Source organism: Tetrao urogallus (genome assembly GCF_951394365.1).
Source record: "Tetrao urogallus genome assembly, chromosome: 21".
Classification (NCBI taxonomy): domain Eukaryota; kingdom Metazoa; phylum Chordata; class Aves; order Galliformes; family Phasianidae; genus Tetrao; species Tetrao urogallus.
The window spans coordinates 1,455,745-1,565,501 of NC_136834.1; the positions used below are offsets into that span (position 1 = coordinate 1,455,745).

The 109,757-nt window shown below is 41.9% G+C and overlaps 2 protein-coding genes across 5 annotated transcripts; both read left to right on the plus strand.

Annotated features, from left to right (window-relative positions):
* Positions 1 to 1,706: 1,706 nt before the first annotated feature.
* On the plus strand, positions 1,707 to 13,247 carry TNFRSF1B (TNF receptor superfamily member 1B; the record flags this gene model as incomplete). Its single annotated transcript, XM_079545531.1, is given in 15 exon segments — positions 1,707 to 1,760; positions 6,210 to 6,312; positions 8,324 to 8,452; positions 8,990 to 9,068; positions 9,070 to 9,082; positions 9,086 to 9,119; positions 9,957 to 9,997; positions 10,001 to 10,047; positions 10,131 to 10,318; positions 11,018 to 11,092; positions 11,789 to 11,826; positions 12,126 to 12,361; positions 12,363 to 12,391; positions 12,945 to 13,188; positions 13,190 to 13,247. Coding segments are annotated over 15 exon segments (1,368 nt in total).
* Positions 13,248 to 18,710: 5,463 nt separating this feature from the next.
* Positions 18,711 to 103,119, plus strand: VPS13D (vacuolar protein sorting 13 homolog D; the record flags this gene model as incomplete). Of its 4 annotated transcripts, XM_079545628.1 has the most annotated exons (70): positions 18,711 to 18,807; positions 19,622 to 19,699; positions 19,931 to 20,121; positions 20,418 to 20,498; positions 21,781 to 21,897; positions 22,105 to 22,209; positions 22,533 to 22,703; positions 23,572 to 23,672; positions 24,049 to 24,217; positions 25,103 to 25,195; positions 25,566 to 25,776; positions 26,231 to 26,410; positions 26,627 to 26,757; positions 27,504 to 27,576; positions 27,783 to 27,947; positions 28,399 to 28,529; positions 28,742 to 28,874; positions 30,300 to 32,519; positions 32,858 to 33,009; positions 33,164 to 34,198; positions 35,137 to 35,227; positions 35,678 to 35,804; positions 36,015 to 36,195; positions 37,180 to 37,362; positions 38,315 to 38,362; positions 39,307 to 39,523; positions 39,989 to 40,199; positions 40,334 to 40,505; positions 41,520 to 41,632; positions 41,919 to 42,128; positions 43,906 to 44,171; positions 44,260 to 44,393; positions 45,361 to 45,516; positions 46,474 to 46,696; positions 46,950 to 47,024; positions 47,701 to 47,907; positions 48,097 to 48,186; positions 48,861 to 49,001; positions 50,202 to 50,324; positions 50,818 to 50,892; positions 52,605 to 52,710; positions 53,062 to 53,214; positions 53,776 to 53,911; positions 55,018 to 55,065; positions 56,157 to 56,307; positions 56,925 to 57,135; positions 57,751 to 57,998; positions 58,278 to 58,469; positions 59,070 to 59,196; positions 59,495 to 59,637; positions 60,239 to 60,369; positions 60,633 to 60,808; positions 60,945 to 61,068; positions 61,925 to 62,160; positions 62,925 to 63,033; positions 63,247 to 63,404; positions 63,719 to 63,827; positions 64,826 to 65,005; positions 65,155 to 65,271; positions 65,619 to 65,768; positions 66,347 to 66,496; positions 67,266 to 67,362; positions 68,356 to 68,504; positions 69,673 to 69,807; positions 70,044 to 70,211; positions 79,884 to 80,016; positions 81,394 to 81,589; positions 97,963 to 98,094; positions 101,983 to 102,223; positions 102,988 to 103,119. In XM_079545628.1, 70 exons carry the CDS (start codon positions 18,711 to 18,713, stop codon positions 103,117 to 103,119), a joined length of 13,215 nt encoding a protein of 4,404 aa, XP_079401754.1. The 4 variants fall into 4 exon arrangements, with proteins under 4 accessions (XP_079401754.1, XP_079401755.1, XP_079401756.1 ...); XM_079545629.1 differs by lacking the exon at positions 38,315 to 38,362; XM_079545630.1 differs by lacking the exon at positions 38,315 to 38,362 and having other exon boundaries at positions 39,310 to 39,523.
* Positions 103,120 to 109,757: the final 6,638 nt, after the last annotated feature.

A 109,757-nucleotide genomic window follows, 5' to 3' on the forward strand; every position in this document is an offset into this window, starting at 1 on the left:
TCATCCAGTTTCAAATCCCCTGCCATGGGCAGGGTTACCAACCACCAGACCAGGCTGCCCAGAGTTGTTGTCCTTGCACAGGTGACTTCAGAAGACCATCCAAGACAGGGAAGTATAGGATAAGGGGGAATGGTTCAAAGTCAAAAGAGAGAGGAGATTTAGGTTGGATATTAGGATGAAATTCTTTACTCAGAGGGCAGTGAGGCTCTGCATTGCAGCCCAGAGATGCCCCATCCCTGGAGGTGGCCAGGGTCATGGATGGGGCCCTGAGCAGCCTGAGTTGGTGGTGGGATCTGAAACTCTGTGATCTTTAAGGTCCCTTCTAAGCTGTGTCATTCTATGATTTTCTAAGTTAAATCATCCTATGATTTTTCTAAGCTTCTGCCTAAAACTGAGCCCAGCACTGATTCCTATGACCCCACTGCCTCCTGTTCTCTATCCTGAAAGATGACTGTTGTGCCGTGCTCTTTCCTTCCTGCTTTTTGAACAGCTCTGACTTTCCTGTCCCGTAATCTTTTGGGAAATCCTTAAACTGCCCTTTCCTAAGCTGACTCTAGGATGACTTAGTTTTATTAATGACCTTTAGGTATGGAGCCTCTTTGGCTTTATGAAAATCTTCATATATTACACTGGATGTCCTTCATCCATTCAACCTCAGCATATAAGAGAATGCATGTTATGCAGATTTTGTGACTGAAGAAATAAATCACAAGAAATTGATGCTTTCTTGGGCCCACAGCCCCAGAAATGAAGTGGGAGAATCTCAGCATTATGGGACCTCGTCATTGACATCCAGCAATGGATGATCTACCTGCACATGGTACGTTTGAGACCTGGTTCTAATTCCAAGTGCTCTTAGTTCCAGTATTTACTTGAATTCTGCTCTTCTCTGCAAGTCCAGAACATAATATAATTCCTAGAAACACCTGCTGTCACTCCATGTAGTCTGTCCTGCAGGAGAGGCAGTGAGTGAGCTGTATGTCCTTCTGTTTGTCCTGGGTTTGTTGCGTTCAGGAATGCTCAGATGGCAATTTCCTGTGGCCGTCAGTGCTGCCACATCAATGGGAGCAATGGGAGGGGAGGAGGAAATGGAATTCATGTGTTTTGGGGGCAGAGGTTGTGCGTACTGAAACAGCAATGGGAGGAGGAACTGAAAACTTCCCGTTAAAGACTGGAGACCATTCCCTCGCTTCCAGCAAGTGTTCATTCTGCCCAGCACGTATCATTCCTTCTAGAACAACACAGCAATGACAGTTTCATGTTAAAGGACAGCAATTTGTTCATCCACATCTTCGGAATGACCGCGCTCACCTGACTGTCACTGTTGAGGGATGCTCAGCAATCAGGCTGTATTTCAGGGCTGGGCATAAACGAACCTTTGGGTTTTTTCCTTATAACAACTTTCTGGATGAACAATCAGCCTTGCAACCTCCATAACTTCAATCTCGGTGTGATATGAATTAAACACGCCCTGGATTTTTACCTTACAGCCGCACTTCTTGTGTCTGCGATGTCCTGTCTCTTCTCCAACAGCTCCATTGCAGCTCCTCGGAGCACCTTGGAAGCCACGCAGCTTTTAACATCCCTCCGTCGGCTCCAACCCCGCGGTCTCTCGCTGGCGGGCAACCCCTCGGTTCAGCCCCGCCGGCAGCGGAGCGGCTCCGGGTTCTGTCACAGAGCCTCAGCTCCGCCCAGCCCTCACCGTGATGGAGCCTCGCTGGGCGCTGCTGGCCGCGCTGCTCCGCGCCGCGGGCGGCCGGGTGAGTGCGGGGGGCGGCAGGGGGGCGGCGGGCGGAGCTCGGAGTGCTTCGGGAGCCTCGGGCAGCGCTTCTAAGCACGGTCCAAGCATGGTCCAAGCTCGCCCCGCTCCCTTTGCCTTTGCAGTTGGTGTTTTCTAGCTTCCCAAAGCCTCGACAAAGGGGCTTGAAAAAAGCTCGTCGTGCTCTGCTGCATCCTTCGCACCATCGCTATGTACATAGCAGAGCCCTTGGTAGTACTTGTAAGAGCTGATGTGATGCAGCTGTGGCTGTTCCGTGCTTTTACTGAATTCTGTGGTTAAAGGAGTCCTTCAGTTATTTAGACCAAAGAGCTCAGTGGGGTCTTTGATTGGGTTTATGCTATGCTGATACATCACTAACCTTTTTCCATCTGATTTTAAAGTGCATAAGGTAAACGTGGAAAAGACTTTAGAGACCCCAAAACCACAGAATGGTTGGAGTTGGAAGGGACCCTAAAGGCCATCAGGTCCAACCCTGCACTGAGCAGGGACACCCACAGCTCCATCAGTGCTCACAGCCCCATCCCCTGACCTTGGGTGCCTGCACCTCCTCTCTGGACACTGTGCAGTGCCTCACCACTCATTGAAAAAGATCTTCCTTATATTCAATCTCGATCTTTCTTCTTTTAGTTGGAAGCCGTTTCTCCTTATCCTGTTGCTCAGAGTCTGTCTCAGCACATTGGGTCTTTTTGTGCCACATGTGTCATTTCCATGTTTCTTTCATCACAGCAGTTGAGCCTTTAGGTAAGGCAAAGGCTGATTTCAGCCCTGGGTTGTATGGTGGTACTATTGGTTCACTAAGTGGCTGCATGGGACTCTGAGCACTGATGGAGCTGTGCGTGTCCCTGTTCCTTCCAGTTAGTTGGACCCCATAGCCTTGAAGGGTCCGTTCCAACTCAAGTGATCCCATAATTCCAAATACCTTGGACACAGTAGGATAGAATGGGTGTGGGAGTCTCTCACCAGAGAGTGAGCTTGGAGATTTGCCATGCTTCTTGCTGCCTCCCTCAACAGAGGGCTTGCATTCAAAAGGAGCTAACTCTTCTCTCAACCTAGGCATGATGCTCTCACGGTAAAGAGCACAGAGGAAAGCTTCTGTGTCACTTTTTGCATGGCCTTCAGGCTCCTGGCAAACCAAATGCTGCAAATGGCCACTGTACACAAGTTTTTACTCAATTAAAGAGAGCAGATATTTATCTTTGAAGGAGAAAAGCTGGCAGAGCAATAGCTCCTGAGTGACACGCTTTTTCTTGTTCCCCCCCCCCCCCCCCCCTAATTTATATGGAGGGAGAAGGGCTGTGGGGCACTCGAAGCTTTCTGTTGTGCGTACCTTCCCATAGGATGGGAGAACAATTCCAATCATGGACCTTAATCTTAACCCAACCTTGCAGTGATACATGAAGAAAAACAACTTTAAAAGATGCTCTGAGTCTCACTAGTAAAGCCTGATGTCCTGGTACAACTCCTGCTGATCTGGGTGAGAATTGCAGTTATTTAAGACGACCTTCCATTGAATTCTTTCTCTAAGTGACCAGTATACATATTTTCAGTAGAATTTTGTGGGTTTTTTATTTTTTTTCCTGTCTTTAGCACATTTGGTGGCTCAGCAAGTGGTATCTCTGTACTCTGAGACTTTTCCATAGCAACAGATGTTTACATCAGTCTTTGGTGACTTCATTGTGGTTTCACATGCGTTAAGAATGTCAGATGCAGTTCCTGTTCAAGCTACTTTGTTTGACAGCATCAGTTTGAAGACTGAAGGAGAAAAGGTGTAGAAATGTGAGTTAGGTTTAAAAAACATGGATCAATCTCTTTGTTTTGGATGACTGTGTTGAGTGGAACTGAAAGTTATACAAATGGCTGAATATATAAATATATATATCATAAGTTTGTTTTATTTCTAGTATTGAAGTTCTCAAATATAATTACAGATGAAGTCCATGGATACAAGCTGTAAGGCAAGAGGTAACAGAAATAACTTCTCTAATTAGCACTCAGCACTTAGGGAATGCTTTTCATTGTCATATGCCATGATTTCTGATCTTGGCCTTCCTCACCCGTGTGTAGAGCCATGTTCTCATCCCCTTTAGTTCTGAAGAAGTCTGAATTCCCATCGTGACTCAGGCTCAGCTCTGGCACAGATATTGGGCTCTCGGTTGCAGTTGACCTCCATATGTAGGCTTTCACTTGTGCTGTTCCAATGCAGGTGCTAACCTGAAAGTCACGAGGCAGTGATGTACTCTGCTAATTTATCTCCCTGTGGGTAGGATAGAGGGAATCTTGGAAGCAATTGTGTAGACTTACTTAGAAGAGTCAGCACTGACCTCTTAGGTGGACGGCGGCTGCTTTTAGTCCTCTTAGTGACAAATCTTGTCTCGTGGAAGTCTGTAGTGCAGATGGGAAAGTGATGCAAACAATGCAGCAGCTCTGGAGAGAGGATCTTGAGTAATTTGGATGGCTTTTTGGATGTAACTTCTCAGTTACTGCCTAATACACAGGCATTGCAAAAGTCTCTTCAGTGAGTTGTGCAGTCAAGGGCAAGCCCAGAAGGTAACCCCTTGATACTTTGGGCCATCTCTCATCTTTCTAGTGCTGATATCCCAGCACCAAGATGTGTTGCCTAATCTGACTGATTGGCATTGCAGTAGAGATGCTTACTAACGTTTGTACCTCTGCTGCTAGATGGATGAAGCGTTTCACCTTCCAATTGCACCTGTCAAATTAAATGAAGTCTTCCAAATCCCATCACCCAGCAGTGGGTTGGATATTAGGAAGAGCTGCTTCTCCAGAAGAGTGGTCAGGTACTGGCATGGGCTGCCCAGGGAGGTGGAAGGGGTCAAGAACTGTGGAGATGTGGCACTAAAGGGACATGGCTTAGTGAGCAATACTGGGGGTGGTTGGACTTGCATGGTCTTGGAGGTCTTTTCCAACCTTAATGATTCGATGATTGTGAATCACTGAGTCTTTTTGGTTTTCCCATAATGGTCTTTAACGTAATTTGGCAAGAAATTGTGAACTGCACACCACTGAGAGCCACAGCTCAGCAGATAAACTTTAGAGTTGTTATCAGTCAGCAGAAATATCCTTTCAAGCACAAGTTAAGAGGAGCAGATGTGACCCATTGAGCAGCAGTTTTTCTTGTGCCTCTAACACTCCGGACAGTAATTGCAGCAGAGAACACAGAGGATGTGATAACAACATTTTTTTGCTGGGAAGCCTCACCAGCAGGATAATCTGTGATGTGGTTTGATGCATTTCCTTCTCTCTCTCTCTATTATTTTTTTTTCTTGTATGTGTTTTCAGAGAAATTTTCCTCTTTAAAAAGGCTCTTCAGTATGTGCATTAATGAAGTGTATCATAGCGACAGCAAAAATGCAACTTTGATCTTTCTTTAATAAGCAAAAGAACATGAAATAGTTTTGATAGCAGAGCCCGTTTCCTGCCCTTCAGCAGAGTACATTATCAGCTCACATTTGCAAATAGTGTTGTACCTCTATAACTCATTGCCTGTTACCAACTTCAGCATTAACAGTCATCAGCAAACCTAGAAGGCATTGAAAAGCCTAAGTTTTTTGATTATCTCGTTGGTAATGTTGAAGCCAACCTCATGGTTCTGCTTCAAAGTCTTCAATCCTTGTGCCAAAGCCCCTTTATTAACTCAGTTTTCTTCGCTGGAAGCTGCATTTCAAGATGCTGCATAAAAAAAATGTTGGGTTCCCATTGAGCAATTGTTGAGAGTGCAAAGTGTTAAGTCTTCTAATGTGAAAACACAATAGATAATCAACGTTTTTCAGTAAGGAGGAAGGATATTTTCATTACTGGCCTTCAAAGGGCTTGTTCCTGTTTTGATTTCTCTTTTTCATCATATTTTTTAAGTACTTCTCTAGGTGTGTAGGTTATACATGGAACAATCTCCTCAGCCCAGTTGTGTATGCCTTGAGCAGCTCCTCTCTGCTCTAGCAGGAAACTCCTACACTTCTGCCACCTAACATTTGCTTCTTTTCTCTCGCTCATTGAGTGCCTATTTCCTTTTGCAGAGGAGGCCCTCGGGTATTTTCACATTTGTTCATTGAAGTCATCGAGCAGTGTTGATTGGTGGTGGGGTCACCATCCCTGCAGGTGCTCAACACAGCTGTGGCTCTGAGGGACGTGCCCAGTGGGCATGGTGGGATGGGTTGGGGTTGGACTGGGTGATCTTAGAGCTCTTTTCCAACCTTAGAGATTCTACTGACTTTTCGCTGAGCTGTTTTGTAGAAAATGCAGCTCCCCGCAATCACAAAGGTAAGAATTGAAGTTTTCCTCTGGTATTTTCTCATGCTGAGTCATGAGAAAAAGGTCAATCCTTCCCTGACCTTTAAGAGTTTGTCTCTTTGACTACACTGAAGGGCCAGGATGGATTGGTGACTAATGATTTTCCTTTAATTTCTCCTAGAATTATTCACTGCCTTATACACCACAGTCTGCACAATGCAGAGACCCCAGCACTGAATTCTATGAAGAAAGACTTGAGAAATGTTGCAGCAAGTGCCCTCCAGGTAGGTTCTAATTTAAATTATTCTTTTACACAGCCAAATTCAGCCAGTGCTCAGACGAGCATACCACATTTTGGTTACTGACACACCTGAAAAGCATCCAGTTTTTGCTGTTATAATTCGCTCTCATCAGGAAGACAATAAAATGCTCAAAAAATATTTTCCAACGGGACGCACTGTTAGTCAGAATTGGCATTCTCCTGCAAGTTTAACTTGGCTGGGGCTTATCAGGAGGATTGTGTACTTGTAACCACAGCTTTTGATGGTATTTTGATTGAAGCATTTTTAACTGAACTGTTAAAAAAAAAAAAAAGAAATGGAACAGAAGTGAAATTACAAAAACTAAACAACGTAGAATTGCAGAATGGCTTGGCTTGGAAGGGACCCTTAAAAGGCTGCTTGGTCCAACTGCCTGCAATGAACAGGGGCACCCACAGCTCCATCAGTGCTCAGAGCCCTTCCAGCCTGAGACCCACATGAGAACAAAGCTCACGAACAACAGATAAATTGTAAAGCAGAGCGTGAGGTAGAGTTTAATTTCTGTACTTTGACATGTCACTTACACAAGGGGCTTTCCACTGGGCAGGTTAATCTCTGATTGCTCATTAAGGGAGTTTTGTTGTCTTTTAGCATAAATCAGACGCTGCAGATGTCTATCAGAGAGAGACCAGGTACAAGACTACAAAAACTGCCTGCTCTGAGGCTATGTCTGACACTGCACTGACCATTATTAATGTTCCTTTGTTAGCAAAAATTGATTGCAGATTGGAGTTTGTAGAGAGTGGTTGTTTATTTATTTATTTTATGGTACAGGTAATGCCCCGTGGATACTTTAACAGAGCTTTTGCAAAAAGCTGGCATTGTATGCTTGTGTTAAAGGCAGCAAAAAAAGCCCTGTGTATTTGTCTCGCAACATGCTGAGCAAATAGAATTTGTCTCCATAAACGTTGAGTTCCTGTCAGAGAGATCCGGAAGTTTAAGCAGGAGATCAGTATGTGCTGAAACAGCCACAGTTGTTTGAATTAACTGAAAACGTCCTGAGAGATCTGTCGAGCATCACTCATGAAAAACACAGTAAGGGAAAGATGATAATTTGTAATTGAAACTTTTTTCTGTTGTGGTTTGTTAAGTCTGTAAGAATACCTCCTCCCCTTAATTTAAACTAAAAGAGGGGAGATTTAGGTTGGATTTTAAGAAGAAATCTTCTACTCAAAGGGCAGTGAGGAGCTGGCACTGCTGCCCAGAGCTGTGGGTGCCCCATCCCTGGAGGTGCCCAACGCCACAGATGGGCCCTGGACAGCCTGAGCTGGTGTGGGGCAGCCTCCCATGGCAGGGATTGAGACTGAATGGTCTTTGAGGTCCCTTCCAACCCAACCATTCTAGGATTCTGTGATTCTAAGATTAATTTTATTGTTTTGACACTGGGCAATGTGTTGTAGGAGAGCCAAAGATCTTTATTTTTGTTGTTATGAATTTGAATTATTATTGTTTTTTAATAATAATGCATCAAAAATTTTAGCCTAAAGTCATGAGCAGGATGTCATTAGCAGGATGGGGAAGGAGGCTTCAAGTAAGTACATGGAAAAACAAACTTGGGAAGCAATTTCCCTGGCTCACCTCCAGGGCCACTTGTTTTGAAGAATGGAGATTTTCCAAGAAGTTCCAAAGACTTTCTTAACGATGCCTCTTCCTGATGACTCTTCAGGATATTTCTGTGCAGGATATGAGACATTGGCTGTTATCTTCTTCTTTTTTTCGTACAAGGGGGAAATGGCACCTGACTGTTTTTCATTCTTTAAAAGGAATACTTAAGAGCTCATACTGATTGTACCTACTGCACTCAACTCTGTTTCTGAGAGGCATTGGTTTGCCTCTCACCAAAAAAACACTTGTTAAAACCTGTCTGTTCAATGCACTGTGATCCTGGAGAAGCTGAAATTGAGCAGATCCTGGTATTGCTTGGAGTGCTAGGAGCTGCAGAAACTCATTGCTTTGGTTGTTTTGTTTCTTACAGGTCAACGTAAGGCAGAGAGCTGCAGTGGCAGCATGGACACAAAGTGCATCCCTTGTTTACCTGACATCCATACAGCCATCCGGAATTTGTCTCCTCAGTGCTTTGCTTGCTCTCCACCCTGCAGGAAAGGTACTTGTGCATTGTGAAGGAGGTGTTTGCCTTTTACAGCCTGCCCAAAGAGATGGCTTGGTTTAAATGTAATGGTGTTAGGAGGACGGTTGGACGAGGTGATCTTGTAGGTCCTTTCCAACCTTTTCATTCTATGATTCTATGAAATGTGACTGGGAAAACTCTTAGAGTGTTTGTCTGTCACCTGTATAGTCCTGTTCTTAATGCTTTTGCTGCTTGTTAAATTTTGGAAAAAAATTAGAGCACGGCCTTGGAGGTGTATGTATGGTTATGATACGCTGTGATGCAGCTGCAGATAGTTTCAAGTGTGACTGGTATGGATGCAAATTTCACCTCTCTAGACAGACGAAACTCTTCTAAAAATGTAGATGTTGGGGCCCGTAGCGTATTTGCTTTAAGATGATATTCTAGCTAGAAACTGCAAAATTGTCTTTAGTTTGTGGTGTGTGAGCACGCCTCATATTCACCCAAAACATTGCAGACCACAATTTGAAGTGTTGCAAATGTAATCTTGTTTTATTCTTGTTTTCAAAACAGGATTTGTAGAGCGTCACACGTGCACGCTACCACAGGACAGGACCTGCAGCTGCCCACCCAACAAGTACTGCATTTCAAAGATGTAAAGTGCATTAAAAATGGGGGAAAGGTTACCGAGTCTCCAGAAGAGGTAATTTAATTCTCAGCTCTCAGAACTCACACACACAATGGTTGTATGGTTTGAAGATGGTTATTTGTTGCCTTCATAGTCCGTAAATGTTTCTAAATCTGCCTCCAATCTGGTGAATTATAGGAATGGTGTCTTAATTCCTACAGTTGTTTCCAAATCTGCTTCCAACTGAGTAAATTACAGGAATATTCCCTTAATTCCCTACAGCTACGTGTTCATTTGAATTGGAATGTTGTCACAGCAAGTAGGCAGTACATAGCACAACAGTATTCCCAAGGGGAATGTCCAAGGGAACAGAATTTGGGTACCTTTTGTTGACATACCAGAAAGCTCTCCAACACAAGCAGAGCTTCCAGCTGAATTTTGGGTTTAATCAGGTGATGGTGATTCTGTGCTGCCCTGTAGAATGAGTCTCTGTGTATTAGATGTTGAAATTCACCGCTCTGATAAACATAGCTGTCTCAAGATGATAAATAATATCCGAAGATGTAGAACGTTGGATATAATTAAGGATAATAATACAGAGCTCCAACAGAGTTCAGTAGGTGATCAGCCTACCAGTGGGAAAAAGCTCCACTGTTGTCTCTAATGCCCCCTTTTTAACATTTTGGTAGGTTTTAACAGTCTGAAAATGGCTGGCTACCAAGAGCACCAAAATAGCACCCGATGAATCTTCTGATCTGTGTTTGGGTGGGGTGTTTCAGATTAACCTCACCCATGACAGACTGTATGTTGTGTACTGCCTCTGTATCAATTTCAGGATCTGCACCGCAGACTTAGATTATTCATTCTTATTTCTCACTAGATGACTAACTGGAGTTTTCTATTTCTTTTAAGGAACAGGCAGCACAGACACAGAATGTAAGCCCTGTCCCCCATGAGATTCAGATGAGGAATCTTATGATACCAGCTGCATACTACATACAGTGTAAGCCACATTCTGACCAATAGCAATCTTGAACTGAAGACAGGGTTGCTTTCTTTCCTAACTTCTCTTTTTGTTTCTTGCAGTTGTAAACCAGTGGCTGTTACAGGAAACGGCATGAATGATGCTGTTTGCCATGACTCAGTTGCCACATTTCTGCCTCACACTGTTATAAACTTCTTCCCCCCAAGCCAAAGCTCAACTTCCAGCAATGGTGAAGTAGTAACACAGCCTGTCATTCTCAACTCCGTGCCTGACATGTCCTACATCACTGGTGAGTTGTTAACTCGTTTAAAGTCACTTCTGTCTGGCTTGGAAGCAAGATTATCTTTAGTTGACAGTTTCTTTCCAAAACCAATTACCTGCACCCAAACAGAAGAGCTGAGTTAATTCAGTGACACTGCTTGTGTTGGGTTGCATAATGTCACATCTGTCCTGCCTTGCTTCATTCCACAGTCACTGTAATTCTTTATGTGTTTCTAAGAAGCCTGGAATTAGATGATACAATGCACTTCCTGAGAGTTAGTGCTATAAAAGCTGGAAGAAAAGGTTTATGTGTTAGATGTTTGGCCAAGCCTGACTAACAGCAGCCCAATCTTTATAACGTTCACAAGTGTGGACGTATTCTCTGCCGTTCATAGTCTGTCCAAAAGGCAGCTATGTTTAAGAGCATTCTGGACTGCCTGAATTTGTATTTAATGAACTGCTCCAAGCTTAATGAGATACTTTTTATTGCCGTGGTGAAAAGTCTGTCTTCACATTTCAGAACAGGAAAATTCAGTTTTAAGAACCAGTGGAGTCTGAAAACAAGACTTTGGTATGTAACAAGAGAGATATTAAATGTGACCATCGGACCTCCCTGGCACTTTCAAATTTAGCTGTTATAGCCATGGACAGAAAGCTATTGCTTCTCATGCAGTCCATTGTCAGACTGACCTGCTGTATAACTTACCTGCTTCAGTTTTATTTTCAGGATCAGTGACAGGGCCGTTGTTATTGGGCCTGATAATTGCTGTTATGGGGTATTGTTTATTCTCCAAAAAAAGAGGTAAGATTCATGAAACAAAACCAAACAGCTCTGGAAGTACTGTCACCTCATTTCCTGCTAATTTGAGCCCAGCAGGTGACCGATTTATGTATCCTAGGAGGCGCTGGCTCTCTTTGAAACTTGTGAGTCATGTAGATTCATTGATGACATAAGCATGCACCAACTGAAATTTATAATTAAGTAAATATGCCAGGAACTCCGTGTGCATTTCAAGTGTCTTTATTAAATCACGGAATTAAATGGAGCTCAGGACAGAGATACACTAAGGCAGATGTCCCGCTCAGAGCTCTCATGTTGCTCAGATTTTAAACACGTGGTGTACCAGAGGAGTTGGACAACTGTGAAACCGTTGTGCTTCTACTGGAACTTGTTTGTTACATATTTTACACGTAATGTAAATATTACACATTATCAAGTGCTGATAGTTACAATTAAACAACTGCAGCCATAGTCGTTCATGAGTGAGAGCTTTTCTCAATTACACAAAACTAGAAATAATAGGAATTTATACAGAGGGTCTTCTTAATACTGAAATTTATGGCAGCTTGTAAAGTTAGTAGAGTACAACTTTCAACACTATGCACTAAACATACAGTCGATGTTTATTCTGGGAGCAGAGGCTCCATTAGCTAAAAAAGCAGCTGTTGCAACTGCAACAAATTTTGCTGCTAATGAACCATCTTTCCTCAATTGCAGCCCTTGCATACTCACAACCAACTGAAGCAATGGATTTGGTGAGTGTCACTCACTCCTTTCCTTCAGAAATCATGCAGTTTTACATAACTGAGAGCATAAGAAAATTGCACAGCAGGACAGTGAGGAAGGAGTAGCCTGGACCTCAAGCTAGAGTGGAAGGTGTAACTCACATAACCTGTCCATTGAGCTCATTGAATGGCCAATGAGCTAGTATGAATTTTACTTGGTGTACATTTGCATAGCGATGACTATTATCAGTGGTTTCTTTAGATAAGTATTGACCACTCTGTGTTGACACTTTTAAAAAGGATTAATAGTTTGCACTGTTCTGTTTCAGCCTTTTTCCTCTACAGAGAAGCAGTGTGACAAAAAAAAAGTAACAAATGCAGAATTGCAAAGCTCCAGCAGTTCTGAACAGGAGGAGCAGCATCTCTTGGAAACTCCTGGCCCAAGCAGCAGCTCCCTGGATAATCCAGCTGGATCTGCAAGAGTCAGTGTAATAAATAACAAAGACAGTGATAAGAAAGAAAGTTTCCAACAGCATTATACAGCTGCAGAAGGGTGTAAGCTTCACTGGAGTCAGGCACAGCTCTGCAAGTTCAGGTAAGAGTGTCAACGAATGCATATCTGAACATTCCAGAACCTCTTGACGGTTGTCAAATACAAATCTTAATAGAAGTTTAAGTGAGAGGGTAGAGCATCAGATCCACGTTCATCAGAGAGAGTGCCCAGTTACTTTTGGAAAAAGGTTGTTTTAAATTGTTGGCCTAGAATAGTGAAGAGAGCATGCACAGAGGAGAAAATTATCTGTACGCTTTGGGGATCAGAGTGATGGGACAAGGAGACGAAGAAATGAAGTAAGAAATGAACACTGTCTGAAGCATTCACCACAATCAGAGACTCGGCTGGGATCCAGAGCTCTGTATTCATTTTTACAGCTTTTTATATCAGGGATGACTTTGGGATTTGAGGGACCCTCCAAAAACTGGAAAAGTTGCAGAATCACTTCCACCAGTTTTCCTAAATCAAGCAAAGGAAGAAGATGTAGAGTATGTAATTGAGCTTTTAAGCCAAAGAACTTGATAAAGAATCCAACATATTGTTCCAGGCTGCTTTCTTCCTTGCTTGATCTGTGTGTTTCTTTCTTATTTGACAGAACTCTCAGGTAATGGAGGAAGGCAGGTGAGTGTGACTCGTGTTGTTAAAATATGTAATCCAGATTATGGCTCCCAGTTTCCAAAACAGACTGGTCCAGCTGGAATGGATTATGGAAGTGCTCAATGTTCTCCAACAGGGGGAGAAGCTCCCCTTTCAAAAGAAGAAAACCCCTTGAAAAAAGAAACTGAAATTCAGATACTGGTGGAAGCCAAAGACAATTTACTTCAGGATTTACTTCTGGACACAGAATTCTCCTCTGGGTGTTCAAGATACGGGGATAAAAACTGTTTCAAGGAAATGACAGATTTTATACTGTTTGACTGATAATCAGATCAGCCCTTATGTTCACAACCAAACGTGTTCAGTGTAGCATTTCTACAGATTTGAAATCTCAGAAGAAGTTTCTTTTTTGAGGTTTTCAATCTCTTCCTTGTCAGCTTTGAGAGTAAAAGATGAGTTTTGAAGTAGTTACTATTTTTTAATGCTTACCGATCTCAGGTAATGAACTCTCTCTTGAAGGTTGCGTAGAGTAATCTATAAAAACTGGAAGTGTCCCAGACCTCAGAACCAGAAAATCCTGTTCCATCGTTCATTTGTTGCTCAGTGCTGGGATCCATCCACCCACTTCTTATAGAAAATCAGTAGAACAGCATCTACTCTGCGAATGCAGATGAGAATCAGGCTTTTAAAACACATACTTTAAACTTGCGTATAACCTAAGAGGTTTATTAGTACTTCTAGAACTGAGAACTGGCAAATAGGTCTTTCATCCTACTATGAAGAAACATTTTATAACTTCATGTTAAACTTGAAGGTCATTTGATTTTGTATAATGCCCTTTTCTGTTGTACTGAGTATTTTAATGTCTTACCCAACAGCTCCCAGTGCTGGGAGCACATTGGAAGAGCAGTGTCAGAGTTTTGAAGAAGTTTAAGATTATGTTATAGCAGTTAAATTTCTGAGTTTTCAGACTGTGGAGCAGTGTGAGAGAAGGGGAATTCAATTCTTATGTTGAAGTATGAAAAATGTGTTTGTATTTGTTAAGAAAAAGATAAATAGTGTGTTTTTATACTTAAACCTTTGTTTTCTACCTCCCTACTGAACCAAAATTCTGCTTTTTAGAAGGGCTTGTTTCATTCTATAGGCTAAACCATTGCTTTTAAAGTCAAAATTGTATTTCATAGTACGTAATTAAAAGAGCATTGATCCATGGCCACCTCATCTCCTATTGCCTACGGCCAGGCCCTGTTAACAAGGACACTATAAGCAACCATTACTCTTGGAGTGATGGCTTCAGTGGACAAAGGAAGGGCAACTGATGTTGTCTAGACTTATGCAAGGCTTCTGACATGGTCCCACACCACATATCTCCGACTTGGAGAAGTAAGGATTTAAAGGGTGGACTATTCTGTGGATAAGAAATCGGTTGGATGGTTGCAGCCAGAGGGTTGTGGTCAATGTCTCTCGGTGCAGGTGGAAGCCAGTGATGCGTGGTGTCCCTCAGGGGTCCCTCCGGGGACTGGTGGTCTTTGTTATCTTTATCGGTGACATAGATGATAGGATTCAACTTTGCAGATGACCCTAAACTGATTGCTGCAGTTGGCACCATAAAAGGGATCCATCCAAAGAGGTCTGGACAGGCCTGAAGAATGGGCCCATGAGAACCTAATGATGCTCAACAAGTCCATGTGCAAGGTGTTGCACTTGGCTTGGGGCAGTCCCACGTCTGTGTACAGACTAGGAGAAGAACTGACTGATAGCAGACCTGCAGAGAAGAACTTGGGAGTTCTGATGGATTCCTGGGCTCCATCAGAAGAGGTGTGGTCAGCAGGGACAGGGAGGTGATTGTCCCTCTCTGCTCTACTCTTGTGAGGCCCCATCTGCAGCACTGTGTCCAGGTCTGGAGCCCCCAGTACAAGAAAGACAGGGAGCTGTTGGAGAGGGTCCGGAGGAGAGCCACAAAGATGATCAGGGGACAGGAGCACCTCCCCTATGAAAACAGGCTGAGGGAGCTGGGCTTGTTCAGCTTGGAGAAAAGAAGGCTGTGGGGTGAGCTCATTGCAGCCTTCAGTACCTAAAGGGAGCCTGCAAACAGGAGGGGAGTCAACTCTTGGAAAGGATAGATACAAGGGGACAGGACAAGGGGAGGACAAGGGGAAATGGTTTTAAGTTGAGGAAGGGAAGACTGAGGTTGGATGTCAGGGGGAAGTTCTTTACAGAGAGTGGTGAGGTGCTGGAACAGCTGCCCAGAGAGGCTGTGGATGCCCCGTGCATCCCTGGAGGTGTTCAAGGCCAGGTTGGATGGGGCCCTGGGCAGCCTGGTCTGGTATGAAATGTGGAGGTTGGTGGCCCTGCATGTGATAGGGGGCTTGGAGATTCATGATCCTTGAGGTCCCTTCCAACCTGGGCCATTCTGTGATTCTGTTATTCCATGTGTGTGCTTGCAGCTAATTGTGTCCTGGGCCAGGAGGGATGTGGGGCTGTTGTAGCACGTCCAAAGGAGGGCTGTGAGGATGCTCAGAAGGCTGGAGCACCTCTCCTATGGAGAAAAGTTGGGAGAGCTGGGCTTGTTCAGTCTGGAGAAGGCTCCAAGGAGGTCTACTGCAAGGAGACCTTGCTGTAATTGAGGGGTGATTATAAAGAAGAGGGAGAGCAACTAATAATAATAATGATAGGTCAAGCAGGAATGATTTTAAACTGAAAGATGGGGGATTTAGGTTAGATGTTATGAGGAAATTCTCTGTGCTCAGAGGGCAGTGAGGCCTTGGCAGTGCTGCCCAGAGCTGTGGGTGCCCCATTCCAGGAGATGCCCATGGCCACGGATGGGCTCTGGACAGCCTGAGCTGGTGGGAGCACTGAGCCCATGGCAGGAATTGGGGCTGGATGGGCTCCAACCGAAGCCATTCTGTGCTAGGAACCTCCAGCCTGGCCAAACTGAACTTTAATGCTTTGAAGAGCCAACTCGTTTACTGTAAATCGTGCGCTGCTGTAGTTTACACCCCCGCAGCGTGGATGGAGGAGTCAATACTCTTCAGTTCTGTGTAGGTTCAGCGCTGATTCCCGCACAGCCAGGCTGCGGTCTCGTACGTCAGCCTGCAGCAACACAAGGGTGACAGCTCTGCGCCGCGAGCGCAGGAGCAACACTCGAGCACAGCAACCCCATTTCCTCAACAAACTACACCCCGCAGCGCTGCCCCTCGGCGTACAGGACCCACAGGACCGCCCCCGGGGCGGTGCAGCACGGAGGAGCCCGGTTCCGCCCCCTAAGAGGCGGGGAAGCTCCCATCGATCGTTCTGCGCTCCCCTCCCGCCCGGCTCCGCTTCTTCCCTTACGCCGCTCGGCCGCGGAGCGCTCGGCCCCGCGCAGCGCTGCGGAGGTGGCGGTGGGCGAGAGCTGAGGTGAGTGGCGGCGGGTGGAGCGGGGCGGGGCGGTGCGGAGCGGGACGGCATGGGACGGCACGGCACGGCACGGCACGGCGGCTCCGGGCCTCGGCGGCGCTTCCTTCCTGCGTCAGCCCGAGCTGCGCGGCGCAGGCCCGGCTCTCAGGGGCTCCTCCCCACCTCACGCCCCTCTCCGTGCTCCGCCCCGCGGTCCCGGGGCTGCGAGGGGCTCCGGGTTTGCCTCTGGGCTGCCCTCGAGCTTTTCCCACACGGCTGAGGCCGCCCGGTTCCGCGGCTCTGCCCGCCGCCTGTGGGCAAGGTGACCTTTCGCTTCGCCTCTCCCCCAATCCACTGTGCCAACAGGTTTCGTTATTCCCCTCTTCCCTACGGTCCGTTCCTTTGTACGAAGGGGGAGGAAATGTGTGTGTTTGTGGGAGGGGGGGGGGCCGCTCCTCGCCTCTTTTGTGCGCGTGTGGGCTGGAGCGGAGCGCCCACAGCCCTGTGAGGAGAGCGGCCCCAAAGGGCGCCTTCGTGCGAGCGGCGCCGAGTGACGGCCTGCCTCGTTGTTCTCGTCCTGTGAATGCTCACGCTCGGTTTTGAAAAAGCGCAGATATTATAGAGATTAAAAACAAACAAACAAAAGACAAAACCTGAGTCTGAATCTTAAAACTTGACGTTTAGCTCTTGAAGTTGTGAGTTTTTATTGATGTAGCTTTAATGTTATGCCAGGCACTGCTGCCCAGAGCTGTGGGTGCCCCATTCCTGGAGGTGCCCATGGCCATGGATGGGAACTGAGCAGCCTGAGCTGGTGGGGGGCAGCCAGCTTAATGCAGGGTTTGGGGCTGGATGGGCTTTAAGGTCCCTTCCAACCCAAACCTTCATTGGATTCAGTGATCAAACTTTTCTCTGTAGAACACGGTAGAGCCTAGAGCTTTCTATGGTCTCCTTACGACAAGCTGAAACAAATGATCGCAGAAGAGAATGAAGGGAAATGTTGACTCGTACAGTCAGTGTTGCTTTTCTGATCCTTTTTCTGTGCCTTGATGCTGTTATCTATGCTGTTGCTTTGAAGACCAGATCGAGTAACTGCCCCATCCCTGGAGGCATTCAAGGCCAGGCTGGATGTCACTCTGGGCAGCCTGGTCTGCTGGTTGGCGACCCTGCACACAGCAGGGTCTAGCAATTGGAACTAGATGATCATTGTGGTCCTTTTCAACCCAGGCTATTCTGTGATTCCAGCTGTTAATAAGCTATTTAACTGGCTTGTATCCAGTTACTTCCCACTCATATACTTTTCCCCCAAAAAAGGTTTGGGTAGGGTGAGTTGTTTTGCATATGTCACTTAAGAATCTTGCAAGAGTAGGGTCAAAGACTTTATGGTGTGGTGTGGTGCAAATGCCAAATTGCCTTCTTCCTTTTCTGCTAGAATGGGAGCTGTGTTTCCAAGTCTCTGTGCCATGGGTGTTTGCTCCTTTTTACAGTGTCTGATCTTCTCACAGTAACAGCCTTCTAGTAGAATAATTGCTGAGTCCAGAAAGTTTGTGAAGGAGCATGATGCAGAATGGGGGAGAAGAAGCAGTATCAGTGTGATCAGCCCTTCACAGAATCATCACAGAATGGCCTGGGTTGAAAAGGAGCACAATGCTCATCCAGTTCCAACCCCCTGCCATGTCTGCAGGGTCACCAACCAGCAGCCCAGGCTGCCCAGAGCCACATCCAGCCTGGCCTTGAATGCCTGCAGGGATGGGGCATCCGCAGCCTCCTTGGGCAACCTGATCCAGTGCCTCACCACCCTCTGGGGGAAAAACTTCCTCCTAATATCCAGTCTAAACCTCCCCTGTCTCCTCCCTCTTATATAGGGAAGGAGCCCTGCCCATTGTGAGAACTGACAGATGTGATTTTATTAGAGACGCCTGTTTTTACAGACTAGGCTTCCAAAATCAGTGTACCTGCAACTTGAAGTAAATACAATGGGCAGTGCAAAATGGCTTCAGATCAAAGTGGAAAGAAGGTTGCTAATTGGCATGGTTGATAATTGCCATTAAACGTGGTACTTTGGTTAGACATAGGATGGAGAGAGAAATTTAAATTGCCTATGGAAGTAAACTAATCATTAAAGCTCTATATGAAGCTTTGTGATTTGGGACTTCAAGAATACGGCATAAGGTTGGTTTCTCCCTTTAAAAATGCTTTAATATTTTAGATTGGCTACAGAGGGAGTTCATGGTAGTAAAGTCTGTGGGCATGGTGAGACTTTATTTCAAACAGTCATTTATTTCATTATTATTATTATTAATTTCCTTTCAGATTGAGACTGCAGTTATGGAACAGAGAACCAGAAAATGACAGAAAAATGTTAGATGCTCTCTTCTAGGACACAGTCATGTTGGAAGGGTTGGTAGCCTGGGTCCTCAACACCTATTTGGGCAAATATGTCAATAACCTGAACACAGATCAGCTCTCTGTTGCTCTTCTGAAAGGTGAAGTTCTGTTGCGTTTTCTGTAATGTTTTATGCTGTGATTTAAGGAGAGAAGTGTTTTTGTTTCTATTCCATCTCAGAGTTAACACTGTCAGTTAATATTGTGTTTAACATTTTGTATAAATGCCTCTAATAAAGTTTTGTGCCAGCACTTTGCAGTGAATGGTAAATTCTCTTGCATTTCTATCTCTGTTGTTTCTTGTCAACATTGTTAAACCAATTTATACAAGATTTTCACATGTATGCTTAGCCTATCTTAATAGCTCACTTGATTTATGTAATGTTTGAATATCATTTTCCTTAATGCTGTTTGGTAACTTTCCTTTTGAGGGACTGTGGTGGGGAGTGTTCTGTAGTCTTTACCTCTTTTGTTTTGGTGCTGGTAGTTAATCATTTTACAGTAGTATCTAATTTACTGTTTCCTGCTATTTGCTGATTTTGGAGAGAATATTTTGTAACACTTCAGAACTTTTCTTTATGTGCCGTGGTAATCTTCAGAAAATACTTGAAGTTTCCCTTTAGAAGCAGTAGAAGCTGTCTCCTAGGTGGTAAAGTTCAGCTCTAAACCTTTGCCTGAGATTGTTTCTAGATGACCTCATCAAATGCTTTGAGTACGTGGCACTAAAAAATTACTGAGCATGCTGAATATCTGTGACAGTTGTTGCACAAGTTGATGTGGCAGGTTGGCTGTTCTCATGAAATCCTATTCTTTTTCTCCTTTGAAGCATGATGCTGGTTATTCTATAATATTCAAGCTGGCATTTGTACCATAAGTTTATTCAACAGACATGATTTTTTGGTGTGCTTTTAATAGGTGCTGTTGAACTGGAAAACTTACCACTAAAGAAGGATGCCTTGAAGGAATTGGAGCTGCCATTTGAAGTAAAAGCAGGTATGTATTTTGCCTGTGTGTGTAAGACAAATATTTATAACAGGAAGGATTGCATACGTTATGACTTTTACCTGTGAGTCAGAAGCTTGAACAGCTGAAGTAACCTAATTTTAATCCAGTTCTGTGTTAGCTTGTTTATTTCTTACACCTCATTTCCTTTCAGGTTTTCTAGGAGTCACAGAAGCATTTTTTACACAGGAATCTGAGAGCGTCTCTGCTTTATATTTCTAGGTTTCATTGGCAAAATAACTCTGCAGATACCTTTTTATCGCCCACATGTGGATCCATGGGTAATATCTGTCTCAAAACTGCACCTAATTGGTGCGCCAGAAAAAAAGGAAGATTTTGATGAGGAAAAGGAGAAGTTGCAAGAAAGAGAACATAAGAAAGCCCTCCTTGTAGCACTTGAAGAAAAATGGAAGGTGGGTCACACTTGTTTTTCATAGTGAAAAAATTGCTGTGGTAAAGGGGTGCTGTTTTAAGTCTCCTAAGAAGCAGCTGAGAACAGGCGCTTAGGAAACTGAAGTCAGGATTTGGTACATGCTGACAGTGCAGTTCACACTTCCAGCCCCCTGCGTGCATTGGTGATACTGGAATCTGTTTTTCTTCTCTTTGTTCAGTAATTTCAGCGTAACACACGTATGTGTATTGCTTCCTGCTCAGCTGTTGCAGTGCTGGTTAATTCTGATTCCTATTTTCTTTGTTTCATTTCTTTCAGAAAGAACGACAGCAGAAAGGAGAATCTTACTGGTACTCAGTTACTGCATCGATGGTCACCAGAATCGTAGAAAACATCGAAGTAAGCCTTTATAAGCCTTTAGAGAGCTTTGCCAATCTGCTAAAAACAACCTGTGCCCATTGCATTTCGCACTGTGTAGTCCTCAGAGAAGAAAGATGTGAATGAAGGGTGGATGTTTGGCAGAGGACTGTCCCTTTTCGGATGGAATCTCTGTGATTTCTGTCTCAAACTGGTTTTGATAGGGACTGCTGGGAAGGGAAAGCCCTTCGGCCTACCAAGAGAAAAAGAGCAGCTCTTCCTGAATGGTAACAGTTGGTGGATAATGAAAACCAATGGGTTTTGCTCACATTTTAATGCTTTTTGTTATAAGCCCACCAAAATGTTGATTTATCAAGAAGAGTGGCACGTGTTGTCTTCATAAAAGAGAAGTTTTAAAGAAATTAATCACAGAGTTTCTGCTGATAAATGATTTTGAATATTTGTTCCAGCTCCCAGTGTCTTCCATGATTCTTTTTCTGCAGTTACAAAAAAATCTGGCACGTCCCTCCTACATTGCAAAATGACTCAAAAATATGGCTTCTGAGCTCTGTAGATTTTCTCTTTGGAAGTCCTAATGTAGTTAATGACACTTCAGCATTTAGGTGCTGCACATTATTAGTTATTTCTATTTAAGAACCTAAATTGACAAAGTTTGTCTACTGGTCTCCATGAAAAGAGTTTTCCTTTCTCGGTGCAGATAGAGTGGCTGTATGTTTGCTTTTCAGCTCTCTAGGGGCAGTTTAGAAGAAGATGCTTCAGCCCAACTGCTTTTCCTGATATATTTGAGAAGGATTTATCTACTCAAGAGCTCGAGGCAAAAGTGTCTCTGTTTAATGCAGTCTTAGACTTGACACACAGAGAAACTACTATGACTGTGTGCTCTCATCCAGGCTGGATGTGGCTCTGGGCAGCTTGGTTTGCTGGTTGGCCATCCTGCACATTGCAGAGCATTGAAACCAGCTGATCATTGTGGTCCTTTTCAACTCAGGCCATTCTACGATTCTATGATTCTCTTTAAGGGTTTACTAATGTAAAATTACTTTTTTGGGTCATCATTTGCTGCTCTTAGTTTGTATGTGTGGCCCACAGTGATGATTCTGGTCTATTAAATGGATTTGAGTCTTTGATTGGCAGTTGCACATCTGTCTTGAAAATGGCAAATAATGATAGCAAAATAAATTGCACTGACATGTGCAAGGGGCTAATTGATGGGGGGGAGAGGGCAGGGAGCTGCACAGCACTGCTGTGTGCTTAATGATGGAAATAGTTGTCTCTAGTAATATACTTATTTTTCATTTTGTAGTTAAAAATTCAGGATGTCCATCTGAGGTTTGAAGATGACGTCACCAATCCGTTGCAGCCTTTTGCATTTGGCGTATGCATCAAAAATGTCTCCATGCAGAATGCAGTGTTTGAGCCAGTAAGTGTTGTTGAGGAACGTGGGGCAGCTAAGATGTGGTGCTGTACTTTATGAGTACTAGTAAATATGCAGTCAAAAAGTCTTTTTAATAATCTGGTTATTTTTATAAATTGACTCTGGGTTTTTCCTGTTATTTTTCAAGTAAGCAGAACTAAAAACATCATGGATGTATTGTGTCATTGCCTTCATTCAGTCCTTCTATTTCAGGTAGAGAAACTGATGCGGAAAAAGCAGTTAGATGTTGCTGACTTCAGTATTTATTGGGATACAGATTGCATTTTATTGGGTGACCTGCCTCCTGCTCAGCTACAGGTATGAGAGAAAGAGCCTTTTTTTTTTTCTTTCTTTCATTTTCTGTTCTTTCTATATGATAGCCATAACTGACTTACATTTTACTGGATCTGGTGCTTTTAAGAGCAGCAGAAGTTTATAGCTTTGTGTTATCATGGCAGAATACAAAGGTAAGCCACAAAAGTTGTGCTGTGAGATACCTTGTGCTTAACCTTCAAAGAGGAAATTTAAGAGTTATTGTAAATGACCTGTGAATGGAGTGTATTCTGATACATTAAACCAATATATCCTAATGCATATTGTACACCCATTTCATGTAGAAAAAACGTCCTTGTAACCCACAGGAAGCCATGGATAAAAGTATGGAAAGCCATGATCATAATTACATCATGGAACCTGTATGCACGTCTGCTCTTCTGAAGAGGAATTGTTCAAAGGAGCCTTTAAGGTCTCGCCAGACTCCACGACTCGAGTGTGACATTGTGCTTGAGACCATACCCCTGAAGCTGTCCCAGGTAACCAGTGCTCACCTTCTCTTCACTCCCAGTATCTCAGACAGATCACTCAGGAGCAGAGTGGGTGAGGCCACTGGGAACTCCTCAGCCTGTCCAAACTAGCTAGGCTTCAAGATTGCTCAGTTGTGTGTGCTTTATTGAGCCTGCTTGGTGGTCAGGTTCTAACCAAATGACTGATGGAAGAAGGCACTCCTTAGTGGTTTCTTGATCAAAGTGTCTGCAGAGTCACACTGGGAATTTGATACTGGGCTTCTCATTCTCTTCCCACCTGCTGACTGTTGTTCATATGTTCCTGAAGATTCTGCTGGTAAAATCATAGAATTATAGAATGGCCTGGGTTGAAAAGGACCGTGATGATCATCGAGTTTCAACCCCCTGCTATGTGCAAGGTCACCAACCAGCAGACTGGGCTGCCCAGAGCAAATGACAATGAAAGAAAATGAAGTCTTGAATTACGTATCTCTAAAAGAAAAGTTGCTGTTTCAAACAGTGAAATAAATGTAGGATTGTTGCAATTTCTTCAGCTTCCTGGTTGCAAAATTGGCAGTGTTTGTAACAGATTAAATAGCAATAGCCTAAAATCAGTATTTTCTTAAAGCTTTAGCTTTAGAGACAAGTGAAAGGAGTACATTAAAGAATTTGATTTAAAATCAAGTCTTTCAAATAGGAAGTTTGTAAATTGAGTTTCTGCTGGGATAATGTGACACCAGAGAGCAATGATATGATAAACATTGATCTTGATTCTGAAGCTGTTTGCAGACTGTCAGTGCAGATAAACAAAACCTATGGTTGTTTCACCTCTCCCTCCCTTTTCATTTGGAAAGCACTCCAATATTGGCTAATTATCTTTCTGCTCTTTAACTAAAAGATGCAGTATCAGCAGATCATGGCATTTCTAAAGGAACTGGCTAGAAAGGAACGGCAGCTTAAATTCAGAAAGTGGAGACCAAAGGTTACAGTAACAGAGAAGTAAGTATATCTGTGGATGTGTTGTTGAATTAGTGTGACATTGAAACCTGCACTAGGCAGAGTTGAATGAAGACAGGTATTTGTAAGAAATGATACAGCAGTCATGTATTAGAATTTAAATTTTCGTGTTGTGTTTCCTTACCTCATAAAACTTTTAAATATGCCCATGTAATCCAAATTGAATAGCACCAGTTTGATACTATTCAACTTGCAGAACAAACCCGTATGTGCTGTCTGTAAAACCGGTGCCTTTTCTAACCAGTTCCCTTTGTTTTCTCCCTGGGCTCCTTTTGGACCAGTTTGACATGCATTCTTCTTTTTTTTTCTTGTTATTTTTGGTAAATATCAGTGCTCTAATAACTTAAAAACATTTCAGTTGCCGAGAGTGGTGGATCTTTGCTTTGAATGCCAACCTTTCGGAGATCAGGGAGCAGAGGCAGCGTTCTACATGGGAGTTTGTGTTACATCGGGCCCAGGATGCAGTATCTTATACTGACTTGTATTATTGCAAGTTGAAGGGGGAGCTGCTCACTGCTGCAGAGCAGGTATTTAGATCTGGGATTTTGTGGTGTAGATGAATTGTCTTCTGTCAATTTTTTTTTTTTTTTTTACTTCTTTTTTTTCCTCCACTTAATGTTAGGCTTGAGAATTTAGGAGGAGAACGTAATGAACCTGTGTTCTACTTTAGGAGGGAGAAACCGTGTGGGCTGTAATTAATTGCTTCCTATCTGTTGGAGCAGTGGGACTTTTCCCTCAAATCCATCATGCACACCTTTCTTATGCAATCTTACTGAAACCTGAATTTGGATGTAATCCTTGTGTTATTTGGATGTGAACTGTAAGGGTACCTCACATACTGGGAGCTTTTATAATAACTGTCAAAGCAAGAACCATAATATAAAAGATGAGAGTTTTATTTAATGCAGTGTCTTCAGCAGAACTGTGAAACATAACAGTGGCAATGCCATTGGAAAAATATACTTGGTTGAACCATAAGCTTCCAGAAAGAGCTTCTTAATCAGTGCAGAGAAGATAAAGTCAAACGCCATGACACCAGGCTTGAGTAACTGAATATGAATTTTACACAGTTCAGCTACTTTGATATTCAAGATAAAAGGTTCTTTGCTCATCCTTCCATGGTTTAGATTTTGTGCTGAACTTTGCTTTTGATTCATGACAGGAGGATATCATTGGTTTTTACTATTGAAAGTATTATTAAAATAATGTACCTTGCAGTACAAAGGGATTTGAGATAGTGAGAATGTCAGTATTGTGGTTGCCTGTGTGATTTCCCGTGCTTAGGCGTTTGAATCCTGACATGAGCACTGTGTTGGTTTGCCATGAATCCTAATTGTATTGTAGAGATGTTAAATGTTTTTGTGAGCCAAGATTCTTTTAGAACAGCTACTTCATCTTTTTTGTCTTCTTAGGCAGAAATGCATCGCATTGAGGACGAGCAAACCTATGAAGAATTGAAGATCCTCTGTGAGATAGTTCATGATAAATTTCATGACCTAGCTGAGGTGAGAAGCATTCTGCATCCATGGCAGTATTTAAAATCTTGATGTGAATTATTTTGGGTTGTGTTCACTCCTAGAGAGTGTTAGCTTGTATTAGTTTTGATTTTTGAAGTGTGGCATCGGTGCTAGTGTTGCAAACAATGCTTGATTCCTCCACTGTCAGTTTTGTGTCACCTTTCATAGTGAGTTTGTGACTATCATATGATGGTCTTCCTCAATAGTACTCTTGCCAGCATTTGTTCCATCTTAGAAACTGGTATACTGAATGTAAGAGTGTGAAGTAGGTGGAATTATATCTTGATACTATTAAGTTTTGTGTGCTTGTGATGTTCTTCCATTTATAAGCATTTATGTCTTTAATGTTCATATACAGAGCATTAAAGAACCATTGCCTGATTCTCCTGGAGCTTCTCCTTCGGCAGAATCTGCACATGGCAGTAGCACTGGGATGCTGCAGTACCTTCAGTCTTGGTTTCCTGGTTGGGGAGGTTGGTATGGATACACACAGCAGCCTTACGAAGGTGAACCTTTTGAAGGGCTTTTGCCAGACTCCCAGGAGCAGTGGAATCCAGAAGACATGCTAGGTATGACTGTGGGGTTTTGTGTTTCTTTTTAAGGCTGCTCACAAGCATGAACAGGAAAAAAAACCCCTCTTCAGTACTGGTGTATCCCTATTACTAAAATGATACATAGAATGTGTCTACTTCTAAATGCTCTAGATGTTTGTGGCAAAGTGTTTTGAGATGTTTCCATTCAAGTGGGTAGGGGTAATGTGTGCTGTGACTGTACTGGGTTGTTGGGGCCATCTTAAATTTAGGTTTATTGCTCCTTAATTGCAATGGGAAAGTTCTTCTGAGCATTCGGTTTTGTTAAGGAAAGAGGTGTGTCTGCATGGGTTTTTGTTTCTTTTTTTACCCCCCCCTTAGAGATGGGGAAATAGTTATCTTACAATTCAAAGAAACCCTTCTGTTCTTTAGTAACCTTCCAGAAACTTGAGTTATGTTACATAAATGATCTTTTGTTGTTGTTTTTTATTAGGTGCAGATGATTTTTTTGATCCTGCTGCAGATGCCTCCAGCATGAATACATTCACAAAGAGAGATCACGTATTTGCTAAACTAAACCTGCAGTTGCAAGGTGGCTCTTTCACTCTGTTGCATAAGGAGAAGAAAGTGGCACGTGCTGAGGAGAGTGCTTTTATGCAGCTGGAGTTTTCAGGTATTGAGTCAATTTCTGTTTGCTCTTTGTCATAGGAAAGGAGCTTTGTCCACCTTGTGACCTTCCTCTGACTTGTTTTTAATCCATTTTAAACATTTTTATACTGAAACGAAGTTTAAAATGAGTTCACCAAGCCAGCTTGGAGAAAGTGAAAATAGAAATAAATGCTGTGCTGCCTACTAGGAGAAATAAAATGATTTTGTCTTTGTGTTGCAGGTGTGAAGATCTTAGCGGAATCCCTTCCTCGCAGAAATTCTTCCCTTCTAAAAGTGCAGCTTGGTGGACTTTTTCTGAGGGATTTGGCAACTGAAGGGACCATATTCCCTGTCCTCGTTTTCCCTAATCCTGTAGGTGAACAGACCCTGAATTACTGTGTGAGATGTGTGCGTATGAAAAGAGTAAACGTTACAAAATGCAGCACAGCTGTTTCCCTTGGTTTGTGCCTTATCCCTAAAAGAGGAAATGAGCTTTGAAGAAAAATCTCCATTTCTTGAATGTACTTTTGCCCTCCTTTTCTAAGGATAACTCATAGAAATCTCCACTGTTTGCTCTGTGTGCTTGCAGTTTCAACATTACAGTTACACTTTGGGAAAAGAATAACGTACTTGAACAGGCTTTCATTTTGGAGCAGTCAGCATTGCTGCTTAATCAGTAATTGGTCATTTTCATAGAGTTGTTTGCTCCAACTGAGTAAGGATTTATTGCACCTGCTTGCTGTTGCACTGAGTAGAAATAGAGAACCAGGAATGCAAAAGCTGTTTCTTCTTCCTAATGAATAACTGTAGAGATTTGAAATATCTCTTCTAAGCAGAAAAAAAAAGTTTCAGTCTAATTCTATGAGAATTTTACCCTGCTTTTGCTTTTTAGTTTGTAGAAAACAGACTGAAACTTGCACTTCAGGCTTTGGCTGCTCCATGAGATAGTTGTGCTTCCTTCTTGTGTGACTGTATCAAAGAAAAAATGCATAAAAAGGTCTCAGGCAACACATATGATTCACTTGAAATGACCACAAGTCTGATGAAGAAAAAACTTTGTTTTGAGTTAGTTGACTTTTTTTCTCACTTTTTTTTTCTCTCTCTTAAATTGTTACAAGCAAAAAGAGGTTGGCTGCGTATCTTCCTTTGGGCTCCAGAATTTGTCATCTGAAATGACGAACCAAAGTGCTGGTAGGTACTTGAGCCTGTTTTTAAAAGCGAGCGTGTGAGATTATTTGTACCAACCACAAGTCAGTTATTCAGTACTTGGGGTTTTGATTTTTGTGTCTGTTTTGTTTGGTTTTTTTTGGCAGTGTTTCTTTGTGTGTCTTTTGTTGTTGTTTTTTCTCCCCCAGTAGTTTTGTTGTTTGTGTAACTTGTTTTGTATTCCATTGCAGATCCCGATGCCCCAGTGTTTGAGATGCTCTATGAAAGAAATCCTATCCACAGCAATTTTGAGAGGCGCCTGGAAGTCAGCACCAGACCTCTAAATATTATTTACAATCCCCAAGCCATTAAGAAAGTAGCCGACTTCTTCTACAAGGGAAGGGTTCATGCCTCAGGTTAACCTTTAATATATATTTTTGTGTGGCTTTTTGTTTTTTCTTTTTTGTGATATATATCTTTATTTTTATCCTTAGAAATTTAAAGCACTAATCAAATCTCCTCTTTAAATTCAAATTTGAATTTCTGAGATTTTTCTGAGATGTCTCTGATTTTCCTGTTTAATCAATTTCCCTTGGGCAGACTCCTGTAACTTTCACTTTCAAATTGCAAGTTGTTGCTATACCACATGATGAGTGTTTGTGCCACCTGAATTAAAATACTTAACTAAGGCAGAACACTTCTGTAAGCTTTCCTGGAAAAGCATGGAGAGCAACAAGTTATTCTGGAGTACGAATAGATACAGGCAAAATTGTGTTCTTATCTTACATTTTATTGCTAAAATGAACTGATTCTCTGTCAGAATAAGTCAATATAAGTCTTTATTTCTTTTTTAAATGTCCCGCACAGGTTTTGGATATCAGTCTGAGTTAGAGGCCAAAGTGGCTGAAGCTGCCAGAAGACAGTACAACAAGCTGAAAATGCAGACGAAAGCTGAAATCAGGCAAACTATTGATCGTTTGCTAGTAGGAGACTTCATTGTAAGTTGTTGGCCACAAGTGGTTGTGTTGGCTTTCTTGACAAATGGTTTAGCACTTGAAACCCTCAATAGCAGAGCTGTATTTTTCTGCTATTGACTGTGAGATGTGACAGTGGAAAAGTGCCTAACTGGGGTGATATGTTTGGCATGGCATTTTTATTTGATTTTATTTCTATGTTGTGAATCATTTTTTCTTTCTTCTTAAACTTCCAGGAAAACAGCAAAAGCTGGACAGTGTGCCTTGATATTTCTGCCCCGCAGGTGATCTTTCCTGATGATTTCAAATTTGTGGATCCAGTGTTAGTTGTTATAGATCTGGGAAGAATACTGCTAACCAATTCTCAAGGTATGGTTTAGTATTATTGTAGTTTTCGTTTTCCTTCCACCTTCTCCCAGAAACTCCTGTTTCTTTGTGGAAAGTAGAGGTGTCTCAAGAGTTGTTCCTCTGTAGATGTGTAGTTTCACAAACAATTCTGCTGTTAGTGATAATTTTTGAATTAATATTTAGCTGGTGTGTTTTAAAAGTAATGAGGAGTGGGACACGGGTTTTCTTTAGGGCAGGGGTTTGAGGTTACTTATTAAATGAAATAATCTGCTTATAATCTTATACCTCTTGAAGGCTTTAAGCAGGTGTGAAGCTAGTGTTCCAGGCCCTTTACCACAGATGAGATTTTTGTTTTGAGGGATACAAAACTTAGCTGTTGAATACTTTTTGGGGACAATGTTCCCAGTGAGAGTATGCTTTGAATAAGCCCTCCAGCTCTGAAGTCATATGGATCTGTTCTTAGCGCATGTGTGCAGCTAATTAATAGAAATGAATGGAAAACTGTGTCCTTTGCTTCTTAAACAACTCATTGCTTCCTTCCTGTTCTACTGGGAAAACAGTGAACGAAAATTAAAATGAAATTTGAGTGTATGGTGTGTGCCAATATGTTTAAATATTTAAAAAATGAAGGAGATACCAATGGGCTATTCATTTAATTTTTAATAAGTGCAGCTCCAGGGTGAGTAGTTTTGTGGTGCAGTGAAAAGTCAAGGTGTTGAGCTCAGAATTATCTGCAGTGATGTTTTGTCTACTGTGCAGTAACTTCTGTGTCAGGGCAAACTAGAACAAGAACAAAAATTGTTTACAGAAGATACATCTTTGTTTCCCTTTGGAACCAATACATCAGCCTGGTAGGAGTAGTTTGAGCTACAAGGAAATTTGGAAGATAGAATCCCTGCTTTGCAGAGTAGAAAAAGCTTTTTCTCATGATAAAAAGAAGTTCAAAAATATACAGTTTAAGATAAAGTTGTCACATATTGGATCAGCAATATATTGTAGTTAAGTATTTCTTTTAGATGATTTAAAGGAATTTATGATCAAATCCTGAAGGGTCTCAAAAGGCTTGCATAGGCAGGTTAATGGATTATTTCATTTCTTTATTAAACAGCTTCTGATAACAGTAAAGCTTGTAGTAATAGAAAGTGGATTAAAAAATGAGAAAATAGTGTCTTTTAATAGATTTTTTTTTAATACATTGTGACTGACATCTGCATCCATGTAAAAGAAGTGTAGTAGATTTCCTGTTGAGGAAAGAGAAAGTGACAGTGAAAGGGGCAAGGACAGTACCGGATGTACCCTGTGTTTTAAAAATATAGCATCAATCAGGATGATCAGGTAATGATGGGAAATATCCAAGGAGGGGGGAATACTTCTGTTTGCTTATTTATTTGTTTGATTTATTTTATTTTATTTTATTTTTATTTTTTTTTTTTTTTAAATCCACAGAAGAATCTAAAAGGAATGCAGACACTTTTTCACCAGAATTCAATGAGTTAAGTGATGAGGAATATAAAACACCTCTTGCAACTCCTCCCAATACTCCACCACCTGAAACCAGCACTAACAGTGGAATCAAACTCTCTGAATTTACTGGAGTAGAAATAAGTGAAGAGCAGTTACAAGCACACTTAATGAGTAAGAAAATGTACGAGAGATACACGCTTTCATTTCTGGATCTTCAGATCATGGTGGGTCGAGTGAAAGACAACTGGAAACATGTTCAGGACAGTGATGTGGGTCCAACACATGTGGTAGAAAAATTCAATGTTCACCTGCAGTTGGAGCGCAGATTGATATACACATCTGACCCCAAATACCCAGGAGCTGTCTTGTCTGGCAGTTTACCGGACTTGAAAATTCATATCAATGAAGATAAAATATTGGCTTTGAAGAACTGTTGCACACAGCTGAGTGCATCTGAAACGAAGTCATCAGATGGCCTCAATCTAGGGAAAGATAAGATTTTTCTGGAGGTTGACCAGCTTGGCACTTTGCATGATTCTGTAATGAATCTGACGCAGAGCGTTGTGATGCTCGAGCAGCATACCAGGGAAGTTCTTGTTGAATCTCAGCTGCTACTGGCTGAGTTCAAAGTAAACTGTATGCAGCTGGGGGTTGAAAGTAATGGACGGTATATTTCTGTACTGAAGGTTTTTGGCACCAATGCCCATTTTGTGAAAAGGCCTTACGATGCAGAAGTGTCTCTGACTGTTCATGGACTGTTACTTGTTGACACTATGCAAACATATGGAACAGATTTTGACCTTTTGATGGCTTCTCATAAGAATCTGAGTTTTGATGTGCCAACAGGAAGTCTCAGAGACAGCAGGGCTCAGTCACCAGTTTACGGACCGTGTGATGCACATCCCATTGACACATCCAGTCTGACAGAGAGATGTGCTGCTGCATCGAATACTTCATCTGGCAACAGTGGAAAAGATCAAGAGTCTTTGATAAAATTAGAGTATCAGTTTGTGAGCGCAGAATGCCCATCAATGAATTTGGATAGCAGCCTGCAGGTGATCTCTGTACAGGTGAACAACCTGGATATCATCCTCAATCCAGAGACAATTGTTGAACTGATTGGGTTTCTCCAGAAATCTTTCCCGAAGGAGAAAGAAGATTCCAGTCCTCAACCTTTAATGGACGACACGGAAAGAGATTGGAGGGAGCAGGAAACCTTTCAGTCTACTTACGTACAGAATACAGAGGTAGCAGTTGATATTCACTGGTTGAATATCCTCCTCCTCAGGACAGTTGGAATGACAAATGGAGAAAAATATGGCAGAAAAATTGCAACAGCCAGTATTGGTGGTACCAAAGTCAATGTTTCCATGTGTAGTAAGTTTGATGTGAATGGCTCTCTTGGATGTCTTCACCTGATGGATTTAACGCAAGACAGTGTTAAGAACCAGTATGTTGTCAGCATAGGGAATACAGGAAGGTATGAAAACCTCATTGGTGATGTAGACTACTTTGAATCTTTTTTCTTTAGACTTGATGATGGAAGTGGCCTTCCAGATGCGTTAAGTTTTACTCTGACCGAAAAGTCAAAAGAGGAATGCTCTCTCAATCTCAGAATGGCCTCCTTACACTACAACCACTCTGCTAAATTTCTGAAAGAACTGACTTTGTCAATGGATGAATTGGAAGAGAATTTCCGCAGCATGCTGAAAAGTGCAGCTTCAAAAGTTACTACAGTCTTGGCAACTAAAACTGCTGAATACAGTGAAATGGTTTCTTTGTTTGATACGACGCCAAGATCAAGAGATGTTGCCAACTTAGAAGACAATGATGGCTTTGCATTTGGATCACCAGCTCTCAAAAGTGATACTATTAAGCTTATATTGAACATCAACATTGAATCACCAATTGTCTCAATACCTCGAAAGCCTGGTAGCCCTGAGCTGCTTGTAGGTCACCTAGGACAAATATCTATACAGAATTTTGTACCAGGAGAAGATGAGTCTACAAGTGATAGACTGCAAGTTGAAATAAAAGATATTAAAATGTATTCTTTAAATACCAGCCAGTTTATGAGCAAGAAGGAGTCTGCAAGTGAAGTATCTCAGGGTCTTCATTCTTCAGGTCCTGCCAGTATTAATAGCCAGGAGGAATCCCAATTTACTCGTCACGACTTCTTTGAATCATTACATAAAGGCCATGGTATGTTAATCAAAGGACTCTTTATTATTTTTAATATTAATGGTAGAGAGGGCTAAAAATGTGTTTCGGTTGTAGGCTTGCTTATGTACTGCCTCACCCCGTCCTGAAATATGCTGCTCAATTTTAAATAAAATGGGCAAGTCCTTTTATTTGTATCCATTTTTATTTTCCTAATCAAGAACTGAATAATGTCTTTCGTGCAGAAATTTAACAAAACAGGGCCAACATTGCTGAGAAATCTTGGTTCATAGCTCCTGCATCATCCCTGCTGTGCAGTCCTTATACGATAATCAATTCATGTATTATAACATTGTTCTCATTTCACTTTTTCTTAACAGCTTTCCACATTCTGAATAACACCACCATCCAGTTTAAATTAGAAAAGATACCACTAGGGAGAGATTTAGATGTAACATTCCCACTGAGTAATGAAGACTTTGGAATCACAAACATCATGAAAATTGAAGGGAAATTTGTGAACCCTCTTCAGGTATGGTAACTTAGTAATCCTGTTATCAGTATAAACACATTTTTCTCCATATTGGATACAAATTTTTCAGGGAAGTATCTTCAGATACAGGTAGTTATTTCAGTGTTACAGAGAGCTACCATGTTGACTGTGGTTGTTTTTTTCTCTATTGTAGGTTGTGTTAGCAAAACATGTGTATGAACAGGTCCTGCAAACCCTGGATAATTTAATTTACAATGAAGACTTGAACAAATTTCCAGCTGCTGCTGCATCTTCGACTTGTCACAGTTCTCCATCAGCATCAGCTCTCAGTACAGGCACAGAATTCTCAAGTGAACGGAAGGAAAATGGCTTATTCAGCCACTCCAGTTTTAATTCTGTTCCAAACAAGTCATTAACTATCAGGGAAACAAAGTCTTTCACTCAGATTCAAGCAAACTTCCACATCTCTGAGCTCCAGGTTCAGTTAAGTGGTGATCTTACACTCGGTGCACAAGGCCTTGTCAGCCTTAAGTTTCAGGATTTTGATGTTGAGTTTACTAAAGATCATCCTCAGACTTTGTCTATTCAGATTGCCTTGCGTTCACTGCTAATGGAAGATCTTCTAGAAAAAAAACCAGACTCTGTGTATAAGAATCTGATGGTGTCCCGTGGAGCTCCCAAGCCATCCAGTTTAGCACACAAGGAATATCTTTCACAGTCATGTCCCTCAGTATCCAACGTTGAATATCCAGATATGCCACGTTCCCTGCCATCTCATATGGAAGAAGCATCCAATGTCTTTCAGCTTTACCAAAGACCAGTTTGTGCCTCACGTAAGAAGCAAAAAGAAGATGCTGATTCTGAGTACCCCCTGACTCCACCTCCTTCTCCAACAGCAGATAGATCCAAGCTGCCCTGTGGAAAAAGTCACTTTGATGATTCATTGGTTCATATCAATGTATTTCTAGTGGATAGGAAGCATCCTGAGTTTTCCTCTCGCTATAGCAAGATTAATCGCAGCATAGATGTCGATTTCAATTGTCTGGATGTCTTAATAACTCTGCAAACCTGGGTGGTGATACTGGATTTCTTTGGGATTGGATCCACTGCTGATAACCACGCGATGAAGCTGCAACCTGAAGATGCTCAGCAGACATCTAAATCAGAAGTAAATACCTCATCTGTTTGTGCAGCCCAAGAGCCTGTAAACACTAAGCTGGATTTGAAGGTATGGTGCCTGAGGTGCAAAATCATAATGGTATTGTCTACCATAGAACTTCTGCTTTATGGAAACTTAAGTCACATTTGCATTTTGCAGTGAAGAACACAGTTAAAACAGTAGATTTAGAATATGTGTGTATGTAGGTTTTGTGAGGGAGAAGTTGCAGAAAACATTTATTTGCAAATGGATTGGCTCCCTTGCTCTGTCATTCTCCATACACATGTATATATGTCTCTTAAATAAGAGAGGTTGAAGTAGTACTTTCCATGTTCATCTTTATGGAGCTCTCCTGGATAGAGTTTGGACAGTGAGAGCCTAGAGAAGTGCAAGTCCTGTGGGAGGTGGTTTTTATTTCCCTGGGGCAACACAAGGCAGAATCTCAGTGTTGGTGGTCTCTGAAGTAGTTACCTTTCCTTGGAGCTGACATACTGGAATTGAAACAGCTGTTCTGGGTGCTGTGGAGTGTACTTCAAAAATATATGCATATATATGCTTCTATAGCTTTACATACATACATGTTTATGAGTGTAGACATGCAGTAACATAGTCTTTGTCCAGAGGTGCGGTAGGAAGCATTCCCTGGAGGCATTCAAGGCCAGGCTGGATGTGGCTCTGGGCAGCTTGGTGATCCTGCACATAGCAGGGGAATGAGATGATCATTGTGGTCCTTTTCAGCCCAGGCCATTCTATGATTCTGTGTTAACAAATGGCAAATCTTGACAAAGATAACAGTGCTGGGACATGTTGATAACCTGACTGTTCTAAGGTATTTGGGAGACTTTAGCATGCAAACAAAGATGCAAAAAGGCTGCTTTCATCGATTGTCCTGATCAGATCATTCTTTGAGTTGTAGTGAAATTGTCTTGGAAAAAAAAACCCAACAGGGCAGTCCAATTATGAGCTCACACTGTGTAATGCCACCCTGTTTCTTTTTGTTTGACCAGGTCCACTCCTTGTCTTTAGTTCTGAACAAGACAACGAGTGAGCTCGCTAAAGCCAGTGTGTCAAAACTTGCAGCTCACTTGGAAATAATTGGTGAGTAGATGGGAGATGATTTAAAATAAAAGGAGATGTTACTTTTCAGTTGTGGTTTGAATTGTTTGCTTGCTTTATTGTTCTAGGTTTTTTATGTCCTGTTTCTAGGGTGATGCTTCTATTCCTCCCCATTGGGATATTTCAGGATTGACTTTAAATTCTTGCAGTCCTCCCAGTTGCAGAGCAGCACAATAGTGTGTATTACTGTTTCAGAGGAAGAAAAGAGTTCTAAGTTCACAGAGTGCTGTGATCGCTGTGTGTGCAAATGATAGGGTTGCATTTGGGTTAATGTTTGTAGCAAATTGTTTCAGTATCAGGTTTTATGTTTAATTAGTGTCCTTTGTTGAGTTACTTACAGTGAATTTATTCCACTAATACAAGTTTATGGAAAAATTGGGTTTTCAGCAAGGTATGTTCGATGCTTACAGCTGTTTGGCTCTTGTTTTGCAGATGGGGATTTAGCCCTGCAGGGAAGCATTGGAGGTCTGTCCCTAAGTGACCTTACAGCTCACGGGGAGTTTTACAGAGAACGTTTCACTACAAGTGGTGAAGAAGCACTCATTTTTCAAGTTTACAAGTATGAATTGAAACCTCTGGTTATTGGCCTGAGTCCTATTAGCAAGATACTGTCATATGAGCTATATTTTGTTGTAATTGTTGAAGTTATGTACTGCGAGCACCAGTTAAATCCTGTTCATTATTGTTTTGTAAGTGAATAATGAATGGCTCTATTTGTAAAATGGTGTTAAGATAGAAAACTAAATTCTACTTTGGTCCTCTATCACAGATATGGGCGGCCAGATCCATTGCTGCAGAGGGAGTGTGATATTCGTGTCACTCTCAGGATGGCATCTGTTCAGTATGTGCACACCCAGCGCTTCCAGGCCGAGGTGGTTTCCTTCATTCAGCACTTCACTCAGCTTCAGGATGTCCTGGGCCGGCAGAGAGCAGCAATTGAAGGACAAACAGTACGTTGGGGTGTTGGTTTTTTTGTTCTTTTCCGTTCTTTCCCAGCAGACTTTTGTAAGTTGAAATGAATTTTTCATAATGAATCCCTTTTTTAAGCAGTGAGTTGTCACATGGTCTTCTCATTCCCCTTCCAGTTCAGTGTGGACAGTGCAATTTAATGTTGATTCTGGCACCTGTTGTGCTGGTGTTTGCTGTTTCCATCAATCTTTTTGAACTGGACTTGTTCTTTGCTGAAAAGAAGAGTTCACTTTCCCTTTTAAACTTGTTGTATAAAATCATTACAACATTTCGTCTTAATTTTATAAGTTGTGTTCCTGAATTCAGTACTAATCAGTGTGGAATAGCCACCTATTTCCTGCAAACTCGAGTTTCTAAATGTGTTTTACACATAACAGTGCCAGAAAACCTCAAGAAGAGTCTTTTGTTGTTTAATCTGAAAATGTTATGATGAACGCTTTATAAAAGTACTAAAAAAAAAAAGCAAAGCATGCAATGGGCTTCCAAATTGCTGTGATGCTTCAGTATTTGTAGGGAGCGTGTAAACAAGAGGGGGAATGGCTGTTTATGAGGGTGGATGGTGATAGGACAATGGGGAATGGTTTTAAACTGAGACAGGGGAGGTTTAGGTTGGATATTAGGAGGAAGTTTTTCCCCCAGAGGGTGGTGAGGCACTGGAACAGGTTGCCCAAGGAGGCTGTGGATGCCCCATCCCTGCAGGCATTCCAGGCCAGGCTGGATGTGGCTCTGGGCAGCCTGGGCTGCTGGTTGGTGACCTGCACACAGCAGGGGGTTGGAACTGGATGAGCACTGTGGTCCTTTTCAACCCAGGCCATTCTATGATTCTATGAACCAAGTTTTCAAACAAATGTTTGCTCTCTCTTTGGGCAGCCTGGTCTTGTGAAAGGTGTCCCTGCCTATAGCAGGGGGGTGGAACTAGATGATCATAAAGATCCCTTCCAACTGAAACCATTCTATGATTCTAGGTGAGAGACAAAGCTCAGCGAGCTTCCCGGGTTCTTCTTGATATTGAGGCTGGTGCTCCTGTGCTGCTCATACCTGAAAGCTCAAAATCCAACAGTCTTATTGTTGCCAATCTTGGAAAACTGAAAGTGAAGAACAGATTTCTGTTTGCAGGCATGCCAGGCACCTTCTCGCTGAAGAACAAGGTAAGAACATTTCTTCTCAGTTTCTCTGCTTGGGACTTTTCTGGTTCTTCTCTCTGTACATTGGAGCTGGCTGCAGGTTCTTGTACCCAGCTGCTCTGTTCTGCACACGCAGTGCCTGCTTGTTGAGGCCTTCGGGGCAGTGGCAGGTTGTGCTGATGGAGCTGGCCATGTAGGAAAGCTGGACCAGCTGGGTGCACACCTGCATGTGGGGACATAAAAGACTTTCAGCTAGACCTCCTTCTTCCATACAATAGCAGAGAACGGAGGTATTTCAGAGCTGAAAGTTGTTGGAAAATGCTGGAGAACTGAAATTGTTTTAGTTTGTTTTTCGCTTTCTGCTTTTACTTAATGAAACCAACTATGTGTGGTTGGTTTCACTAGGTGAAACCTAAGAAAAGGCTTCCAGTATAGGTTTGAACCAAAGTTTTAAGTGCAAGGAAGGGAACTTTGAGGTTAGGAAAACCCATCTGGGAAGGGTTTCTAGAATTAATCTATGCAACAAAATGGATGGTTGTTCTGGCAGTCACTCATTCCCTTCTTAAAGAGGAGATGGGATTTAAGTGACCTGCCATTGCTGCAGGATTTCTGTCCATTATTGCTGTATGATTAATACCTCACAATGCCTTTACTGAAAGATAGCACTAGATTGTAACATTGACTTGTCTTCTGAGCGCTGGTTCTGCTTCTGCTGCACTCTGTTGTGCAGCTATATGTAAAGATTCATAAATGGAACATCCCCCAAATAATGATGGAAGGGTACAGGAAATGTGTATGTAGCAATTTTATTTCATTTTAACAGGACTGTGTTATGTAGCACTCAGGTATTTGGTGATTTAGAGCAGGATAGAGGTGTGTTTTGGTGTTGGGTGTTTTGATGCGGGGCTGGGTTTTGTTTCTCAGTTTTGCATTCTGTTGTTTTCATTTTCTTTCTCTGCCTTGTTTATTTTTTGAGGATCTGATTTTGCAAGGCAATGCATACAAGGATCCAGTTTTATTTGAGGTATTTCACATCTTTGTGATAGTGATAAGGTGCTCCTCATTAACTAAAAAATCCTACTCTTGTGGAATTTAGCACTTAAAAAGTCCCCACCTACATTTATGTGTAAAGAATTTGCTGAATTCCATAAGATTCTGAGTTGAATTTATCATTGTGTGCTGTTTATGCGTGTTTGAGGAGCTATTAATGTGGGTTTGCCTAAACTCATGGATTTACAATGATGTGATGTCTTCTCTTTGCATGTCCTCTGCAGCCTTGTTTTATAGGGCCATGCTAAATGCTCACATTTTCAAACTGTTGCTCTTGAACTTCGCTTTTTTCACTTCTGGACATTTTAAGAATAAGGATAAGGGGTTTTTTATAAACTCAGCTCCTGCAGAAAAATCCTGGGACACGCTTTGATATCATGGCTGACACCCCTAAAACAATATCACATACAGAAGTGTTTATTCCCTTACTCTAATAAATATTAAATTGCTGACGTGGTCTTGCAGAAATCACTGCCTATTGAAGGTATTCTGCAAAACAGCTTTTAAAAGATTTTTCCTATCTTTATTCTACAGGAATGCTTGATATCTTGACAGTCTTAGCCCATTGTGTGATGTTAATTTCATTTATATGGGATTTTGGGGGAGGTTTTGTGCAAAAAAAAAAAAAAAAAAAGGACATTTTAAATTATTTTCTCCTTGGGAATGTTTCACATCTTCCTTTGAAAATGTTTCTGAAATGATGTGTGTATATATATATATATATATTTAAAGGCAGTATTTTTTTCTGTTAAGGTGATAGGAGAAAAGCTTGACCATCTTTCTGCAGTGGTAAAAGATAATGTAATTCATAGAAAACATTTTTTGGTCAAGGATGTATGGTCAAGGATATTGAATGTATTGGGCCCTTTGTATTTGAAGGGGGAAAGCTTTTGTTAATCATAGAATTGCTTTCTTTAGCAGGATTCCGTTCAGTTTTCGTCTCCTTTGGGAACTCCAAAGCACAGCATGAAGAAAACCACGAGTGCAGATGAATCCAAAGGAGTGCTGGAAGGACTGTTCATGAAAAAGCCATCAGGAGGAAATGTTTCTAGGCTGAAGAGTGAGCTGAATTCATTGAGTAAGCCACAAGGACAGCAGTCCAAACTAGCTGTTGTACCGAACCCTGAGAGCCCAGGTATGTTACGAACAGTAGGAACCCAATTTAGTTCTTTGTGTAGAATAATGCAGTGCCATTTCACATATACCTTGTGAACAGAAAGTGCTTGGTTTAAAGATTTTAGATTTAAGAGTAAGTAACTTGTTAGTTTGTGTGGATTTTGCAGCTTAAAGGACTAGAGAATTTTAGTTCAGTTTCTGGAAGAACATTGCTGCAGGTTGGGTGTGTTTTAAGATGGGTATTATGAACATATATGAACATAAGGAGTATTGTGGACTCCTAGGTAAGTTCACTTTTACCCAAGCTTGGTATCTGATAGTTACAGATATTGATGAGTGTGAATAAATATCAGAATAACTTCCAGGAGAAACTAAATGTCTTTTTTTTTTTTTTAGGTAAGTTGCATTAGTTTTGCAAATTCTTTATTTCTTTTTGCTTTATTCTTTTTTCTTGTTTCATGTGTTATCTCCTGTGCACTTGCAGAGGATCACATCTGCCTCTTAGACTGCATTGTGGTTGATCTGCAGGACATGGACATATTTGCTGCAGAGAGATACCCAAGAGAGTATTCCAAGGCTGTGGAAGACACAAGTACAGACTTGAGCTTTCCATCCTATTGTGTGAGGCAGACAGGAGGAAGTCTATTGAAAGAACCTTTCAGGCTGAAGTTGCAAGTAGAGAGAAACTTAGACAAGTGAGTTGATCCAAGTGGGATCCTTCTATGCTGTATAGGAAACACACAGCGTTTCACATTCCTTCTCATGTGTCTTAGAGTATTCCCTGCTGTGCTGTAGTATCTTGAAAACCCATTTCTTTTCTTTGCTGTAGAGAGCTGAGTCATGCAGTTGCAGACATACTGATACACGGCAGTCTCTCATCAGTCCATTGCTCTCTGGATTTGCCTAAATACAAACTGATACGTGGCCTGCTGGAGAACAACCTTGGGGAACCCGTGGAGGAGTTCATGCGACCTTACGACCTGCAGGATCCAAGAATTCATGTAAGAGGAACTGCAGGTTTATGCAGTTGAAATTCTGCCCTGAAATACTGCATTTCCTGACTGGGCACAGCATGTGTTAATTCGTCGTAGTTCATAAGATGGACTAATTAATTTAAAAACTAACAAACAGACACAAAAAAACCCCAAAAACAACAGAGGAATAGTGAGGAACTTTCTAACTTGTAGATACTGCTGAGAGTTCAGGGTTTTATTCTGTAACACTTTTGTCCTTCCAGCTGTGGCTTGCAGATATAAATCCATATTTCTGAGATTCTCAACTTCAGAAGAGATGTGAGAAATGGGTGCCATTGTTTGCCTTCCTTAGAGAAAAAAGAGAAAAAAGTTAAATCTATGAAAACTGTACTTCAGGGCTTTTTCTGTCTGAGGTGTTTGTGCTCAGCTGTTAGGTTGCAGCATGCTGTCACCACATTAAGAAGCTTAAGATTTTTCCATAGGAATAGAACTTTTTGAAGAGATTTGAAGGTTCTCCTGTAAGCATGTGCAGGGTGATGGCACCTTTCCCATTGTGTCTGTGATGTTCTTAATGATTTATGAAGCTGCTTTTTGTCAAAACCCCTCGTCTTATAAATCCAGAAGAAGAATTTCAGTAATAAAAGCTTTGCAGCAGAGCCTTTTTATTTTTTGAGTAAGTTATCAATTACTGCCCATCTTCTAGGGCTGCAGTCAAACACAGTCCATTCAGGGAGAAGTGTGGGCAGCACCTGGAAATAATCATCATTTATCCTTATTAGTGGAAAGCATTGTTTTCACTTGATCTTGTGAGGCTTCCAGGCATTATGTTGCACAGCTGTAATTTTTGGAATGAAATGTGTGACCACAGCAGGGGAAGATGCTGTGAAATGTCTTTTTCTTTCTCTCAGCAATGTTTAATTAAACTCTTTAAAGGAGAAACACTCTGTAACTGTTTGCATTTGTCCTAAATAACAAAATTTAGTTAAGAATGAGATTTAAACAGATGTTCTTAAAAAGAATGTTGGTCTTTGATGCTTTCAGACAGTTTTGAGTGGAGAAGTGTATACTTCTATGTCTTTCCTCATTGACATGGTTAATGTGAGTCTGGAATTGATGGATCCAAAAGGAAAAGATGGGTGCAGCTCTTTAGCCAGGTATGAGTCTTCTTTTGTTTCTGAATGCATTATCTGAACCACTTCTTCATTATAGGACAGGAATTAACTTAGTCATGAAATTAATAAATAAAGCAGTAAATAACGAAACAGTATTTCTTAATTGGTGACCAAATTGGCAGTTTGTATCTCTGTGGCATGAGATGTGATTATCATTGTTTGAAAAATTAAAGAGACGAGCACAATAACATGCATATTTGTTTGGTAAATGACTTGGAGAAATAAATGAGCTACAAGATTCTTAGATGTCTTCTTTTTGTTCTCCTAGATTTGATTTTAAGAAATCGAAATTGCTTTTTGAAAGCTCTTCAAACAGAACAAAGTCTGTAAATTTGGTTTCCCATTCCATGATGGCGTTTGACACGCGTTACGCTGGACAGAAATCCACAGCAGGCATGCCCAATGTGTTCAATTGCATCTTCCAGTCATCAAAGAATACCAGCAGTCCAGGAGCGATCCAAATTGAGCTGCATTACAGGTTGGTAGTTCATGATTTAATTACTTTTGTCATAGGCATTCTGTAATGTTTTGACCAAGTTTGTAGCCTGTTTGAATCACCACTGCTTAGAGCTGTATTTGCTTCATAGGTCTGGACTGGGTTTGTATACTTGTATGCATTAATACATGCTGTGCAAAAGCTGTTTTTCCAGTAGGTGTCACACTTCTCCTTCTGAGAGAATCAAATAAATACAGAAATTGCACTTTGTTCAGAAAGCAGTCTCTACGTTCCCTGCTGTGTTCTATGCCGTGTTGTTTCTTCCTCATCTTAACTTCCAGGGATGCTGAAAAGCATCAGGAAGTGGATAACTGTTCCATTTCTTGTTTTGAAAATGGGATTGTAAAGCATTGACATTTAACTTTATTGACATGACAGTCCATTGAGAGATGATAACTCTGATAACTGGTGATAACTGGCAGAAATGAGGATGAGGTGAAACAACAGGAGGTGCTGTGTCCATGTTGGATCACACTGACTGGCCCAGCTCAGCTTTCCAACTGCTTTATGAGTTTGATACCTCCTGAAGCAGTTGCTGCAGCAACATGGGAAAAATCTGGGGACTGTGAAAAACTTTGAAGGTATTTGATTTGAAGTTTAAGGCCATAGAAAGGAATTAGTCATACGAATTTGGAGGATGTTTGATTGCTTTAAGTCTTAAAAGATGTTTGCATTGAAGAAAGGCTTCAAGATTTCAAGTTGAATAAAAATGAAACACCATGGGATTTATTAAAACAAATGAACAGCAACAGCAAAAACATCCTGGGTTTTCCTGTGGTCCTTGATCCAGTATCTGCCTTGTTGGGAGGCTTGGCTTAGCAGAGCCTGATCTGTTTTATGAGTGATGGGTTCATGGAATTTTCTTCCCAAATGTTTTGCTATCAGATTTTAGCCACATAAGCACATGTTACATTTTTATTGGTGAGAGCATCCTTGGCACTAGATGGAAGCTATTGCAGAGCTCTGCAGTTCTGTTCTACTGGTTCATGCCTTTTGGAGATATCCTGGAGAGCCAGGGAGTGTTAAAGGGTTCTGCTATTGGAAGCAACACAGGCAGCCTGCTTCTCACAAAGGAATGACACTTCTTCAGAGATTTAATAGTCTAGAATGTCTTGGATAGAAAATTGTTTCATGGAGTTTAAGCACTTATTTTCCAGTTAGCATGACCAAATGTAATCGGGATCGTGAAGTCAGACAGCTTTAGTCTCCCTAACCTATTCAGGATGTGATACTGAAGTAATGGTGGGCTAGCATTATTTCTGGATTGCAGAGAAGCTTCCTCTGCTACAAAATGCTGTCAGAGTGAGAGAAAACACATTGTGAGTCTGATCTTTCACAGGGGCATGGAGCCAGGGCTAGGCTTCGTGTGCAGTGTGTTAGCTTTGATACTGAACAGATGTAAAACAATGATAATAACAGGTCTGGTTAAATGAACACTGAGATTATTGATATTAATTTGCACTGTGCAAAAGAATAAAAGGAGCTCTTAGAGTTTGTTCCATCATTTTTCAGTTCACCTTTTGTATCGCTGCAGCTTAGAAGCTGTTTCTTGCAGTTGAGCTGTATTAGATTTCTGCATGTACAGCAACTTAATGAATTTCAATCTGCTTAAAAACTTACTTTTAAAGGCCAGACACTTTCTGAATTATATGTACCCATATAAAGTTCCATTTAGTTGTTAACTCTACTACTCTACTTCCAATGTTTTAAATAAAAGCAAAATATGAAATTTATAACTATGCTTCTCTGTTTTGAATAGGTCTACTAAGGATTCCTCCAGTTTCACAGTAGTACTGAACAATCTCCGTGTGTTCTTAATATTTGACTGGTTGTTACTGGTTCATGACTTTCTGTATACTCCTGGAGATACCAAAAAGAGGGAAAATGTCCTTTCTTCCCGGCAACGCACTTACAGCAGTGAAACAGGGGTGGTTCCAAAAGCAGTGAAAAGTGGAGTGGTTACAAAACGTTCATCACTACGCGTGTCTACAGAAAAACAGCTGGAAGTTAAGGTCAACGTGACAGGTAAATGGGTTCTTTATTACAGTGCTTCACAAGAGCTTAATGGTATTTAAGATTTTCTTCTTATTATTCATCATTCTGTTTTGTTAAGGAACCGAATTTGTGGTCGTTGAAGACATGTCTTGCTTTGATACGAATGCAATCATTTTGAAGGGGACCACTGTTCTCACTTACAAGCCCAAGCTGTTGGATCGTCCTTTCTCTGGTAGTTTGTTTGGCATTGAGGTAAGTAGAGATAAACTTCATTTTGTAAAATCTCTCAAATTAGACAAATTTATGGGGATACTTGATGTACATATATAGCAGGAGTAGTCAGTAGATTATATCTAAGGCATGTTAACTCCCCATCAAGTGCTCTAGTAGTTTTGAGTGAACTTACATTGTTGTGCTTGAAATGCTTGACTGTAATTTCAAAACACTGCTAAGAGTTCAGCTTCCATACATCAACTGGCAAATTAGTTGGAAGCTGGGGCTTGACTAGATAGGCACAAGTCGACACGTCCAGTAAAGGCCTGTAGGCTGAGATCATGACTGATTTGCAGAGAATAAGCAGTACCATGTCATTGGAATATACACGAGTTGGAATTTGGAGTATGTGAAGTGATCCTTGAGTCCTGTTCAGCAAAGTCAGACACAGCTGGAGAGAGCTGTGGCCAGGTTTGGGAGAACTGACTTGAAGAAGCTCTTAAGAATATAGGAGTGCAATGAGAACACTGAGTGCTGTATGAAAGTATGTAGTTGTAGCTGTATAAAAGTATGGAGTATAAAATATATCTGGCATAATATATCAGCAAAGCCTAAAAGATTTACTCCATCTAGGAAAAGAAGGCTGGGCAGAGGCGTGATAAATCTTAAATGATTTTTGTAGACCAAAGAGCAAAGCACTTTCCATATCTGGGGTGGGAGTAGTGGAATTAAGCCCAGAAGTAAATAGTTGGTTGGGTTTCAGAATCTTTTTTTCTTGGGTTTACAGAATTACAGGTCATTGGGATAAATTGTCTGGAAAGCTTTTGGAGCTGCTCTGAGAGTTCACAAAGGAATTGCTATTGTCTGTAGAGAACAGTTTGGCTGTAGTTCATATACTTTTTGTGTTTGAGAATCAATCTTTGATTTCAAAGCCCAAGTATGTTAGCTTGCACTTTCAGATTCTAATTTCATTATTTTTTTTTTTTACCCACTTTTTAACTTTCAGGTATTTTCATGCCGGTTAGGGAACGAACAAGAGACTGCACTGTCAATTATTGATCCAGTCCAAATTCAGGTGGAACTCGTTGGGAACGCTTCCTACCCGAGTGGCTCGGGGCTGTTGGATGCTTTCAACAGTGAAGATTTCCCTCCTATTCTAGAGGTAACATCAGAGGGCTGAATGAGGCTGTGTGCAGTGCAGAACACAGTAACGTGACCTTATACAGGTTTCTCATGCAAGAGAATCCAGTGAGTAGTGTCAGTAAGAAAGGAAGAGCAGTTTTTACTGAAAAGGGCAAAGACACAGCCATGCGAAAAATGCTGGTAGTAGCAAGGATCAAATGAGTTCTGGGATCTCTTATAGAAAATAACAGCAAGGGAAAAAATGGTGGGCATATAGTGTAGACTATTAGACTACTAATAACTGAAAGAAATAATTGTTTATTTTCTGTATCTAATAATTAGTGTTTTCTATTGTATTGAGGGGAAAAATATTTAGAAATTTCTTTTTCCTATTGCACCAGAGCATAATATTTTCCCCCACCTCCAATTTTTGCTTTAGATATTAAGAAGGAAATAACAGAAACGTAGTAATCTTATTACTGGAGATTTAAAGCATCTTCATGGTATGTTAGTATTAAATTTTGTTTTATCTTTTGCTGCCCAGAGAGGCTGTGGATGCCCCATCCTTGGAGGTGTTCAAGGACAGGTTGGATGAGGCCCTGGGCAGTCTGGGCTGGGATTAAATGGGGTTGGTGGAGGTTGGTGGCCCTGCCTGCAGCAGGGGGATTGGAGCTTGATGGTCTTTGACATCCCTTCCAACCCAGGCTATTCTGTGATTGTATGAAAATATTTGTTACTAGCCAAAGTATACAAGAGAAGTGAAAATACAAAATCATAGAATCATATCTCATATATGATCATGTATATGATTAGATCATATATGATCTAATCATATCTCAAATCATAGAGTCATATATCATATATCATATAGAATGGCCTCAGTTGAAAAGGACCTTAAAGATCATTTAGTTTCAACCCCCGTGCTGTGGGCAGGGTCACCAGCCACTAGACTGAGCTAACTGAATCTTATTTTTTTGTTTTCTTTTGTTTTCATTAGATTCAGTTGCAAGCATTGGATATTCGACTGTCCTACAATGATGTCCAACTGTTCTTAGCAATTGCTAAATCAATTCCTCAACAGACAAGTGCAGCTATGCCTGAATCAAGTGCATCAGTTGCCGAGAGTACTAGTAACCCCACTTCATCACTGGTGGCTGAGCCTTCTTGCTTGACAAGTGAAAACAGAGAGATACCTAAACGTGTGTTGGATCCTGTTCTTGGTAGGTTTTTAACTCTCGTAACTGCTGCAACTTACTGTTCTGTTTTGGTGATTTGGTGTTTTGGCACACACTTTTTTTTCTTTTTTAAACCAGCACCTGTTCTTATTCTTTTTCTGCTTTTTTCTGTTCTTACTCTTTTTCTGCAACTTAAATGAAGTAAAACCCATTTTTCATTCAGGTGTATTTTATTTTAGAAATAAAAACACCTAGATAGCTGTCAAGGGTTTATAATTGGCTGAGTGTTTAATTGCAGAGGTGCAGCTGGCTCGCCTTCAGGACTTGGGATTCAGTATGGAAGACTGCCGCAAAGCTCTTCTGTGCTGCCAAGGTAAGCTCAGGTATTCAGAATGGGCCTTTGGGTTCTTCCTGCTACCAGACTTTCAGACTGTAAGGCAGCTGATGGGCAGGCAGTATTTCCTTCTCTGCTTCACTTTGGCCTGTTGTTACCCACATTAGCTCTGTGTTGACGTCTTCTTAAGCATTCTCATTTCTCTGTCCTACTAAATACCACTCTCCAAGGGTTGTTCTTGGCTCTTGAGATGTCATCTGGGGCACGTGGGTGGATTTCTCTGTTGTTTTTCTCTCCTGGTGTACCTGTTTCTTAGCATCATCCATCTCTGTAGAGCAAGTATTTTCATCTCTGCCTTATGAATGATATATTTTACTTGTGCATACAATACATGTAAAGAAAATGAAGGTTCATTTCCTTAGGCACTGTCTTGTTTCCCACCTTCTTTATAGGTTTTTATAGCATTAATAAAGATTCATATTATGTTAACGCAGTTTGCAAACATCAAACACAGTCTTTCTTCTTAGAAAACACCGTTGTGTTTGTAATCTTACCACATGGGTGTGTTTGAATAGAGCACATTCAGGGTACTGTTTGTGTTTTGCTACGCATTCTAAGGGAGAGGCAGTTAATTTGTTAAATCTATGTGGTTTTCACATCACCATCTACTTTCTAAACGGAACATCCTTGTTCTGAATGTTTGGTTTTATTTAAGGTGACTTGAAAAAAGCAGCAAGTTGGCTGTTTAAGAATGCTGAACCTTTGAAATCACTTTCCTTGACGTCCTCTGGTCGAGACAGCCAAGGGATTGTGCCTTTTCAGTTCATCTCTGGGGTGGAAATCAAGGCAGAAAGTATATGCATCTGCTTTATTGATGACTGCATGGACTGTGATGTGCCCCTTGCTGAGCTAACGTTCTCACGTGAGTGCCTGTTTTGCAAAGTGAGTTTTGCTATATATATATATATGCATGCATATTTGCTGTATATATATATATATATATGCATAGATATCTGTCATATACATAATGACAGAACTTTCCATTCATTGCTTATTAACAATGCAGTAGAAACTTGATAATGTTTGTTTTGCATGTTTGCTTTTCTGGCAGGTTTGAATTTCCTCCAGCATTTGAGGGCCAATCCTGAAGGTAGTGCTCACTTTACCCTCTCTGGAGATTATTATAACCGTGAGCTTTCAGGTAAAATACTTGGGGTTTTGTTGTCTATGTAAGTTTAGGAAAACAATCTGGTGTCCTACAGGAGCCTGAAATCCATCTAATGTGAGATGAATACAAGGGAATGCAGTGTGGACACAATCCTGGACAAGATAGCTTACCTTGATATGTGAAGGAAGAGTGGGGAATGTGGAGAGATTGCTGATAAAGAAGTTACACTTAAGTTTTTGCATTGCAGTAGAATCATAGAATCACAAGGTTGGAAAGGACCTACAAGATCATCTAGTCCAACTGTCCTGCCACCATTGCTACCCACTGAGCTACTAAACCAAGTTTCCAATTCAGTTTTCTAGTTGAGGATGTTAAAGAACTTGAGGGTACTGATGAGGCTGAAGGCAATAGATTGACATAGTAAGACCATTGCAATTTATATTAATAGAAACAATAATTTCCTTTTAGTGCTTCCCTCAGAAGTGCAGCATTTCTGCAAGTCTCTACATGTGCTCTCCACTGGTTTAAGTGGAGGATCTGGAGCAGCTTTCTATTAATGACCAATTTGAACCTGTTGGTTTACAAGTTCATCTTGAATGCAGGGACCTCATTATTGGGGTTGTATTATTAAACTCTTAGGTATGTAAGCAGCGTTCCAGTGTGGCCTTCAACTTGTAACACACGTGATGTGTTGGGTTTATTCTCAGGCTGGGAGCCATTTATTGAGCCATGGCCATGCTCAGTTTCTTGGCAGCAGCATGCTTCAAGTCGCCTCCACCCTTCCCGATTGAAGCTGGAAGTAAAGGCCAAACACCGTTTGGATGTCAACATCACCTCTGTCTTCTTAGGTATGTAGGAATATTCCCTGAGAGCATCGCTGTACAGTCTTAATTTTCACTTTTAGTACTAAAACAGCAGGTAGTTCTCATTGAGCCTTGCTGGTGTCCCGTGGATGGAGGGAGGGAGGCTTGGCACGAGTCCCCAGATACTTGAGATAATATTGTACACAGGTGTGCATTTAGGCAGCCTGTATTTTATCAGATACTGTGAAAGTGTAAAGACACGAGCTACATACTTTAGAAGTTAGTAGGAATTCTTTTCTTGGTCGTATGAATTCTATCAGATTCATATGTTTCTTGAAATTTCTCTATAATCAGGAACAGGCTTTCATCTAAAGCTTTCCATACATACAGTACTTCAAAATATTTTGTTAAGCTCATCAGTTTTCATTGCATTGAGAGGCATAGTGGGGAGCTGCTTATTTTCTGCAGTCTTTGAGAACTGAAGTTTTCAATTCCCACCTCAGCAAATGAAAATGTTTTGTTCATCATTAACTCAGACTTTATGGGCGTTTCTGTGTTGTGAGGCTGTGAACGTTGCTGAAAGATTATGGCTTCTTCTGCATGCAAATCTGTATAATTTAATAGTCATAAGTGCAGAGGGCTGAGCCTTCAGGTGAAAAAGAAGAGCCTTCCTTGTTCCTTGAATATTCATTTGTTTCTCCAGCAAGGTCTGTGAGGTTGTTGGAAAGAGGGAGGTAAGGTAGCAGGAAAAGACAGTCACCATCAACTCCTTAGAGTTCCTGTGATGCTTTTTACTACTAGCAACAACAACAGGCTGGTTTGATTAATGCTGTTTCAGAGCACTTAATTGGTGTCTTCATATTTATGGAGGAATAGATGTATACCTCTTAAAAAGAAAAGAAAAATGGAAACTGCTTCCAACACAAAAACATCTTCAGATTAATTGCCTTTTCAGAGAGACCTCCTATGTTGCTCCTGGAGTATCTTGAAAAATAGGGATTCTGCTGCATGTTTAAAAACAGAAGAGTCCCTTAAGAATATAAACATTTGTTTCTGAAGACAGCACTGTGATTTCATGAGCTGTTATGTCTCTAAATTATGTAAGTGGGTCATAGGAAAAGCAGTGAAATAAAAGCTTTCCCATTAAAGTGGAGCAGGCTTAGGCTTATGAATTTAAACTACTTTTTAACTGCTCTTCTCTTGGCCACTTTGCAGACATTTACTTTCTGTGCTTTATTCTTCTAGAACAGTATGCAAGCACCAAGCAGTCATGGATGGAAGATTACTGTAAACAGGACAAAGAAGAAAATGCAATCAGTTCTGAAGAGCGGATGGGCTCTTCAGAGGATTCACCATGTTTTGGACAGAGTATGATGTTAATTAATCTTTTTTTATTTGAAACAATCCTGACAAGCACAGTCATTTGTCTAATGTATTACAAACAGAAGTATTAGGCCTTCACAGCATACAGTGAATTGTTAGAGGCTATCTGGCCAAAACATTAAAAATCCTGTTTTCTGTTCAGTTTTTCCATTCTTTAATAACAAAAATCTTCACTGCTTCTCTTGAGTGAGAGCTTGGCCCTGTAGTTCTGCTTCCTGTTTTAATCACGCTTTCACAGCAGCTCTGAGTAAGAGCACATGGGATGGGGCAGCTCTTTCATATTCTCCTCTCCCACTATTAATTCTGGAAGAAGTTTTAGTAACTCAAATACCAACCTCACATGAGCAAATGGGTGAAGAGCTGTACAGTGACTGCAAGCTGCCAGCTGTCCCTGTCCTCCTGCTGCATGATGGGGAAGAGTCTACCTTTATTTATGTGGTTTTGCTTACCTGCTAACTTTGTCTTTCCTGTCTGCCAGGCCTTCCTCTTGTCTACCTTAGAACTAGGAGTACAGCCAGTTTGACTAACCTAGAGCATCAGATCTATGCTAGAGGTACTGTATAGCACAGAGAGAATAAAAGCTGCCTTTTTTTTTTTCCTTTTTTGGAAATCTGTACAATAAATACTGTGGTGTATGTGTGAATTGCCAGTAGAGCGATCTCTATATTTTAAAAGGAAAAAACCACAAGAGTTTTTATGGCATTTCATCCCATCTATCACCTTAAGGTCTCCTCTGAGCCCTTCAGCAGAGAAGGGAGGAGCAGAACTGTTCCTTTGTGGGAAGACTCTTTGAGAAAGGCTATATGAATTGTTGGCTGCACAATATCCATTTTCTGAGGTATCTTTCAGGAAGATATTTTATTTTTGTGGGAAAGAAGCATTTATTGCTTGGCTTTTTGTGGGCACAGCAACAAAAGAAACAGCTAAATGAATTATGAAAAACTCCTTTTTTTGATAAATCTTTTATTTTCTGGTGCTGGTCTCAAGATGCAACTTTATATTATGTTTTCTTTTGAAAATCGAGCCACAGCCCAAAAATTCCTTTTACACACACAAAAAAAAAAAGAAAAAAAAAAAAAAAAAAGAGTAGCCTGCCAATTAAATAGCAGAGTAAAGTTCATCTGACTCCTGGTTGTGATTTTGTTGAACCTGAAGTAGGCAGAAAATGACATGAAGTCAAACTACACCAAAAATACAAATATTTTTAAGTTGCATTCAGCAAAAATAACCCAGTGCTTCCATTTTAAAGAATTCAATTTTTGTACTTTTGAATTGAAAAGGACCTCCTTGGTGAGATGTAGAGTGATCAGCTTCATGTCTCCATCAGCACAGTGAGGAGTAGAGCCGTTTGTTGTCCTTCGTTTGGGAGAAAGCTATGTGCAGCCGTCAGGAACTCCTTCACAAACACCTCCCCACCTGCTCCCCCCTCTTCTGCCTTCGTACACTTGTGCTTCAGTTATTCTTGGTCAGATGCATGGCTGCATGATATACTGGAACTTAATGGAAGTCATCCTTTGGAGAGAAATTCTGTGAGGCATTTAATTCCTGTCTTTGAGCAGCTGATTTAACGTGTCTGCCTTCTGTCAGCTCTCATACAGAAAGATGTATGTGTTCAGGGAGCAGCCGTTTATCTTCCCTCCTAAGTAGTTGCTGGGATTTGGCAGGGTTTTTTTTTTTCCTGTCCAAACACAGTAAGTATTTTCACAGACGTGATGTACAGCAGCACAGAAGAGGAGAGTAACACTTGGGTGCTTGTTAGTAATGCATCCTTGAGAAATGCCAAACACTGTAGGTGAAGTTTCCTGTTCAGAGAGTTTTGCAGAGCCAGCACTTTAGCAAGACCAGATTACCTCTGGCTGCAGTCTGGTTAGCGCACAGGGATTATATACGTGTCCCATTTTCTCTTTTTTCTCCTTTTCTTTTCCTTCCTTTTTATTTTCTTTTTTCAAGTTGACTAAACTCAGTTCCTCTGATGTTCTTAAACCTATTACCAAGGCCAGCAGATGACGCAGGGAAAGATTTTGTACCATTTCTAGAGCAGTTAATAAATAAAACTTTAAGTGGTTTGAGTAATCTGCTAGGCCATTTCTTAGGTCTGCTTTTCTAGACGTGGTACTGATTGTGGTTCTCCAGCCATTGTCTCATCCTGTGTCTGCATCTGCTGAATCTAGATGATCTTAAAGGTCCCTTCCATCCAAACCATTCTATCATTCTATGGATATTTCTTTCATAAGCATTTAGACAAGTCTTTATTCTGTCTTACAGCTGAAATGAAGACCCCAAAACGCAGACAGCCATTTGTGCCCTTTGCTCTCAGAAACCATACTGGATGCACTCTGTGGTTTGCTACCCTCACTACAACACCCACCCGGTAAGAAGTGGGATCGCTTTGGCAATACCTGTCTGGCTTCTCTGGGATGTCAGCCAAACCCAATTGTCCTCAATTCTTCTGTTTTCTTGCTGGGATCTTAGCTCCCAGTCTTTCTTAGTCAGGAGCCTTTTCTTTGTCACTAAGATATTAATACTATTTTAAAAAACAAAAAGCTAATCAAGCCCAACTCCCACAACCTTTCTTCATAGCAGAGGTGCTCCAGCCCTCATCTCATGGCTGCACTCCAACACTTCCACATCTTTCATGTGTTGGGGGCCCGAAGGGTATGGTTCTGTTTACAGGGCTGGGATGTGCTGGAGGCTCCAAGTCATGATGTGATTCTCTACACAGGGCTGCACTGTCTCACAGTGGGAGTCCAGGAGTTGTTCCTGAGGAAAATGGGACGTTGCTGGATGATGCCCATAATGTCAGTGAGTGGAAAGAAGTTATCACAGGGGAAGAAGTTCCATTTGAGTTTGAAGCCAGAGGGAAACTCAGACACAGGTGAAGGGGTCAGGCTGCAAAATGTGCTTTGACACACTCGTATGTAGTGTATAGAATCATAGTTACGAAGATGCCAGTAGATAGTAAATAAAAAGGGATTAAAAAAAATATTTTAATGTGGTGTTTTTTTTTTTTTTTTTAATATTTAAAACTCTCTATGTAAGTGTGGAGTTATCAGTAAGCAGCTTGTCTTCTGGTAGGTGGAAGCTATTCCTAGGTGTGAGTTCTGGTTTAATTGTTAAAACGTTTTAGAAAGTTTTGTATGTGACAGGGGGAGGAGGGACTTGCTGACGTAAGTGTTGTTGGTGTTAAGAACTGGCAAACAAATATTTCACGTGGTTTTGTGTTTAATTTTGATGTAGTCATACTTATCAGTGTTGAGTAGGGAGAGCAGAACAAATCAGGTCCATAAACGGAAAAATTCTTGAGGTTTTTTTCCTTAAGTGCTAAATTGGTGAGATTTGTTTCCTCATTATGCAGAGGATGTGTTTTATGTGAACTGTTTGGTATTCACCCTGTAAGAGAACACTAAGTAGTAATTTAACTTAATCTAATCTGTAGGCACACGCATGATCTGAGGATTCACCAGCTGCAAGTGAGAGTGAATGGCTGGGAAGAAGTCAGCCCAGTGTCTGTAGACAAAGTTGGAACCTTTTTCCGCTACGCTGCACCAGACAAAAATTCCTCCTCTTCCACTGTAAGCTCTGATTTGAGGTGTGAGCCTTAACAGAAATAGGTTGAGAGTAATGATGCCTACAAGGTTTTGGTGTGACAACTGCTCCTGCATTGCATGAGATTGTCCTCTTTTGAGTTGATGTGAGCTGGGAGTGAAATGGTGAACTGACAGTGTTATGTACAGCAAACAAACCACAGGGGTAGCCAGCATTTAGCCTGCATTTAGCACTTAGAACTGCCAATGACAGAGATAATGTATTAGGGACAGAGCCACAAAGTTGTGGAGTTTGAGCTTCAAATCAGCACTGCAGGCCAGGCTGGATGTGGCTCTGAGCAGCCTGGTCTGGTGATTGGTGACCCTGCCTGTGGCAGGGGGTTTGAAGCGAGATAATCATCGTGGTCCTTTTCAACCCAGGCCATTCTGTGATTCTATAATACAGCAGCTATTTTTATTTCTTTCATGGCAGGAATGCTTTCTCTGTGGTTGATTTACTTAAAATTAACAACATTGGCAATTCCCTGAAAGCCTGGAGATTGTTGAAATGTGTGGCAGCTTGGACCAAATATACTTGTCATGAAGGAAAAGCACAATTGCAGTAAGCAGCAGGCTGGCAGGCAGTTGTGATTGAGACTTGGTGATAGAAATGGTTGTGGAGTGTAGAAACTAGCTAAGCTTTAAGGTTAGCTGCTGTAGAGAATGAAAGCTGAGGTCTTTTTGGTACAAAATAGGATTAGAATTTATTATTATTACCACTAAAAGGAGCCATTAGTCTCTTATTTGGGTAATTCCTGATGGTTTCATGTTCAAGTGTATAAAGCATCATCTCTGTCTGCAACTTGGTTTGTGAAAGAGAAAAGTACAAATAAGCAGGAACTGCTATTCAGGAACATCTGTGGGTAGTTAGTTTTTAATGAATGCTCTTGCTTCAGCTTCATTCTTCTTTTAAAGCAGTATTACAATTAGATTAAGCTAATATAGCTCTGATGTCTTCAAAGTCGTGTTGAAAATGAGAAAGACAAAGTAATGACAGCCCTTAGTTTATTTTTCTGCAGTAATGTTCTGTGTTGCAGCTGACAGTAATATCTTAAAGTGAACACTTCTGTCTTTCCTGTTTGTTTTCCTTCCAGCTTGGAAGCCCAATAAATAGAACAAACATAATTCATCCACAAGTTTATGTAAGTATATATTTTCATTTTTTGAGAGCTATTGGAGTAAGACCAGCATAACTGTACAGGTGGACTGGCTTCTGCTTTCGCCACAGGAAACAGAAGTCAAGTTCGGCTGTGACAAGGTTCCTCAAATGCCAGTTTTCACAGTCTGAGCAAGCACTGGAGCTAGACGTGTGCCCATGTAATAAAACTCTGACTTGGAACAGCAAAGCAGTGCAGCCTGTTACCTACTTTGCTGAGAAATTTGGAGCTGTTGAGCTCAGTCTCACTTCTTATATACAATGAAATAAGTGCCAAGTTTGAAGTTGAAGTCTCTGCTGCTAATTCTTACGAAGATCATACTCTGTAGTTCCAAAATTTGCTGGTCTGTTTTAAGGAACCACAGAAGTAAAATTGTTCTCTGTTGCACAAACGTTTTGGCCTAAATAAGCTGAGCAAAAGAGTTCCAAGTACGCCTCTTTGGAGGCTGCTGAAGTATCTGCCTCCTATACTACTTTGTCTTGTCTAAACTTAAAATCATGTGTTCCCCAAATCAGTGTACATAAATAGGAGGGTCATAAATCATACTTGGGATGCTAAAAGCGAGACTATCTAAGAGCACAGCCAGAACAAAACACTGATTTGGGGAAATGAGGCTGTATTGAAATGTCTTCTCTGCAGAGCTTATTGAACACGTTAGTGCATGCATCTGAAGATGCAAACAGCATCTGCTGTTCCTGCTCTTGCCAGCACAGATAATCTGGGTAACGAGCTCTTGATATTCCTGTTGAATAAGGCTTATGATTAAAACTTCAGGAATTTATAAAATAATGTACTTGGATTCTGTGATTAATTTCTATATTCTTCTTACTAGGGCTTGTATCCCTTTGAGAAAGATACTGAGTTAAATGTTTAGAAATGCTTCCTGATTGCTTGACTGTGTTCTGGAAAGAAGACACAGTATTACATTATATTGTTGTGAGACTGCATGTACTGTGGGTGCTGTACTTGGTTGCACTCCCTTCACATATTCTCACTCCAGCAGTTACTGCAGTATTGACCTGTCCCTCTGTTAGATACCTTTTATTACCTTCTATTGCTTTTCTGCTATCTTTCAGTTTTCTTCATTGCCTCCTGTGCGTGTGGTGTTTGAGGTAACCATGGAAGGCAGTGCTCGGAAGGTGATCACTGTGCGTTCAGCCTTGATTGTGAAGAACAAGCTGGAAACACCCATGGAGCTAAGGCTGGATAGTCCTTCTGCTCCTGACAGTGAGTGCTGTATGCTCCTTCCACGTGCAAAATCTTCACCTCCCTGCTATGGAAGATTTGTTGCTGCCTGTAACAGCTAACAGCAAAGTCAGCTTCCGTGGTTGGGGAATGGGTGTTGTTAAGAACAGCAACTAAAACTAGAGAAACCAGTAGGATTTTCCTTATGGTCCAAGCAAACAGGGAGAGCTGAGACTCTGTAAAGATGGATTTGAATTTCTGTACATGCTGTGTTACACCTTTTAGCAATAGGAGGCTTAAGGGGTTGGCATGCAGAGGTGAAGTCTAGAAATGTAGTGACGTGCTGATAATCTACCAAGAATATAATGAATGAGATCTTTTGGAAGAAGCATTACTAAAGTATCCAAGGAAGAACTTGAGCTCCAGCAGATTTCAGATTTACATCCTTAAATTATTCCCCTACCAGAATAAGTAAGGCTTAGAACAGCAGGTTGATGCTTGAAACATAGGTAAAATAGCTTGTATTTCACTTAAAAATGTAACTTGTTGCTCTAAAAATTTATTAGGACTTACTATTTGAAAACAATTTTCAGTAGAAAATACCTTTCAGTGAAGGAGCCCAGTTTGTTCTTAGTGTTTTCTTTTCTGTTTGGTTGCAGAACCTGTAGTTCTTCCAGCAGTTATGCCAGGAGATGCCTTTGCTATTCCGCTGCACCTCACGTCTTGGCGTTTACAAGCCAGGCCAAAGGGACTGGGAGTCTTTTTCTGTAAGGCTCCAATTCATTGGACTGATGTTCAGAAGACAGCAGAAGTTTGTAGCAGCAAGCGGGAGTGCCATTCCATTGAGTCTGAGAACAGCCGCTTTTTCAGGTTGATTGAAGCCCTGGTTGTTTCTCTGTAAACTGTTTTCTGGCAATTTAAATGCTGTGTAACTCAATAATAGGAAAGAAAATTCGTAGAGGTAGAAGCTTCTGCAGTTTAATGGGATGTTTTTCTTGGTCGCTAGCATAATAAGAAAGCACTGAATGTATAACTATTTCTGCAGGGCTCCTTAAGGCCCATATGGCAGAACCTGTTAGCAAACATCTGAGCATAGAATCACAGAATGGCCTGGGTTGCAAAGGAGCACAGTGCTCATCCAGCTCCAACCCCCTGCTGTGTGCAGGTCACCAACCAGCAGCCCGGGCTGCCCAGAGCCACATCCAGCCTGGCCTTGAATGCCTGCAGGGATGGGGCATCCACAGCCTCCTTGGGCAGCCTGTTCCAGTGCCTCACCACCCTCTGGGGGAAAAACTTCGTCCTAATATCCAACCTATAAAATCAAGAATTTAAGACCATTCCCCCTTATTGGTTAGTGCTTTATTAATGCCTATTGTAAAGGATGAAACATTAGAAAATAGTGTGGACTTCCTGTAAAAAGGCAAGATTTGGTTATTCCATTGAGTTCATTGGTGACTTCTGACACACACCTGTTTGTCTTCACAGATTTTGTGTGGCAATCAAGAAAGAGAACTACCCTGATTACATGCCCTCCAGCATATTTTCTGACAGTGCTAAACAGATTTTCAGACAGCCTGGCCATACTATTTATCTTCTGCCAACAGTGGTGGTCTGTAACTTGCTGCCTTGTGAACTTGAGTTTTACGTTAAAGGGATGCCAATCAGTGGCACACTGAAACCTGGCAAGGAGGTGGCATTGCACACAGCTGATACATCTCAGAACATCGAGCTTGGTAAGAAGCTTTATGGAACAGGAAATGCTGGTGTTTTCAACACAGGCTGCACTTGTGGTGCTTAGGCACTAATTATCCTTAAGCAGAGTTCCTGTACAAAACATTTTGCTGCTTGTGACTTAATGAGGTTAGAGATCTTTGCATGGAGTGGTTTTACAAGTTAACGTGGGCAAGCTATGTGAAATATTCAGAAAGGGCAAACGGTGGGAAAGTTCAATGGTGTACTTTAATGCTTATGTGCCTTCTGTTGTTTCTGTTGTTCTGTTTGCTAATTCCCAGGAGTACGGCTAGAAAACTTCCCAATCTGTAAAGAGCTGTTGATTCCTCCTGGGACACAAAACTATATGGTGAGGATGCGATTGTATGATGTCAACAAACGCCAGCTGAATTTGACCATAAGGATTGTGTGTCGTGCAGAAGGTTCTCTGAAGATACTCATTTCAGCACCATATTGGTTGATCAACAAAACAGGTGAGTTTTACAGCGTCTTCTTTCAGAAATACAAGGATGGAATTTGGAAATGAAGATTTCATGCAGTGTTTCAGTTTGCTTTCTAGACAGGGCTTTTAAATTCCCCTTCAGAGGAATTAAAATTGCAGGAAATATACTACAGTGCCAGTAGTTGGTGTTATAAGTGTTGCAACAGATAACTTACAGTGGCTCTACTGCAGACTTTAAACACAGATAATTTAGTAGTCCTTATGTAGCTGCAAACAAATTGGCATAGGTTAGACTGTTAACAATGTGGTTTTCAAAGGCTGAAATGCCTTCAGAAAGCATGAGTTCTTCAACAGTAAGTTGCAGTTATTCAAGAAGCTTACACTGGTGCTGTCAGAGCTGCAAGATCCTTTTTCACTTGTAGACTCCGTGCTCACAGCTATGATGGCTTTACTCCTTCAGCAGCTCAGGTGGAGATTGTGGATGCAGAATTGGAGTGTGTGCAGACTAATGGCTGACATTCCAACAGGAGAATTTTAGGCTGTTCTTTAATGGGAACAGCTTTTGCCATTCTCATCTTGAATTCTTGTGAGAGTATGATTTGATAACTCATTTTTTTGTGTTTCCTTAAAGGATTGCCACTCATCTTCAGACAAGATAATGCCAAAACAGATGCAGCAGGGCAGTTTGAAGAGCATGAACTTGCTAGAAGCCTCAGCCCACTTCTGTTCTGTTACGCTGATAAAGAACAGCCCAACTTGTAAGTTCCACTGAGAGAGGAGCAGAGGGGAGGAACCTTGTTAAATAGGACTGTAATTGACAGAGGATGGTGTGCTGGGATGTTAGTATAGATGGCAGCTAACAGGGAAAGCTTTTTCCTAAGATCACCTGCTGAGTAGTGGTAGCAGTCACTTGGAAGCCCGCGTCCAGCAGAGGTGTGGTGAAGGATTTTGGACAGCAAACTTGTCAGTTATTTTATCTGGCATCAAGGAGGAAACCTACTTTTTCCTTGTCACCACCTGATCCTTTCTTTAAATCTGTTTTCTTCTTACCCTTAGCTGTACGATGCGGGTTGGGAAAGGCATCCATCCTGAAGGCATGCCTGGCTGGTGCCAGGGCTTCTCCTTGGACGGCGGTAGCGGCGTCAGAGCCCTCAAGGTGATCCAGCATGGAAACCGACCAGGCCTCATTTACAACATCGGTACGTGCTGTGTTTGAGAGACACTGTGGAGCTGCAGAAAGGAAACTTGTTTTGCTGAAGATTTGTGAGGGTCTGCAGAAAGGTGTTAGACAAGAGGTATCCTAACAACTCACACCTCTGTATTCTGAAATTGGTTTCCCTAAAAAATTGGTTTTCAGTGATTTTTATTTTTGCATTTAGGCCTTAGGTATTGTATTTACAAAGTGTTCTTTCATTTTGTGGTTCTTTATCCCGCTGTACACTACTTCTAAGTACATCTCAAATCCCACCTCAGCACTATCTCTAATTATATTCAGGTGTCCATATGCTTTGTGTATTAAAAAGGGGAATAATTACATTGATTTTTCTGGTCTTTTGAAAAGAGAGGATTTTTTTAGTCTTGGTGCTTATTATCTCTAAATTGTACTTGAGATACAGGGGGTAACAGGTACATAAAACTGCATTTCCTGTTAATATTTCACAGGAGCAGATGGCATGACAGAAACTGTACATCTCAGAAACTCACTGAAAATAATTGTTAAATATCGTTTGAAAGTTATCTTTAGGTTTTTTTTTTCCTTGTGATTAACAGCATTTTTTTTTCATTTGTGTCTGTTACCAGGTATTGATGTTAAGAAGGGCAGAGGGCGTTACATTGATACCTGCATGGTGACATTTGCCCCCCGTTACCTTCTAGATAATAAGTCCAGCTATAAGCTTGCCTTTGTTCAGAGGGAATTTGCCAGAGGCCAGGTAAGGGCCTTTATTTCTGTTCCACCTGGAGTTAGGCACAGCATCTTCTAACTGCAAAGAATACAGACGTTATACCTGAAAGTATTCTAGTCTGATTGCGAGGACTTTTTAATTTGTTACTCTGATTTCGAGCATTCACCTACCAAAATGATTGCTGTGAGAGGTGTATGGGTTTGAAGGCTGCTTTGTATTTGAGAGGTGTATGGATTAATATTGTATTTTTCATGCCCTTAGGATATTTATGTCCTGATTTCTATTACCAGGGGACATCCAACCCTGATGGCTACATCTCCACGCTGCCTGGCTCCAGCGTTGTGTTCCACTGGCCACGCAATGACTATGATCAGCTGTTATGTGTGAGACTGATGGATGTCCCAAACTGCATTTGGTCTGGGGGATTTGAAGTCAACAAAAATAACTCGTTCCATATTAATATGAGGTAGTTATTGTATGCAAGTATTTTGTGACGTGCTTCCATTTTTTCAGTGGTGACGTTTGCCCACCGTTGAACACTCAGAGATGCAATAATGCCCGTCAGAAACCCACCTGTCTTGCACTTGCTCTTTCTTGTTCAGGGACACCCTGGGAAAATGCTACTTCTTAAGGGTAGAAATTACTCTTCAGGGAGCCACGTACCACGTTGCATTCAGTGACACAGATCAGCTGCCACCACCTTTTCGCATAGACAATTTTTCCAAGGTAAAAGAGCAGAAAACCATGATCTTCTCATTTCTTATTGTTTTTTAATCTAAAAAGTAAAAGAATTATCTTATATTTCAGCTAGGGAACTGTCTAGCTTCTATAAGAAAATACAGTGGAAGTCTGTAGCAATGTGTATTTGCGTATCAGTAATTTTCTTCAGTTTTGTTCAAATAATAGTGCCTGTATTGTGTCTTTCATTGGTCTATAGAAAGCCATATGAGGAAGAGCATCGTAATGATGGGAAGGCTGTAATAGGACAGCAGTATATAATCTGTTCTGTGTTCTTTTCAGCACTTGGATAACACATAGAAAGAATTCAGGCTAATGATACCACTTCCTTTCTCTCTATCTTCGGACTTCTTTATTCAAACACAAAACTTTCTTGCTTCCCTCTTCTTTCAGACACGTTGGTTCCTCAGTGTAAAATGAGAATCAGTACTGAGCTGATGATAATGAGTGTGAGAGATGAAGAACAAGTTCCATATCAATGACTGTAAAAAATCAGAGAATTTGCTTTGTTTATTGGACAGTGACTTGCAGACTGCCTTGTGATTAGAACAGGAGACACAGCTCTTGATAATGGTTATTATTCTGGCTTTTGTTACTGAATTGCTCAATAAAACTGGGCACGTCTCCTAATTTTAATTGGAAAGGTTTGAGATGCTACCGTGGGACTAAAGAGTTTCTGAACTGAAGATGATGGTTAAAAGCAAAGCTGATTATTTCTGGTCCCTTTGAGATTATCTTTGAGGTTCAAATGGAGGGTGGGAAGAAAAGCGAGAGCACATTTCAGTGATCAACGCCTGAAAAATGAATTGGTGTGAAAGTAAATGCTTTTTCATTGCTGTTACAGGTCCCAATTGTTTTTAATCAGCACGGTGTTGTTGAGCCAAGGCTGTACACTGAGGTGAAGCCCATGACCTCCCTGGATTATGCATGGGATGAGCCCATCCTGCCACCATTTGTCATGCTGACAGTTAAGGGAGCAGGCTCCTCAGAGATTGTCTGCAGCATGAATGACTTCCAAGACAGCAAACAGCTTTATTATGAAAACTTCATTTATATTGCTGCTGCCTATACTTTCTCAGGGTAATTCATTAGATACTACACTAACATATTTTGGATGCTTATAGTGTTGTAAGCTGTTCTTACTGCCATTTTATACCTTCTGTAAATATTTCAAATTCAGTTAACTAGCTCAAGCAGCTAGCAGAAGAGTTGCCAAAATTCAGGAGTTCTCTGGCTGAGTTGTCAAGGTCTGGAGCCCCAGTACAAGAAGGACAGGGAGCTGTTGGAAAAGGTCCAGAGGAGCCACAAAGATGATCAGGGGGCTGGAGCACCTCCCTTATGAAGACAGGCTGAGGGAGCTGGGCTTGTTCAGCCTGGAGAAAAGAAGGCTGTGGGGTGAGCTCATTGCAGCCTTCAGTACCTAAAGGGAGCCTACAAACAGGAGGGAAGTCAGCTCTTGGAAAGGGGAGATAATTGCAGGACAAGGGGAAATGGTTTTAAGTTGAGGGAGGGAAGAGGTTGGATGTTAGGGGGAAGTTCTTTGCTGTGACAGTGGTGAGGTGCTGGAACAGCTGCCCAGAGAGGCTGTGGATGCCCCCTCCATCCCTGGAGGTGTTCAAGGCCAGGTTGGATGGGGCCCTGGGCAGCCTGGTCTGGTGTGAAATGTGGAGGTTGGTGGCCCTGCACGTGGCAGGGCGTTAGAGATTCATGATCCTTGAGGTCCCTTCCAACCTGGGCCATTCTGTGATTCTGTATATCTTGCCTGATTTTTTATGTCCTTGTCTTGTTCTATAGAAGCCACAGCTGCTCTAATTCAACGTGCTGATGATTTCTTGGTGTTCTAGTTTACAGGAGACTAGTGTAAGACCTGTTGCTTCGAACAGAGATGCTGCATATGCAGAGCTTGTCCTTGATGTTTCTCCAAAGACACAACGAGTTATCCTGAAAAAAAAGGTACCAAGACATGCTTGATTATATTGAAATGCTATTGCTCTGTGATGAAATAAAATCAGATGCTGGTAGAAGGGAAAAGAAAAAAAAAAAAAAAATGTAATCATAGTACCTTGCAAGGTTAGTTATAATTTATAGCATTCGATAGGAAAACAGAGCAGTAGTATTTGCTCTGTATTGCTGTACTCATTGAAATCTTGAATTCTTTTGCAACAGGAGCCAGGAAAACGATCCCAGCTTTGGAGGATGACTGGCACAGGAATGCTTTGCCACGAAGGCTCCTCTGTTCCTCATAACCCTCATAAACCTTCTCGGTCTGTGGAGTCTTGTATGATTTTAGATATTGCTGGTCTGGCAGCCGTCACAGATAACAGGTATTGCAAATATACAGTTTGCAGTGAGTGTACAGTGTCCTTGAAAGTGTGCTTTACCTGATGTTTTCTGAATAAGGAAAGCGGTTATTGTGAAGGCCTGTATGAGCTGAATGTTATCTGGTATCGGGAACAGACTTCAAAGTCACTTTGAGATAATCCACGTTCTTCAAAAATCAAGGTGTAATGAATATTTTTTTCAGCAGCTTTTTGTTAAAACACTGGAGAAGTGAGATTAGGGAAATGAACAGAACACAGCAATGAAACCAGGAAGTTGGGATGATTCTAAGTGTGGGTTTGTTGTGCTTTCATTGCAGATATGAGCCCCTCATGTTGAGGAAGCCTGATCGGCGGCGCAGCACCACCCAGACGTGGAGTTTTCGTGATGGGAAGTTGACCTGTGGTATTCATGGACTGGTTGTCCAGGTCAGTACTGCTTGTACTTTGAACTTGTTTTGACTCTTTCTCTTATAGATAACAGGAATTTGAGCTTGCTATTGAAGAGAAGTTCTGAGTCCAAAGTTTGGGTTATAGAGGTGACCAGACCTACACAACAGCTCGTGTGTTTTAAACAGTAGTTCAAAAGTTCTTATCAATTAAAAAGAATTAAATCTTGCTTTATTAATTTGAAAGTAAATAATTAGAGAAATGATAGTATATGATTGTTGAAAATTATCAGTATAATGATAAATAGAGTCTCAGTGTTCTCGTGGAACCAATTTAGAAATGGTGCACTGTCAGCCAATACCACTGGTTAGAGTCAGATTTTGTTAAGGAGTTTTGCTACTTTTAGATACTTCAGCCATTTTTACCCATTGCCTACAAGCAAAAGTTAAATAAATTATGCTGCATATTGTTGAAACAGCAAACTACGTTTGTGGCAGAATATATTATTTCTGGATATTGCATTGATAATTCTGTGATCAAATTAATGCACCATAGCAAGTTAATTCTCAGTTTGCAGGAGTCCAGAAGGCCTGCACTGCTGCATTAAGAGGCCAACACCACGAGGATTTTAATTCCCACCTGATCTGTAATCCAGAGTTCACCTTTCCAGTTATCTGCTGTGTAGGCTATGATTTCAGTAGGGACTTCCATTGTTGGATCATGATCTGAGCGCTTCAGTGTCAGAGCATGAAGAGAGAATGATCTCTGATTGTGGCTGTTTCTTCTAGCTGTCAGGCTGATTAAAGGCAAGTTACCAGAAGCTGTGGTAATATTAAATAGTATTACTGCTGGATTGTTCCTCTGAAGAGCAAGAAATTTGTCATTTCCCTCACCTGGGACTGAGTTTCAGACTACTTCTCTTTGGATGGAGAAGTAAAACACGCTTTAAATTAATGTATATGAACATTAGCTGAAGTTCTACCTCTCACATCTTGTTTTTTTTCTGTTTTGTTTTTGACTTCTGTTTCTTTATGCAGGCAAAGGGAGGAATATTAGGTCTCCATGATGGAGCAGAAGTTGTTCTTGGTCCAGACACTTGTATGGAGCTTTTGGGGTCAGTTCCACCAGAGCAGCAGTTCATAAACCAGAAGATGAGGCCGGGCTCAGGAGTGCTGGCTGTTCGAGTCATCCCAGATGGGCCAACTCGGGTTCTGCAGGTAAGAGTCCTTCATTAACCTGAGTCTAGTTTTATTATTTGCTTGTACTTGAAGTGCTTTTATGCCTTGCATCTCTAAATTCTTAGAAATAGCTGTTGTTTCTGTATAGGAAAATGATCATAGTAGTAATTTGCTTTGGTTTTTATTAGATAACAGATTTTAACCAACGCAGAAATGATCGTTTATCTGGTGGAGGAGATGAATTTCCAATTACAGAACAAGATCTACGCAAATTAAAACATCCAAACGTGGAGCAAGAATTAGAGGTAAGATGCTACAATTTGTATCTTTCTGTTCTTTTTTTTTTCTCTCTGTTAGTTTTCTATTTCTTCGAGGTTGTGTGGTGAAGTTTTGGTTTGGTTCATTTTCGCTCTGCTGTTCCCTTTTGCCCATGAGAACCTCTTGCTATGAACGTGTGCTTTTTCCTGCTAAAACTCCTTATTCTTAAATGCTGGGTTTGTAAGTCTGTGATCTCCTTAGGAATTAATCATTAATGACCTGTTCAGCAGCTCAGGAGGTGACTCTAAAATAAAACTTCTTTGAAGTACATATTCACCACCGCAAGGATTTTTCCAAGGTTTTTTTTTTCCTTCTTCCAATACTCTTTTTGCAGGTGCTTGTGAAATTGGAAGGCGGAATAGGATTGTCACTAGTCAACAAAGTCCCTGAAGAGCTAATATTTGCAAGCCTCACAAGAATTAATGTTCACTACACGCAGATGTCAACGAGTCAGGTGCTAGAGCTCAGCGTGCAGGATGTGCAGGTATTTGTTGTTATGAAACAAATATATTTGTTTGTGGGTCTTCTGGAATGCTGGGAAGTGTTTAGATCTCTTAATGAGATTTCAATTCCTTAACATCAGAAGTTTTCCTTAGCATCAGTTCTGATCTTTCATTGTCCTCTGCTTACTGATAGTTTATATGATGTATTTGCTCCATGTTATTAATTTCTAATTGTTTGGTAAGTTAGATTTTTTAATTTTGATACTATGTGATGAAAAATCATCCACTGAAAACAGGAGTCCTGATGCAGAGTATCACAGTATGAGGCACAGAAACCTCTTAACAGTTTGTTTTCCAAGCAGATTTTGGTTCTGACTTCAAAGTTTTGCCTTTGTTTGCAGTTCAATCTTTCAAACTCAGGATGAGCAAACTAAACTGAGCACTGTGATACCTTCTACTGAGTCACTGGAATTCTATTCCCACTGTGCAAGATTTCCTTCAAGGAGTGCACATGCTCTTGTAGACTCAATAAGAAGTGGATACTCCTGAGTTAAAGAAGCTTGGTTTTGCTGCTTGTTGTCACTTATTCTTATTTTCTTGCCTATCTTCCATGCTGTAGGTGGACAACCAGCTCATTGGCACCACGCAGCCTTTTATGCTCTTCCTGACACCACGGATGAGTGAAAATGAGCCCATGGAAACTGCTCCTGCAGTGCAAGTGAATGCCATGAAATTCCCCAGTAAGAATGCACTGACTGATATATACAAGGTAAAACACAGCCTTTTTGAACCTTTATGCCGTGCCTATTTCAGTCTGGTTAAATGATTCACCTGTTCTTAATTTTTACTAGCAATCTGAGTGAAATCATTTGTTCAATGAGGTCTGAAGCACTCAGTCCACATTCTCATGTTCATAGCGTTTGAAGCTGCAGTGCAGTGATGAACAGGATTTAAAAAAATAAGCAAAGATTAGTGAGATCACTGTAAATGTCCATCACTTTATTTCTCAAGCCAGTTACTCTCTTCAGAACTGGTAGGTATTGTGTAGTGAAGCCAAGGGTTTGTGCCACGTTTCTGATGACTTTACACAAGGTGCTGCCATCCCCCTGGTAAGGTGTCATCCTGCAGCATGAGCTCTGCTTTATGTACTGCAGCAATTGACGTTGTTGGGAATTTTATCCACCAACTGGAGTTTTGTGAGGGCAAAATATGTGGTTATCAAAACCACTTGGAATCTCCAAGTGTGTATTTTGACACTTGAAAACCAGCTTGTTTCAACTGTTGGAATCCAGTTTAGCATCACATCCTGAAGTGTTAGTATTGGGTGCATTTCAACAACAAAAAAATCCAACCATCTGCAGTTGTAGGTGAATTCAAGTGAAGGAAGCTACCAAAGGCATTTTTGAAGATGGAAATGTTAACACAGTTCCATTCCATTGAAAATACTGTTAAATAGAGCATACAGTCCTATTCAATTGCTTGCACAGATTGTACTCCAAGTGCTAATACTGCAAACTGAGACTTGTTTATCTGTTTAGCATCTGATGATCACTGCTCGAAAGTTCACAGTTCAAATTGAGGAGAAGTTGCTTCTGAAGCTGTTGAGTTTCTTTGGCTATGCTCAGTCTGAATCAGGTATGGCACGAAATTACCAGCACTGCTTTTACAGTCTGTTCTGATCTTTGCATATGAATGAAGTTCAGAATACCTGGTGAGCTCTCAGCTGCTTGGAGACTGGCCCTGCTGGGCAGAGCTGGAAGGCTCATTTCTCCATGGCCCCAAGCTGTTCGTGTGTGCTGTGCTTGTTACAGTGTACAAGCAACGATGCAGTAACTGGCATTGTGCAGTGTGCAGTGGCTAAGCCATACCTCTATGGGAAGGAGTTTAGTGTTCATTTTAAGCTTGTGTAGCTGGATTCATCTAACGTAAAGACTCAGCTTTGCAGTGAAGAATACAAAAATAAAGATATTGAATTTCTTACACTGTTTACAAGTCTGTCCTTGTTTAACTTTACTCCAATGCTTTTTCTGTTTGTTTGCTTACTTTCTGTACAGTCTTTGTAGTTTATCTGCTCATACTGATGTCATCCAAGATTCAAACAGTATCTTTTTTTGTCATTTATGTTCAATGTGTTCAGTTGTCCAGCCTGTTCAGTGTCTTCTCTATGGGTGTTTTCGCTGTTCAGTAGTGATGATTGAAAGTGTCAGCGTTGCTTGTTTTGTACAACGTACTGATAATTGGTCAAATAAGGAAAGATAAAGAAAACAGAGGAAAATGCTGTAAGGTCATGACTCTGCAGTAGGAAGGAAACAGTACATAGTTTGTATCACTTTGCTTCTATATGATGACAGACAGATTCAAAGCAAGATTAGGAGCTTAAACCATGCATTTGGGTGACTTTAATTGTATCTAACTACAAATACATTCAGGCTTTAGAGATGCAGGTGCGTAGGATTCTGAAACCTCAGAGGTCAAGTTTGTGTCACAAGGCATGAGTAATTTTGCTGCCTACCCTAACAATTGCACGTTTTATTTATGTAGAGGAACCTGTAACTCCTTACAGAGTATGCTTCCATAATTGCATATATGTTCAATCTATTGTAATTCCTGTGTTTTGTCTGGGTGTAGAAGTTGAAAAGTATGATGAAAACCTCCATGAGAAGGTGGTTGAAAAAGGTGGAGGACAGAAGCGATACTACTTTGAAAATCTAAAAATCAGTGTGCCTCAAATCAAGTTGAGTGTCTTCACTTCCAACAAGCTGCCTTTGGACCTCAAGGTAAGGCAGAGCACTCGGAGAATGTGCTTCCCACCGAGGAGATGATGTATTGTGTATGTTAACTGCCACAGAAGGTGTTCATTCAGTTCTTCAGGGGAGGAGGGAGAGAACAGTCACAGTAGAACCTTTGTAGAGGTTTTTCTGACTCCCTCTAATGTTTCTGGAAGGTGTGGGCATGCCAGTCTGCTAATGTGGAGGCAGACAGATTATTTTTATTAGAGACCACTGTTAACAAAGTTGCCGTATGTAATATCTGGTATTAAACAGGAAATTACTTCCTACCAAAGTGAATAATGAGGGCTACTCCAGTTAGTCATCCATTTACTAAAAAAATAAATAGGTCCTTTCTTGGAAACGTAAATCGGACTGTAATTTACCTTAATTACCTGCAGATGGCAGAAAAACTCGTGTTGCTACTGAGCGTGATTTGATGGCTACTGTAGGAAAATACAGCACAAGTATCAGGCTTCTTGCTTTCTTCAGATTTCCTGATGTTGGTGACTGTGCACATGTTGTTATAAGGAGCTGAGCTAAAGCAATCTAGAACAGAATAGTTGGGAAGGACCTTCAGGATCTAGTTCAGCCACCCGACCTACAGACTGTACAGGGTACAGGTGGCCCGTGGGCTAATTACTGTCTTCATTTTCTTCCTTGATGATAACTGAAAAGGCTGGTTGAAGAATCTGAGTTCACCGAGTCATGAAACAGGCCTTAATCTTGCAGGAAGTTAAGATTGCTATTCCAGCTCATCCTGACAATTAATCCATTCGTAGGACTTCAGCAACACCCAGTTTTTGTCTGTATCATACAGGGTGTAGTTTAATTGACCATTAGAACAGTTAAAGAGAAGTGCTGAACATGGGAGCCTTCAACACGTTTTGTTTTGAATATGAATGTCAAGTGTAGGAGGCTGCTTACATCTTGAGAGGTGTTTAACCACTGTCTAATTACTGAATGAATGTTCATTAATAAAAAAATGTTCATATTGTGCAAGTAAAAGGTTTGTAGAGTGATTGCCCTCTGAATCAAAGCATCTATGTGGCAGTGGTAAACTACTCTAGCAGATAAGCTTTTGGCTTGTAACTCATTTAAAGATTAATTCATTTGAGTGCTGTGAATGAGAAGTAGAGGGAAAAAAATTAAATAGCAATATCTTTTATTTAATTAGGCATTGAAAAGCACGCTGGGATTTCCTCTAATCCGATTTGAAGATGCTGTGATTAATCTGGATCCTTTCACTAGGGTCCATCCATATGAAACTCAGGAATTTATCATTAATGACATTCTGAAACACTTCCAAGAGGTGAGTGATTTTGGTGTGGGGAAGGCTGAAGTTCTCCTGGTGGATGAGCTCTCTAGTGAGGGTTGGGGGGACTCTTGGTTATGAAAGTACCATGATAATGTAGACACTGTGCTTTAAGACGAAGCCGTTCTTGTTCTTACTGATACTTGTGTGTTATTTTAGAGCGTTCCTCCATTTTTAATCAGCCTTGCTGGTGTTAACATGAGAATATTTCAACCTTTCTGTTGCTTTTACAGGAGCTGCTCAGTCAGGCAGCAAGGATTCTAGGTTCTGTGGATTTCCTGGGCAACCCTATGGGTCTGCTGAGTGATGTTTCAGAAGGCGTTACTGGACTTATAAAGTATGGCAATGTTGGTGGCCTCATAAGAAACGTCACACATGGAGTGTCCAATTCAGCTGCAAAGGTAATAATTACCATAATAAAGTTTGCTAAAAATAGGGAACAAGTAGAACAGAATTATTGACCACCTTCAAATAGATGGCTTTATATGCTGTTTGTTCTGTAAAAAGTTGCATTTGGAATGTTGCTCTTTTGGAATGCTTACACATGTGTTTCAGGGTGCTGGTAACCCTGCAAGAAGCAGAGTGCCAGGGATGTCCATTTGTTTTTCAGATTGAATGCAGGAATTAACAACATTTTAGGTCTCTGGTTCAGATGTGGCATCATCTCCTGTGTGCACATGAACAGAGGCGTTTTACATTGGTCACCCAAACTAAAGCTCTGTGGGAATTGGAGTATTTAAAGCATTACTCAGTAGAAAGGAGAATTGTTGATTCTGTTTTTGGGAACTGATTCAACTGAGGCACAAATAGATCTGCAAACACTTTGATTACTTTTCTTTTGCTGTGCCACATAGCTACAGAGTAAGAGGTTTTAGACTGCTATGCCTTTAGCTTAATGCCAGGGTCAGGGCACAGTGAACATTCTTTTGTGCTTTCAGATAATGACTGAGAGAACACTACTCTATCAGTGTTGTTAATTGAAAATCACTGCTCTGGTGCCTAAGAGAACACAGGAGCCAAAAATAGGAAATGATTTTGGTCATGGTCTGTATTGTGCTTGATACTGAGCAAACAAACATATGTTGGTGGGTAGCACTGGAATAATGTCTTCTTGACTTGAGTTCTTATTATTAAATGTCATTTCCATAGTATTGTAGTTCCTGAACATGGGAAGTCTGTGTGTAAGGAGAAGGACGGTGTCGTGAGGGAGATGTGGCAAAGAGACCTAAATCAGATTTGGTCAGAAGGGATCAAAAGTGCTTTCTGTGATAGTGAGTTGCAATAGCTGGTTAGTGGTACTTTGGTGTATTTGCAGGTAGGTGGCATTAAAGCATGCAGCGGTTGATACAGCCAGATGAAACTGGCACTCAAAATCTGCCTTTCCCAGCAATGGGTACCATACAGTACACAACAGTAACAGAGAACCTTGTGTTTTCCAGAGGTGTTTTGTGGACATAATAATGGAGAAGAGAGAGATTGGTTGGGAGGATGGTTTGGTAACAGCTGAAACGGAAGGAAACCTCTCGGTGTTGCCCTGGCACACTGGAAGGTGTGCATGTGTGCCTCTTTGCTTGTTCAGTCCAGCTTTCCTGATATTGCTGTAATTTCTGAAGGTGTTTTAATGAAAATTATATTCAGGGTAACTGGGGGATGAAGTAAAATGTCCTTCCAAAATTCCCAAATGGGGGTAACTGATGATAAGAGTCTCTCTTTTTTTTCCTCCCTTCTGTTAAATAAGGATAAGAGCAGTTGTCCTTTCACAGCCTACTGAGCTTACTTGTGAATCTTATTTGTACTTCTTTTTCCTGCATTGGTGGGAGAAGGTAATTCAGAAGATGAGAAAGGCAGGAGGTAGTATATCCATAATCACACACAACTCCAGAGGGATATTTTCAGACCTGGCTGAACTGCCCTAGAGATCCCCCATCCATCACCAGGTGCGTGGCTGTGGGCACAGACAGCTGAACTGTGAGAAAGGTGATAGAAACGCTCTCTAGAACAGTTGCTTCGTTCCCTGCATTGCCCTGTTAGACCCTTTACAGTGACTTAAAGTACTGCTGCCAACACTCCTATCTTAATCCCATTCCCATCTCTTCTGAGATTCACTGCAGAGCACTTTAAGCATGTGGTTCAGATGTCTTGAAGTGCACGTGTTGTTAGTGTCAGCACTGCAGATACAGCTTATCCACGGGGAAGGATCCTCACTGAGCTTCTGTAAGGCAGCATCCATCTGCGCCAGTGCTCGTGTCCGTGCTTCCTCCTCACAGCTCTCATCTCTTGTGACCCATCCACTCCACCCAATAGAGAATGTTTCTTTAGAGTTTCCTTTCTATAAAGGGTTGTTTCCTCACTGCAATCACATCTGCAGCAACGGACTCATAAATCTTATTTTAAAAGGCACGAGCCTTCCTACGTTTCCCACAAGGGCAAGGTCACTCTTTGAACTTTGCAGTCATTTGTAACCGAGGGGTTTCTGAAAGAACGTTTTCAAAGGCAGGGGGTGGCTGGATGCTGAACTCCTCTCGAGATTCACCAGAACCTGAATGCCCGCTTCCCATTTACACCTTTGAAAATCACCCCATGGGCAGTTTGTCTTGCCAGGTATTTTTTTTCTCTTTCCTTCGTACTTCCAAAGTGTCTGAGGTACAAGGCTCATGCTGTTGCTTTCTAAAAATCTTTCTATAGTGATTATATATTTGTTCTTTCCTCAATTAGTCCTCCTTCCAGTGTTACCTTTGCTGCATGGAAGATGGTCATAAAGAAGGCTCAAATAATCGGGATGATTTCTTCTGTATCTTCTGCTGCTCGTAGGCATCTAAATCTGCCTAAGGTTTCACAGTCGTCTCCATGCAATGCAGATGCACCTTATGGAACCATATATGTGTGTGGCACAAAGTAGAGCATTGCTTCCTGCTCTACCATTAGCATGCCTTGTGATCATGTTCTGTCATGTTATGTTCTGATCTTGTTATGAACAAGATAGAGGGGAAAACAATTCCTATTACTGAAGAAAAACACCACTGAAACAATAGATCCATTTCACCTTGCTGCCTTGGTGCTGTCTATAGGGAAATGGTCATTAAAATGCTCTTTCACCACAGACATCTCCACCTGGTTCAGCTGTGCCATAGAGGTCCTCATCTTCTGCAGCTCGTGCAGTGTGGCTGGTAACTGATGTAGGCAGATAGCGCAGCCTCTCCTCTGCTTGTGAGAGAGATCTCCGTGCTGGTGGTTCTTCTGGGTACCTGACTTCAAAGTGTCTTCAGTAAAATTCTATACTGGATTTTAAGATGTGAATGGAAACTAAACCTAAATACTGTAGTCATCGCTTTAAACCTAACACTGCTTGACTGAATTGAAAAGGAAGCTATTTGGGCTGTATCTGGTTTTGTCATTTTATTGCTTTTGTATTTTATAGTTCTGTTGCTTACCCCTGTAATGGCTTTTCCATGCATTTCAGAGCACACAGTGGGTAATGCCTTCTTTCAAGTGAAGAGCTGCAGTGTATTTAAGTTGGCACAAAACCGTAGGTTAAGTAAAGTTCACTACAGAGAGTTCTGTAGATTTTATCCCTTGGAGACTCTGAGTTCTGTATTTTAAAAAGTTCTTTGATCCTAAATATAGACACCTGAGGGAATTTCATTCCCTCTGAATGAAGCCTTCTATAGTTGCCATATGCGTAGAAATGTCCTGAATTCTTGGCATTCACACTTCATTTCCCCTTCAGGCATGATGGTTCTAAATCCTAAGCTGTTCCTGTTTCTGAGGTGTTTCAGTTAGAATGGAATACTGAACACAGTGTTACTGTCTGAACTGGTGACCCCAGCAGTTCCAGGCCCCATCCAGCCCAGCTGTGGTCACCTCCAACCTTGGGCACCTCTCTGGGCAACCTGTTCTACCTCTGGACCCACTCAAGCAGGTGCATGGCTCTCCTGTGAAGTGTTTGTTGTCTTTTTGGTTACCTGTATGGATTTTGAGTTTTACTCTGCGAAAGCTGATGGTTGTCCTTTACAGAGTGGTCTGGATATTGAAATGGTGGGATTTAGTAGCCACGGCTGTAGGTGGTTCAGCTGAAAGGTAACACTGGTGGGTTTTCTTGTTTGATTGGTTTTAGTGCCCTCTTTTTGTTCTGACTCATTTCAGATGAAGGTTGTTCTCCTCCCATCTGCCCCAGTATTGTCCAGGTAACACATCCAGGTGGCACTGCAGCTCAGCTGCAGTTCAGCCTGCGTTTCAGGCTGTAGCAGTGATTCAAGTGCTAAGCAGTGGGAATCTGAATGAGGATGTGTGAATTGTGAGAATCTGTGATGGAAAGTAAATGTAATTCCCAGGCAGAAACTTTCAGTTCTGGGGCTGTTTTATGGATGAGGCCTTTTACCCATTTCCCAACTGTTCCAAAAGACAGCAGGATTTATGGCCGAATCACAACAATCAGAAGCCATGGGAAGTGCCACCTCTTGTGTGCAGAACATCTGGTATCAGTATCTTCTGAAAGAGATTTGGGGAGAAGTGAAAGGCAAAGGATCAGAAATGAGAATTTGGAAGTCTTGTTCCATGGGAAGGGCTCTTCATCATTCAGGCCAAATTCAGCATTTCTTGTACACAGCAGCTTAGGCAAAGTGTGGGTGAGCCTGCTCAGGCTGCCATGTGTTGCTGACCAGAGCTTTGCTCCCAAGAATGTTCTCAAAAAGTGAAATACAATTTTGAAGTGAACAAAGGAGAGTTCAAACTGCGATATGTGAAATGTTGCTAGAGGTGCAAACTGTGAAATTAGAAATGAACGTATTTATCATATAGACAGAAGGCACTATGGTCTGAGCCTACAGGTGTTAAATAGCCAGTGTGTTGTGTCGAATGGCACAGTTAGAATCTGAAGGAAAAAAATGGGGTGCGGGTTTGAAGCTCACACTTCAGTCCTGACTCGAGGCAGGCTGCACCTCCTGCTGTGTGTTTGAATGGGGAGCAGCACACAGGAGGTTGTGTGTACGATATGTTAAATAGAGATTTAGAGTTGAAATTCCCTGGGCGTGCATCCCTGAGGAGGGAAGACAACACTTGTGTGTCCCGAGGAGATCCTCACGTCTGTGTGCTGCAATACAGGTGGTTGCCATCAGTGTTACCAATCCGGGTGTGCAGAAAGGGTGGCGGGCTGAGGGGAATGGCCTTACATGAGGTTTCCTCCGGAGCAGGTAATACATAAAACCAAACAGTAAAACAAACAGTACAACATAGCCCTGTATGCAGGCAGCAGCAGGGCTGGTCAAGATGGTGATTAAAAACAGTCTGCCACAGTGCCAGTGCCTTGTGCTGTGTCAGCTCCACCAACAGGACTCAGGTTTTTGCCTCAGGTTCTCAGAATCCGGGGGGTTTGGGGCTTTTTTTTAAGGAGGAGGCCAATGCAAAATAATTCCGTTCCCAAAACACAAACAAACAGGAAGACCTTAAAGCTTGGCAAGAGTTAAAGCAGAGGGGGGCGGGGGGGGGGGGGGGGATTATCTGTTAAGAGTATTAGTTGTTTAATAAAGCGCCGTTGTCCTCCAGATGAACCCGCCAGTGACTCTGCAATTGGGGTCATTCCAAGTTCATGCTGTGGACTTTTGACTGCCTTCTGTGGATGTGAAAACAGCCGGCAGTCCCGCAGGGATCACTCGCCAGCCCGTAACACAAAACTGTCCCAGCAGGCACCTGCCGGCCCGGCCATCGGGCCCTGAGGAGCCAGGCTGGGGACACCCGGCTGTGGGCGGCCGCGGGTTGCCGGCCATCAGGCCCTGTCAGGAGGCATTAGGGGCTTAGTTAACGAGGGGATGTGAGCTAATTAAAGCGCCTTGCCTTCGGTTGTATAACAGGGAATCTCAAGAAACGTATGTTTGTGCAGTGGGAAAAGGTGTTGTCTCGCTGTCAGTCATTGAGGGAGGGCCAAAGTTGATGCATCTCTTACAATGAGAGGCTGGTGATAGCGTTGTGCTGGTTCAGTATTTTTGGAATTAAGGCTGCGTCAGGTCGGTTCCGTTACACACTGCTGACCCGGTTATGAGCGTGCCCTGGGCTTGGCCTAACCCGTCCTCTGCAGGGGGTGTTCTATCTAACCTGTGAATGAAAGCAGAAAAAGTGCCTCAAGCCCAGTGTGGCTGAATCCACAAACCTTCCAGTCTCAGCACCTGAGCACTTATCTTCCTGGGAGGAGGACAGAAGCCATGGCAAGCATATTTTGTCGAGCAGCTTCAGATGGGCGGGAATTTTAAATCTGAGGAGAAAAAACCCTCTATTCTTTCAAAAATATTTAAAGTCCTTTGTTAGTGCCATTGCAATGCATGGCTGACCGAAGTGGAAGATAGGGGGAATCATCATAGAGTGGTTTGGGTTGGAAAGGACCTTTAAAACCATCCATTTCAACCCCCTGCTGCAGGCAGGGACACCTCCCACCAGCCCAGGTTGCTCAGAGTCCACGCAGCCTGGCCTTGAGCACCTCCAGGTTGGGGCATCCATAGCCTCACTGGCAGCCTGTTCCTGTGTCTCACTATCCTCACAGTAAAGAATTTCTTCCTAATATCTAGTCTAAACCTACCCTCTTCTAGTTTACAGCCATTTCCCCTCATCCTGTTGCTACATGCCCTCATAAAAAGCCTCTCCCCAGCTTTCCTGCAGGCTGCCCTCAGGTACTGGAAGGCCACTAACCAAGGAGGAAAGCTGTGTTGTCTTCTGACTTACTGACATCCAGTTTGTAAAGTTCTTAACAACGCACTGAAAAAAAAATAATTTAAAAAGCATGTTCTTATCAGGGAGTAAAGAACTGCTCTAAAAGTAATTTCCGCTGTAAGTCACAGAAATGTGTTAAATACATTAAATATCAGTCTTGAGGTATCATGATAAAAGTACGGGAACTTGGGCTGGAGAATTTACAAGATGAGTCTATCTGCCCTGCTGTGCCCAGTCCCTGTTTGTGCAGAGAACAGTGCATTTTTGCACTTCATCTCAAGTGTAACTCCAAGCTTTGAGAAGGGCTGCTGGCTTGGAACCTGGCTTCCTTTGCCATAGCAGCCCCTGGCAGCATGGATGTGGGCCTGCTTTGCCTCTAATGCAGATGCTGTGAACATTTTGGGTCCATGCATTGAGGGAAGGGCTTCATTTGAGACCGTTGTATTTCACTGCCAAAAGTCAGTGCAAGATCTCCTCTAAAATACACCTTACAGGTTTGAGAGACATAGAAAATAATTTTAATGGTGCTGCTTGAAGGCAAATAACCAGAAAGGGATGAAACTTACAGATAGGCATTAAGTGCTTAGATGTAGTGCATTGTATTGTATCACTGGGTTGAACAGCAATACCAAAGCTTCCACACCTTCCTTGTTGAATAGTTGTTAGTTTTCAAAAATAAAAGTGAAACTCCAGTGGAAGGAACCTCTCATTTCTAATGCTGTCAATTGCTGTCAATTGCCTTGAGTTTATGGTATCATCTGTAGTTACATGTTACACAAGAGAAATGTTAAATGTACAGAATGTGCTGACATTCATAGTAAAATGTGTTAGATATTATCTAAAGAAAAAGTGATGATAAGCTAAGAAGACAGCTTAAACAAAGGTAAAAATGTATGTAAGTAAAACATTCAGTACTAGGAAAGGTGAACAAAATACACTTTGAGAGAGGGGTGTTCAGTATTCCCCAGTTCATACACTGTTTCCATGCAGGAGGGTTTTTTTCCCAGGATGAGAATGGCCATTGCCTGCACGGGGTGTTCAGTTCAAGAGCAGAGTGAGGGGCAGCAAAGAATGTTTTTAAAAGGCTGAAAGCTGAGCAAACCCTGTGATTTCTAATTGCAGTGCAGTTGGTTATGAGGTCTGCACTGAAATTCAGACTGACCTATATTTAATTCAATTTAATCACTTTCTTCCTTAACATTCCATGCGATGTTCTGCTTTGCTCAGTCAATAATATTTGTAAAAGTACAATTCTCTGATGCTAGAATTACAATGGAATGTTTGGACTTAAGTCATAATTGTGTATTTATCCTTTTGGGATGTCCTTCGAGAACAAAGCGGTGCCAAGAGCTTAAAAAGACTTTAAGAGATTACTTAAAACTGATTTCCATGCTGTGTGCCTCATGCATCTGGCTTAGAGGGAACATGCAGTACAAAGACTAGAATTAACTCTGTTTTTGTTTGCACTGAATTCTTCCTGTGCCCCGTAAGCCTCATTATTTGGCATCAGGTTGTGTTCACAAATGTTGTATATGCTTTTATTTTGTTGGTGGTGTTTTGTTGATTGAAACAGCGAAGGGATTGGGGTTGGACTAGATGAAATTTGAGGTCCCTTCTCTTGTCACTTTTGTTTAGGGTAGTATGGTTAGGTTGTGGTTGGATTTGATGATCTTTAAGGTCATTTCCAACCTGAGCAATTGTATGGAGACCATTTTCCAGGTGATGGGTTCACAGCTCCATCACTGCTCTCCAGATGTAGAACCACGATGAGGCCAACGCCGCAGCACAGGTTGCTCACCCGCTCAGCTGTGGCTGCCCAGTGCCTGTGAGATGCCTGGTTGTTGGCTCTGCTGTCCTGGTTTGTGGTCTGGGTGGTTTGTTGTTGTTCTTTACACATAGCAGAGACTGTGACTTCTAACCTGTGTGCGTGTGGTATTTTTCCCCTTTTCCTCCTTGCCAAGGGAATGAGTCATGATTATGTTAACATTCTGTGTCTGAAAACAGCATTATTGCTGTTAGATGTCAGACTCTGGTTCGCTGAGGAGTGAGAAATAAGGCAAAAGGACAGATGCACTTCACCTGGAAAGCTGGAATAGTGGAGCCAGTCCTGACAGGGCCAAATGGACCAACAAGCGTAAGGAATGCTGACCAGTTCTGGTCAGTACTGAGATGTTGGGCTACTCCTGGTCGTCTGAGTATGCATTAATGTAGCTTTCAAAATATATCCATAAAATACCATTTTCAGGACTGGACAGATTTGTTAATGAGATTTGAATTCTGAAGGCCTGTGGAGCTCTTTAGTTTTCATAGCAGCTCCTCTAATCCTCTTAAAGGAAACTATTTGCACACACGCACACAAAATCCAACCCTAAACACAGCTAATAGATAACATCAGGTTGGTTTGTATTTCTAGGCTAATTAAAAGAAATAACATCTAATTTAAGTTCACAAAGAGGTCAGAAGTACTGCTGCCAGTGATTGCTGTGCTCTGCTTAGTGTCCATACTGTCAAGTCATAAGAAGGGTCGTGGGATGTGATTTTCATTCATGTTGCCAAAGTAAAGCCCTCTTGTTTAGTGAATTGTAGCTGCTGGGCTGGTTTGGTTTTGTGCTGGAAAGAAGTACCTGAAACAAGGAAATGGTGTCACTGGTGGAAAAGGAAGCTGGCCTGGAAAAACTGGCAGAAGGAGGAAAGTCCTGGGCATGGCATTGGGCACACTATTTCCTTTGTAATTCCCAGCATATCAGAATTTCACACGAGGTTTAGTTACATTCAGGTTCATACCTTAATGGTATGGTTTGTTCAAATGGATGCAAAGGAGACAGTATGTGCAAGACAGCAAAGCTAAGCTGGTGGGGCAAACAGCACCACTACACAGTTCTGAATGGTGAGCTGCATCAGTGCAGGACAGATGGGCTCTACCACCACTGCAGGCACTGCTGTTCTCCAGTCCAACACAAGTTTGTTTGTTTATTAAGGGCGTAAGAATGCTGACATTAGCTGAAGGAGGTACAGAACAACTAACACCATGTAACCAAAAGGCTTCTTTGGAGGTTACGGTAGGAAAATGCCTCTGGGAATCTCTTTCCATAACAACATCCCGATTATGAAAGTTTTGGAGTTTGTTGGGTTTTGTTTTGTGTCCCTTTCTTTGGAGCCTTGCTCCCCCTCTTGGTTTGAGTAGCACGAACGGGAGGCACAGGTTGATGTCCTTCTTCAGAGCTCTTCATGGCAAGAAAACCTGGAGTAAGTGCTCAGGTATAAAAAGAGAACTGCATCAATCTGTGTTTAACAACTAAAATGTAGGGATTTCCTCAGTAAACCTACATAAGAGAAGCAGCTTTCTTTTAATAACAGAAATGGTTCTTCTTTGCCAGTTTGCTGGGACCTTGTCAGATGGCTTGGGAAAAACAATGGACAACAGACATCAAACCGAGCGCGAATACATCCGCTATCACGCTGCAACGAGCGGAGAGCACCTTGTTGCAGGCATCCATGGCCTTGCACATGGTAAGCTTAACTTACTTCACTCTTATAGCAATGAGCAGATTGAAAGAATGGTTCTCTACAGTTTGCATTACTCTTGGGCGGTGAGTTGTGGCCTCAGGGGCTGAGCTGTTGTAGGCTCCACTTCTGAATGATGTCTCTTCAGTTGTAATTGTAAATGAAAACTTCTTAAATTCAATTTTGGAGAACGTTTCTCCAGAGCTTCAGTCTCTGTGTAGTCATAAAATACCCACACACAGAGTCTTCGTGGGAGCCAGACACAGACACAGAAATGCCCATGGCTGGATTTTAACCTTTCTGCTTTCAGTTCACACAATTTGAGTTTCCTCAGAATCAGTGCATCAGTTTGAAGGAACGTTTCACCAGTTGGGTGATTTATTATTATTTGTTTTAACCTTCTTTTTAATTCTGATCCGAACGAGGGTAATTAATTTGTGTAAAACACAGCAGGGTAGCCATAATTTGGCCAGAATCTCACATCAATTTAGTTCATGATTTATCTGTTGAAGAAAGTTAAATCAATACAAGCCAAATTTAAAACAAATATTTATATTTTGCATCATCTTGACTCAGTTTGTTTAAATGTCACTCTTTGAGTGTTACTGTGGCAGGCTGCATCGTTTTGCTTTTCCTAAAACAGCAGCAATATTGTGTGCTGAGCAGAAGTCTGTACCCAGTGTTCTGTCATTAAGAGACTGTGGATCATGAGAAGTCTCTCTCCTACTCATCTCACGTGTTGTAAAGTCTGCTATAACCAGTATTAGTACAAAAGGATGAAAACCGAAATATTTCAGACGTTGCTGAGAAGTCAATTAAAATGAATTAATCAGTAATTAGTGGGACTGTATTTTAGTTTCAGTTCTGTGGAATTTTTACATGCTTCCCAGCACTCCATTAAATCCTGTCTGATGAAATGCAGGAATTAACCATCATCTACAGTTATTCAAGAGGAGCGATTGAAATGTTTTGTGCTTTGTTCTCGAGTTTGCAAGTGAAGATGCTGCCTGGGCTGTACTTGAATTACAGATGTGAAGAGCACCTGATTGCTGCGAAGCTAGAGAGCCAGGAGGGGGGAAGCATTCCTATGGAGCTTAAGCAGTTCACCAATAACTGTGCAATAGGACATCTGTACAGCACATCCTCAGATAATGTGAACTGTTCCAAGTCTTGAAGACTCAGCAGAATCTTGATTTCTTCTGAGCACTCTGTGGTGGAAACACTTACAGCAATGTCAGTTGGCGGCATCAAAAAATCACTCATGCCAGTTTATTGGTGTTGACTTTTTCCAGTGGATGAGTGCAGTTTTCCATAGGGCAGCAGCGTGGGGGAACACAGCTGTGCAGTGCTTCTGGCCTACTCTGCTCTTTTTGTGTGTGCCAGGTATCATTGGAGGGCTGACAAGCGTCATCACTTCGACAGTAGAAGGTGTGAAGACTGAAGGAGGTGTCAGTGGATTCATATCGGGTCTTGGGAAGGGTCTGGTTGGCACAGTAACCAAACCTGTTGCTGGAGCTCTGGATTTTGCATCAGAAACTGCGCAGGCAGTGAGGGACACGGCGACTCTGAGCGGCCCCAGGTCAGTAAGTGCTTTATGCTGCCAATCAGTTACAATGCTAAATGTGTTTTATGAGACCTGCTGCAATTTCTAGCCTGATCATTTTCCTTGCCCAAAGAAACTGTCAATCAGTCAAATACACTGTGTGATGTAGCCTACATTAATTAATTTATTTACTTTGGCAAGTTTTTTTCAGTGCTGTCTGCTGGTATCTGCTGGTACTTTACTCTTAGTTAAAGTAGAAAAGCTGCGACAAAATAGGAGTCGGGTTAAAGTCCTAATTTTCATTTCTACAATGGTTCTCGTTTAGCAAAAAAGTGGATGTGTGCCCTTCACTGCACACACTTGTGTTAGGAGTCAGTCCATGTGGACGGCCCATCGACCTCCTCCTCCGTGCTCAGCATAACCTGGTCTGAACAAAACAGGGAGTATCTTTAAAAGAAATGAAGTATTTCACAGAATGAACCCAGGTGTGCTTTGCTGTGGAAATGTCCACGTAGATGCCGCTGCTGTTCAGTACTTAGCTTGGTTTGTAAAACCAAGAGGTCAAGGTTGACTGTTGGGTAAGTAAATGTGCATGCATAGAGTTACATGAGAAGTGCAAGCAGACCCCTAAGAAAACACATCTACTGTTTTGTTGGCACATCTTCTGAAGTTGTGACTGCAGATTTATTTACCAAAAGGTGAGGAGAAGCACACCTGGCTGTCTCAGCAGCTGAGCTGTGTTGTTGTTACAGGATGTTTCAGGATGCGTGTTCAGGATTGTACTTAAAAGTCATCTTTTCAAACACTTCTGTGGGATCCCCGACTATAAGCAGTAGTGGTGATGTTGCCAACAGCTGATAAACCACCCAGCAACTGAGAGGGGACCCCCAGCCAGCCATATCTCTAGCTTGTGTCTGCCTAGGTGACATATTTCCCTTTCACTTGTTAACTGTCAGTTACGAGATGAGGCCAGGTGAGCTGAATACAGAATTCTGGAATACTGTCATTGCAGACCAGCACTGGGACATGACTTTCTTCTTTCACTACGCTGTGATAAACGTTTGACCCACCAACACTACAAGGAAAATCTCTGCCACTTACATAAGGAAGCAACCAGATTGTTTTTTTTTTCAGGGGTATAAAAAAGAACAACAAAGGATTTGGATGTTTCTTGGACTGCTGTGTACCAATATCCCCCTGCTGCATTTGTTAACTGTTCAAATATGTGCAGTTTGGAATCAAAATAGAACAGCGTTCCAAACTCAGGATGCTGGCTCCTGTTGAATTCCCTGTTTTAAGTGTGTGCTGGGTCATGCAGACTCCTCCAAGCTGAGTGCACCAAACCATCTAACCGATGAAAATGAGTTTGTGGCAGTAACTGATCTCAAACGTAGCTCTGAACAAGTGAGCGCAGTAGGAATGATAAACGTTTTAAGAACTGTCCTGAACTTATCTTGAGGCTGGCAGCTAAGGTGTGAGTTTGAGGTATTGGTGCAAAAAGTGTTAGCAGTTAATTACAGCTCTACTGAAATAGCATGGGATGTAACTGTAAATTAAAGGCCCTTGCAGTTCTCTTTATCATATGGATTAATTTCTTCATTATTTCTTTATTTAAAAAAAAAAAAGAGCCCTGAAATGATGCTGCTTGGCTTCAGATTTTACTGAATTTGAGTTGGAGAGCAATGGGGAAGACTGTGGCTTGTGTTACTCAGTGATTGTGCTCCTTGGACAGAAATCTCTGTTGGTTTCAGATGTATTGATTTGTACTGGGATTCATGCAGCTAGCAAAACCTCTGTGTTTGCAGTGTGGAGCCAAGCTGAGTCCTGCTGAGACACAGACGATGGCTTTATAGCTTACTGTGGTAGCTTAAACCGTGATGTGTTTAAAGGGCAAGAAGATATTTTCAAGTCTAACTATTGGCTGGACTTTTTCAAGGCTAATCTTAAACGTTACTGTATTGTAATTTATGAATAAAGCAGCATTAATATTTTTAATGCCGGGGATAAAAGAAAACAGTTGTTGGCAACGCCGTGTCCATCTAATTTATAAACAGTTAATGCTTGTGACTTTATACCTTTTTTGAGGGGGTTTTATGTGTTCCAAGCACTGCAGTGTCACATACAAGAGTTCTGATTATTTCCATACTTGTCATACATTGCCAGAAGTCTTAAAGGCCGGCTCAGAACAGGAAAGCTGTTTTGTCTCTAGATGTGCTTGGAAGGCTCTCCTAGAGACTTGTGTTAACTCCTAGCACAGCCCAGGTTCCGGGGGTGTATTTAGATGCGTCCAATTGATGGGCAGCACACAGAACTGCTGCTGCAGTGCTCTCAGGCTTCTGCCAGGGCACATCTTGAACCTTGTCACTGCTGAGCTGCTGCTGGGATCCTTATCGGATTGGCAGAAGTAAAGGGACTGCTTCCTGGCCTACTCATTTCTCATCAGTGCTGTCAGGGAACCAATTGTATTAGTTAAAAATAGAGGCTGACATGCCATTAAGGGTCCTAGAAAATACTTCTGGAGGTAGTTGTTTCCTCTAATTACATCTGGAAGGAAGCATCCTGCACTGGTTTTAATTTGTTCACCACCTTTCATGTTATCACTCGAAAATACATGATGAGCTTGCAAAGACTGAGGCAATGCCAGCAGCAGGTAATTTATTATTAATTGGTCAATATGTTTATGTTCCCCTCTGTGCGTCCATCTCAGTGTCGGCTGCAACTCTCACTGTAAATCTGAAAGCATTAGACTCAGGGGCATGAGAATACCAGTGACCTTGAAAGGGGAAATAGAAAATGTGTAAACAGTTGTCTGGAAGGCCAGCCTGGGAACACGTTCTCAAGGTTGTGCTCAAACCGTATCACCTCTGTGCGTGTCCCCACAGCCCTCCTTACCTTGTGCTCCACTGAGACCTGACTCGGAGTCTTCAGAGCACTGCCATGCGTGGGTCAGGGCTGTGGTGCAGTTGGCACTGCTGTCCTACTGGGAACCCTTCACAAGGTGTCCATGCGCAGTCGAGGTTTCGTGTGCAGCTAGCAGTCATTGCGTTGGGTAAATCTGGGAATGGTTCATGTGTTCCGCTTGAGCTGATTTATCAGTCAGATCTGTAAATAATTTCAGCACTGTGATTTCCTTCATATCCTCTTTCCTCTCTTTTTCTCATAGGTACAGAATAGGCCTTTATTATGAACTGTACTCTGAAATGAATTGCTTTGTTGGGTTATTTTTTTTTTTTTGTCAGCAAGTTTGTCCCTTTTTCTCCCATGGCACCATGTTAAATCCCTGTAGCCAATTGCTTTTCTGCCATGTTAGCTCTGCCTTCTTCCATCGTTAGTCACTGTGGTACTTCTTTTAATAGCTTCAAGCTTTTATCATCTGCCTGTCCACGTTCTTCCCTTGCTGTTGTTGAGCTACTTTGTAATCCCACAGTCTGTACGTTCCCACCCACGCTGCGAGCAGAGGGACGGCCGTGTCCCTGTTCTGCGATGAGCTGTGCTCTGCAAGTCATCCAAAACCACGTTGGCTGCTTGGGCTGCCATATCACATTGCAAATTGATGTCCAGTTTTCTGCATGCTGTTTTCCCCCAAGAGTTTTTTTTGTTTTGTTTCACTGCATTGCAAGTATCTCCTTGTCATTTAATATTTGTGTTCTGGGTTATTTTTCCCTAGATGAACTGGGCTGCAGTTTTGTAGGTCGAGTCCCATTTCATTTCCTGCCATATTTCTGACCTCTTTGGATTCTTCAGTGTTTCACTGTCCTCACTGGAGTTTTAAACATCTTGTAGCTTGTCCTCTGTAAATAGAATTTTATGGGCTGCTTTTACTGAATCCCCGACGTTGAAGCTCTGCGTTGGTAGACGCTTGCTGTTTTAATCAACAGTTTTCTGTTACCAGTCTCACCTGCTCAGTATTCTTCTGTGAGGTTTTCAGTTATCACTGGTAATGTCCAGTAGCTCTGCAGGAGCTCCTCTTCAGTTCTTCAGATGTCTGCCCTTGTTTGTTGTGTAAGTGAACGTAGATTTTCTGGTGGTGTAAAATGGTTCCTCAGAGCGCAGCCTTTGTGCCTCTTCGGTATGGAGACTTATTTCCAAACTTCATTTTTTTTCTAAAAATGCACTTCTCAAACATTTTTGTTTCTTAAATAGAGTCTAATCGCTTAAAATAATTTCATCTTCAAATTAGGCTACCCTTAAGGATGAGCACCAAACCACCCTCCATTCCTTTTGCCTATTCCAAGAGTGTTTCTTACCTTGCAGGACCCTTCTGGCCAGTAGTTATGACATGGTTTTCTCTTCTGCATCTTTCTGAAGAATTACTTTTTTCTTGCCTTTACTTGGAACTGCTTTCCAAATGAATGACTTGGATTAGGAAGAATTGTATTTGCCTGAAGGTGAATCCTAATGGCTTGAGAGTATGTTCACCTGTCTGGTTCCTCTTAAAGCTCTAAGGAACAAAGGTGTGTTCGGGGCACACAGGAGATGACTCTTGTTTCTGGGGTACCTCCAGCCATGAGCAATGGGGATGGTATTGCACTGCTGTCCCATATTTCACCACCCTCTTGAATCTACATGCTAATTCTTAGGAAGTCAGCGTTTAGGGAATAAAGCTTACTTGTTGAGTATTAAAATGGTGTAATTTACAGAGAGAGAGATCATTTTTTGGTCAGATTCCAGAAAGGACAGTAGAGAGAGACCCAGGAATTTTTGTATGCGTGAGAAACACATTGGTGTCACTGCTCTGAAAAGCAATTACTTGGGAGCACAGCCTCTGTTTTTCACAGGAGAGCAGAATTTGCTATGAAGGTCGAAGAAAATAGCTCTGATTCACACAGGTGGTTTTTTTCCTGATGTTTTTTTATCCGCATGATTTAGTAAAAGGAGGGTGAACCTTTACAACATTCACGTTGCTTCATGTTACTTTGTTGTGGGGTCTGTAACTGTAGAGCTGTCTGTATAAGATGTCACTCGGCTTCCAAAACAACGCATGGTTGGGTTGTGGAAGGCACTCTTTGCTGTGTAGCACCCAGAAGAAGCTGAGATGATTCAGAGGATCCAAACTGTGCATCAACATATTTCTCTCGCTTTCATTTTCAGTGGGATGAATGGACATAAATTGGTACCAGCTGTCAAACCAAAGCAGAATGCCTCTATGCATTACTGCAAATGTCTCTATTGCTGAGTATTTCCATGAGGTTGCTGCGAGACATTACTGGTCAGCATGTGAAATGTATTTGGAATATTTCTGAAATCAGTTGGCTGTCTCTGTCCCTTCTTGAACTTGACCCAATTTAACTATTCTGGAGGAGTGGGAGCATGAAACCAGAGTGTTTGGATGTATGGCTGCCACATAATGCTTTATTAGTATTGGACAGGTGTCCTTACTTTCACATCTGCTGCATATGAGTGTTTTTAAGAGGAAAAAGCTAAACAACCAATTACTGGCTTGCATTAGGTGTTGTTCCACTGCAGATTTGACGTTTTGCATATATTACACATGATGGAGCATGCAAGCTAGGCTTGGAGCAGTAACTTGGTCTCAATTGAGGTCATTAAACTTGAAAGCAAACATCTTACCTGTTTTTAAACATGATTCTTCAAACCAGAAGATTGGAGTTGCTGAGGCTGTTCTTAGAGCTCCCAGTTGCATTTCACTTCTGATTTTTGTGCAGTCTCCATATTTGCAGAATTCTAGATGCTTTACATTCCAGCAGGGATCGCTAAGCTTTAATTAAGACTTGTGCAACTTTCTTCTGTTTAAAACCTTTTGCTCTGCCATGACAGAGGGAGTCCCTGCTCTTACAACAGACTGAAAGACTGCTTTAAAAAACGGAGTGGTCACTGGGTTCATTCCTATTCATGTTCTAAAAACAGTTGTCTTATTTTTTTACACAAATATTTTCCACAAAGCATCAATGTTCAGCTGGACGTCTGAGGACAGAAAGGTGCCCCTGGCTGCCTGCAGGCTGTTGGGTAAGGGACAGAGGGGGCAAGGAGCACTGGAATGGAATGTTGTGAGGGGAGGGCAGATGAAGGCAAACAGAAAACATGGAAGTGAATGGTGCAGGGCAGTTAACAGAGCAGAACACGTGAGATTATGTTTTTCTTTAGATGTCTATTCGTTATTATCAACGAACAGCTTCAAAAAGTGAATACTGAGGTCTTATTGTGATGGTCTCCACAAAACCAAAGCTCCTGCTGGCACCTCGGTACGTTACATCTAGGGGCAGGCGTGTTTCCACCACTGGAGTGAAACACAGAGCTTCTGCATGCGACAAAAACCCGTTCCTGGAACCAGGATCACAACAGGAACCAGATTTAGCTGAATTTCATTGAGTGCAATAACTGGTTTTTCATTGAAAAGGTAAAAGCTTGTGAGGAAGAAGCATTGTTGCATGAGAGCAGACTTGCTCACTTTCAGATGCAACACTTCTGCGTAGACCTGGGGAAGCTGCTTCTTCTTAGACGAGCAGACAAAATAAATACAGCAGATAAATACACTCAGCAGGTGAGGTGACACCCCAGGTGCTGTTGTGGAGCTGGTGCAGCCCATCAGAAAGTCAAGCAATTTCACAGACCTTCTTCTGGAAAGAGCTGAGAAATCCCTTGCTGGATTTAGCACAGATTTACTCCGTGAATTACACTGCAAGTGGCAGTTAAGAGGGCTGGATTCACTTCACAAAATGAAATTCATATACCATGTGTGTACTTGACAGCGTTTAGCTGTTAATTTCATTTCCTTAGGATTTTTGACTAATTAGATACAAACTTATTTACTGAAAGGAACACATCTAGACAGGGAGAAAAAATGCTTTCCTTAGAAACCCTTGTATTTCTGCAGCCTGTGTGTTCTGCCAAATTATTTCAGCAGCTTTTGGAGACAAGGAGAAAAGTAAATGGAGCACTGTATTGTTCTGTGTATTTCCTGTCTTCTGGCGTTTGTGTAGTTTATAGATCCTTCCTTATTCAGGAAGCCCTCTGCTAAGAGGAGCTGCTGTTACACTGGATTTCTGTAATAGTTCTTGGTTTAAAACAACTGCACGGAGCTTCACACTTCACTGGTGTGCAGAGATGCAAATTGTGTGCAAAAGAAAACCTCGAGTGGAATTGAGCAGGCTTTGAAAAAAACAAAACATCGTATTAATGTGTTATTATCAGCCAAATGAGCTAAAAAGTCTTCAAAGACCAGGCAAGAAAGGACTCCGAATTTTCACTCGCAGGTCTACTTACTTAGAATTAGGTGAGATGTTAAAAGCATATAAGAACCAGAAATGAACAAAAGCTTTATTCAAAACAGACGTGTCTGTTGGAATGCATCAGGCCAAATCACCAGACTGCATTCAACCAGTCGGACTTGATCCCCAGAACTGAAAACATTTAATGCACGTTCTGTGGGTTTTTATAATGTCTTTTGGCCATGTTACGAGTATTTTCAGTTCATAAAAATAGTAGAAAAGATGAAACTGGTGTTAATGCAATAGGAATACAGCGTTTGTTTATTTACTGGAGCACAAATGGCAAGAGCTGCTCGCCAGTGCGGTGGCTGTATGAGCTCATGTCCTGGAATACCTGCCTGTTGTGCCAGAGGGGCGAAGTCTGGTACAGCAGGGCTGGGGCAGCTGTCTGGGAATAGGTTTTACTGGCCTGGTACTGAGGAAGCAAAGCACAGATGTTTTCAGTACGTGTGCATCTTATCTTACCCATCATCAGTTGGAGTCCCTGTGGCTTCCCGTGGACGTTTTTGCTCCTGTCGCCTGTATTTGGAATGCCATCTTTCAAGTTCTTTCCATTCACTTTCACTCCTGAGTTTGCCTTGCTATCACTTCAGAGATTTCTTTATGTCCTTCCTCTTCTTGTCCTGTATCATAGAATCACAGAATCCTTAGAATTTAAAGACCTCTGAATGCCATCTAGTCCAGCTCCCCTGCAGTGAACAGGGACAAGTGTCCTTTAATTGCTGCAGTAATAAAGCTTTGAGTAGAGAGCATGTGAGCACACCACGGGGCCTGCTTCTGCTCTGAGACCAGGCATAGAGATGGAGGAAACGTCTGTAAGGCACAAAGGGGAAATCTTCTTTCCCTCTGTATTTCCAGTAGTTTGGTGTGTTAGAAGAGTCACTTCCTGCTAATTCCTCCCAATACCACGGCATCATCTCTGAGGTGTCTCCATAAATATGACAGAGATGTGACAACCTGCTGATGGACCGGTGCTGTCTGCCTGACAAGCTTTGTTTTCAAGCTATAGCTGCAGCACTGCTGCAGAACTGTTTGCAAGCAGCACTTTGAGGCAGATTAGTTTGGGTTTGTAGTTACATAGTAATTACAGGCTTACCTGAAAGCAAACGACCTTGTGCCCAAGGTATGTGCTGACATGCTGTTAGCCTGTTTACCTGTTGCTAGACAGGCTTTTCTTTCCTTTGTCATTAATGGTGAGGGTTTATGTTCAGTCCTAGTCCGGAGTCCATATATAGGGGCCCAGGGCCTGCTGGGATAGGGTTTTACACTTGTGCTGTCCTTTTGCCCTTCCACTGAACTCTTTTCATTTCAGTCATGAGCAAACAGTCAGTGCCTGAACTAACAACCCTGCAATCCTCCAAAGCACGCCTCGCTTACAGTACCAAACAAAGGGAGGCCTGCGTGGGCCGGCCCAAGCCAAGGAATGCAGCTTCGGGGTTCTGCTCCATAAATTTAACCAGCACGACAAAAAGGAGATAATATGAGCCTTCGTGATGATCTGAAAGGGGGAGGTTTGTGTCCCATTGATTGCGGTCTGGCCTATTGCCAGGCCCTGAGCCTGACCGACAGTTGAACCATATCGTTAAGGCGTGTAATACAGCTCAAGTCTTGTACAGCAGCCAATGAGTACATATCCAGAGGGCAAAAGTTTATAAAGAGTTGAGGCTGTCCTGTTTAACCCTCTCACACTGCATGTAATATATACTGCTGCCATTCAGAAATAGTCCCATTGCTATTAAAAATGTAAACCTTCAACTTTCTTTACTTGGAAGAAATACATGTGTGTCTGATTTCTAACGTGCAGCAGATTTATAAAGTGATCTGAGAAAAATATGTAAAACTGATCCTTCAGAAAAAAACAATCCAACCCCCCCTTTTTCTTTTTCCACTGCTTTATCCATAGTTGGTTACTTTTGTTGAGATGTCTTCTGGTTGCTATACGGAATCTTTCATACAGATGGAGCTATTTATTGCCTTGATGTCACCTCATTTAGCATGTGGCTGGTATTTTTATAGATAATTTTTTCACCTAATGTTGCTGTTAACATGTGGAGCGCTCTTTAGCAGTTCTGGAAGTGCAGCCAGTTGATTTAAATTGCTTTTGCAACTGTTAGTGCTAAAGAGCCAAACAGACGTCCCGAGGAGTTGTCATTCAGTGACTGTTGTGCTGGTGGGCTGCAAAGGGCACCACGTGGAGTGTGGAGAGAAGGTGCAGAGGGTGAGCACGGCCCATTTCACATAGTCCTTCATGCACAGCTGATAGTGAATGCTGGGTAGCAGGCAGCGGTTTGCATTTTGCACTCCAAGTGAAATGACCACTTCTGCAATTACTGTCAGTGGGCGTTGCTTGGCCAGCATGGATGGTTTGTGATGGCACCACTGTAAACATGGACGTAATGTCAGCAGACCAGGCTTAGAAGTTTCAAGACTTTGCGCTGTGTCGCAGGGCAGAGTGACAGTGTGGTCCTGAGCTCTTCGAGGCTAAATTCAGCTCTTCTTGTTCAGATGGATGCTGGAAAGAAAGCGCTGTGAAGAACCTTATCTCTTACACATGGAATCAGAGGGTGAATGGGAGCAGTTTTCAACACGTCTGCGAGACAAGAAACTTCAAGGCCAGTAACATGACTCTGTGATCAGTGCAGCAAGAGCCTGGGATAAACTGGAAACTGAGAAGGCAGTGTTTATTTACATATTTTTTTTCATCTCTTAATCTCGATGATACCAAAGTGCTTGAAGAAGCTTGCTGCACTATTAGGTAAGGAAGTACCAAAGGTTGAATAGTGAATGATGTGCTGAGTACTGCAGTTTTTCAGTATATAAACACATGCAGCTCACACAGACCTTGGATTTCTGATAGGGATGTCTTAAGGATGTGCTGTTTCATGAGTACATCTGCTGCTCTGCTGTTTACAAGGAAGTGATTCTTACGCTTTAATTTCTTGCTTCCTTTTGAAGTGGGAATCATTAGAGATTGTATACAATCATAACCCCAGTGAATAGTACTCAATTTTGGTTTGATCTTGTACACAAAGGAAAGGGGGAGGGGAGAAAACAGCTCCATCTCAAAGAGGCTGGCAGGAACCGCCTGCATGATAAGCAGTTCCTTCTTCAGCATGCTGTTCTGTCTGAGAGTATCCTGAGTCAGATAAAGGTCCTCTGTATCTGAGCTCGTAGATCCATCCAGAGAGCAGGGATTTGACTTTAAGTGGGAGGTTTTAACCCGAGGCACCATTTATTTGTGTGTTTCTGCCTGAAACGAGCATTCTGGGAACACGTTTAACGAGTACAATATATTCCATGCATTTGCTGGAATAAACGGTGCATATAAGCTTCCTCAGATATGCAGTCAGCAGGGAGCTGTCTGGCTCAAGATTTTACACATTCTTGCATCTAACTGAGATACTCTAATGCCAAATCCAATATCCAGACTGCACTGTGTGCGCGTTTGTAACACACCTTAAAAACATCTGTCTGAATTGGTGAATGAATTCCATCACAGCTCGCTGGCTTCAGGTGGCAAAGTCCTTTTCCAAGAAACCATCTGCCCGCTGGGAACTGCAGCCCCAAAGCCCAGCAAGTGGGCAATAATTCTTCGGTCAGGAGGTGCAGCTTTACCTTCTGCCATGAAATCGTGATGGTTGTAAGGTTGTATGAAACTGAGCCCAAGTCACGTAACGTTTGCGTTCTCAGACGCAGAGAACACACAGTGGCAAAGGTGGAAGATGTTCCAGCTTATCACAGGGGTTCATCATTTGAAACAAAGTACAGTTAAGGACATCACTGAGGAATTGTGGCAGTGGTGGATTTTTAGTACTTTGCAGAACTGCGATAGGAAATGCAGGCCTTCCCAGCAGTGGCGTACGTTTATTTTCATTTCTTATCCTGCGGTACGACTGCGGTGTCTGTAGTTCTGCTGTGTTGCTGAACTCTGAGGTTATTTTTCAACTGATTGTGGCGCTTCTGAGTGTGCTCGCACTGTGTTCTCCTGTTGTGGACTTCAGAGATGGTTAAGCACTGTCTTCGTCCTGCTTTCTGTGGAAATACACATGGCTGAAGGCTGCAGGTGGGATTCAGTCTGAACTCCAACTGAGGCAGGTATTTTAACTGGTGCGTATTTTACAATACAAGATGTAAGACTATTCTTCTTTTAATTTACTGGATTAAGTCTCTCCTCCATGTCTGAAATGCACTCAGACCCCCACAGACAAAGCATGCACTGTATTTATGAAGCAGACTTTTTCCAGAGCCACGTAAGTAACAGGTTTAGTATAATTTCTCCAAAATACCAGCAGCAATTGAGTTGTTCCATAGGCTCATACTGCCTGCCAGTTTTCCTTTGTTTGAACTAAGGTTGCTTTATAATTATTGCAGTGGGAGGAAATTGTTCCCAGGCTGAAGGTCAGTATTGTGAAGTTACAGCCCTGAGGAGGCTTCCAGTGATAGATTTTATGCAAACTTGGAAAAAAAAAACCCGCAGGTTTATACAATGGAAACAGTGACAGGATTTGAGCTACACCAGAACCAGTGAGTTTATTGCTCCAAACAGGTTAGAAGGACAAAGCTGATAGACTGCAGCACCTTTATGAATGCCACGTATTGATGAAAAAGCTGGAAGGTTCTGGCAGCAAGAACTGGGTCTATTACTGGGACTGTTACTGGGAAGTGTGGGAGAGGGCTGTGCATACAGACACTTCTCAGAGCTGCCATGGCTGATCTCTGCACCGCTGGTTGCCAACCAGGATTTAGTGGAGGGTTTGGGTGTCAGTCAGTCCAGCAGCTGAAGCTTCTGTGAAGAGCCTCTTCCGTTCAGCGCTGCTTTCGGAATTCCAGAATTATGTCTCCTTGCACTTACAGCTGTTGTTTGTGCTGGGCTTTGGGTGTCCTCGTGCTCTTTTGATTACAGATCAAAATCTGTGTGCAGGTTATAAGCTCAAGTTGAGCTTCTCAAATAGGTGAATAGTTGCCAGTGCTGCTCCTTGAGCAGAACAGGAGGTGTGAAATTCAGATAAACATACTAACTGAAGTCACACTGATTGCTGTGTTGGTCATGGGTAATAACAACTACTTCAGTAACAATAACCTCTTCTATTAAGAAAGGTTGAGGGAACAGGGCATGTTTAGCTTGGAGAAGAGAAGGCTTTGGGGAGATCTGATTGTGGCCTTCCAGTACTTAAAGGGTGTGTATAAACAGGAGGGGGAACGGCTGTTTGTGGGAGTGCATGGTGATGGGACAAGGGGGATGGTTTTAAAGGGAGACAGGGGAGGTTTAGGTTGGATATGAGGAGGAAGTTTTTCCCCCAGAGGGTGGTGAGGCACTGGAACAGGTTGCCCAAGGAGGCTGTGGATGCCCCATCCCTGCAGGCATTCAGGGCCAGGCTGGATGTGGCTCTGGGCAGCCTGGGCTGCTGGTTGGTGACCTGCACACAGCAGGGGGTTGGAACTGGATGAGCACTGTGCTCCTTTGCAACCCAGGCCGTTCTATGACTCTGTGACAAGTACAGTCTGGTGCATTTTTACCTGTATCATTTGTGCAGTGTTTCGTTTTCACGGACTACTTGTTACCTGTTGCTGAAGTTTGTTCCCTTCTGATCTGAGTTATTAGGCAGCAATCTGCTAGGAAATGTTCAGGCTCAGAGACTCTCAAACGTGTAACAGTAACTCTCAAAAACACTGCATGTATACCCCACTGAGAATCACATCTGATAGTGTATTACAACCTGTGGTACAGGATCAAAGATAAAACATAGTTCACTAAAACGTGCTTTGTCTCTTGCAGAAGTTTTTTCAGTCTGAGTTGGTAAACAGTTCTCTCAGCAGTAAAAGTAAATACCTTCTGTACATCCCTGCACTGTGATCCATTTGAGTACAGAAATTCTGGTTGAAAGCTGGCGGACTGAATCACATGAATTCTATGAACTGTTAAGCAAAAGCCAATTAACACCACTGGCTGTTTTTAGAGGGTGTACGGCCAGCTGAAATGAGATTCTCCACTGTTCAGCTTTGTATGAACAGTGAAGAGCTGTAATGTGTGCCTCAACCTTCTGACACCATTTCCAATCTCTTTGTGTCTCCATTCAGCAGCGCTCCTCCCTGCTGTGACTAGTAGACATGAGGGCATTTCTGTCTTGTATTGCCTTTTGTGTGCTTATTAAAAAAGAATCAGCAAATCTGTTGAGTGCATGTTTAATGTAACACAGATGTGGGCACACCACCGTTCATTCTGCTTTACAAGTCTTCACTTTTTGCATTTCATCAGTATTGCTTATTATTTACAGAACGTAACTTGAGATGGTTGAATAAATTCTTAGATTAAAATTAAATAAAAAAGAAAAAATAAAAAAGAAAGGGTTGTGTGGAATGTTGTTGGCTGTCCAGACCAAACAGAGCAGTTTGTCAAGGGACTGATGGACTCAATCAATGCAATTTAGGCTAGCTCTAGTGAAACTTCATTGAAAAGCAGCCACCTTCTTACCACCAGGATGAACTTTTGGCATGGAGGCAGTAAGTGCTGTACTTTCAATACTTAGAATCATAGAATCATAGAATGGCCTGAGTTGCAAAGGAGCACAGTGCTCATCCAGCTCCAACCCCCTGCTGTGTGCAGGTCACCAACCAGCAGCCCAGGCTGCCCAGAGCCACATCCAGCCTGGCCTTGAATGCCTGCAGGGATGGGGCATCCACAGCCTCCTTGGGCAACCTGTGCCAGTGCCTCACCACTGGAAATAATAGCATGGAAAAAAATAGCATGGTTGAATGTTTATCTGAAAGTTGGTTAATATAGAAACCATTACGCAGCGTTGCTGCTCATAATAGGAAAAGTGTCAGAGTGAAACATTGATGACTGGCCCACAGTGTGTTAAAAAGAGCATGGTGCTTCACACATGTACCCTTTACACTGAGTTAACAGCAAGTACAAGCGCTCTGGAGGGGTTGAACAGCCAGTCAGGGCTTCCTGGGTAAGAAAAGCACTGCTATTGTGCTGCTTTGGAACGTGAGGAAGCAGTACAAGTAGCAATATGTGAATATTACAGTGGCTCAAACTTTTTAGCTTATTTGGTTTTGCATTTCATAAACAGAAATACACATTTTGCTTGCTGGTTGTAAGAATATGTTAGAGAAGATGGCCAATATGTTCACTTCCTATGTGGATTCCAAAATAGAATGATACTGCTATGCAGCTGTGCCTGCTATAGATAAATCCTGGTTCTAGCAGGAAAATGGAAGGGGCAGGAGAGGTGAACTGCTCTAAAGTTGCAGTAATTAATGCTGTGGTTCTAACAACTGTATACAGCTGTTACTCAGCGGAATCACTGTAACTGGGATAGCTTGTGGCAGTCGTGTTTACCTCGTGCTTAGGTTACTTTGGTTCAGATAAATGCTACTAAGGGAAGAATACAGTTTTAAGACATTACAGTTTTGCAAATGAGGGAAACAAAGAACCTCCACAGCAAACTGAATTTTCATACTGTTATTTCTCTGTAACTAACAAATGTCTTACCAAAACCCAAGCAGTAAAGCAGCGAGAACATCTGGGTGCAGAGGTACAACTAAAATTGGATAACATTTGACTGGTATTATTAACAGTCGCATTTGTTACAGTTCCATAAACCTCTGCTTTGTTTTGTGTTCCTTAATTTGGAGAATTCCCACTTTTCATTTCATTCTTCCCATCTTAGCACGGCCGTAGTTCAGCTGAAGAGCAGTCACTGAAGTCTGCATCTTTTTGTCCTCCCTGAATTCCTCAGGAGGATCAGTGCTCCTTCTGAGCCACTGGAAAGTGCTGTGCAGGTCGGGGATGTAATAATCTCATTAACGAAATTAGAACTTAGCAGGTAGTCACAGTGCATTAGAACCATAAGCTGGCTGATGTTTTTGTCTGCTGTGGTGGGAGCCGCTACCTTTGACTTCTCTACCTTGTTTGCAAAATACATGGCTGATATCAAACAGAGCAACGATAGTCAAAACACGGGGAGAGAGGTCAGTCACCCAACAGGAGGGCAGCAAAGATATGTAAAAGATTCTCTTCCAACAGTATTTACTGCAGCCAAGAAGGGCAAAAAAAGTTGCCTGTCAGATTAAAAGGCAAGGGTGTCAAAGACTGGAAGGAAAACACATTGTAGAAGCGTGCATGTGTTTTAAGCCTGGGACAGGATTGCTGAAGGTGAAAGGTAACAAAGAAACAGGGCTCCAGAGAAAACATCTGCAGAAGGCAAAGCTTAGAAGGCAAGTGCTCTTGTGTGCTATTGCCAAGCAGCTTAGGAAGAAAAGCCATCGTTACATGGGATTTTCTTCTGCTATCTTTTGATCAGAAAGCATAGAAGCAGTTCACTGTACGGAGTCTTTACAAAGTATCAAGATGGGAAGTAGAGTGAAAATGGTGCATTTGGCTTGAAACACCAACAGCAGCAGCCTGGGAGGTACAAAAGCCACGCAGCAATCCCAGAGCAATGCTATTGGGAAGGGACAGGGAATAAAACAGGGCTGTGCTGCCTGTAACACAAATCTTCATGGGTAGGGCGTTCCAAAAGCATGAAGGAATTCAGAATATTATTTTTTAACAAAATACTGCTAAGGGAGGAACCTACCCTGTGTTTCTTTAGCACTATGGCCTGTATCAACCTCTGATATCCCAGGCCATATATGTCTTTTTATTATTGTCATTTTTAATAAATGCTCAGGAAAAGGTAAAGTATGCTAAACCTTGCTGAAAAGGTTCTGCTTTTTTTCTCTTGTTTTAACTTCACTGCATGCCCCTATTTCTGTAACCCTTCTGTTTTCAAGCTATTGGCAACTGCCTGTTAGTGGCAGCTCCACCTCGGTCCGTGTGCGCCTATTTTCTGTAGAGAAGTGAGAAGAAATGGTCAAATCAACTGAGCTCTACTAATAACAACAGATCAAAAACCTTGTGGATGGTACACTCAGCCTGTTTCTTCATATTAATTCAGCACGCTGCCCCTTGTGTGTAGAAAAAAAACTGAGATTTGAAATGTAAAGCCACGTGAATAGATACTGTGTCCCTGAGATCCATACGCCGTATTTGTGAAGAGCCTGTATTCTCTAGAGCCTCAGTCGCACCTCCTATTTCAAAACAAAGACAACTCTGTGTGCTGACAGGCTTAAGTGGAATTAAAAGCCCTGCTGTTGCACAAAGTCATTTTTCTGTATCTATTCTGCATGCAGGACACAAGCAGAGAGAGTAAGAAAGCCTCGCTGCTGCAGAGGACCCCAAGGGCTCTTGCCTCGCTACTCAGAAAGTGAAGCAGAAGGACAAGAACAGCTGTTCAAACTGACTGACAACTTCCAGGATGAGTTGTAAGTCCTGATTTACGCAGTTATTTAAGTAGTTGCATTTGCTACCATTGTAGCCTTGTGTCTTTGGGAAGGAGATGAACATTACTTCCCATGCACACACAAGGCTGTTTCAGGTGTTTTCTCTTGGTACTGACTCACAGCACGCCCCAAGCTCCCGGTGGCTTCCACAGCAGCCCTTCCACTGACTCTACAGCAGTGTCATTGCAGGTGCCACAGGGTCCTGGGCTTCACTTGTTGCTCACTGTTGATCTCACACGGCATGCTGTTTCCAAAAGAGCTGCAGCTATGGCTTCTCCTCTCTCATGCCTTTTAATGATTCCAGTGTCCTTCTATCATCACAAAAGATGAAATTTCAGCTTCTAAGTAAATAGCATTTAATGTGTATGTCCAATGCAGGCTCACCCCTCCTGTGCATAAACACATGCTGCTGGAACCTGTATTCCTTGCGCAGAGGCACATTCTTCATGCAGACAGAACTGCTATCTGCACCTTTGTCTGTCTCTGTTGCCTGCTGTTTCTCACAGCCCAAGGCCTAGCAGAGCAGCTGGAGGCTCCATGGCAGCAGTATGTGAATCACACTGTTGGGTGCACGCTGAGGTTGTGCTGGTATAGATGTGAGAGAAGCTAGTCAGATGCCTGTGGTACATGTTACTCCTAAGCTAAGGCTGTTAGCAGTCAATGAACAAAACCTGCACTATAAACACTGGTGGTTTTTCTTCCCAGAAAAGTCAGTGTGGAATAATTGGAATGGGTAATGCACGCAGAACTGATGATGCATCTTATGTTTGAATGCCCTGGATATGGGTACATGAAAGCAAGCGAAAACAGCAGGTTTTTTGTCAGGTTAGGCAGTACAAAAAAATCCATACTGTGTAAATGCAAGAAAGTTATCTGTTCGTTTGTCAGGTTGCTGGGTTAGGTGCTCATGGCATCAGTCCTTACTTAACCAAATTTCTCTCTCAGCTACCTGCACAGCTGTTTTCAGTAGAGAGCATGAGACACTGTGTTTTGCATTATCAGAGTATTTGCTCTGAGTATCTACTTCACATCAGAGCATTTCCAATGCAGAGCCGTTAGTTAGAATTGGCTTCAGTGCCTAAAGAAAAAAATGGCACCTCGTGGTGAAGCGCTCAGGGGAGTTTTCCCATTCACTTCACTGTCTCAACTCCACCAGCATCAATAATGAGGCACTGAAAGCTGTGTGCCTAGGAGGAAGTTTGTAGTTGCCACTTGGTTGTGGCCTGTAATCTTACAATCATATTATCCTGTTTGCATCTTAGTGAAAGGACGTATCTGGCCTGGCTCATTAAGTGGGGAGAATTGGAAGAGAACAATTTGTGATTAGAAAACCAAACAGTGTCAGCTTTTGACAAGTGCACCCTATAAGCAGAACTGTGGGCTGTTGTCATTTCAGTCACGCTGTCCATTCACTGTGACTTTCACCACTAGGAATGTCACAACAAGAAAACAGAAAAGAAGTACAAAATTATGCCTCTGACTTTTATCCTAGTGTCATAATCAGAAACATATTTAGAGACCTGATTATTTGCATATTTTTCTTCAGAGTTAAATCCATAAAAGGGGGTTTAATACCTTGCTCTACTGTTCTAACTAAATGTTTCCACATTTTTTTCCAGTTAGACTCACTGTTTCACTTCTGGAAAATATTGTGTAATTACTTCCTGATGTTGTTAAAAACCCACAAATTCTCCAGAGGTCTGGTTGCTTCTGCTTTGTTCTACTGGATCATGTTTCATTTAATCGTCCATTTTATTAATTTGAAATTTTTAAAATAGTGTTGACGAAAGTTTGTTGGGTTTTTTAAAACGTATAAATCAATGACATTAGTATCTTGTAGTCGTATCTTAAAAGGTTAAATACCCATTTTGAGAACCAGGCATGGAGAAGAAAATAACAGTTGGCAAGAGAAAATGGGTAATGATGCATGACTCAAAGTTAGAACAAAATGTAGAGCTTGAACTACAAACAAGCTGATGTTTCAGTGCTTCGCCATAAAGTGCGTCCCGTTTCCAGTCCTCAGAGTGCACGCATGACGCCATGAAAAATCAGAGATACAGTCTTCTGCTGGGGAGAAAAATACAGCCCTGTAGTCTGGTTTCCCAGTTGTTCCCACTGAACTTCACAGCAGCTTTTGCTGGTCGGGTTCTCTCTGTGGCTGTCTCCATACAGAAGGCTGGAATCAAATATATGTGGGGAAAAGCCAACTGTTCTGCTTTTGTGGGTGCACAATATCTTCTGAAGTCTCTCAGCTTTACCTCAACAGTTGCAAAGAATGGTAGTAGAATATATTTGAGATTTCTGATGATCACCTTTTTTAAATTTTCTCTCCCTGCTGGAAAAGAAACAAAAGCAGTGTGCAGCAGCTTCACTCAGGTTGCTCTTCCAGTGGAAGTATTGCCCAAGTCAAACGTGGATCTCTGTGAAACACTGGACTTTTATTTGCCTGTTGTCAGAAACAAGACTGTTCTGCAGGCTGCCCAGCAGGTTAAGAATGCCTCTTCTCGCCACTTAAAATGAAAACTGAACAACTTGAATGAGCACGTATGCCTTTTTTCACCTTTATGGAAACCAAAGCGTTAGCTGATATGACTGGGAGGCATAGGGCAGAGAAAAGACAAGTTCAGCACTGAGCAGCATCTTGCAGACGAGTATTAATAGAAATTAATTGCTAGAATTTTCTTTTATATTGCAAAACAAACCATGATCTGAGCTTAGAATATTTTTGGTTGCTGGCATTCCACTGGTAGCTGAAGGTTATGGGATGCAGCTCACAGTATTTGTACAAAGTGTTACCTAAGTAGAAAAGCAGACAGTAGGTTTGGAACTGGTCAGTGGAGATGGTGAACTTTTCAAACAAAGGCTCTTAGGACTGAAAATCTTCAGTGTTTTCAAATACAGTGGAGTATTTTGCTGAACGTATCAAGGCAACAACAGCCAGATATGTACAAACGGCAGCTCAAAAAATAGTGAATTCGAACCCACCTGAAAGCAGGAGAATCCTGGTTTGACAGTTTAGTTTGTACTTTCATACAAAACTCAGCATTCTTTCTTTCTTTCTTGTGTCTCCAAATATAATTTTCTGAAAATTTCAGCTTTTTTTTCTTTGAAAAAGGAAAATCACAAATGGAGTTCATTTCAGTAGTAAATCACAAATGAGGAGTGGTTGTGTGTGCATTATCTATTTCACTTTTGCATGCCTTCCTACTAACTTTTACACATCAACCTTTTCAGCCATCGTAATTCTCCATCTTCTTAATTCACTCTTTTCTACCTCCCCTATTCATCACTTGGACTAATCTCTCTGGGGAAACCTGCTTGCTGCTTAACCTTTCACCCCAGAGTTAAACAGCTAATTTCTCTTTTCTAGCTACTGATCCAGGCAGCAGGTTAAACTTGTTTTTTGTTTTTAAAGGCGGGGGAGGTGTGTGGCAGAAGGAGGCACAGTAGGTTTATGTGTTAAAAAAAAAAGGCTTTTATCATTACCTGCAAACTTTTTCACCTATCAGTAACGACTGAAGTTACAATTAAACTTCAGTGTAAGTCAGTCACTCAGCGTTCAAATGCAAGGAAGTTAATCTTCCTAAGTCTTGTTAGAGACTATTTTTATACAGCCTTTTAACATCAAAGCTAGAAGCCAGGCATTTAGTGCTCATACTTGGTTTACAACCTGGTCTTTTTAGCTGAGGAGTGCACACCAGCTGGATTTCTAGAACACTTTAAATGCAAATGAATTGTATGTGTTATGCTATTGGTTTTTTTTAAGAAAAGGTCATTGAAAATGTACAAGGTTGAGACCTTTGTTACAGCTGAGTATTTTTATCAAGTGATTCATTTCCTTCTTTTCATTTTGGTTTTTCTCTTTTGCAGCTTCATAGCAGTGGAGAACATAGAGAAGTACTGTGTTCTGATCTCATCTAAAGCTGTTTATTTCCTTAAGAGTGGTGACTACACCGACCGCGAAGCCATCTTCCTAGAAGTGAAGTATGATGACCTCTACCACTGCCTTGTTTCAAAAGATCATGGGAAAGTGTACGTGCAGCTGACCAAGAAAGCTGTTAATACAAGCAGTGGTGTAGCAATGCCAGGCCCATCACAACAAAAACCAATGGTAAGGACTGGCGCCTGTTGGGTCTTTCATGCAGGGTTTCTTTCCCTCTCCATGCACGTACTGATGCCAAAAGTATTTCTACTCATCAGTGTTTGCTTTCTTGCACTGTTCAATAATGAAAACTTCATTCTGCCAGCAGTGAAAATAACTGCTGCCAAAAAGGTTGCGCTGAGTAGAACTTGTTCTCCTGAGAAAAGTTGAAGGTAAAATCTAAAATACTCCTGAATGCACAGGGTACATTAGGAAAGATTTCTTCAGCTGAGAAATAATCTTAATTACACAATACATGCAGTTAAGCACTGTGCTATTTACTGTAGTGCTCTCCCTGCATACATGGCATCTTCCAAAGACTGGAAATTGATTGTTGATGTCACACATGCAAAAATTACTCAGTATCTCACCTCTCAATGTCGTGGGTTTTTGCTTCATTACAGTAGTTGTTCCAGGTCTGCTTTACAGACAAGGTTACAAGCTCACCCCTGACCTAAGTCAGTTTACATTCCAAACAGAGCAGCCAGATGAAAGGTAGGAGAGGAAGCAAAGGAAATAACTTCAGATATTGCAAGATGTTTCTGTTCCCACCCACTATCACCGAAACTCTTGTTACCTGTCTTTCTCATTTCTTCCATCCCTCATGCTCAGCCCTGAGAAGATTTCCACTGAAGCACTTCTATTCCTTCAAGCACAGCCATGCAAATTCCTTCAGTCAGTGAAATAAAAATATAATGGTGCCTCTTTAACAACATCTGCATTTATTTCTGCAGGTCAATGTGAAATCTGAAGTTCTTGCAGTGAAGCTATGTCAAGAAATAAACTATGCAAAGAGCCTTTATTATGAACAACAGCTTATGTTAAGACTCAGTGAAAATCAAGAACAATTAGAGCTGGACTCTTGAAACATCTTCCTTACTGCCAGAGTGAACTGCAGGAATCAGTCTGGAGCTGATGGTATTCTGTAATTAGAGAAAATACTATATGGGAAGGAAATAAATATGATTTTAGTATTTAACTGTATGGAATCATTGTGAGTGGGCTTTTTTTGGTTTTGTTTTTAAAGCATTAGTTGTCTAACAAAGATGCAGCTCAAATGCATTCAGTTCTGGGAAATGCCTTGTATTTTGCTAACATGTATATATGTAAAAGTGTTTCTTGTAAATAAGAAAGTCCAGACCAGGGTGTCGGTATGAACACAGGTCTGTTTACAGTGTAAAGAAATTAAAGGAGCGATACCGAGTCTTACTGCAGCACCTGAAGCTACCTGTTCCTTCCCTCTCCCTCTGCTTTTCACAGTTCAGGAATGTACGTAAGGAGTGTTTGTTAAAAAAAAAGTTCACTGCAGCCGTTGGAGCACAGAAGTTCTGTAGTTCTTAGCTTTAACACTGTGATTAGGGTGCACTGTTTTCTGTTGTGCTTTTTTTTCTTACTGTGAGTACAGCTAACCTGTACCTCGTATTGCACTGAAAGGTCATTGCTTTTAACAAAATAATTGCGTTCTGTAAAATACTGCAGAGATGACTCACTGGCTTAATTACATTTCCAAAATACTAGATAACAAAAGGCTGAATCTGTTCTGAATCCAGAACTCAAAAAACCTAGCAAAGTCTGAACCTCTGAAGGCCCCTGCTTTCGTGTTGTTTGAAAACAGTTCAAGCGAGCAGCCTTGGAAACTGAAATCCTTCCCTCCACATGTTTGTAGTTGGCTGCTCAGTGCTGAACTCTGCTAGCACTGGGAAGTCAGGGTGGGGAGACATCACTGCATCATTTGTCTTAAGGATATCATCTTCTAAATTAAACTTTTTGAAATAATAATAATAAAAAACCCCTGCTTTTTCAAATGCTGCATGTCACACGAGTGTTTGTCTCATCAACTACCTTTATTCCCAGGAACTAGGTAGTCCCCTGGAACCTTTTCCAGAGGGAGTAATGAGTCTGTCTGTCTATCTAAGAGGGAATAGCCTGAAGATAGTTACAAGTAAAACTATTTTTAACTCCTGTAATGTGAAAGGCAGAGGACTGCTGTGTGAGGACAGATGTCGTATCAGTGGATGTGTGGATGGTCTGTCACTAGAAATACAAAAGGCCCGTTATGCAAATGAAACTGATTTAATGCACCACTTTTGTATGTTTCTCTGTATAATTTTTAAGTAAAATGTAGAATTCAACAAGTGCATTGGCTCTGCAGTGCTTTAACCAGTCAGTCCTATTGGATTCTTGCTAGTCCCTGCTCCTCTCCCCTGCAAAACTGTTTTCTTCCAATGCTGCAAAGCCTGGTTGCTAAAGCAGGTAAGAAGGGGGGTAGGGTGAATAAAAGCCAGCTCACAGCAGAATGGCTTGCATAGTTTGTTGTGCAGCATCTATGTAAGGAATGGGAGTGCAAACACCTGAGAAGTATGGCAATGCACCTCAACTCAGTGACCTGAACTCAGAGGACTACAGGCTACAATGGATTTGATTTGTGATTTCCTTTGGAAGGTGCTCAACCTGTTGGGGTTTTTTTTGGCTCGTGATAACAATTACTTAAGGCTTCAAGAAATGTACCCACTGTCTCAGATGTACAAGAGGGCCATGGACTGCAGCTGGCTTAGGCTACTCAAGTCATGTTACCATACTGTTCCAGCACTGACACTTTGCTCCTCTCAGCTGCAGTCAGCCCACTGACTTCTTTTTCATTCATACAGAGTTCTCTCAAACAGGTTTTCTCTTACAGACACAGCACGGATTAGTAGGAATATTGTTAGTTACACTTGCAGGAAGCACATTGCCTCTTGTAACATTCCAGAACAAACTGAACTAGAACTTTGTTGTTTTTTGTTGTTGATTGCTTTTTGTTTTTTTTTAAGCTCAAATGATGTTCTTTGTTGCTGTAACCCAACTATTTTTGGATCATCTCAGAACTCCTGTGGACTTCCTATTGTTACTGGCACTATTACCATTATTACTAAGTGAATAAGTACAACTTTCAGATTCCAAGGGCCACACTCAGAAATAGTTTGTAGAGGAGGAGGTGCAGAGGAAGTACAAGCCTTTAGCTTTCACAAAAACTATACACAAACTGAGACAAGACAATGTAATAATTCCACTTACCAAATCATGTGAAGTTCTGAGCTTTATTAAGGCAGTTAAATGTCATTCAGCCTGGCTTTATTTGAGGAGATAGGAATTGCAGCCATGAAAGTAGATTGTCTTGAAATTTCAGAAGCTGTAGGAGAAAAAATTGCTGATCAGAGAGAATAACACAGCTTCTGTGCTACAGCAGTGCCTCACAGTACATCACCTCAGCTATAGAGAGTTAAGTCAGTCCAACAAACACACCACAAAGAATGGCACACTAGCTATTAAGCTAATTAGTGATTGAGCTAATGTGATGTGTGAAAAAGGTACCCTAATGTTTCTAACATTTCTGCAGAACTATGTGGTCCACCATCACTAAAATGAACCAGGCTTGTGACCAAACTTTTCATGTTTCAACTATGTCAAAGACCACAGCTGACCACTTTTTTTTTTTCTAGAAGCAATTCTGGACACACAGAATTACAGAGCTCCTCTCTGTCCTGATCTGTATCAAAAGCTGTGGCTGCAAAGGTCTGTTTCACTGCCTCAGACCTGACAAAGCAATCGAACCACAGAGAATTGCTACTCTGAATCACTGATGTGTTACTAACAGGAGCAGTGACAAGGCCACTAAGACTTCTTATTTTCCTGAGGAAGCAGTATTGCTAACAGGAGAAATCTGGTAAACAGTCTGGGTCTGCAGCAGCATAAACATACAGAAAACAGATGCATACCATGAATGCTAAAAGTGGAGGGAAAAAAAAGAAAAGAAAAAAGTAGCATCACATACCCTACCCATAACATAATTCTGTAAGTTTTATTCCTGTAAACATTCCTTGCCAGGTAGCAGGCTGCAGCACATCACAGGTGAGGGGAGCAGATCAAGTATCTGTCTCCCTTGCTGCCTCTGGAAGAGAAAGGCAGGGGACAGATTAGAAGAAAGACTTTAACAACCCTTAGGCACTCGATTCCAAGTAGGAGTGAGGGTCTGCACATACCAGGGTAACATCAGGCTGAAACAGTTTTCACAACAGTCACTACTGGACCATAAACAATTCTGTTACCTACTCCAACTTAGCCATCTTTAAATAAATTACAGGCAATAAACCAGGAAATACACAATGAGATATGCCTGAAATAAGCTAAACAACATGCAAGATGTGGACAATATACTTTCTGCTCTTGAATTCTTTTCCAATAAATCAACTCAATGATAGCTGAACAGCTTAAGCTGTGAATGCTGTTTAATCAAAAAGCGCAGTGCTTATGTTTTTGTGGAGAGAAAGTAAGTGGCTGGAAGTTCCACATCTCACAACAGAAAAGTAATCACAATAGTCACGACAAGGAGTTCAGTGTATGCTTTCCCATTTCCCAGAGGTGGTGTTTTCCACCACTCAGCTATTCTCTCACCAACTGAAGACTTGGTCCCCGGGATCTTGGATCAACTCCATAAAAATGTGTCTAGAAAAAAAAAAAATCATAAATCCTTTCGTCTTCGCTGTAACAACTGCACACTGACCTGATTCGTACAGGGCATGAAGCACCAGATGATGACACCCTGAGGGAAAACCTTGCTTGCTCTGCTTCTCTTCCTTAAAGAACATTCCTGTATTTTCTAATCACAGCTAATTCAGGTACCTGGCTCTGAAAAGCAGGGTCTGGGCATACACTGCACGTTACTGGCAGTTGCAAAGAGATAAAAACAAAAGAAAGGGCATTTTTATTAATGCCACAGTTAATCAAATACTGCTTAAATAACATTGTTTCTTACAAAGAATGACACCATATACATATTTGTGTGTGTATATTTATGTAATATATCTATTTTTTAAACTTACCTTGCAAAGTGATGGCCTTACTCCCCACACTGCCATTCTTAAAAGTATAGTTGCTATAAACAAGGATCACCGAGTCGTCTTGTCTGAAAAAACAGACTGGGAGCAGAGCTTTGCACTCCAATCCATGCTTGGTGGTAACTGCTTTGTCAGTACACATGATGATGCTGTTTTATCAAATATGGGGCTAGGATGAAAACATCACCATGCATATTATTGGTTCAGATCTATTCCAGCCTGCTGGTAGTTGGCCCAATACTCTGGTAGCCTTAACAAGGAATCAGGGCAGTTCAAATCTACCTCCTTGCTAACACTGCAGTTACCTCGCAGAGAAAATGTTTCATTAACAGAATCCAGGCCGGTTTCTCTAGGACTGAGATGTACTCCTTTCCTAAGGTCTTTATCATCAGACTTTCTGAGTGGGAGAACGTGAGTAAAGCAGCACCAGATGTGCACACAAGGCTGGGTCCTCACACTGCCCCTGGGTTCGCACGGCTGTAACACAGCTCAGTTACTCATGAAAGGAGGCCTGCCAAAAAGGGAAAAAAAAGAAAGTTACTCATTAACCACTGACAAATAGTGAAAAAAAAAAAGATTATATTTTTTCCTATTTTCCCTCAGTGGAACTACAGCATATTCAAGTATAGAAGTAAAAATAATCCTGGCGCTAACTGCAGTTACATAAGAGGTAAATGCCTACTGCATTGTATCAGTTCTATTCACGGCCTGCTGTGCAGCCACACTGTTGTCTCAGTGCAGTCAGACTCTGCTATCATAAGGGAGTGCTGAGGCTTTCTTGTAACAGGCACACTGCTGCCCAAGCAACATGCCCAGCACAAGCAGTTCTCTCTGTGGATAAGAAACAACCTTGCACCTCCGGCCTATTCTGGTCTGACTCGAAAGTACTAAAAGGCCATGAGAGAAGTAAACAGCTTTCATGCGCGTTTACACTTTGGATAAATGGATGGGTCACCCAAAGGACAAGGACTGTGTATGGCAGCTAAAGAACAATTGTTTCTGCACACTAAAAATGCCAGCAAAATCAAAAAATAGCAAGAAAAGCCCCCTGGATACTGCAGCTGTGGAGAAATTTTAACAAATAGAGAAATCTATCAAATCCACCATCCATCAACCCTCTGGAAATAGCAACAGCACTTGCTTTGACCCTCGAGATTGGCTCACCATTCCTAATGCCTGTCGTTTGCCAGCAGCCTTGAAGCAATCTGCAGTCAGCAATGCAAACCACCAGGTACAGGGTAATGGTGCAGCAAAAATTTTGCCTCAGACTTTGATGAGGGCAGAGCAAACAACAAACTCCACACCACTTGCAGGAGAACAGAACCATGTTTCAGTAGGGCCAGGCTCCTGACACAGCAACCCAAAATACCGGGGAGAACATCAGTGATTTCTCCCCGCCTTCCAACGAGCACCACCGAACCTCACATGGGCTTTGAAAATGTTTGCAGAGTAACCAGAACAGAAACCGCAGACGTTTCACAAAAGCAACCCAGCACTCACAGTAGAAAGAGCTGAATTTGGCCCAATTACAGACATTTAAACTGAAAAATTGAAAGCAGTTTAGTACCTTGACTAAGATCCCATAGTGAAGTACAAGGCCAACGTCAGAACACAGCTGCTGCTTTCTCTTCTTTACCACAGCACAGTCTGATTGCAGCTTCACAGCACCTAGAAGAGCCATTAGTGCAGCACAGCATGAGAACAGGCAGCAACAAAGGATGGCTGGATGGCTCCTTCCTGTGATCATGCATCACCCTGCAGCCACCTGCAATCTTCCAGGCAACAGAAGCTTTTAACCAAATTTGTAATACCTATGAAGGCATTACGGTGCTGCTTCTTTTCACTCGTTACCTTTTGTTCTCTCTGCCAAGCACGCACCGGAGCGAAGCTGATCTGCAGAACGTGGATTTATGCACCAGAAGCCCAGAAGGCATCACAAGATGGTACACAAATTTCCACAGCATCACCACTGTTGGAATGCACTCAGAATGGGAAGATGAGCATCCGTTGGCAATGCAGAGATTATACAGCTCTTTGAAATATTCACCACCAAGGACAAGCAGCATAGCAGTGCTGCGTTCACCCAGCAATCCTGGTATCACTGTTTGCTGTGGGTTCCTGCAGAAAGTTGAAATTACCCACAAAAGCACGACCATACACTTCCTGTGCACACCAGCATGACTTCTGCACCTACCCTTTTCTGCCCATCTTTCATACGCAAATGCTGAAATCCAAGCAATGTGCAAGAGAAGCCATGCTGTAACCAATCACTGACTGCTGTATTCCACAGAAGAAGCATCTACATCCTTTCCGGGTTACATTCGGCCACACTTCTTCCCACTGCTTGCACTGTAGTAAGCAACAGGCTGCCACCACAGGCTGCCACCACAGGCGGGACGCACAGGAGGGTCCCAGCATTGCACACAAAGAGAAAAGGAGAGAGGAGGTATTTCTGGAAGCCTGGCTCCTCTTCAGAAGAGAAATGTTTCCCTTGGCTTGTGCAAGTTGCTCAGACTGTGCGCAGTAACAGGCTGAAGAAGCCAGCTTTCCATTCCCTGTTCCATTACTCTTTTTGATTGGCACTTTAATGAGGGCGCTAGGGGTCGACCCCCTGCCAGGGGGCTGGTTCA